This window comes from Xenopus laevis, chromosome 8S, assembly GCF_017654675.1.
Source record: "Xenopus laevis strain J_2021 chromosome 8S, Xenopus_laevis_v10.1, whole genome shotgun sequence".
NCBI lineage: Eukaryota > Metazoa > Chordata > Amphibia > Anura > Pipidae > Xenopus > Xenopus laevis.
Genome location: NC_054386.1, coordinates 72,642,004 through 72,786,182, shown reverse-complemented (window position 1 = coordinate 72,786,182; position 144,179 = coordinate 72,642,004). Strand labels below are relative to the sequence as shown.

At 39.3% G+C, this 144,179-nt stretch overlaps 1 protein-coding gene and 1 long non-coding RNA gene across 3 annotated transcripts; one reads left to right on the top strand and one right to left on the bottom strand.

Moving 5' to 3' along the window:
* Positions 1-74,487: 74,487 nt before the first annotated feature.
* Positions 74,488-125,196, bottom strand: LOC108700150 (ribosomal protein S6 kinase alpha-6). 2 transcript variants are annotated; one of them, XM_018233062.2, is made up of 22 exons: positions 124,978-125,196; positions 115,603-115,674; positions 114,923-115,039; positions 114,486-114,567; positions 113,611-113,691; positions 109,679-109,758; positions 107,600-107,706; positions 107,320-107,357; positions 106,235-106,377; positions 105,740-105,810; positions 104,753-104,841; positions 102,062-102,126; positions 101,776-101,878; positions 100,341-100,465; positions 98,592-98,717; positions 94,375-94,464; positions 94,085-94,246; positions 92,326-92,487; positions 88,840-88,916; positions 85,912-86,029; positions 83,479-83,619; positions 74,488-80,156 (listed from the first exon to the last, which is right to left on the bottom strand). In XM_018233062.2, the coding sequence occupies exons 1-22, from the start codon at positions 125,083-125,085 to the stop codon at positions 80,031-80,033; spliced, it is 2,283 nt and encodes a 760-aa protein (XP_018088551.1). In that variant the 5' UTR covers positions 125,086-125,196; the 3' UTR covers positions 74,488-80,030. The 2 variants fall into 2 exon arrangements, with proteins under 2 accessions (XP_018088551.1, XP_018088552.1); XM_018233063.2 differs by lacking the exon at positions 124,978-125,196 and adding an exon at positions 124,698-124,975.
* LOC121397719 lies at positions 124,893-126,459 on the top strand. The gene is made up of 2 exons (XR_005963859.1): positions 124,893-125,028; positions 126,085-126,459. It is a non-coding gene; the product is annotated as an uncharacterized LOC121397719 (long non-coding RNA).
* Positions 126,460-144,179: the final 17,720 nt, after the last annotated feature.

Below are 144,179 nucleotides of genomic sequence, written 5' to 3'. Positions count from 1 at the left end.
ACAGAATTCAACAGAAGACGCTTGCAATTATGTTCGTAAATGTCCCCGTTGTGTCAGTTTATCCCATATACAGTACATCAATGTTGGTTTATCCCATATACATAAGTTGTCTTCATTTGGATTCTGAAAATCTTCAAATTCTGCAAGGTAACATTTATAATGAAAAAAAAACTTCTAAGCCACTATTCAATGTACACTAATATACATTAATTCAAAATTAATTAAAACATTTCATTGGGCTAGAGTCCCTGGCACCAGTGCAAGCAAATTCTAACCCTACAGTGTACAATGACATTGTTGATAATTCTGTGCTTCTGACATTGAGGCAACAGTTTAGAAAGACCCTTTCCTGTTGCAGGAAGGCCTTACCCTTAAAAACAGCATCCAACCTCATTAATACTGATGTGGCTGAACTGAAGCAAATCCCACCAACAATATTGTAATATCTAGTGCAGTGATCCCCAACCAGTAGCTCGTGAGCAACATGTTGCTCTCCAACCCTTTGTTTGTTGCTCTCAGGGTCCACAAATAAGGGGCTTATTTTTGAATTCCAAGCTTAAATTGTATAAAAACTAATTATAGTCCCAAGTAGAGCCTCTTGTAGACTGCCAGTCCACATAAGGGCTACCAAATAACCAATCATAGCCCTTATTTGGCACCCCAAGGGACTTTTTCATGCTTGTGTTGCTCACCATCTCTTTTTACATTTGAATGTGGCTCATGAGTTAAAAAGGTTGGGGACCCCTGATCTAGTGGTCAGCCTTCCAAAAAGAGTGGAGGGTGTTATAGCTGCAAAGGGAAAACCAACTTTATAGACTTGATTTTAGAGTAAGATGTTGGGCAAACAGGTACTTTTGGCCAGGTTTTTGGGGTATGGTGTCAGACTCACCAGTATAATCCAGTCGTAGAAGGAGCTGGAGCAGTAGATAGTGAACCCACAAGCGCCTCACACAACCGCTACCCACCTGGAGTGGAACAGGGAGCAGGGTTGTGGAGAGTAGCCAATGAGACGATAGCGAGGTACAAGGGATTAGGCAGAGTCGTAGTCAGGAGGTCCGAGGTCAGAAGGCAGGCAACGAGATTCAGAAACGATGAGACAGGCAGATAAGTCGAGACAGGCAGCAGTAATCAAGTCCGGGTACAGGCAAGGGTCGGTAATCAGGAATTCCAGAAGTTCAAAGACGCTAGGGTTTCAGTTCAAACAACCTAATAACCAGGCAATGCATCTCAGTCAGAACCAGGTGTAAATATTGTTACTTTGGCGCCAAACTGGCGTCTTTGTGCTGACGTCGCAGAACTGACGCCAGCACGTCCGTCATAGACGTTTTCGCCCGCGTCCTTGCGCCAGCGACCGCCGCCTTCGCGCTCACGCCCGCCGCCGGCGTCCCGCGTCACGCGCCGGCACGCATTAGTGCACCCGCGCCTGCGCCGGACAGGACGCAGGCACAATCTCTCACAGTATGGGATGAAATTAGGGCATCCCAGGGAAACCCAAGGAAGCATGGTGGGGCCTTTAAATTACTTACAAATAGTATGTAGGCTGGAATTGAACCTAGGCTCTTTGAGCTACAAGGCTATCATGCTGACTGATGTGCTCCATATAGTAGATCACCTGTTATTTCTTTTTAAAACATGAATACCATCCTCCGTCCTATTTCCATCACCATGGCAGAGAATTTCCTATCAGGTGTGAAAAATGGATGCAATTGAAATCACATCATAAGGATAGGTAGTGATGGGTGAATTTGGGGCATTTCGCTTCGCCGGCGTCTCATTTTTGACGTTGGCGCCAGTTTTTTACACCGGGGGCCATTTTTTTGGCGAAACACCGGCATCCATTTTTTTTGACGTCAGCAAATTTTTGCGGCAGTTTTGCAAATGTATTCACCGGCGGCGAATCGAGGGAATTTGCTGAGAATTAGCGCCTGCCTAATAAATTTGATCATCACTAATGATAGGGACAATATGATTGTTATTAGTAAAAAGGGCAATACATATCTTAAATCTGACTAAGATATTTATTAATTTCAAATTGTATTTAGAGGGGAAAAAAGATGTACCGTATGTGCATCTCTTGTGAAACACATTAGCTATGTTTTAGTTTTCTACAACAAATACAGTATTTGTAACCTTTTACTTGATTAATATGTGAGGCTGCTGTGCATTTTCTTGCTCTGGAATATTGAATAGCCATGTATCTAATACCATCTCTCTGTTCTGGATATGAGAAAGGTGCTGGGTTTTCTTGTTTTGATTGAGAAAAAACTATTTTATTCTATTAAGTCATTATGGACCACTTATCACTGGGCATGTCACAAATCATTTCATAGCTTCTTATAAGGTTATTATATTATTATTCCATTAGATCAGATATGTGAAACTGATTTTATTGGGGGGCTGCATTTGGAACATCTCTCTCCTACTCTATATTCAAATATATCTATCAGACTTTTTTTTCCAGTTTTAGGTTTAAAACACAGCAAATGGTAATAATTAACATTTAAAATGCCGTATATAAACACAAATTTAATCTATTATAAACTAAAGTCAAGGATTAAATGCGTTTGTAATTTTTTAAATGATAAAACGTATTTAACGATAACAACAGTAAGTCCCTGTTTTTAATGAATGTGGCTCTTGCTTTGTTCTACTTAATTGATTCCTCCCTAAATATTATTCTTAAACTATTATTAAACAGTCTCACAAAATTGGCATATACACATCAGTACATATTGCCCTAATACAATTTTTCCCTTGACCCCCATTTTGTAATGGTCTGTGTTAGGGATGCCCTGAACCCAGAATTCGGTTCGGGATTTGGCCAGGAATCGGCCTTTTTCAGCAGGATTCGGATTCTGCCAAGCCGAATCCGAATCTTAATTTGCATATTAGTGGTGGGAAGGGAAACAAGGAAGTAAAAAATGTTTTCCCCTACCACCCCTAATTTGCATATGCAAATTAGGATTCAGATTTGGTTCAGTATTCGGCTGGATCTCTCGTGAAGGATTCGGGGGTTCGGCCGAATCCAAAATTGTGGATTCGGTGCATACCTAGTTTGTGTGCTCTCTCAGAGATCACCTCTAAATGCTCTAAATGTAACAGAAAGAAGTGTGGGAGTGAAAGACAGAGCTCTCTGTTCATTCATTGGCTGATGTAAACTAGCAAGTATGTATGCTCTTGGTTTGTTTGTGTGCTCAGTGAATAATACGAAGCCCTTAGTACTTAAAATAGCAATTTTAAAGCAACTGAATTTGACTCTGAATTTGAATCTTCTTTGTTGTTGGACTTCACAGCATAAAAACGTTAACTTCAATGGCTTGGAGAATTGCATTTCAAAAAACTAGGGCCACAAAGGAAGTTCTGACACCAACTTTTAAACCCATCATCACAGAGGGCAGTTTGCCACATTTTGAGTCACTTTTCTCAATGATTTAATCATTGCAGAAAACTCACTCATTTGAATCGGGTCTTAGAGTGCTTTTGATGACATTTGAACTCAACACTCCTTTGCGGAACCTTTACCCTTTATTGTTGTTTCAGACGGGCTGGCTCTCGCTGCTTTGGCTTGCTGCAGCAAAAACTGAAACCCACACATTCTGACTGTAGCTTTGAGAAAATATACATTATGTTCGGCTTCCTTTCATCAGCGACAACTATCTTATTGATAGATTTAAACAGAATTACATAAGGCAAAGCCACGGTAAGAGTAAGTAATGGTGTCGGAGAAATTGTTATAAACTTTTAAAAGTGTTGCTGACATTGCCACAAAAGAGCTTTATTTGGGATTTCATTAGAAATGCAAACTTTTTTCTAGTTTTTATTTATTTTCCTGGTTTTCTATTTTGTGAGTTTGTCTTCCAACTTTCACACTGTAGGGTTTCATCACATATATTTGTGCTCCGCGTTACAATGTTGTCACATGATGTCATCTTCTCATTGGATTGTATGCAGCTGGTCTGTGCACACTTGTGTGGTGTTTATACAGATGGCCTGTAGATGTCACTGTGCTCAAGACTTATACTGTGCATACTTCATACAGCTTAAAAGTGAAAGTTACTGTTGTGTAATGGCTGTATGAATCTGCTAATAAAGCACTGTTATACTCTACTCATCCACCGCTATCCAAAACATAACAACTTGTAGTACCCCTGAAAAGCAAAACTTGTGCTCCTGCACCAATGATCCCTGGACAGTAAAGAAAATGGTGACATGCTGCTCACTAGAATACTACTCTAGGTGGGCACCTTTTTTCACTGAAGAGGACCACAGGTTCAATGTCTCAGGTAAGTCTGGGTTAAATGATTATAATCACTGGGAGTTGTCTAACAAAGTATTCCCCTCAGTTCCTTCTACTTTATTACTTTTTTTGTCAACACTACTTGTCTACTTATGAATAGTAACTAGAGAATGCTCAAAAAATTGTTGTCCCAACTACTCAATTTTTCATCCTAGGGACTTGAGGGACACCACCCAGACCCCATTCGGTAATGTCAGAGACAACTGCTATGCAACACTCAAGCTGCATTGCCTCAAGCTGCATTGCCTCTGCTCTATGACACATGCGCAGTGAAGAGGCTCAGGTCAGGGTCAGCAACAACCAGTCTTGGGCTTCCAGGACGAGGTCCATTGGGATCTTCCGTAGCACCCCAGTGGGACAGTCCAATCCTGACTCTGGATCCTGGCCCATGATCTACTCCCTGAGTGGCGTGTAGGATTATCCAGACCTCAGCATCAACATGCATAACTTTTATGTGCAAGTTACTTAAAGAAATCATGCCGTAAGTACATCTGGAGGACAAAGTTATAAACAAGGAGAATACTGTAGTACCACAAATGGTATGTTCTTGGGCCCTTGGAGAGGATCTGAATCCAGTGACAACATTTAGGAACATGTAGAGCTTATACATATCGCTTTATGCAACTTGAAAGTTAAATTAAAATAAACACGTCTTTAACTTTTTTAAAGCCGAATTGTATTCTGTTTAAAATAGCAGCACAGGATAAAGCAACAATTTCTAGTGAGTTTATATTCTTTCAACTCCTAAACACTGTTGCATTGCCAGCAAAGCATAACACTGTTCCAGCATGTAAGCATTTACCAGAGTGGAATATAACTGACAGGTGCTGGAAGCTTCCCAAAAACATGCAAGCTGCTGTGTAGTGATTTGAACCAAACCCAGCTGAGAAGCAGTGTCCTGAGAAATAATAAAAAAAATAATATGGATTTGAAACATTCAGTTATACACAGAAAGGCCTTAATCAGTCAGACCCCCACACACCTCCATCCTAGGACATTACTTTCTACTGCTTTTTATATTGAGTAACTTCAGACAGGGAATGTTCCCCATGAATTTAGAAATCTAGTCTATTCCATTTATTTGGTGAGGCTGAAACATTTTAATTGCTTGGAAAGTCAAAAATACATAGAAAAGCTAAGTTATTAGTTTCAGTATTGCTTCATGTTGTAAAGGGGAAGCTCATGGTAACTAGGAAGGCAACAACTAACCTGAGTGGGCTTTAGTTCCCTACGGGAAACAGAGTAATAAGATATTCACCGACATATTAAACATTTAGAAGTTTAAGTATTGAATATAACTCCCTTTGCTTTATGCAAATAAAAAGCCCTGAGGTTAGCCAAATAGTGGAAGATATGATACTTGTGGAATTTGTGAATTGTTGTTCAGTAGATTTTGTTTTATATTTCTGGGATGAAGCATTGTATTGTTCTGCTTACATAGTTTAGATTTTGGTACTGATGTTTAAATGGGCCAGGCATTGGTGCTTATTGGAGTAATGCAGACAATGATAAGAATGCAAAGCCTGGGTGAGAAATGGTTGATAACCAATAAATAGGGGCTCATTTATAAATACTGGACAAATTTGCACCTGAGCAGTAACACATGGCAACCAATTAAAGTTTTTTTGTTATTGTTCAACCTGCAAGTGGCTGAAGGTCAGTCACTGATTGGTTGCTATGGGTTACTTACTGCCCAGCTGCAAATTTGCCCCTTGTTTATAAATGATTATATTTCATGGACAAATTAGATTCGGGACAATATAATTGAAAGCTGATTCAATTTTGATGCAGCAGCACCTTTGCAAGAGAAACACCAAACATGTCCATCTTTAATGAGATGCCTACGTTACTCACAGATGCCATATGACTATTTTATGTTTCCAAAATTCCAATGTTGAGTTATGGTGCTATTGTGTTTTCATTTGCACTGTGCTCTTGTAATGCAATGCTATTTGGTACCGATCGTTTGCATATAGCTGGCTACTACAGACAAGCGTTTGAAGCTGCGCTCCCCTGTGTTCCATTTTTATGCGTTCAGCCGCAGGGGAGCGCAGGAGTAGATGCATTCAGTTTTTTTCAATTTAGCTGTACTGACACAGGCGCATGTAGGTGCCGAACTCAGGAAAAATGCAGCATGTTGCGTCTCAACCTGCGTTCGGTGCCAACATGCGCCTGTGTGAGTACAGCCCCATTGAAAAAAACTCAATGCGTCTACTCCTGCGCTCCCCTTCGGCTCAACACATAAAAACGGAACGCAGGGGAGCGCAGCTTCAAATGCTCATCTGTAAGAGCCCTAAAGGTTGCTCAACAGTAAGCACTAAAGACAGTCACTTGATGCACTTGAATAATGAACACACAAGTAGTGCACTGAGTAATACCATTTGGCACCATCATTTGAATCATCAGATGCCGAAAATGGGACATACACATACATATGCATCAATTTCAGCACAGGTTGCCTTAAACACAGTCAACAAATCATTATTAACCTAAAACACATTATTTCTCGTTAAGGTTAGCCATGCATAAGAATTCATGGAAGGGAACTTTGTAAAACCAGCCCCCCACTACAGACCACTATTTACTGTTCTAAACTGAAAACTCTGGAAAATCACAGATCTCTTATGTTGTTTGCATGCATTTTTAATACATCACTGCATAACCTTTTTTTCAATAATAAATCTCTTGCGTAGTTTAGTATGCTAACACTTTTGTTGCTAGCACGCTGTTTTTCCAAACTGAGGATTGTTTAAGATCAGCTAAGGTGTGACAGCCATCATTTGGATACATACTTCCATTTTTTCTCTCCTTATTAAGATAAATTAAATGACAGTCAGGTAGCTACAGAACACGAAACTTGCTACAGCAGTTGTCAGGCTGAGGGATCACTTTTCCTGTTGTGAACATATTTATATCCTTATGCCGTTTATAAAAATGCAGTTATCCCATTTTAGCTACTCTGAATTATGCACTTCAAATCATAGTTTGATATTGCTCCTGGTCAGCTCATAATACCTTATCAGATAAATGACATTGTGAGATATTTATCACACTACAGCTGAATCCTATCAGAACACAGAAATCTCCAAAATATTTGAAGCTGCAGCTGGCCACTGCTGGATGTTTTGGCCACCTTTACACTTCTTTTTTGCCGAGACGGATCTCGGCATTATCTGCCTTTTAGTATTGTAAAGACACAATATTCTGTTGAGCAGGTGCCTAAATTAAAATGAAAAGTTGGGTCCTTAATCATGTGGCTATTTAATAAAACAGCATCATAACTCGGAACCTCTTCTGCAGTCTGTATCAACATTGGGTAAAAGAGTTTTAAAAAAGGAAAGCCCTGGGAATGCTCCATTACATTTTCATTAGGTGAATGGTGCGGCACACAATCATCCTACATGCTGAAAAAGCACACAACAGCACAGGGAAGGTGATATAAAGCAGAGCCAACAGAGGAAGACTAGATATCATTGGTCACCAAGCAAAATATGCAGCATTTGTGTGACTGTTTAGCTGTTGCCTTTTTGAGGAAGAGAAAAACTGCTGTTGCATTAGAACTATGCCACACGAATGACAAACAGAAGCAAACACAGCCTTTCACCTTCAGGTCAAGAGATCAGATGGAGGCGCAATCAAGAGAAATTGAAAGCTTCTGTCATCTTCTAAATTCAATTCACATAAACAGCAGAGTGACAGGTTCCCAGCAATAAGTACATATACTGCCCACAAATAATTTGATACTACATCTCCCTAGTGAAATTTGTTTTTTTTAAAAAATATTAGGTCAATGTGTTCCCATATTTTGTTCAGACCATATATAATAATATGCAATGAAGTACAGTACTTATTATAAATAGCATTCTTCCATTTTGAAATGGTTATACTCTGATATTCAGTTACCGGAACAGAAAATATTTAATTGGAAGACATTTAAATTGTAAATGATTTATTAGTTACACTGAAGATTTGAAGATTCTAACAAAATGCCAAAAATGCATTTATTGATCTCCACAGTATGGTACGTTTTCAGTAAATCCATCATTTTAGCATCAAAAGGGTAGATGATTAAAACAAAGTAAAAGTATAATCAGTTTTAGATCAATGAGCCTACAAACGAGTAATTCACAGAAGAGAAAAAAAGGTAGTAAAGCATATTAGAATGAATTTACATTAATATTCCTTGGTGGAGATAAAGCTAGTACAGTTGGCCAAGCTTTGTTGACATCTCTGGAGGATTAGTAACATTAAATATCTGAGACAAATAAGTAGATGGGTTAGAGGGTCCTAAGAAGACACTTCTGCTTTCCTTCTCAGCACCTTTTATCACGAAAATAAATAAATATTGAAACCATTGAAATAATGGTTGAAGAGGAACTTTAAAATAAGACCGCATGTTAAATATTTTCTGATTTATTATTTTACAGTGATGGTGATGAAGTGTATTTAAGCAATCCCTGCAAAATTCAAGAGACACAGCATGAGAGTTCTGATGCATGACATTTTCATTTGCAGAAAGGAGCATGAACTCCATTTTTCTAGTTAATGTTTTACTTGCCTTGCAGAACCAGCCTAACTATGTAATGGAGCAGAAGACAGTACATTTAGAGGAGAAAAGTGCAGAAGGCTGAGAAAAAAAGGATTGGGTGAAGGGAGAAGGAGAGAGAAAGAGGAAGAGAAGGCTAAAGTGGAAGGCAAGAGAAGAACTGGAATCAGAAATGAAGGGTATGTGGGAAGAATGGTAGTGCATCAGGTTAAGTGCAGTAAAGAGTGAAGCAGAAGGGAAAAAGAAAGGGAGGAAGATAATAAAGTTAAGTGCGAAGGAGGGATAAAGGGAAAGAGGCCAGCAAGGGGAAGATAAAGAGATAAGAAGCTGAGACTGGAATGGAAGAGCAGAAGGGATAGCTGAAATAAGCACGTAAGATAACAACAAAACAGAAATGGAGAGAAAAAGGAAAAAGCCGAAGAGGAGGTGAAGAGAAGATGAGAGAAAGTGCAGAGGTGGTAATGGGACATGTGAGAGTTTAAAGGGCATGTAAAGTCTAAAATAGAATAAGGCTAGAAATGCTGTATTTTGTATACTAAACATAAACATGAACTTACTGAACCACAAGCCTATTCAATCAAATAATTTATGCTTTCAAAGTTGGCTTCAGGGGGTCACCATCTTGTAACTTTGTTAAACATCTTTGCAAGATTAAGACTGTGCACATGCTCAGTGTGGTCTGGACTGCTTAGGGATCATCATAAACAAAGCTGCTTGAGTTCTGCATAGCTGGGAATTAAGGCGGGGGCTCCCCCTGCTGTTCATAAGTATGATTGTTTCCCTGCTCAGCAGTTAGGGACCATCTGACAATTCCTAAAATCGTAGTAGACAGCACCAGTCTTGGAAATTGTTTAAAAAAGCCTTTATTGTTACTTCATGGCTTTATCATCTGAACAATTGCAATGACGTTTCAAGCCACATGGCCCTTTATCAAGTTAAAGGGGGATACTGAAGCTGGTGGAAGTGGACACCATTTGAAGTGCACCTGGTCGCTACATATATGAATTTAAGTGGTGAGTGTTGGCTGACTATTTGTATATGAACCATCTGACAATTCCTATCTACAGCAGTAAATGAAGGGAGAATTTCACTGCATACAGTCAGGTTTCTTATAAAAACGGTACACATTTTTTAATTAAAGTATTTTAGAGATAGGTTTCTTTTTCATTAAAGAGGGATTTTATTTTTTTGCCTTTACATGCCCTTTAATGACAGGAGAAGATGATAAGAGCAGCAAGGTGGAATGAAAGGGAGAACAGAAGAGACTGATAGTACAGTATCTGCGGGAAGATGAATGGAAAAGAATAAAGAAAGGAAAAACAAAGAAAAACAAATACAGAAAAGAGGAGAACATTATTCAAAGAAGAATAAATGCAAAGAAAACCATTCACAGGATATAAGAATAAATCAGAAATACGTCACAATGGGAGAACAGAAATAAGAGAAGAGAACACAGATTAGCAGAGAACAAAAAATAACAGGAAAGAAAGGAGAAAAAGTTAGGTGCGATGCAAATTATTTTCCTCTATTGTGTATATACTTGTGGGCCTATAACACAGTCAAATTCAAATTGAATCCTCATTGAGGAGCAAGTGCTGCTGTTTTATAGATTTCTATGCACTACAAATCAAAGGTACGCTGTAGGGTGGTCACTTGCAAAATACATAAATCATATCTTCTGATTATATAATATAAAATGGAAATACATAAAGGGAACTCAAAAATGACTCACGTTCTAAATCCAAAAGCACCTCAAACTGGAGCCTTGAGGCCTCATTTATAATCAGCGCAGCTGGATGCAAAGTCCAAAATCAAGCTCAAGTAGGTCTTTCCACTCCAGCCAGAGCAGAGTTAGACAGTGTTGTATTTATGTGGGAGGGCTAAAGAGGCACATAGACATCCCCATGCCATTCACACTGAATGATACACAAGTTAGTGTAGGGACCTATAGGATCTATTAGGCTCCTATAGAGTTAATCCCCTACCTTTGCTTAAGTTCTCTTTTCCCTTGTTATTGGGCCTAGCCCTTCTAACTGGTAAAGTGTAACAACCACACCTATTGGACAAAGAGTGTAATGACACTCCCCTGCCACACTGCTATATAGTGTTGTGTAGGGAGTGGCCTCTTCCTCTTTGGCTCCTGGTGTCTGTGCTGCTAGGTGTTTCCCATTGAGCCTGGGATCACCAAGGCCCCAGTAAGCCATTTACCCCAAAGGGACCTGTACCTTTGGTGCTGAAGTCGGGAACCAGGCAATCCCGTGAATGAGGATTAGCTATCATTAGGACAGATCTGTAATAGTCTCTCTAGGAGAGAGAGATAGCCAGATTAAGGTAGTATGAGCAGTTCTGTGCTCCAACAAGGAGAATAGCAGGGAGTAGCCTCCCAAAGGCTTTTAAGGTGCCTTTAGTGTAGGGAACTCAGTGATAGGGAATTCAGTTTAGCAGAGCACTGCCTGACCCCTACTTGATCGATCCTGTTTCACTTTGGTCGCTGGTCTTTGGGAGTGAGATATTCTTCCTACTGTTTGACTTGAGGAGTGACATCTGTACATGCTGCATCATCATCAATGCTATCCTTTCTCCTCTGTGATATGCTAACTCCTACTACAGCTCCTGCGTGAGTAAACCTGTGGTCAATTGCCTTTGCATATTGTTGTGCTAATAAACCATCTCACTTGGTTTCACTAAAGAAACTCCTGGCGTCCATTATTCTATCCTTCACACTAATTAGCCTGTGGGTTGTAGTTTTACACCATCTTAAAGGGGAAGCTTCCATTTAGCGAAGGCTCCGCCCTGAGTGTAGTTTCACAGTGTAACCCATGCTCATACACTAGCTGGACATCCTTAACCCCTAATTGGCAGGATAGGCCAAGAAAGCGTTACATTTTGGCGCCCAACGTGGGGCCCCGCCCCCAATCCAGGCTATATTTGTGTTTTTGCAATTTTTGTAAAAATTGTGTACTGTATCTTTAAATTTTGCTGACAGGCTGCCGGACCCGTTAGGCAAAGGGCAGTCCTGCACGCACTTGCTATTTTTGGTGTGCGCATAGAAAGGCCGTGGGTTCGGGCTTGGTGGTTCTTCCTGTTCCCTTTATTTGCCTGCGCCACTAAAGTCCCACCAGGCGCATATTCGCTGGCGTTTTTGTTTTGTGCACTGTGAGTCTTCGCTGGTGCCCTTTTAGCCATCGCGAGATTTCGCAGGCACCATCTTGTCCCGCGCAGTCACTGTTTGGCGCGCTTGAGAAAGGAGGCGGTCTATGACAATACGTCACCGCCGCCATTTTGTAGAGTGTTTTCACAAGGAAGGACATGTCCTAGCACAGCTCCTGCCTTGGCCTGCTCTACAACCCTAGCGACTGCTACGGAGAGTATTATAAGGTACTTATACTCTACTTTATTAGCGATATTAGCTAAAAACATATCGCTCTTCACTGCGGATACCCCGACGGTTATATCAACTTTGTCAAGGTCCCCAGTGCCGCACCTCTACCGGTCCACGGCTGTGGCCGGATCCTGTGCGGAAGTTACCAGCTTTGTCCAATACCCTGCAGCTGCGGGTAAACCATTTGCCGACCATCTTTAGCCACGTGGCAAGCGGCTGATTTGAAGATGGAGGATCACGGATGGGATGGCTGGCCTGATCCGGAAGCCGGTTCTGCTTCCAACAACTTCACCCTGAAAGACCCACTACCTGAAACAAGCAATAAGAGGTATGTGTGGAACGGCACTTTTGGGGAAAAATACATAACTGCCGAATGTAAGGTGATTGTGGCGTATTGTGGGTGCTGCGGCGCTGAAGGGGATAGAGCTTTCCGAAGAATTAGCTCTTCGTGCCATGTGTGTGGGTTTGGTTGCTGGATGGGGCCCCTAGCTGTTGTAGAGGAGTCCCCAGGGCCAATGATTATGTCCCCAGCACCTCCCGCACCAGAAAAGATTGTCCCCAGGGTGCCTGATGTCGCAGCTGTGACTGGCAATGAGCCTGCACCACCTGCCTGTCCATCACCAATGCCACGCTGTTCTAGCCCTACAGCTGTGGGTGAAGAACAAGCCTCTGTTGCTATGGGGGGCATTTCCTTAGATCCTCCCGCTAAAGATGCAACACCTGCCACACGTGGTAGGGGCCGCGGTCGCGCTCCCTCCACGCTTCCAAGGAGCACAGCTTCCACTAAGAGAAATGCTAATGTCTCCCAACCCAGTTCCTCTGCGGAGAGCAGTTTTCTTTCTATAGCATCTCCAGAGCCAGACTGGGCCGAAATGGATTTTGGACCTCTGCCAACTCCATCTTCATCGTCTGATACAAAGTTTTTCTGTTATGAGCCACTGCCTCCTAAGAGCCCTGAAGTCGACAATTCCTTTTGGGTCTCCCCTGGGCGTGCTGACCCTAAGAAGCAGCGCACCGTCTCAAGGATCCAGAGGATCATAAATATCAAGGTGTATGACCAGTGGGGCTATTACATGCCGTATGCCCCCGAATGGGTGTATGATGAGATGGAGAAGCACCTTGATGAATGGATCTACGGGGAGCTCCTCAGGAAGGAGGGTATTGGTTCTGGAGGCCTCTTCCACAGCGACGCTACCAAGAGGGAGCGTGACCTGAATTTCCTCAGCAACGTGGTTCATGAGTGGTGGTACGGCCGTACTATCCTGAAGCACTATGTCAAAAGCTGCTGAAAGTTCCAGGAAGAGAAGCATTTTGGGCTTAGTGAGCTTATTTCCAATGGGGGCCGCGTTGACAAGCCGCACCCCAACTACTACCTTTCATATGAGGACACACGGGCCAGATCATGCCTTGGGAGAGGGATCGACAAGCCTTCCTTAGAGGAGGTGTGACTGTAATTCCTCCGGGTGTATGACCCCCTCTATGTTTGCACAGCTCTCTCTGGACTCCTGTTTGTTGAGATTTCCTTGAGGGTTGTCTTTGTCTTCATTCTTCTGGATTGATGCCCCTTTATTTGGGCCTTCTTCAAACTGACAAGTCGTCCAGTTTGATGCCCACAGTTTGGGCCTTCTTCAATTTGTTTTGTTCACCATTTTCCAGTTGCTGGACTTATGGACATTGTCCAGGACCTTATATATATGTTGGGTTCATGAGAAAGGACTGCTGAGCCCCCACCACAACTCTTCTACCTCTAACTACTCGATAGAGTAGCACCTTTATTCTTTGCCTTACTACTCCCCAAGTGGCTCTCAGTGACTTTGTACACTTGGGTAGGGGGGGTGTGATATGGAATAAAGCTTTTGGTTATGGTGGGGTCATGTAACTCAACTGCAATGAAAATGAGTGTTCATGTGTGAAAAGAAATCTATGCTAATTTTTCTTTTCAGCCAAGCCTGTGCCTGGACCTCCTGATACACTATGGATGGTTCAAGTATCGTAAGTTAAGTGCCTGAGTGTTCCTTTAAGGACCTCATGAATGTAATATAGTTATGTAACTGATGTTATTTGCACTAAAACTTACCCAATACAGTATTGCACTTTTGCTCTTTACTGTTCTTTTCTCCACAGTACCATTGTTACCAGGTATTCCTCAGGAGAGGATACCAGAAGAGTGATGTTCAATGGTATTGTTGGTTTGCACTTATATATTCACTTTGTTACTATTGTGTCTATATCATTTCACCATTGTCGGGACGAAATCGATTTTTCCCCCGGGTGTATGTAGGGACCTATAGGATCTATTAGGCTCCTATAGAGTTAATCCCCTACCTTTGCTTAAATTCTCTTTTCCCTTGTTATTGGGCCTAGCCCTTCTAACTGGTAAAGTGTAACAACCACACCTTTTGGACAAAGAGTGTAATGACACTCCCCTGCCACACTGCTATATAGTGTTGTGTAGGGAGTGGCCTCTTCCTCTTTGGCTCCTGGTGTCTGTGCTGCTAGGTGTTTCCCATTGAGCCTGGGATCACCAAGGCCCCAGTAAGCCATTTACCCCAAAGGGACCTGTACCTTTGGTGCTGAAGTCGGGAACCAGGCAATCCCGTGAATGAGGATTAGCTATCATTAGGGCAGATCTGTAATAGTCTCTCTAGGAGAGAGAGATAGCCAGATTAAGGTAGTATGAGCAGTTCTGTGCTCCAACAAGGAGAATAGCAGGGAGTAGCCTCCCAAAGGCTTTTAAGGTGCCTTTAGTGTAGGGAACTCAGTGATAGGGAATTCAGTTTAGCAGAGCACTGCCTGACCCCTACTTGATCGATCCTGTTTCACTTTGGTCGCTGGTCTTTGGGAGTGAGATATTCTTCCTACTGTTTGACTTGAGGAGTGACATCTGTACATGCTGCATCATCATCAATGCTATCCTTTCTCCTCTGTGATATGCTAACTCCTACTACAACTCCTGCGTGAGTAAACCTGTGGTCAATTGCCTTTGCATATTGTTGTGCTAATAAACCATCTCACTTGGTTTCACTATCTAAAGAACCTCCTGGCGTCCATTATTCTATCCTTCACACTAATTAGCCTGTGGGTTATAGTTTTACACATCTTAAAGGGGAAGCTTCCATTTAGCGAAGGCTCCGCCCTGAATGTAGTTTCACAGTGTAACCCATGCTCATACACTAGCTGGACATCCTTAACCCCTAATTGGCGGGATAGGCCAAGAAAGCGTTACATTAGACAGCACCCAAAAGCTCAGAGTGCAAAGGCCCAACATCAATCAATGCCAGGATTTTCACCTTGCCCCAGACAAAATTGCTGAGTGAGTGCCCCTTTGAACTTGTGTGTGGAGCATCCCTAAATGTCCTGTCTGGTTTCAGGTAGGATATTCTGTGCAATACATACCCTGGAAAATACCATGTCTGGAATCATCCAATCAGAGCAGGTGTAATCTATCATGTAAAACAAAAACAGTACAACTACAGTTCCTGGGGTTCCCCTTTGGTTCCGACTCGGTTTCCCGTTTCTCCTCGGGCGGCAAACAAAATAGCGCTGACTGTATGAGTCAGCGCTAAAAGCTAGGAGGAAAAAAAGATTGCAGCATAAAGAGAATCTATCTTGTAGTAGGTTGTTTTGTAGTTGTAGTTCCACATTGCCCCAAACGGCCACTATACTGTGTTAAATTACTTTTTACATCCACCACGTGTCTGTGTTTATAAGTTGGGTAGTTACAAACGTTTATAGACTTTACAGCTTTCAGATATATCCAGACTTGAGCGTTCTATGATTTTTCCATGCTGTCAGAGGAAATATCTTATGCGGAGAAGATAGTGTAAAACCCTTTTATTGTGTGTAAAAAAAAGAACAAATATTCCACTCACATTTGTGAAATTATTACAGGGCACATCGACTCTCCATTTAGGGTTTGTAATTATGTGTGTTGGTTCCTGGTTCCAGCTACGGCCCGCGTTGCTTTTACCCACTGTAAATCTATCATGTGTTGGTCACAATATAATAAAATATTAAATGTATACAACAGTAAGAAAGAAATATTAGACTGTCTATATCTATCTATTTCTATCACTTTCTATATGTCTGTCTATTAATGTGTTCCATTTCTCTCTCTCTATTCTATATATTATCTATTATAATGATGATAACTCATTCTATTGTATTTATTTCATATGTCATCTCTCTATCTATTTATCATCTGTCTATCAGTCTATATATATCATCAATCTGTCTATCTTTAGTAGAACCCCTCCCAACTATCTATCAACTATCTATCTATCAGTCTATATATCATCAACCTGTCTATCTATCTTTAGTAGAACCCCTCCCAACTATCTATCTATCTGTCTATCTATCTATCTATCTATCTATCTATCTATCTATCTATCTATCTATCTATTTCTGTATTAGTAGTAGTATTAGCAATACTATCTCTCAATTTATAACTCTATTGTTTCTCATATGTGATGTCTATCTATCTATCTATCTATCTATCTATCTATCTATCTATCTATCTATCTATCTTCTATCTATCTATCTATCTATCTATCTATCTATCCATATATCATCTATATATCTATCTGTCTATCTATCATCCATCTATCTATCTATCTATCTATCTATCATTGTCATCTATTTGTGATCTGCCTGGCCATCTATAAACCTTATTAGTAGTCCCCCAACTGTAAAATGCTATTGCACTGATATTTTATGCCATTATTTGTCAAACCCAAATGGCTATAGATCTGACCAATGTTATGAATAAGGGAATGCAGGCATGACAGCCGCTACAGTATATCAGGAGTGAAAGTCTAAGTACTTAGCATATGCGCAAATTAAGCTCTAATTCATTTTGTGAGCTCTGCTTTTATTTTAAGCCAATTCTAAAGAAACCATGTTTTTTAAAATAAAAAAAAAATACATCTTGTATCTTTGGTAATCAAAGCTAAAAATTAGTTATTCTGTTTTGTAAGGCTAACAAAAAAATGGAAAGGAAAAACACAAAATTGGAGCTCCCCCTACTGGCCAAAGGAGAGAATTCCATGAATGAGAATCGGTGGCTGGCATCCAAAAGTCACAAGAAGGTCATGACAAGACAGTTAATCATTTACAATCCTGAGGAAAATAGGAATATGTTTTCATATTTAGTAACATATGTAAATGCAAAGTTAATTCTTAAAAATGATCATGATTTTTATAAACATAATAATATATTTTCCAGCCTGGGGATAGGCATTTGTGAGATAGCTCTGGCTGTACTAAAATGTCTAGCTTCCTCTAACAGCCTACTGGCAGAAAATAGACAGTAAATGCCAGACAGAGGAGCTAATGCTCCTGTCAACAGAAATAAGTGTTAAGCTCTATCCTCCTTAACTTTGTTGAGTACAATTTGATTTCTGGCATGCTAATTGGAAAGTAACCCTTAGCAATTGAGTATGAGTACATGCTATGCATAGGCGGCTGGGGGGGCACATAGTTTACATAAGGCTTTGTCCTTGCTTTAGGCCAGTGAAGTGCCACCTTTTACATGTGCAAGGCTGATAATTTGATTGAGGGCCAGACTCTATTAATACGATGAAGCTTTACATAGTTTTATGTGGGAGTCTTTAAAAGCCTAGGGGCCATAAAACTCATTGGAGAGACAAATCTCATCCAAGGAACTCCAGTTGGACAAAGGTGCAAAAAGGAAATATTATGGTGGCGCCAAATGGGGATATTAAAGGAAAACTATACCCCTCAAACAATGTAGGAAATTATATTGCATAAACAGCTCATATGTAAAACTCTGCTTCATGTAAATAAACCATTTTCATAATTATATACATTTTTATTAGTATGTGCCATTGGGTAATCCTTAAATAGAAAACTGGCATTTAAAAAATAAGGGCAGCCCCCTGGGATCATATGATTCACAGTGCACACAAACATACCAAACAAACTATACATGTTAGGTCACATGAGCCAATTAACATACAGAGTTCTGTCTTATGCTTCCACACTAGTGATGTGCGGGTCGAGAATTTCTAGACCCGCACCTAACTGTCAGTTGATCCAGAGGAAGGCAAAAAAAAACCATCTGAATCCTCTCCAATTTGCCTCAGAGGGGGAAAAATATCCTTCCTGACTCCAAAATGGCAATCGGACCAGTCCCTGGATCAACTTGTACTATGAGCTATCTCCCATAACTCTGTAATCACTCAATTGCTAAAAAGCAATCCAAAGCCTTCTTAAAGCTATCTAATGTATCAGCCTGTACAACTGATTCAGGGAGAGAATTCCACATCTTCACAGCTCTCACTGTAAAAAAAACCCTTACGAATATTTAGGCAGAACCTCTTTTCTTCTAATTGGAATGGGTGACCTTGTGTCAGCTGGAAAGACCTACTGGTAAATAAAGCATTAGAGAGACTATTATATGATCCCTTTATTTATTTATACATAGTTATCATATCATCCCTTAAGCGCCTCTTCTCCAGCGTGAACATCCCCAATTTGGCCAGTCTTTCCTCGTAGCTAAGATTTTCCATACCTTTCACCAGCTTAGTTACCCTTTTTTGTACCCTCTCTAATACAATAATGTCCTGTTTGAGTGATGGAGACCAAAACTGTACGGCATATTCTAGATGGGGCCTTACCAGTGCTCTGTACAGTGGAAGAATGACCCCCTCCTCCCTTGACTCTATGCCCCTTTTAATACAGCTCAATACCTAATTTGCCCTTGATGCTGCTGACTAGCATTGCTTGCTACAGCCAAGTTTATCATCTACACAGACTCCAATGTCCTTTTCCATAATGGATTTGCCTAGTGCAGTCCCATTAAGGGTATAAGTGGCTTGGATATTTTTACATCCCAGGTGCATGACTTTACATTTATCAACATTGAATCTCATTTGCCACTTAGCTGCCCAGATTGCCAGTTTGTCAAGATCATGTTGCAAGGATGCCACATCCAGGATGGAATTAATTGGGCTGGATAATTTTGTGTCATCTGCAAACACTGATCCATTACTTACAATACCCTCCCCTAAGTCATTAATGAACAAGTTCAATAAAAGTGGACCCAATACTGAGCCCTGAGGGACCCCACTAAGAACCTTACTCCAAGTAGACAATGTCCCATTAACAACCACCCTCTGTACCCGATCCTGTAGCCAGTTTCCTATTCATGTGCAAACAACTTCATTAAGCCCACAGACCTTAGTTTAGAAAGCAGTCGTTTGTGGGGCACAGTAATAAAACGCTTTGGCAAAATCCAAATAGATCACATCTACTGCCCCCCCACTGTCCAGCATCTTACTTACCTCATCATAAAAATCAATCAGATTTGTCTGACATGACCTATCCTTCATAAAACCATGCTGATTGCTGCTCATAATGCCATTCACTAGGACAAAATTTTGAATGTGATCCCTTAACAAACCTTCAAATAATTTGCCCACCACAGGATGTCACACTTACTGGCCTATAATTGCCAGGCTGAGATAATAATCCCTTTTTAAATATTGGAATAACATCAGATTTTCTACAATCCATAGACACCATACCAGATGAAAGTGAATCTGAGAAAATCAGAAATAAGGGGCTGATCTAAAACTGATCTTAGCTCTCTTAGAACCCAGGGGTGTATGCCATCAGGCCCTGGAGCCTTGTTTACATTAATTTTTATTAAAGCTTTATGAATCATATCCTGCACCAAAAGATCAAGCACTTCTTAAAAGTGGGCAAGGAACAATTAAAATTTGCAATGAGCAATTAAATTTGCAATGTAGTAATTGTTTAAGGAAGAGTTTAAGTAAGAAATTAGACTTTTATTCTTATTTGTGCAAATTGTTTTGCTTTTTGAGACTTTTATTACATTCCCCCTTTTCACTTTAAATTTCAGTTTATATTTCAGTTTATATTAGGCAGTGAAGATAGGCTTTGTAATGCACTGTTTTATAAAGTCTTATCTACCTCCATGATATCTTTCTTGTATTTAAACAGCTGATCAGATTCTATCCTATATGCTCCCCATTAACTCATTATCTATGCTGTTCACTCCATTAATTCTGCTGGTTTTATTAGCACATTCCTAGTGTTTGGTCCTGTAGCAATGACAAGCGTTTCGAAAAGCTAATCTGACGGCTAATGACTCCATTAAGTGTGGAATACTAATTGGCTTACATCAGGGGACCAAAATTAATTGATGTAAATAAATGAGCACCTGAGCATGCATTATTGTAGTTATGGATTTTTATAAATATTGGTGGTATTTTAAATCTATCATTTCAGGAACGCATGATGGACAGTATGCATGCCTAATTGGAGTGGAACTAGAATTAGCACATATAAGGTTATCCTTAACCAAACTTTTCATCATTCAGTGGAAATAATAATCGGGGCCTTGTAAAAAAAAAAAGAAAAAAAATGTTGCAGCAACTACAGTAATACAAGGAGATAGCTGCAAAGCAGTAAAGCAGTAATTAATAGATTCCATATGGAGTTATTGATATGATTGTAGATGGTGATTCATTTAAAGGGGCATTATCTATGACTGTTTATGGATGTACAAAACAATATAAACTTAGTATTTTTTGCTGGGTAATACAGTAATATTACACATTCTAATTTAGTTCAGGAACATTTGGCTAGTAGGGGATGGGTTTCTTCATAATAAAATTTTGGTATGTATTTGTACAGGTAGCACAATGTCAGTAGGTATTATAGGAAAAACAAACCCTTTTAGCCATGTAACAGTGGTTTAATACAGTTCTGTGCAATTTATATGGTACAGAGGGCCAGAATTTTTCTAATCTACATGGTGGAGGGCCGATAATGGAAGCCAGTATAAACCACTCCCTGTTTTTAGACCACATCCAATTTAAACCACGCCCATGTTACCGCAAGACCGTGCCCACATTGATAGCACACCAAAAACCAGATGGTTGGTGCACACTGCAGGGATCAGGGCCAGAACTAGGGGTAGGCAGAGTAGGCTGTCTAGGATGCCATCATTGAGGGGCGCACTTTTAATGGGGTTTTTTTTCTTTCATTTTTTTCAATCGTTTATTTAATAATTTGTTTCAGTAATCATGGTCACTCAGTCGGGTGGAATCCCCCTCCTGCACCTTCTCCCACTTGCCAGCAAGTAATGGCTCCTTCTGTGCGGCACGGCAGTGCGACATGCATCTACCGTCAATGATGTCACTGATTCGGTTGGGTGACAGAGAGAGGCAGAGAACTGGCGGCCTGCTTGGTGTGGCTCTCTCTCGCTGCTCTCAGCCTTGCACAGTTGCACTGAACTGAAGACATTCTTTCTATTACAGTGAAAGTGTGAAGCTTCCTGCTGGCACAGCCAGGTACAGATTTGGGCTGGGGGCCATATGTTTGCTGTTGCTGCTGGGCTGGGTGCTGGCACAGATACATAAATACTTGGGGGCAATATGATGTGATCAGATTTATTTTTGGCTGCTGCTGGCACAGGTAAAGATTGGGGGCAATATCAGGGCCGGACTGGGATTAAAAAGCAGCCCTGGCAAAAAAAATCAAAGCAGCCCACTTCAGGTATGGGGGTTATCCGGAAACCCATTTTCCAGAAAGCTCCAAATTACAGAAAGGCCATCTTCCGTAGACTCCATTATATTCAAACAATCCAAATGTTTAAAATTGATTTCATTTTCTCTGTAATAATAAAACAGTAGCTTGTACTTGAGCCAAACTAAGATATAATTAGTCTTTATTGGGAGCAAAATTATATAATTGGGATTATTTAATGTTTATATGATTTTCTAGTAGACTTAAAGTATGAAGATCAACATTTTGGAAAGATCCATTATCCTGAAAACCCCAGGTCTGGAGCATTCTGGATAACAGGTCCCATACCTGTATATATGTGTGACATTGGCAACCAAGCTCCCCCACCCACACAAGCTATAAATAAAACATTGGTGGTCAGGGCCCCCAATAAAATTAGGAAAAAAAGGTGGTCCAGGCCTCCGATAAGTAAAAAAAATATTGGGACAGCAGACTGTGCAGAGAGGCCCATGTGGAGGGCTGGTTTTACCAACTGTGGGGCCCAATTGGAACCATTTTGGCAGGGCCCCCTAAATGGAGTTTTTCCTTAGGCACAGGGTTCCAAGGCTGGGTGACGAAAAGTGACTACCTTTCCTTTTGTCCCATGATAATTACTCATTTCACTTATTTATTTCTATAGAGTTCAACTGCAAACATAACACAGGAATTCATTTTCACAGTATTTTTGTATTTTTAAAGAACTACTCTCAAACCTTCCTGTTATATGGTAAATATATATACCTATGCTGCCATCGTTTTAATGGGATCTCTCTGTACAGACTATGAGCAAACTTAGGGACTGTTCCTGCTGAATTGTGCTTAGTACAGGGAATACCTATGTGCCATAGTTTTATGGGATCTCTCTGTACAGACTATGAGCAAACTAAGGGACTATTCCTGCTGAATTGTTCTGTGACCATGCCAACTATGGGAGGAATATTGAATATAGATAGCTAAACATTTATTTTTAAAAAAAAGACACTGATGCAATTTAATTTATAAAACCCAAAAGACACAGTTGCAATTCCATGTATACTACCCCAGAGGAGAGTAAAAGCAGGATGAACACAGTGAGAATTCCATGAATAAATACCCCCAGAAATGGCACAAATGCAATTTTTGCTAACAAGGAAAGGGTTAAAAAAAAATCCCGAGGCAGTGTAATAAAAATGATTTGTATCTTTTTTACTTGCCCAGCATTCTTTCTGAACTGATAGTCTGGGGTGGGGGGAGAGGATGAATCTGCAGCACCAGCGTCTGCAATCCATCCTGTCAGCTGAATACTGGACAACACAGACATACACTGGCACCTTTTTCCCTACCTGCAACAGATATCTGTCCCATAGCTGAGAGCACACAGGTGACGTATAGAAGGCTTCTTCTTTCAGTCCCACCTCTCCTCCGCATACTTGCTTAAACCCCCACCCCCCTCAGCAGTCCAGACACGGAAAAAAAAACCAGAAAAGAAAACATACGCGGCCCTTGGGGTGAGCTCTTCAGACAGAAAATGATCTGTTTGGCGTCTGCTACTGTGCGCACAGAGGATCTTGCGGGAGGAAGTAAGCTCCTTAATTTTGTTATGGTGCGGTGCGCACTGCCCCGCGGCCCATTTACACTGCAAAGGCAGCGGCCCAACGGGCATTTGCCCGTATTCACAAACGGCCAGTCCGGGCCTGGGCAATATGATGGCTGCTGGGGGCTGTATGATGGATGGCTGCTGAGCTTGCTGGTACAGGTACAGGGGGCAGTATAATGGATGGCTACTGGCACTGGTATGGGGGGGCAGTATGATGGATGGCTGCTGGCACAGGTACAGGGGGGCTGTATTATGAATGGCTGCTAGGCTTGCTGGTACAGGTATGGAGGGCAGTAATATAAATGAAAAAGTGTTGTACATTTTCTTGCTTTCTTTATATAAAAACCATCATGGTAAGGAGGGAAATGGTAATGCAGGACAGGGGGGCACTGAGTGAAGCTCTTGCCTAGGGTGCCAAACTACCTTGGCCCGGCACCAGCAGGGATGTCACTCATATGTGAAAAAAGTTAAGTCATATTAAGACATACCCTTAAATCCATATGCCTCCTCCTCCCCTGTGTATAATACAGTAGCCCAGCATATGATTAAACACCTTAGGGTCCCCTAACAATAATTTTCAAATGCTAACAAACCCCCAGAAGAAATACCAGGCTTATGTTCCATTGGGATCATAGGTCAGGCAGAGTATGACAAACACAGGGTGCAAAGAGCAGGCAAAGTATGACACACACAGGGAGGGAAAACAGAACAGAGCAAGAGACCGGGAAATCAGGACCAGTCTAATATGTACTACATATAGTGACACAGTGCTGGTGCCCCATTAGCATTTTGTATAAGGTGTGAACAATGCAGGGGGATCACAGGTGTGAACAATACTGGGGATTACAGTGTGAATTTGAGGTTTAAAATATTCAGGGGCCACTTAATCTCTGTAGTGATACCTTTTAAAGATAACATATGGTAAACAGACACAGCAGGTAAACTTTGATGTGGAGGGCCACATAATGGGGGGTTGCCAGTTGGACAGCCCTGGTTTAATACATTAAAGAAAAGGTATTGAACCTTTTGCCTTAACCCCGCCCCTTTATGATGCACTTCCTGTTTGTAAAATGCTGGTTCCCCTCCAAACTCTCACTATAAAAGAAACTCAGGCGTCCTCCGCCGTCACAGAGGCGCTAAGTGTGTATACTACTGCTAGATGGTGAGTCTTGTTATTTATTACCACACACCACTCTATGCCTTATTCAGTGTCGGACTGGTCCGACCATTGTGGGCCCCCGCCGGGCCAGAACCCTTCTCCCGATATTTCCAATCGCTAATTTTTTGTTGCGCATGCGCGCCGAACAGCGCTATTGCGCATGCGCGCCGAACGGCTGGGCCGACAGGTTTTAGTAGGGGGGCGGGGGCCGGCGGGGGGCCCCTGGACAGCAGTCCTGGTGGGCCCCGGGCCTCCCAGTCTGACCCTGGCCTTATTTGTTTTGTTAGTTATGACTTTATATTAACTTTGTAGCATCACTGCACTTCCTTCTTACCCTATTTACTGCACTTCACCTGTATAATTGTTGTATCCTCTAATACCTATCAACCTTTACGTTGGTATATCCCAAAACCCCCCCATTTTTATTAATAGCTAACCAGTCCCTGCACCATACCTTTATCCCAGAATAATGACCACCATACATATTTTGTAATACTAAAAAAGCTTTTGTTTTGACGAATAAGCATACAGCATACTATTTGTCACTTTGGTCTCTGAAATTCACAGCTGTAACTCCTATGTTTATTGCCTGAAGAAGCAGGTCTGAGCATGTGAAACGCGTTGTACTGATTGGAGTTCGTTAATAAATTTTGACTGCTTAATTACAGTCATTTTGTGTCTGCTTGGAGGAGGTAAGTCCACTACTGCCTCCTCTGATTACCAAGTTTTGGTTTTTAAACTCGTTTATATCCTTTTATTCTTTTGGCGCCTCTGTTCTTTTTATACAATACCAAGTCCACCCTGAGTGGAGGGTTGATACCCTTTTTCTATCTACAGAGAGCGACTTCTTAATCCTGAGTGGGGTCAGGACAATCTCCCCACCTGCCTTTACAGTGGTTGCCTATTGGTAACCCTGGTTTATCTACTCTTATTTCATTATCCCTTACCAATACATATTACACTATAGGGGCTCTTGGTGTTCCTTTTGTTTATTTTTGTGTACAGAAACAAGGCAAACTCAGAAATACATTGCAAAGACCAAAGACATAAAAATATTAAAGATAGATGCACTGCTGAATAATATGCTAGGAATATAAAATAATAAATTGGATAGACCCTGACACACATAAGTTTTTATGCTCAGACTTCCCTCGTATTCCCATTATATATACGCTCCCAAAAATATACAAATCCCAGTCTGCACCCCCCGGACAGCCCATCATCTCGGCTAAGGGCTCCCTGTTCCAACCTGTGGCAGAATTTATTGACTATTTCTTACAACCACTTGTCACTGAAATGCCATCTTATACCCGTGACGCGACACACGTAATCAGAACCCTTAAAGCACTGGGGGAATTACCAGATAACTACTTACTAGCGACAATGGACGTAAAAAGTTTATACACAGTTATACCCCGTGACCTAGGCATTCATGCCTGCAGGATAGCACTTGAGACACGCACAGACAAAACTGTACCGACAGAATTCCTGTTACAGTTGTTAGAATTAACACTAACTAGGAACTACTTTAGATTCGAAAATACCTTTTATTTACAGGTATCTGGGACAGCAATGGGAAGTACCCTAGCTCCTTCCTACGCTAATTTATTTATGTTACAATATGAACAAGAAAACATTGCCACATGGACTGGGGACAATATCATTTTATACTTACGCTAGATTGACGATTTGCTGTTTATTTGGAAGGGCGACTCTGTGTCCTTGCTAAACTTTGTGGCCTCTATTATGTAGGCAAAGCCACTACACCACTGAAGGATAGGATCGCAAACCACAGGTCAGCTATAAGTAAAGCCCTAAAAGAAAAAACCTCTAAACAACCTGTGGCAAGACATTTTCTACAAATGGGCCACACCCTACCCACTTTCCGTTGTATGGCAATCGATCACCAACCCCCTCTGGCGAGAGGGGGCAGCAGAGATTTGGCCCTCCTTAGACGGGAGTCGAGATGGATATATCGCCTAGACACAGTAGCTCCCCGTGGATTGAACGAAACCCTCCCCCGTGGCTGCCTTATATGAATTCTTGGATTGAACTTCTATATGGGGATAGCTTATATCACTAAGTACATAAGTCTGGACAATGGCGATATTGATATATTAATAAGACTTTCTCTGACAAGCTTACTAGCTACATTTGTAGATATCTTTATCTGCTTCAGCATTATGATATCTATCGCAACATTTCTTTGTGCTTCCTCCATCCCTTAACCCCCATCTTTCCTATTGTTCATGTGCTGTCCTGTTATTTGTGTTTTTAACCCTACGCAGTACTGGGGCACAGGACCGATCAGTAGCCACTAGACTCCTATGTGTTCCCATACGTGACTGGTCCTAGCAATACAGTAGCATGTGGGTTGTGGTCAAAGTACTCTGTGTACCTGATAGCCGCCCACTCCTTGCCGGAGTGGTGCAGCGCCGGGCATACCATCCCCCACCGCAAGTGGGAGTACTGATGTATACCAACAGTAATCCTTTGCCCCCGATGACAGGCCTGGAGTCTATTTACCCTCTAGTTCTTTAAACTTTTGTGCAGCGACACTGAGAACCGCTTTGACAGCGATCGTGTCCTGAATGCCACACACTCCATGGCTGGGCAAGTGACACGCAGAACCGATTGGACAGCGGTCGTGTCTTAATTACTGTACGCTCACTGATAATGCAGAAGTACAGAGACCCGGTAGAAGCCCAGTATACACCCACCGCTGCTCAGTGATAGGTCGCCAGGCCCGCCTTTGACACGCACTGACAGTAAGAGCAGGAGTTGGGGGAGTGGCCTTCATACTGACACTGTGCACTCATAGTACTGCGCTCTTGTTTTCTTTTTGTTTTCTTTTTCTCTTAATCTTTTTGGTGCGTTTCACGCTGCTGTTATACCTTTCCCTATGTGCCTTTTAGATTATATCACTGGCTAATAGATTTGAGCACTTTCACTGACACCTGTATGGTTGCCTAGCAACAGATTTTGGCGCCATTTCAAGGCTTTATTACCTCTGGGGGGTTGTGGGATGTTTGTTTGTTTTTGCTCCTGACGAAGATCCCTGTGGGAGATCGAAACGTTGAGGCTTAATAATAAAACATTTTTTTGTTTTTTCACTAAAACCCTGTGAGTGCCGCAATCCTTTTTCACTGCTTATTTCCCATGCTGGCACCCAGGTATTAATTTTGTCTACGGAGTGCACCATTCCTTTGGTTATATATATATATATATATATATATATATATATATATATATATATATATATATATATATATATATATATATATATATATATACACAGTAATATTGAAAAGTGCCCAAGAAAATAACACCAAAGCTACCACCACCTCAACAGATTAACATTTTAATCAGCCCCTTCAATAGCACAATCTGCATCCCTCCCTCCACCCACACACATCCATAATTCCACTCACACACAGTGTTTTGTTAGTGTTAAATGCCATATATGATTTATAAATAGGAAAACATCTATGCACCCCAATGGCCCGGTGTTTTCCTTTTTGTACACCTACCCCAAAAATGGGGGTTTTTTTTGGTTTTTTTAAACACCATAAGACCCCTTTTATTGCTGTCTGTTTATGAGAATATAAATGGTATATCGATACTACTTATAAATAGATTTTATTTTCCCTGGGAGAAGGGTTAAGAAATCCACTGCACAGATGGATCTTTTTGAATAAATGATACAAGCATGGAAATAGCATAAGGACATGAAAATGAGTGATATGGGGAACAGGGAAATTACATCCTAATAAATCAACATACTGTAAATCCATTTTTAAACTCATTAGAAAAACATTAGTTCATATACAGCAATATCAAAATATCATAATATATTACACGTTTTTTTAATCTGTTTGCATAACAAAAATGGTATAATGGTTATAGTGGAATAATCTCCATTATATAATGGAAATGTTAAATAAATCATTAAACTGCTAAAAAGCAGCAATCAAGGTAAAACAAATAAAACTTTTTTTTACATACACACATACAGTATGTAGATATTTATATGTATATATTCTGTATAGATATATATTTCCCATAGGCAGCTGCCACTTGGTCAACTGTTCCTTATATATACTAATAAAATATAGAAAGGCCCATGACAATGATCTTGTTTATATTTTTTGCGATGTACTCAATGTATACACAGTGTATAGTGCACAAAAGGGTCGGTACTACAACTCAAACACTTTAATAATCTGTTGTTTTAGTATAGCCAGTAGTAATATATGAAGTTACTCCTATTATTCATTTACATGCAGAACATTTCTTACACTCAGATCCAAGCCAAGTGCTTAAAAATGCCTTCAAAAGAAAAATACTTGCAATTAATTATCCCTGATTCCCCAAAGACAATCACCGGATTAGAGGTATTTACAGAAAAATGTAACCTAAAATGACCTGCCGCTGTATATTTGCACAACAGAAACAAAAACCCAAATTTGTTAAGTTGTAAATAACAACTGTCACAAAGAGGATAGTGTGTAGGAGCTGGCATGGGATGGGCAGCACTTAGCCACAGTTCATAAAATTTGAATGGCCCACAGGACGGATAGCAAGTTGTCTATTTATGTTTTACCCTTGCCAAGAATTTGAAGGCTCCCCTTGCATGCTCATCTTCTTTTGTAAAATATCCTTTGATTTTGTCCAAATAGAAGATCAGATATCCCGCAAGGCAAGCCATTAGTTGGACATCTTCCCAGAAAAGAGATTGTTGACAGGGCAATTGTTAAACCTGTAATGTATCCACCTCTTTATTGAAGGGATTGGATGATCTGTAACCAGTTATAACATTGCTCACAGCAGCCATTCACATTGGCATCTCTAACCTTCCTTCAGCACCACGATTGGCCGTCTGTGTGGTGTGTCATCATTTACCATTTACTTAGCACTCATTTGTAAACCTGGAGCTGTAGCATTACTGCAAGATTAGATCATGGGGATTTGTTAAAGATTTCTGCACTATAGTTTAGCTAAATGAAAAAATGCAAATTTATTTAAAAGAATATGAAAGTGAAAGACAGATAGTAAAGAGATAAATGCTAAGAGAGTTGGGGAGACAGATAGATAAATTGAAACAAAGACATAAATAAATAACTGGGAATACTCTAAAAACAAAAAAGGTTTAAGTATAATTTTGCACCATGTATACAAACATTAGAACTGGAAATGTGCTTTTCATTTTATGATTCTAAACATTTCTGGTATATAGAGAAGGTATTCTTGTTTCATAAAGTGTGATAGAAGTGGAGCTGGTAGCCAACCCCCTTCCATGTAGTTTACCTGAAAGGGGATTGTGAATTAGTCTCATGTGATTGGCAATAAATATTCTGATCTGCAGCTGATTCCAAATACGTAGTCTGCTGTGCTTGGCATAGTAGGCCTCATTACTGGGTTTTAGTTGGCCAATAACTAAATGAAAATTCCAAAGATATGCACATAATTGTATTAGATGCTACATAGAGAAACCCAGGGCCGCCATCAGAAATCACAGGGCCCATACAACAACATTTTCTGGGCCCCCTGGGGTGCACCCACCCAACAGCAAGCCCCACTCACAGGTCCACCCCCACCCCACAGTAAAAAACAAAACACAAAATCATTGGTGGCTAGGGTCCCCCACATGTTAATAAAAAATGTAAAAAAAAAAAACATTTGTTGTCAGGGCCCCCCATTCAAAATATTGGTGGCTAGGACCCCACACGGTAAAAAAAAAATTGGTGGCCAAAGCTGCATGGCGATTGATGGACCTGGAGGGGAAGTTCAAACCTCAGATATCCAATCCCTGAGCAGTTCAACTGGGACTTAAACTTCTGTGACCAATAAGGGAAGGGAATGAACAGATGATGCCTCCACCTGTGATCCCGCCCTCCCTTTCCGAAGTTGGCAGCTCTCTGAAAACAGGGGCCCAGCTAATCAAGTAAGTGCAGCATGACCGGGCCCCTCTTAACCTCTGGACCCAGTACAACACTATCCCCTGTCCCCCCCCCCCATGATGGCGGCCCTGGAGAAACCTATTGTGTCACCCACCCCCCACAAACAATGAATCACAGTGATTGACCAAGCTGATCTGATTGCTGCAAGTCAAATTAAAGCACAGACAATTAGGGGGTTATTTATTAGAGTCCAATTTTCTGGTCAAGGGGGTTATGTAATAAAAGGCACTAAGTTTTCCCAGGAGCAGTAACCTATAGCAACCAATCAGCAGGCAGCATTTACTGGTCACCTGTTTAAAAGCAAACATCTTTTGGTTGCTATGGGTTACTGCACCTGGACAAACTTAGTGCCTTTTATTAGTATGTTGGCAACACTTCTAAAGGGAAAAACACAATTTTTTCAGGGGAAAAAAACAACATTTTGTCGTGATTTATTACACCCCGATGGTGTTAAAAGTCTGAATAAAAAAGTACTACAACTCTTGACTTGTGGTTAGTTTGCAGCGGGTGGTGGGCCCCAGCTATCCTAGTCTGAAACTGCATGGACACTAAAGATGATCCCTGAAACATTTTGTTGCATTAAGTGCAAAGAAAAAAAAACAAAAAACATGGGGACAAATTTCAAACCCTATTTATAAGATTTTAAAGTAAATCAGAGAAGGAAGTTTTTATGGGAGACCAGAAACTCGGGGAGACTGTTGTGGGAAGCTGCGAAGGGCACATTTACATGACAGTATGGATTATTTTACTCAAATGAGAATTCACAAGTTCTTTTTTTTTGTGTTCTATTAAACATTATTCTACTGAACCAAGGCAGGAATAATTGCTGGGAAACACTCACTATGTGTAAATATAACAGTTGTATAGCTGAACTCTAATTATTTTACATTATAAACCACTTTACGTGATGGAAATTTGTCACCCCTTTTTTTAAATCAACAAATCTGTCTGCAGTGTCTACTATTATCCCTTTCTGCATTTCCAGTAAGTCATTTCTATAAAGCTGTACACAATGTCTTTGCCTTCCTATCAATGCTGTATAGTAGGCTGACATATGCACTGACAACCTGGCATTTCACTTCCCTGCAAACATATACAATTACAAATTAACCAATGACAAGCTGGGTTCATCTTAGTCTCCCACTTGCAGGAAAGTAAAAACCACAATTCTATAAATGGAGGGATAGTATACCCCCTGCAGTGAATGCATGGTTTAGTTTGAGGCAAAAGGCACAGAAAAGGAGAAAAAGGTATGGGATCTGTTATCCGAAACCCGTTATCCAGAAAGCTCTGAATTACGGAAAGGCCATCTCCCATAGACTCCATTTTATCCAAATTATCCAAATATTTAAAAATTATTTCATTTTTCTCTTTCATAATAAAACAGTACCTTGTACTTGATCCCAACTAAGATATAATTAATCCTTAGGGCAGAGACACACTGCAATTCGGGGAGATTTGTTGCCCAGCGACAAATCTCTTCTTCGGGGCTACTAATCTCCCTGAACTGCCTCCCCTGCCTTCCTGCCGGCTAGAATGAAAATCGACTGGCAGGATGGCACTCGGAGCGCTTCGTTTTCCGAAGTCGCCCAAAGCCGAAGCGATCCGAGTGCTATCCCACAGGTGATTTACATTCTAACCAGCGGCAAGGCATTTAGGGGAGATTAGTCGCCCGAAGAAGAGGTGATTTGTCGCCAGGCGTCTAATCTCCCTAAATTGCAGCGTGTGTCTCTGCCCTTATTGGAAGCAAAAACCAGCCTATTGGATTTATTTAATGTTTAAATGATCTTCTAGTAGATTTAAGGCATGAAGAGCCAAATTAATGAAAGATTCGTTATTTGGAAAGCACTAGGTCCCGAGCATTCTGGATAACAGGTGCCATACCTGTAATAGGTCATCCATTTGCCATCTTTGATAAAAAAAATAAGGGTCCTTTAAACCTTCACTTCTCTTCCAATCAGTATTTAGAACTGAACTAGTGTAGTTGGAATAAATATAGAATGAATCTCATTAGTTGGGCGTACACGTGTCAATGACGTCACTGATGTGTTGGGTGACAGAGAGAGGCAGAGAGCTGGCGGCCTGCTTGGTGTGGCTCTCGCTGCTCTCAGCCTTGCACAGTTGCACTGAACTGAAGACATTCTTTCTATTACTGTAAAGTGTGAAGCTTCCTGCTGGCACAGCCAGGTACAGATTTGGCGCCCATATGTTTGCTGTTGCTGCTGGGCGCTGGCACAGGTACATAAATACTTGGGAGCAATATGATGTGATCAGATTTATTTTTGGCTGCTGCGGCACAGGTAAAGATTGGGGGCAATATGATGGCTGCAGGAGGGCTGTATGATGTATGGCTGCTGAGCTTGCTTGCACAGGTACAGGCGGGGTGTATTATGGATGGCTGCTGAGCTTGCTGGTACAGGTACAGGGGGCAGTAATATAAATGAAAAAATGTTGTACACTTTCTTGCTCTCTTTATTTAAAACCATCATGGTAAGGAGGGAAATGGTAATGCAGGACAGGGGGAACTGAGTGAAGCTCTTGCCTAGGGTGCCAAACTACCTTGTGCCTGCCCTGGCAAGGATGTCACTCATATGTGAAAAAAGCTAAGTCATATTAAGACATACCCATAAATCCATATGCCTCCTCCTCCCCTGTGTATAACACAGTACCCCAGCATATGATTTAACAACTTAGGGGCCACTAACAATAATTTTCAATTGCTAACAGACCCCCAGAACAAATACCAAAGTATGACACACACACAGGGAGCATAGGGAAGACAGAACAGGGCAGGAGACAGGAATCAGGACCAGTCTAATATGTACTACATACAGTGAAACAGTGCTGGTGCCCCATTAGCATTTTGAATAAAGTGTGAACAGGAGAACAATGTGGGCTTTAGGGGAGTGAACAATAGAGGTGTCACAAGTGTGAACAATACAGGGCGATCACAGGTGTGAACAATGCAGGGGATTACAGTGTGAATTTGAGGTTTAAACAATGCAGGGGCCAGTCAATCTCTGTAGTGATACCTTTTAAAGATTACATATGGTAAACAGACACAGCAGGCAGACTTTGATGTGGAGGGCCATATAAGGGGGGGTCGCGGGCCGCCAGTTGGACAGCCCTGACCTACAAAATTCATGGTGCACACCACAACTTGTTGTATGCGCTGGCCTCAAAATAAGTGTGCGTGCGCATGAGTGCATATCTTAAACTCAGTGATCCCCAACCAGTAGCTCATGAGCAACATGTTGCTCTCCAACCCCTTGGATGATGCTCTCAGTGGCCTCAAAGCAGGGGCTTATTTTTGAATACCAGGCTTGGAAGCACATTTTAGTTGCATAAAAACTAAATATAGTGCCAAGCAGAGCCTCTTGTAAGATGCTTGTCCACATAAGGGCGACCAAATAACCAATTACAGTCCTTATTTGGCACCCAAGGGACTTTTTCATGCTTGTCTTGTTCCCCAACTCTTTATACATTTAAATGTGGCTCACGGGTAAAAAAGGTTGGGGGCCCCTGGCTTAGAGGGAGCATTGCTGTAATGCTAACACTACTATTAAGTTCAGAAACTGCAGTAAATGAAAAGGAAATAAATCCCCAAACACTGTGGCTTATAACCAACGTACTAGTTTACTAAACAAAATGACTACTGAGAATCCTATAAACAATACACAATGCTAAGGGGCAAATTCATCAAGGGTCGAATATTGGGAGTTAATTAACCCTCGATATTCGACTGGGAATGAAAATCCTTCGACTTCGAATATCGAAGTCGAAGGATTTTGCGCAAATACTTCGATCGAAGGAATAATCGTTCGATCGAAGTTTAAATCCTTTGAATTGAACGATTCGAAGGATTTAAATCTAACAATCGAAGGATTATCCTTCGACCAAAAAAACCTTCCCCATAGGCTAACATTGGGTTCAGTAGCTTTTAGGTGGCGAACTAGGGGGTCGAAGTTTTTTCTTAAAGAGACAGTACTTCGACTATCGAATGGTCGAATAGTCAAATAGTCGAACGATTTTAAGTTCGAATCCTTCGATTCTAAGTCGTAGTTGAAGGTTGAAGTAGCCCATTCGATGGTCGAAGTAGCCAAAAAAAACACTTCGAAATTCGAAGTATTTTTTCTTCTATTCCTTCACTCGAAGTTAATGAATTGGCCTCTAAGTCTTCTATAGTAACTACAACAGTTAAACAGAAGTTCTTAAAGAGATGTAGTCTTTGCAAGAATGTAGTATCTCTGGGCCCCTGGATACTCTTGGCCACCTTCCATGCATAATTACTTGTTCAGGCACTTTCGAAGACTTTAGTGAGATTCTGCTGAGCAATTCTGAAAAAGAAAAATAATTTCTTGGATATCCTGAACAAATCAAACTTAACAATCTAAGCAAGCTAACTCCACCTGTATGTAGAGACATCTGTACGATCCGAGTGCAAACTCTCTTACTCAGATAATTTTGGGGGGGGGGAGTTCCTAAAAGAGGTTTGGGTGGGGAATAGTGGCTCATGTGTATTAAATGCTGCTATACTGGGTGTAATGATGGCCATGGTTTTGTGTTTTGTAAATAGCCATGGAGCCAAGAGCTGTTGTTCACTGTTTACTGTAGCACAAACAACCTACCTTCTGTTGATTTGTAAATTAATCCCTGTATGCTACAGTTTGACTGGTTCTAAAGTGTACATGTTTTAAAGCCTCTATTTGCAGTATTCATTTCATTCCAGAAAATAATATTTTCATTGCACTACAATAACTGACTTTGACACAAATCCTGCTTGTAGAGATACAGGATTTCTGGTGATTTTAAAAGAGTGAGCTCTAATACTGTACATCTTCTAGACAAAAGTAGCCCCCAAAAGGTTGTATTAGACCTATTATTAAAAATCTGACTCCTGCAGGAAGAGAAAATGAAATAATGAAGAGAAACTTGGTTGAAACAATACAGCATTTTTAATTGATTATATTTTAAAAATATGGGGGCCTCTAACCCTTGTTTATCAGGATTCTCTTGAACTTATTTGGTTGTCATTGGGGATGGTGGTTCTTTTAGCTCAACACAGTACCACCTGAATGTCAGAAGGAGAAAAACCTCTCTTCAGCTTCTCCAAATTGCTCTCAAGAGGGCAATTGAACCTTTTCCTGGTTCAATTAGGTATAAGAGTTGATTACAGTAGCTTGGTTATTTCTCACTATTGAAAAAGCCATCTTATTTATCTGCCAATGCAAACTCACTCTTCTCAGGTAGAGAGTTACACAACTTCACAGTCCTAACTATAAAAAAAAACTTTTTCACATCATTAAATCAAACCTCCTTTCTGCTAATCTAAATGGATGACTTTGTGTTCACTGAAAGAACCTACCGGTGAATAAAGCATCCAATAATTTATTGTATATTGTATATTTATTGTATATTCCCCTTGTGTAGTTATACAAATAATCATAGACACACACCCCCACATGGTTTTATAGAGAGTAAACAATCCCAATTTGCACACCTTTCCTCATAACCATTCCCTTTATCAGCCTGGTAGCTCTTCTGTGGACTTTATCTATGCTTTTTAAGGATAGGAGACCACAAGTGCATTGCAGATGCTAAATTGGGCTTCACCAGGGCTTTGTAAGGAGGAAGCATGACCCTCTCCTCCCTCTGATCTATGACCCTTTTAATACAGCAGAAATCTTGCTGTCTCTTCCTGCTGGTGACCGACATTGCTTTCTACAGAAAAGTTTATTAGAAATTATTATTAAGTACCTTCAGGCCCTTCTACATCAAGGATTTGCCTAACTTTATCCAATTTAAAGCGATACTGTCATCAGAAAAAAAGTTTTTTTTTAAATGCATCAGTTAATGGTGCTACTCCAGCAGAATTCTGCACTGAAATCCATTTCTCAAAAGAGCAAACAGATTTTTTTATATTCAATTTTGAAATCTGACATGGGGCTAGACATTTTTTTCAATTTCCCAGCTGCCCCTGGTCATGTGACTTGTGCCTGCACTTTAGGAGAGAAATGCTTTCTGGCAGGCTGCTGTTTTTCCTTCTCAATGTAACTGAAGGAGTCTCGGTGGGACATGGGTTTTTACTCTTGAGTGTTGTTCTTAGATCTACCAAGCAGCTGTTATCTTGTGTTAAGGTGCTGTTATATGGTTAACTTCCCATTGTTCTTTTGTTTGGCTGCTGGGGGGAGGGGAAGGGAGGGGTGATATCACTCCAACTTGCAGTACAGCAGTAAAGAGTGATTTAAGTTTATCAGAGCACAAGTCACATGACTTGGGGCAGCTGGGAAATTGACAATATGTCTAGCCCCATGTCAGATTTCAAAATTGAATATCAAAAAATCTGTTTGCTCTTTTGAGAAATGGATTTCAGTGATTAATTCTGCTGGAGCAGCACTATTAACTGATTCATTCTGAAATTTTTTTTTTTTCCCATGACAGTATCCCTTTAAGGTATAAGTGGCTCGCATATATCCTTTTATAATATAATATAAAAGAAGGGCTCTGTTACATAGTATGTGGGTCCAAATATATTTAATATCAGTTTACTCACTATAGAAAATAAAATTGTATTTTTCTGGTTCTGGATATCAGATCACATACCTGCATTCTATTCCTCCTTCTGTCTTCAAGAGTTCTACATCATTTTATTTCTCTTCTGTTGTTGAAATAGTTCCTTCTCCCATTTACTTTACTTACCACCTAAATCCCAGTCTTTCTATAAAGCTTGTTTGACTTATTTAATACACGTTTTCATATATTTACAGTTTGAATATCAAAGACTTTTTCATATTTTGTTTGAATATAATGAATATTTCCAAGATGACCTAGCAATGTACATTTCTTACGCTGATTATTTTGTGTCTGTCTTTCAAAGTATTTTCTTTGATTTTCATTATAAAGTTTGACAATCCACTGTACATTATAACAAGACATGATTAATGTAACTTGACACAAACTATCAACAGGATGCATCATTTCATCAAAAGAGCTTTTCAGTCTTTCATACATGTGCTTATCTATGCAAATAATGTGTTTTTTATGAATGTCAAACAGAATAATCTTTTACATCAGACAGCCTTGACTTCATTTGGTGAATTAAATGCAAATAGCATTCTCATACCAACAAGAACAATAAAAGGATGCCATTCCTCTTGAATTTATGGCCATTTTCCCTTTGAATGTCAAGTGCACTTGCATTTGTACAAGTTTTGCAGTCATAAAATCCCATTCATTAAAAGTACTTTCATCAATATGTGCTCCATATAGTTGCTGGTGCCTCTCATTCTGAATCAATCACATTTGCACCTATTGACGCAAAAGGAACCCTGGAGCTACCACCAGCTCTGGACCAGGCAATAGTTCCAGTGTTTCCTCAGTACCCTATGTCAATAGACGCAGTGCACTTGTGTCAAAAGGATCGGACATCAACACTGGGCCTTAACACTGAAAATTATGCTAACCGGACTTGGCACTTTCAGTTCACTTTGCATCCAGTTTACGGCAAAGTGCTACTGTTATTGCATTAATTTTATTGTATCTGCTGATATTACAGCAGGCACAATTTACGACAAAGTGCGGGTGCAATTGCATTCATTTTATTGTATCTGCTGCTATTCATTCAGGCACAATGCCTGCAACAACACTGTAATTCTGGGAAAACATGGCAATTGCAACCAAAGTTTGCATACTGCACCACACTTGCAGACATAAATGGACATAAACGAGCAAATTTGTGCAGCAACTTGAGAAATTCACTTAAAGGAAAACTATACCCCCCAAACAATGTAGGTCTCTATTAAAAGATACTGAGTAAAACAGCTCATGTGTAAAACCCTGCTTCATGTAAATGAACCATTATCATAATAATATACTTTTTTAGTAGTATGTGCCATTGGGTAATCATAAATAGAAAATTGCCATTTTAAAAAATAAGGGCTGCCCCCTGAGATCCTACGATTCACTGTGCACACATACAAACCACATGTAAGGTCACATGAGCCAATTAACAGACAGAGTTCTGCCTTTTGCTTCCTCACTTCTTCCTGTTACAGTTAGTGTTGTAGTGTTTCTGGTCAGGTGATCTCTGGGGCAGCACAGATAGAGTCACGAAATGGTGGTTCAAGGCAAGAGATGTAAAAGGACAATATTTATGTAAATATATATTCCAGTTTGGTAAGATTCTTTAATATGTCATTCAATTTGATATAAACTATCTGTTGCTTAAGTATTAATTTTGGGGGTATAGTTTTCCTTTAAATGCACACAAACTACAATTTCCACATGCCCCTAAGTCTTGGATGAAGCTGTAGTTTGGCTGAAAGTTACCCAGCCTTACTATAAGGACACAATGGTATATTATTAAGGGTACACAGCTTTGTTGCACCCAGTGTCGGACTGGGACAATAGGGGCCCACCCAAAAACCTTAGACCAGGGGCCCACCAAAGAACCATAGACCAGGGGCCCACTCTCAGTACTATTATTCTTCTTCTACTCTCTCAACCTCTATCCTCCTAGTCTCTATTCTTTACATACTATAATCTATTATTCTATTTAGCCACTTTGTTCTCAAAGAAATAGGGAATGGCCATGAAATAGGCTAAATGTTTAGCAGCACAAGGGCCCACTGACACCTTGCCCAACCGGGAGTTTTCCTGGTATCCCGGTGGGCCAGTCCGACACTGGTTGTACCTTTTAGTTTAGTCATCAGATTTAAGTGCCGGCACCAATACAGAGTGTTCTACTGTAGTGAGCCTTGTAACAATCCCCTGCTCTAGGAGAATGCCAGTCTCTGTGCTTTGAACTAAACACAACCACCATCATTTCTACATCTCTACATAATCTCTGTGGCGTGTTGCAACATATGCCATTAATGAAAATGCTTGTTCCAAGTGGCTTTGATACCCTGGGGGCCAGTACCAGGTCTAGTAAAATCTAAAATAGAAAATGATTGTCCCAGCAATGAAGTCAGAATCATTATTCTGCCGTGAAATTATTGATATGGGTAACCTTGAGAAGACATGCACAACACAGATATGTCTAATAAATTACAGTCATACATTTTCCTCTTGCTATATAAGCAAATGTTCCTATCATGTCCACAGAGAAATAATAATAAAAATGTGTTTATAAAAAAAAACAAAGTTAATCGTTGGAAGGAAAGCTAAAATCAGCTGTGAAGCCTCAAAAATCATCCACTTAGATCTCAGTTTGCACTTTAGATTAAAATGTAACATTACATAAATTATATTTCTTCTGTTTGCAGATTCCAATTTGCTTCCATCCTCACTTCTCAAACCCTAGCTGGATGTGAACTATTTCCCTTCAGCTATTTGCCTTTAAGGGGACCCGTCACACAAAAAAATTATTTAAAATCCTATTTTATCACATTAGTCAAGCAAAATGATCATTAATTAAACTATATAAATTATTTGAATCTAGTTTCCTTCAGTCTGGGAACTCAAGCAGGCAAGAGACATTTTGTGGACACTGTTATAAAGGCAAGTCTTGTATCATCTCAAAATCTTGTTTGTGCACCAGAATGGGGGACCTGATGTCCATCCCCATGCCCTGGCTACACAATTAAATGGTGAAGAGAACGGGGGAATATGTGGAGAGCAGTGACATCTAGGAAGTGCTGAATGGAAAGTGAAAGTATTTGTCTGCCCCGCCTCTATGTCTAAGACATAGAGGAGGGTCAGACAATATTTGATTGACAGCTGAGATTTTTAAATGAACTTACAACAGCTATGAATGCTTTAATAGAAAATAGAATTTGGATCTAATGTTGCATTTAAAAAGGTCTTTTATTATAAAGATTTTTGTGTCTGGGTGACAGGTCCACTTTAAGAGCGAGGCAAGCTCTTATTCCACTGGCTGCTTAGTTTAGCAAAAGGTGGTCAAAATACACAATATATGATAATATTCCAAGAATGAATCACAAGCTTCTTTTTTATCTTAGCTTGAGACTTGCAGCCGCAGGGCTTCTCATAAGGAGAAAGAGGTTTGCTTTCAATATACATGACTGCATTGCAGTTGGCTCCATTTCTTGTATACATACAGTAGTATTCAGTAGCACTGTAAGTGAATCTAAAAGCAGCTTGCCCAGGACCTATAGGAACTCTACAGTGGACAAGTTCAGAGCACTAGAAGGCCTGGGGTAAGATACTATTAACATATCAATTCCCATGCTAGGGGTTGTAGCTGCACTTGATCTTAACTGCAAGTTGAATGGTATGGTTAGCAGTTTGACTAATTGTTATACTGTTTATACTTTTTTTTACTTTATTTTATTTTACTTTTTTTTCAAGGACATAAAATGTAACCATGACATTTAGTGCAAATGGAATAACTGTAATCCGCAGTCTTATTGTATAGTTAGAGGTACATTTATCAAGAGTCGAATTTTGAGTTCATGTGAGTTTTTTTTAACTCGCATGAATTCGATTTTACTCTAAATTCGATTGGGGGTAACTTATTAAAAAAATCGAATATGTCAAACTCATACAAATTTAAGCGACCCTGAAAAATCTAATCCAGTTTGATTTGAATTTGATCAAACTTGATTCAAGTTTTTTTCTCCGCGTGTCAGTAAGGCTACAAACATCTCCAAATTGGTCACTGGACATTTCCCATTGACTTATGCAGGAATTTGGCAGGTTTTAGGTGGCAAATAGTCGATTTTGAATTCTTAAAGGGCCAGAGTATGATAAATCTAGAAAATCGAATTCGATTTTTTTAAAAAAAAAAAACTCGAATCAAGTTTAAATAATTCCCTAGTCGAATTTGACAGTTTTGACCATAAAAATTCTACCCTTAATAAATCTGCCCCTTAATATATCATTGCACTTTGATTGTCCATAGGTTGATGATAGGTCATAACAGCAAAACAAAATATCTAGAACATAAAGGAAAAAAAACATAAAAAAAGCATGAAAAAAAAGAAAGAAAAAGAAAGAAACTGAAGTACATGCTAATAAATGTACTAAGATAAGGTTAAGCAATGTATGATGCTCCAATACAATTTATGATCCATTGGAAAAGCAGTAAACACATATCTTGTTATATTTAAGTATTGTTCCATTTTCAAGGCTGAAAGGTATTCCATATACTGTATATACTTTTACCGAATGCATTGTTTGATGCTCCTTGTGTAATCCTTGGGGACCAGGGCAAATGCTCCAACTGCCCTATCATAAAGGCACATGAATATGATTATATTATACCCAATATATTTTTTGTTTGCCTGGAGGTAAAATAGTTCCATTAGGAAATCTGAAAGCTCTAAAAGGAGAAGATGCAGTGTTGGGTAAGAGCAAGTTCTGGTAGTCTGTATGCTCTGTTAGAATGTATATAAAAGGGAAGTGCTCAGAGACATTCTAGCAACAGCTTGACTATAATAAGTTGTACAGTGACATACTACAGCATTTAGAGATAAAAGGTTGTCCCACAGTCATGTTTTATTGGACACGAGTTATAGCAGCAGGTGCCTCCTGGCCATTTTCACTTTTCATTTCCAGATCATTATTTGTGATTTTATACTAGCAAGAGTGGTGTAATCCTGCTGCTATATGAGGATTTCACTCAAGATATTATGAAGGAGACATGTGAACAGACAGATGAAGGGATCCCAGTTAATGCAGAGCCAGGAAGACAGGGAATCACTTGAAGGGAATGGGCAGCATGCTGAGCATACCACTACTAGCTCACTAACAGTTTTCCACTCCTGGGGCTGGAGACTAAATAAATCACAGGAGGCAGAAAGAATCAAGGAAAAGCTTCTTGTCTGGTTGGAGCCTACATTAGATGCCTGCATGCAGCACAATAAACAAGCATTAAAGGGCTCAATTCAACTTTGTTTTCTCCTTTTGGGGATATCATCCAATTTATAAAACACAGTTTTTGAAAAGAAGAAGCAACAATTGAGAAAAAAAAACTATATTTATATATATATATATATATATATATATATATATATATATATATATATATATATATAGACAAATACAAGAGGTCCTCTGCACTCAGCCCATTATCAATATATTTAAGACAGAGACATTTTGTGCATACTGCTACTAAAAAATGCCTTACCCTTTAAACAAAACAGGGATTGTTTGTCCATATATTGCAATATATTTAAGCTGGCCAACTACGTCAAAGTCATCCCATATCTGGCCAGTCCTATGCTCAATGTTCATCTGATTCATTAAGAATTCTATTGCTTCATTATACATTTTACACATGGTCTCGGCTTTACCTGCAACTTACCAGCTGCTTTCAAAGTAAAACTCCCAGACTTGGCTGCCCTTTTATTAGACACCAGTGGGATCACCTGACTATAGCTGGGAAGGGTGGGAGCTACAACATGGAGCTGGTCACTGCTCCTGTATAACTATAACAAACAAGGGAAAGTTGTGCTCACCACTATTTTTTAAAACCATTAGGCGGGGGTGCAATGAGGCTGTGACCACAAAATACATATAGTCAACTACAAGAGGTCCTCTGCACTCAACCCATTATCAATATATTTAAGACAGAGACATTTTGTGCATATATTAAAATTGTAATTTTAATATTTTCTTTTTGCAGTCCACCTATTTATTATCCATAATTGTTTTTTATCCCCAATAGGACCTTGGGGATTGGAGGTGTGCAGTCTCTATCAATACCCTTCCCCCACCCGTCACAGGAATTTCTCTGTCTTATATGAAGTGAAACTTGCCAGGAGGTACCTGCTGCTTTAAGTTCTGAGCAATAAAATCTGAAGGTGGGACACCCCTATCTAAGTTACATAGTTAAATTGGGTTGAAAAAAGACAAAGTTCATCAAGTTCAACCCCTCCTAATGAAAACCCAGCATCCATACACACACCCCTCCCTACTCTTGAGTAATGACATACAAAGCAGCACTTATCTTCCTAGGGACAATGGCAATGCACTAAGCTATAGATAAATGTTCAATTAGGGTTCACATTAGATAATTGCAACAGTCACTGTGCAGATCCTGCTCTCCCAAAAGAAATATATATACAGGTATGGGACCTGTTATTGAGAATGCTCGGGGCTTTCCAGATAAGGGATACACGTATTTCCATAATTTGGAATGGAGTCTATGGGACAAAGCCTTCTCTCAATTCAGAGCTTTCTGGATAACGGATTTCCGGATAACAGATCCCATACCCCTATTCTGTATTTATTTCGATCACATAGCATCCCTTCTGTGAATTGTCACTGTGCTGGCAATTGAAAACTTGGCCTCTATCCATCACTGGATTGAATATTTACCCTTAACTAGCGTAACAGTTTATTTTTGCAGTCTCCAGCTCATTTGGGCTGCCTCACTGTTTCAACATGGAGGAAGGTGCCTGAAGTTGTTCCTGGCTGTAGAGACATCTGTAGGCTTAATACTTCAGCTAGAAAGAGAAAATATGCCAGGGCACGGTTTGCCTTTAAAAATAATTATTACAAAAAATGAGGTGTTAATACTTCAACCATGAATCTTATGTACAGTGTCTCAGGTCTGATTAAACAGCTAAAACAGAAAGTTTTATTTTTTGAGGTTTCCCAGGTGTGACCATTTTTCTAACACATTCCCTGTCAATGTGCTGAGAGCAGTGATTTTCTTAGATAAAATATTTTATAATAGGTCCACTTAAACACCTAGGGGGTTATTTATCAAAGTCTGAATTTATCTCATTATTTCCTGAAAAACAATCCAACCAAATCCGCATGGGTTTTTTCGGCTTATTTGTTAATACATTTTCCCAAAAATGTTGTTTGCGGGAAAAAATCTGAAAAAAACTTGAAAAATACAAATCTTGTGAATTTTTTGGAATTTCCACGCCAAAAAATCTTTGGGACTTCTCCCATTGACTTATATGCAACCTCGGCAGGGCTGAGATTCAGACTTTTTCCATCCTCGGGGTATCATAAATTCCAAAAAATTTGTGTTTTTTTTTTTTCCACAAAAAGATTTGAATTTTATACAAAAAAAAACAAGAATTTTGGCATTCAGAGTTTAGTAAATAACCCTCCTAGGGTCTGATTGTGATCTTGCGCACATAGCAACACCCCTGCCTAGTTCCCCAGTCCCTCACATATTGATTTCAGTATTTAAAATACCTTCAAATGTACGTTTGAATGATTTCTTCTTTTTCCTGAAGGCATTTGCAAAACTCACAAGAAAGCAAAGAAAATAATGTGAAAAATAATTGAACAGCCGATATACATTGCATACAAGTTACCAGTTTTGTGTTGCATACTAGGGGAAAATGTACCAAGTTAAAATTTCCAGCAAACAAATGCTCTACTTCATTTCAAAATCAGTACAGAGACATTTTTACCTTGCTGTGTGTTATGGGTGGGACCACAGTTTGGTTTGCACATTAATAGCCAAGCAAAGAACATGGGCAATATGTGCAGAGATATCAAGAGTCTACCATATTGTAAGTTAAATATGTTCACTGTGAAGATGTTCAGAATCAGCTTAGATAGTATAGGATATTTTGAAGCAAATAAATTCACCTACTCTGCTTTGCCCGTGCATTCGATTAAGACTTCTACGCATTCTTTCTAATAGAATCAAACCGATTAACTATTCCATTTTTCACCCTTTCAAAAGTATCTTTTCAAAAGAAAAGTTTACCGTGATAAGAATTGTTGCCTGCTCGCAGATCCTGCTACAAAGGGAAGCACCTGAGGCATTGTGTCATTTAAATTAAATTGTGAAATGTCTGCAGCATTCACAGTATATTGAGCTGAAAAATTGTACTGAATATAGCTGGCTGAATGTGACTGGCATCTGAACAAAGGATCCAGATTCTTGACCCTTGAACACTCCATTAAAATGGGTTTGTTCTCACTTTCGGCATTGTGTATGTTCATCCAGCTTCTATCTATGGTTGTCCCCAGCACAATGCTCCTCACTTGTGTGTTTGCCGCCCGGCATACAAATCACACTGTGCACTGCCTAGAATACCAACTTGTACAGCTGGTAAAAGTGGCTTATTGAAATAGTTCCCCACAAATATATATATTTATACAGTATCCGCACTCCAATCAAGCAATCTCAGGGATGCACGGCCAATTTTCAATCATATAATCAGAGTTTGGAATAAAGCATTCCTGGGCCAGCACTTCCCTTAGTGAAACAAGTGTCTTTTTATTTTACACATATCACAGTGCTCCTGTGATGTGTGTAAAATAAAAAGACACTTGTTTCACTAAGGGAAGTGCTGGCCCAGGAATGCTTTATTTATACTTTGATATATTCTAAAACTTTTATATTTTTATATATATATATATATATATATATATATATATATATATATATATATATATATATATATATATATAATGACCCTTTGTTGTGTGCAAATCACATTGGAGCAGAAAGTATTTAATAACACTTTGACCATTAGGGCTCTTACTGACGAGCATTTTTACCTGCGTTCCGTTTTTCTGCGTTCAGCCACAGGGGAGCGCAGGAATAGACACATTACATTTTTTCCAATGGGGCTGTACTCACACAGGCGCGTGTAGGCGCCGAACGCAGGTTGAGACTCAACATGCTGCATTTTTCCTGCGTTCGGCGCCTACACGCGCCTGTGTGAGTACAGCCCCATTGAAAAAAATTTAAAAATTTTGTTCCCCTTCCCACCCCTAATTTGCATATGCAAGGGTTCGGATTTGGTTCAATATTCAGCAGAATCCAAAATAGTGGATTCGGTACATCCCTATTTTTTTTGCGCTTATTTATTATTACATTTTCCAGAAAATTTGCGGGGAAAGAATCCAATTTTCACGATTTTTTCATCCAATTTTCACGAATTTCAAGATTTTTTCGGAATTTTCAACCAAAAACCCAGTGCACATCAATCATTTCTCCCATTGACTTATATGCAACCTCAACAGGTCTGAGATGCCAGATTTTCAGATTCTGACTTTTCCAGCCGCAAGGTTTATTAAATTCAGAAAAATTCGTGATTTTTTAAAAGTCTGATGTTATAAAAAAACCACAAATTTTTCGTGATTTTTGCATTCGGATTTTAGTAAATAACCCCTACGTAAACCAAATAGGAGTGTTTTTTTCTGCAACAAAGATTGTTATTATATCTTAGTTGGGATCAAGTACAAGGCATGGTTTTATTATTACAGAGAAAAAGGAAATGTGCTTTTAAATTTTGACTTATTTAATTAAAATGGAGTCTTTGAGAGATGGCTGGAATCTGGAGCTTTCTGGATAACAGGTTTCCAGATCCCATCCCTATACTTCTAATTGATTTCCTAAATACACTTAAAAAAATCTATTAATAAGTACATTTTTGCAATAGGACCCCCAATATTCCACATTTAACAACTAATTGTTGACAACATCTTCAAAGCTCAACAAAAGTCCCTTTGCTATGTCCCCTTTTTTGTAAGACCAGTTCTCAGTCTTATACACAGGACGTCCCCTACATTACCTCTGCTTGACCTATTCATATTATATAACTAATAATGAAAGATGTCAACAGTGACCTGACTCATACTCCTGGTTAGAGTTTAAACAAGCAAGAAGAAAGGCTGCTTTAGCCATGTGGTCCAGGAGAAGGAAAGGCTAAAACTAAGTAAGCCTTATCAGAAAGGTCCATCTAAATATACCAGTAAACCCCCAAAGTAGTGCTGCTCTGAGTCCTCTGTCAAAAGAAATACAGCATTTCTTTCCTTCTATTGTGTACACATGGGCTTCTGTATCAGACTTCCTGCCTTCAGCTCAAACCTCATTGCCCTGGGCAAGAGCATGCTCAGTTTGCTCCTCTTCCCCCGCCCTCCCTTCTCTGCTGTAATCTGAGCCCAGGGCAGGGAGAGTCTCAGGCAGGAAGTGATGTCACACCATGTTAATACTGCAGCTCCTATCCTAAACAAACAGAGAGTTTTTAGAGCTTTTTACTCAGGTATGGTAAAACATTCTACAGAATAAATATAGCATTCTAGCTTGCACTATTGCAGCTAATCTATTGGCAATAAAATGCCTCCGTAGCTTTCCTTCTCTTTTAAACAAGCAAGAAGAAAGGCTGCTTTAGCCATGTGGTCCATATCGATGATTTTTTGTTTTAAATAGCTTATTCTGAAAAAATTCATTACTATATTTTAAACTAAAACTCCACCTGACTGATAGTCCTGGGTAACTAACTTATGCCATTTTGCATTTGTCAGCAGATTATGTCAAGGTAACCACATCTATGATGAATTTACTTACTACAATTCAAAATCCCTGCATTCTACACTAGATTTATTACATATCTAGTAATTCAGAACCATTATAGATGTTGCTAAGCAACATGTTGGTGACAGTGGCTGCAAGGACCAGAGAGCCTCTTACTGTCTGCTCAACCACTTTAAAGGGATTCTATCATGAGAAAATATGTTTGTTTGTTTTTTAAACACAACAGTGCTATGTCAGCATAATTCTGCACTGAAATCCATTTTTCAACAGAGGAAACACATTTTTTTATATTTAATTTTGTAATCTGGCATGGGGCTAGACCTGTTAGTTTCCCAGGTGCCCTCAGTCATGTGACTTGTGCTCTGATAAACTTCATTCACTCTTTTCTGCTGCACTGCAAGTTGGAGTGAAATCACTCACCACATTTTCCCTCCCTAGGAACAACAGAACAATGGGAAGATAACAGGATTGCATCTTGCTGACACAAGATAACAGCTCCCTGGTAGGCTTCTCCCGATCAATATAATATGACCAAAAATTAGCCAGTATCGATCGGGCAGGTTTAAAACTCCTGTTGCATTGAGGACCGCATTGGATTGTTGATGTGCCCTCGATCCAACCATCGTATCAGCAAGATATCGCTCATCTCAAGGTGGGCTTGTTTGGGGACCTCCCAAAACAAATGAATCTCTGCATGTATGGCCTGTTTAAATCCTGGAAAAATGGGTGCCCCAGATACATAGAAATTGGGATTGTGCAAATTGTGTACTGGTTTTGAGCTACTCTTCCATTTAATCTGCAAAATATAATTCATATTCTTATTAATAATAAAATATTATAGCATGAGATAGCTCTAGCATATGCCCTTTTATAAATAACACTCCTGGAGCATTTATATATGAAACCAAAACCAATAGGGAAGTTTACTGGTGCAAAATTAAATACAGTTTTTATCAATTTGCTCTCATTAACTTTACAGTACTAGATTAATAAAAGCAAATTGCTGTTTGGTTGCTATGGGTAATTGCACCTTTACACCGTTGTTTTAGCCATCACATGGTCAGAGGGATCTTTCAATTCTTTGCATTTTTCTTCTCAGTCTATTTGCTAGAAGTGTTTAACATTCATGGCAGGCCAATCAGGTATTATGTCTATATTATATGACTGGATGTAAGCGGACAAGGAGGTGTGAGTAATTAGGCATTTCCATCTGTGCTGTTTTCTTGTTGAGACACAACACACTATAAATGATTGTTAGGGCAGTCACTTTGCAGCAGTAAAGATAAAACAAAACATCAAATTTGCTACCCATTTTTCTGCATTTTAATTGCATGCCATATTTCATCCTTTTATGGAGGTTTAATGTCTATTTACGTAGCCTGATTCCTTTGTGCGGATGGAGCAACTGCAGATCAGGATCAGAAGGCTGAAACATTCTCATTTTTTTAAAGATCATGGAACAGAAATTATTAAACAGAACCCTCGGTAGACTCTTTTATGAATGGTTTTTACTATTGACAATATTCGGAGTAACAAAACTTTACAGCATGAAACAGGATGGATCTTGCCTGACATCAGATGCACACAATTGTACCTGCTCTCCTTGGCAGGTGTGGGAAGAATAAACCAATGTTTACTTGACACATTATGAATGATTTCCATAGCAGCAGTGGCCACAAGAGGTTCCTTCATAAGTTCAACAAAACTACACTTGATCAATATGCATAAGTGGATAATATACTGTACAAGCAGATACAACCCCGCACTAATCCTTAATGATGCTAGAATTGTTGTATAAAGCACTGCATTGTGGGTAAAAACCAAGGTGATTTGTGTCTGAAATTGCACAATGCACTTGTGGTCATAAATACACCCTACTCTCCAGCCCTATGCATTGTGAACAAACCTTTTCTGGTTCAATTCCCGGGTTACTCCCAATGACTGGATTAATAAATATAAGGTATACTGACCCATGTTCTAATCTATTGCCTCAAATCCAAAGGTAAAGCAGAAGTTGAAAGACTGGATGACATGAAGACCCTGGCTAATAATTTAAGTGGAGATCTCAAATTCATTCATTCACTGTATGGAGTAGTGATGGGTGAATAAATTCAACAGGCGCGAAACTGTGGAGAAAATTAGAAAAATTTGCCGCATCAAAAAAAATTTGGGTGCGCGTCCAAATAGCCTCGCGCATAAAAATTGTCGCACATCAAAATTATTCGGACACCCATTGACTTTAATACATTTGGACAAAATAGGCGTGCGTATAAAAATTGTCACGAGCGTCGAAATTGACACGCGTCAAAATAATTTTGACGCCCAATGACTTCAATACATTTCGCCCATCACTAGTATGGAGCAATTTTTTTTCCCTCTCCAGAAATGCAGTTGTATGCTCTGTTCCCTCTAAGCTGTGTGCAAATTTTGAGTCCAGTGCAGTCAAAATTTTTTGGTTTTTTTTGTGTAAAAACAAATCATTTTGATGTGCGTATGTACATCAATGTGAACATGATTCTAAAAAGTACACACAAAAGTGTAAAAGAAGAAATTAGAAGGAACGTTGGTGGTGTTATGCAATTTTGGGAATAAATCCCTGCATCAAATGAAATCAACATCACTTAAACAATAAAATGAATTGATCAGTATAAACATAGGAACAAATTATTATGTAACCTGGGTAGCCGTTTTTTTTAAGGGCTAACCTTAACCACGGATATATAGAACATCACATTAAATGATGAAAGGTATTGGGCTTCATGGATATGCCTTTGATGAGCACATGATCACTGCAACTTTGTGCATTTTTATTTTAATAAAGTAATTTCTTCAAAAAGGATTAAACTAGGGGAGCGTGCCCTTATTTGAATTTGTTTTGTAGACACTCTTTGGTGGCAGCGCCTCTAAGGCTGATTGTGCTGGGATCTTTACTGGGGAATCCAGGGGTATTTATTTGTCATACTGGTTGAAGATGTTCTGCTTACTATTCTAACGGCACCTTCTTTATATGAACTCCTATTATTCTCTTCCTAACCCTCCAGCAGACACTTTGTGAGTCCTACGTATTGAAACCTGGACCTGACCCAGAGCCGCAACCCGTGACCTGGACCAGCAACACGCATTTTTTATCCACTTGGACCCACTACCTGACCCTCCCCACAATTACCTTATCTGCAACCTGCTGTCCACCATTAAACAGGAAATGCTGTTGCAGCAAACTGGAAGTGGGTGGGGGCAGAAAATACATTTAAAATGTTTAAAGGTATAAAATATAGATAATATAAGAAGACCTGCATCCTGACCAGTGACCCACATCCATACCTGCATCAGAATATCCTACCTGCAACTAGGGTTGCCACCTGGCCGGTATTTTACCAGCCTGGCCAGTAAAATTATGCTTGGTGCCATTGTTATTAATAAGAAAAAACTGCAAGAATATAGGAAGGCCGGTATTTTTTTCAAGAAACGGTGGCAACCCTACCTGCAACCCACATGGTACCCATTTTATTTTGCTCCCTGCACCAAAGTTGTCTTTATTGCAGAAAATCTGACTTCTTTAGCTTTCAGCCCCTTCATAATTTCTGGTTCCGGTGACAGTAGTATGAGAACTGGATCTCAATGGGTAGGCTTATAACAGAAGAAAGTTTACACTCTCCCGCTGTAACAATATCCACTGTAGAACTGCAGACTAACCCAGAAGGAACCACTGGATCATTGAGAAGGTAATAGGCCATTCCCAATGCCTTACTTGTATCATTGCCTACAGATGCATCACAGAATGCCCTTGAAATATTCTAGGAATGTTCAAACATCAATTTGTTGCAATTGCAGGTCCCATAGCCTTTTAAACATCAACTCTACAAGCACAGAAAGCAACAGATGTACCCACTGAAACCAGAAGGGCATTGCAATATTCTACAATGTTAACTTAAAATTAATTTCATATGCTTCAAAAGAACACATTTGGAATACATTACTGTATCTGTATGCTTAGATTAAAAAAAGCACAATATAAATGTCATATACATATACATACATATATAAATAGACATACATGCGGTTGAGAAATACATTTTGCAACTGCTGAACAACTTCAAGGGCAAGTGGCCTATTTTTTCATAATATTAATGTTCAGGCCATCATTAAGAAAATTATATTGGACGCTGGCTTCAAACATAAAGTTTAATATTAAAAACATTTCATCAGAATCTCCTTTACACTGGCTCAGGGCAACACTGAGGTTATTCATACTTGTGTAGGCTCGGCGTATCCATCAGTCACCTGGGAGTTTCTTTAGAATTAATGCCAAATACAAAATATTTTCTATTGCTTATCATGGCTACATCCCCAGAATAGGAACAAAAGGACCATCTGTTATACCAATATCACCCACAGCCACAGGGGTTGACAAAGTTTAAGCTATGATGCATCAGCTAATGACATGCCTTTTGAGAATTTCCTGCCACAATTTTGTCTGGACAGAAAGAGAAGAAAAAAAAATCACTGCTTCTACACATTTTTAACAGCTTCATTTTGTGTGTGGGTCTGCTGTGCTCATAATAGAACAAGACCCCTATTAACATTGAAGTGACATTATCATTTTGGCAAAACACCGCTGTTCTCACTTCTCTAATTGTCCTGCGTCTGCACTGATGTAGCATCCTTGCACTCTGTAATTTGGAGCAAGAAAGTGGATTGAATGGGCTGTTATTTGTCTGACGTGAAAGTGGGGGGGAGGTGGGAAATGAACATACAAAAAGATTTTTTTTAAAAAATAGTGAGTAGAGACTGTGAATTATACTTTACATTGGCCTAATAAATGGGTGTTCGTCAATTGAACAAATAATATAGATCTGTAACACGACACAGAAATGATAATGTAAAACAAAAATCCCAGGGTAAAATTAGAGTATTCAACGAGCCATTGGCTGTATTCTTGCAGTTCATTTTGCAGAATCCTCATTTATTACAGGCGATATAAGAAACACCTGATCTGCTTCAATTCAATCCAAAGTTGTTCTACTCTTTATTTTTTAAGTTCAATTCACAGTAGATTTGCATTGATTCACAACTCAGTTTGGAGCGGATTTAATCAGAATGACTTAAATGGGATCAATGCGAAGCTTGAATTGCTGCCAGGAATTATTTCTTTATAATGGAATCTATTGGAGGCGCCCATTCCATAATTCGGAGCTTTCTGGATAATGGGTTTCCGGATAATGGATCCCATACCTGTACCAAATGTACAGTGGCATGGGTAAAATAGCTTTGATGGCTTTCTAGAATATTAAGATATGGATTATTTTTCAAGCAGAAATGTGAAGCCGTTGTAATTCATGTAATCAAAATCAAAAGCTTTACTTAAAATGGCGTTTTTGCAAATGTTTAGCGCTGTTCGCGCTAAAAAAACATTCGCTGGTCAATATTAGCGCTAAGCAAAATTAGCATCAACACCTGCTCCGGAGTTTTGTAAATTTCTTTGACGCCAAAAACCCTTTGCAATTGCGAAATTTTATTACATACACTGCAAATGTTTGCAACAGGCATTTGGCCACAAACTTTGGGAGGAAGTTGTTGAGGTCTGTAATCAGTCAAAAAGGATGCGAACATGGTTGCTAACGTTCTCAAAGATGTCTTTGAACGTGTTTTGCTCTAACGACACATGTCTTGCTAAGGATACCATTACTAAAGGTTATGCAGCTATATCATCTCACAAATCAATTGGTCAGGTATTTCCAGAAAGGGAAACAAAATCAGAAATCCAACAATGTAGGTGCATACATCGATGGCCGCTGACACTCCCTGGTTAGTAGATGCCTCTTAAAGGAAAACTATACTCCCAAAATAAACACTTCAGCAACAGATAGTTCATATCTTACTAAGTGGCATATTAAAGAATCTTAGCAAACTGGAATGTATAATTAAGTAAATATTGTCCTTTTACATTTCTTGCCTTGAGCCACCATTTCGTGATGGTCTGTGTGCTGCCTCAGAGATCACCTGACCAGAAATACTTCAACTCTAACTGTAACAGGAAGAAGTGTGGAAGCAAAAGACACAACTCTGTCTGTTAATTGGCTCATGTGACCTAACATGTATGGTTTGTTGGTATGTTTCTGAGTACAGTGAATCCTACGATCCCAGGGGGCGGCCCTTATTTTTTAAAATGGCAATTTTCTATTTATGATTACCCAATGGCCCATACTACTAGAAAAGTATATTATTATGAAAATGGTTTATTTACATGAAGCAGGAATTTACATATGAGCTGTTTTATGCAATATCTTTTTATAGAGACCTACATTGTTTGGGGGGTATAGTTTTCCTTTAAGCTGAACATGCACTGATGGAAAGCCAGATTCTGTGTATGGAGACTCATAATTTCTAATACTTTCTAATGCTATCATCAAATAGGGTGAGCTCCATCATACCTGACTTATTCCCTAGATATCAGAACAGTTGGGTCCCACATGTAAAATGACCATCACACAATTTTAAAAGTGCTAGGAGGAAAATCTTCAATTGTAGACAGAGAGGTAATTGGTAAAAGAGAGCCAGCGTGGTAGTAGAAACAAGCTACTAGCTCTCGACAACTCATAACAGTAGACCGTGGGAGGTCAGACAGGATGAGGGTCAGGGCTGGCAGCAGGAAGCATGGTCAAAGAACAAACAGAGATCAAAGCAAAGGTACAAAAGTACCAAAGAGAAAAGTCCAGAGACAAGGTCAAGAAAGTGATCCAAGGACAGCAAATCAAAAAGCAAGAACTTGCCAAAATTGGAAAGCATAGGAACAAAGCAAAAATGATATCTGAGCATTTGTCTGCAGAATGGGTTTAAGTAGTGTTCCTGTGTGATTCCAGCATCATAACAAACTATCCATGGGAAAGGGGCCCTGACAACAGTATTCAAATATATGAGACAAGTACTGTATAGTAGTAGTAATGTGTGGTCAGGGCAGTTTTGGGTTGAAATTTGGGTTAGGGTTGGGCGCGAGTCTTGACTAGGGAAGTACATTCCTCCACTGATCCTGAAGATTCCTTGTTTTGGGACCAGAGTTGTGCTCAGATGTAGCGTGCAGCACAAGATAATGCGGGTAAAGGTTGGATGTAGGTCCTACAATGGCAACATTTTGCAGCTTGTAGTCTGGTGTGGGTTAAGGTTGCATTGCTAGGGTGCGGGTTCAGTTTTTCTTGACCCACACATCACTACTGTACAGGTAAGAGCTAGCAGGCACCTCCGTATTGTGTCTGTCTTAAGCAGCCATTTCTGCATATAGAAGAATCAATTCTCTACATTCCCTGCAGTATATATGTATATTGCCAAGGTGACTGTTTATTTCGACCCAAGACTCATATGCATGTATTGCCACAAATTATGGAATCTTTGTGATGGTCCTTGCTTATATCGACCCCATGTTATGAATTTTTAATGGCACATCTTTTTAGCAACTTATTCTTTATGTGTATGGACTGTATTTTGATTGATGTTATAAAGGATATGTTGAATTTATAATTATACATTTGAACATTTATTCAAATTTATAATTATAACTTAAACAGATCCTTAATAACATCAATCAACACAGGTATAAGTAGTAGGCTGAGCAGCCACTTTTTTAATTTGGTGTAATAAATGTGTTTTTGTTTATAAAGTAAATTAAATTAACTCAATACATATCCACTGCATAATATTAAAGCTTGGATCCTGACCTAGTGAATGTGTTCTATTGGAGTCCTACAGTGCTTTAAGACTTAATTGTATTGTTTGGGGGGTGTTGTTGGTTTAATCCTCTCATTATTGAAGGATCACTATTCAGGACTGGTTTTAGGGTGGACTAAAAGGGGAATTCACCTTATACCCGAAAGGCCCTTTTGGGGAGAAAATATACATACATTTTTCATATTTTTAGTATCTACATCAGGGATATCCAAGCTCCTGTTAAATGACAGCTCTCAACCTTTGCCTGTAGGGTGAACACATGAAGCTATGGTTCAAAACATGCTGATGGGTTGCAGTTTGGACATCGCATAATAAACGAGTTTCCCCCATAAGTTGGAACACCTCATGCCAAGCTCCACAGACGTATCAAGATACAAATTCAAGTAGCATTTCATCATCACTGTACATGTTCATGACACCCACAGTCATTAGGAATAAGTTGTTGCGCTCCATTTGTGCAAATCCACTCATTAGCAAAGTATCAAATGTGTCGTGCTGTGTAAAAGAAAATATACATCTCCCTGCTAGAGTATTGAAAGTATTGGATTTCCCTTGGCACTGGGTGTTAGCTGCTTAACTCGATTTTCCAAATTTCCAAACCACTCGGGACAGATTATTTGTGGAACCTTAATTGCTCTTTTTCATTACAAGGACACAATTCTTCTCCTTCCCAGCATCACGGTTGAGAGTGCCAGGGAGCCCTGGGCCACCAAGAAGACTATTCTTTCTTTTCCTAAACTGCTTAACTTGTCTTCACCTTTTCTTAGGTAAAACTGAAACTCATAGAAAAATGTTTTGGTTGCACTTAAAGGAGAACAAACTCCCAAACTAATGAAAACCCCTACCCTCCATAGCCCCCCTCCATGTCCCCCCCCACACACAAGGGGTTAATACCTGTAAATGCCCCTAAATCTTTAATTACCCCTAGATGCAGAGTCAGTGCAGTGGAGCGAATGGGCGCCATCTTCACCGCTCGGGAATTTTCAGGCAATTTCCGTGGCTGTCAGGCATGTGCAGTTGTTAGGGACTGGAAACTAGACTATGAAGAGTAGGGGTTTTCATTAGTTTAGGGGTATAGCTCTCCTTTAAGAAAGACCAATTAAGCACAAGCTATGAGATACTTTTGAAGGTGAGAAATGACTCCAATTATCATATTGGTCTGAACATGTATCATATGAAACACGTTGATACGAGTGTTAAAGATGGATCTGTTCATTAGAGGAAAAATTGTTATAAAACATAAAAACTTTTTTTCATTGAATACATAATGGGCAGATATATCAAGGGTCGAAGTGAAAATTTGAATTTTGAGCTATTTTTAGTGTACCTTCGAATAATTCAAAATTCAATTTGAAAAAAATTAGACTATTCAAATATCAAAATTTATCACGTACTGTCTCTTTAAAACTCCGACTTTGAGCCTGTCAGCCACATTTATTATGGGCTAGTAACATAATGTGGGTTAGACCAAGCGCTGGCAATTTCTTTCTGTGTAGGCATTATTTGCTACAATTTGTGTAGGCAATATTTTGCTATAGGCAATATTTCATATAGCTGTTATTAGCCTTTAAAACAGGGAATGATTTACAGGTGTATGTTAAGCCTGCGTTTTTGTGCAGCGCGTTGGATTGGATCGCGCCGCAATAGTCCATGGAGTCCTGCCCTTAAAGCTCCAAGCTTCTCACCAGAGCTCCTGAGTTAAGGGTAAGCGCACAATGGTCTTATTACTCAGTTACACTGTTTGCTGGGGGACTTGATTTAAATGCACTACAAACTTATAATGCTCACAGATAGTGTAGGACTCACGTACGATGAGGGGCCTTAACATGGCACATGAGCTTAAATATTTTGGCCAAAGTCTGGTACTAACACCTCATTTTTTAAAATAATTATTTTTATAAGCAAACCATGCACACTGGCAATTCAATGATGGGGTTATCTAATTAATAATGGGGTTATTAAGATCTGCAATTATTAAAACCTGCCCTAATCTTGAAGATTTTTCTATTTGCAACAGAAACTTCACCTGGAACTGTGACATACTCCTACAATTACATTTCAACAATGCCAATGACATCATATTTCTTAAGCCATATATGTATTTGGCTAGTGGGAGGAAATGCTGTATCTGGAGGAAATCCCATGCAAATAAGGGAAGAACATACAAACTCCTTGGAAACACCAAACTCTTCTCCATCTTCTCCAACTATACAGCTGCTGCATCATCATCAAGGAGGTGCAGGCCATCCCCGGCAAAGATTTATAGCTGATGGGAAAATCATCCCAGCACTCTAAAAACTCAAAAGCCCTTACATCAGAGGATGGATTTGTCTCATAACATTTCATTTAGAGAACTCCTTGCCTTCAACTTATTCTTTAATTTTCTAAAAACATTAAAAGATTTCCCTATCCTCTACATTTGCCATTGGTAGCAATGTGTAACATGACCACTGATTCTTCCCCAGCCCCTCCCAATATTCTGTCCACCCCATGCCAAACTCTAGCACCAGGCAAACAGTAGACAGTACACCATGTAGAGTCCTTACAACATGTTACATTATCTACCTTTCTAATAACTGCATCCGGCTTTTTACCCCCCGTAATAAAATGGCTACCCCACTCAGAGTACTCAGAGTAGATTGCTATAGGAAAGCTTGAGTTAAAGGAGATCTCCATCTAAAAACATTTTTTTAGCAAAATGAAGGAAAATGTAATTCCAAGCAACTTTCTAATACACATTCACAACACTTTTGATGGTTTTAAAGCTATTAGAAAATGTAATTTCAGTTGAAAACAGTATTTGTTTCTACAGTAGCAGTATCTGTGTTCTGGTTCTGACTCGATATAACAACGTAGAAGGAACTCTTGGTGTTTTGGTCCGACCTACCAATTTTATTTTATTTTATTTTATTTAAGTTTTTGATGTCAAAATGCTTAAAATCTCTTCACGTGTCACAAAAGTGGAAGCTTGTTTTATTTTTTTGAGGATAGGGGTTAATTTTGCGATGCAGTATTGGAGGCAGGGTAAATTCTTGTAGGCATTTTATTTCTGGGACAATTTACAATATATGTAGGACAGAGTATCATTTAATTGCCATTTAATAAAGTGCATTTAGGTCAAAACTGAAATTTAAAATGAAGCTTTGCACTAACAGTAAAAATAATTGCTGGAGGATATTTTCTGCTGTTTCTTAAAAAAGGATTAGAAATATGTCAGATGTTCCAGCTGATGTTCTGCAAGAAGAATGTCACGCATGGCGCCAAGCTGAATCTAGGTACGGTCTTTATAGACAGATGATTGTGCATTACACTGTCCAGTTCTATGAAATAGCAAAGAATACAGGAAAGAAATGTCAGGTCTACATAGTTTATTTAGCTGGGCTAATGATGTGTTATACCTGGGCCAGCATTACAATACTTGCCTTACGTTGAGCTGCCCCCCTTGCTAATTCCCCTGCTTACAATCTAATCAGGGGTGTAGGGAACACCCATATGAAAAATCACTACAGAAATCACCATTGGAACTACATAGTTACAAGAATGCCAATGCTTTAACCGATTAATGCAATCTATTTTAGAATGCAAAAAGAAAATCACACAGCAGTGCCATATAGATATAAAATCTTGGGGCTCCATCTCACAACAGAGATGGAGCCACAAGATTGTTTTGTCTATTGCAAAAATTTAGTAATTAAGATATTACATATTTGAGTTTCGTTCATGAAATATGCTGTGATGCTCACTAGACTAGTACCATGGGCTGGCACTTAGCAAAGGGACAGCCTGAGGTCCCTCAGGGATGCCTATAAAAAAAAGTTATGCGTTATAAAAAATTGCCACCCCAACATTAATTCTTTCCTTTTCCTTTAAGAACAGTCAAAACAGAGGAGTGTGGAAACTAAGCCCTGTGTCTAAGGTTTCCTAGTGGGTCATAGTCACCCTAGTCCAACACTTCACTGCTACCAAAACAAAGGAAATGAAAGTACCAGTAGGAACTTGTTAGCAAACCTAATATCCTAATCCCTTTTAGGATTCCTGCATATCTACACAGCTTTCTGTCTGGTTTAACCCTTTCACTGCCAGCTTGTTTTGATCCGTTTTTGAACATTTTGCGGACTTTCCTGGGGGGACTTTCTGTTTACCCAGGTAAACAATGTATTGTTTTTTTTCAGGACAACTTCTGCTTTCAAAATATGTTTTTATGTAATTTTACTTCTTCTACTTTATAGGCTTATAAATGTCAATTTTTTTTAAAAAAAAAAATACATACCAAATGAAGTAAATTTGTCTTTCTACCCAGTTAAAACGCTTTCCTAAAGTTATCGGTTGTTTCTGACTTTTTTTAAAAAAAACAAAATTTTCACTTTGCAGCATCATATCTCTCACATATTGTTAGGTACTCCGATAAATCACACCTAATATGAAGGCCAGGGGTCTACTGAACAGTAGGTTTACCTCAGTTTGTGACCTCTGGGGCCCCCAAAATGAAGACCAATATGATATACTGTTTATTTTCTGTCATTACAGCTACTGCAAAATCAGCACATTTACTGAATTATGTGTGCGGTAAAGCTACAAAAAGTAGCTAACCTCAGAAAAGCCATATATTTTTGGAAAGTACACGATCCCTCGAATTCAAAATCGGTAAACATGTCTTTCTATTCCAAAGTACCGAGCTGCAAAGCTTTCCTAAAATTGTCAGGTTTGATGAGAATTGATTTCTGAAAATCCCCTGAAAGCTTTCATATTGAAGCACCTTTGTCGCTCACATATCATTAGGTAACAAGATAAATCATCCAGGGGTCCACTGAATAGTTGATGCCCAACGTGTATAAGTTTACCTAAGTATGTGGTATATAGAGACCTTGTGCATACTAATTTGATGGCTTATACAGTATCTACACTAATTCATAAACATACCTCCAGATTTACAGAATGTGTGGAAAAAGCTCCAAAAAAGTATGGCGACCCCTGAAAAACATATATTTTTGGGAACCGCACATTCTGAAGAATCCAAATGGTTAAATATGACTTTCTACTCCAAAGTACTAAATTGCTAAATTTTCATAAAGTTGTTATGAAATGTCAAAAAATCTCAAAAGTTGCAATTTGCCACATATATTTCACCCTAAATCAGACAAATCACCCTAAATATGAATGTCAGAGGTCTGCTGAACAGTATGATAAACAATATGCATAGATATTCCCAAAATATGTATTTATGTACGGACCCCAACTGAAAAAAAACTGCATATAAATTTTCTCACCTGTCAACTCAGCTTTTGCAAACAGAGTCTACTGACTGCATATTATGTGTACAAATAAAACCATATATGTTTGGAAAGTACACATTCAGGCAAATCCAACATGTGTAAATAAGTCTTTTTACACCAAATTACCAATCTGCAAAACTTTCCTTCGCTCAGTGTTTATGAAATTTTTTGAAAATTGCCTAAAAAATTTCCTGCATTTATCTCACACTGGGGTCATTTATAAAATTTGTACTGTGCATATTTTTCGCAAACGGTTGTATTGCTCATGTTTTTTCCTGAACGCTAAAATGTTGCACTGCTGTGCCTGTCTCTGTTTTTTTACAAATTCGCATTGCGAAAAAATATTCGCAAATAAGATGGGAGTTTGCATGAGTGCAGGCACTGTGTGAGGTCATTGTGCATGACAATAGCATTCACAGTAATTAAATTCGCAACTTGCAAAAAATGCAATTTGCTGCATTTATCTCACTCAATAAAATCAGCCTAAATATGAACACGTTAATTCCCAATACACAGACATGTTAAAGTATGGGGTTATGTACGATATGAATTTTCACACCTGCCAACTTGCTGCTGCAAATAGAGCCATCTGACTGCATATTATCTGTTGTAAGACCCCCCCCCAATGTACAAAGATTCCCAGAAAACCATATATTTTTTCGAAAGTACACATTCTAACTAAACCAACAAAGCACCAAACTGCAAAGCTATACTAAAAACACATAAGGAACAATAATGCAGGGTTAAAATTGCAACAAAACCACAAACATTATGCCGAACAACAAAATAATTGTAATTAGTGGCCAAAATAGATGATTCAATAGTCACGCTGCCAAAATAAACAGTGTTTAGGGGAAAAACAAAACACAAAATGGTAAAATGGATAAGTAAAAACAACTCTTTGTGAGTTTTTGTGTATACATGTGTGTACACTTCTAAATATTGTGTGGCAGTGCGTAAATGTACATGTGTATATAAGCGTGCAAAAGTATCCAAAATGTAAAAAGCCAAATAAAAAATGAATCTTTACTAAAATGTGCATGTGTGTGTGCAGAAAGGGGTAAAATAAAATAATTTCTTTTATGATGTACCGTATATACTCGAGTATAAGCCGACCCGAGTATAAGCCGAGGTACCTAATTTTACCTACGAAAACTGGGAAAACGTATTGACTCGAGTATAAGCCTAGACACAACTACAGCCCTGTCTCCCAGCAGCACACGTTCCGCCAAATCGACCCCCCAGTGATCAACCGGACTTCTTTGCAAAGTTGATTGTGACAGAGAATTGCCAAACGGATTACTGTGTGCATTGTCCCACTGTCCCACTACCATGTGCAGAGGGTGCTGTGTGATATTGCCATCACTGTTAATCTTTCGTATAACCAACAGAGGGCGCTGTGTGATATTGCCATCACTGTTAATCCTTCATATAACCAACAGAGGGTGCTGCGTGATATTGCAGTAACTGTTATTCTTTCCTATAACCAACAGAGGATGCTGTGTGATATTGCAGTCACTGTTAATCTTTCATATAACCAACAGAGGGCACACTGTTATTCTTTCATATAACCAACAGATGAAGCTGTGTGATATTGCAGTCACTGTTATTCTTTCATATAACCGACAGAGGGCGCACTTTTATTCTTTCATATAACCAACAGAGGGTGCTGTGTGATATTGCAGTCATTGTTATTCTTTCATATAACCAACAGATGGCGCTGTGTGATATTGCAGTCACTGTTTATCTTTCATATAACCAACAGAGGGCACACTGTTATTCTTTCATATAACCAACAGAGGGCGCTGTGTGATATTGCAGTCTCTCCCCAAGCGAACTGTTGGTATAGGAATGATTAAAAGTGGCTGCAATCTCAGCTACTGCCCACTGACTCGAGTATAAGCCGAGGTAGACTTTTTCAGCAAATTTTGGATGCTGAAAAACTCGGCTTATAAGGTAATAGTTAAAGGGCATGTAAAGGCAAAAAAAATAAAATCCCATTTTTACTTTCTTTAATGAAAAATAAATCTATCTTGAATATATTTTAATTAAAAAATGTATACCGACTGCATACAGAGAAATTCTCCCTTCATTTACTGCTGCGGATAGGTATTGTCAGATGGTCCCTAACTGCTGAGCAGGGAAACAATCATACTTATGAACAGCAGGGGGAACCCCCGCCTTACTTCCCAGCCATGCAGAACTCAAGCAGCTTTGTTTATGACAATCCCTTAGCAGCCCAGACCACACTGAGCATGTGCACTTAATCTTAATCTTGCATAGATGTTTAACAAAGTTACAAGATGGTGACCCCCTGAAGCCAACTTTGAAAGCATAAATTATTTGTTTGATTAGGCTTGTGGTGCAGTAAGTTCATGCTTTTATTTAGTATACAAAATACAGCATTTCTAGCCTTATTCTATTTTAGACTTTACATGCCCTTTAAGCTATGCTGTAGTGCAGTCAGAAGGTGGCGCAGAGTTCACCAGAGAGCCTCTATAAGACTGTGCCTTTCTTGGACATGTCCTCTTTTGGCCTGGAAAATCTAGCAGCACCTGCAGACTGAAGTGGCCAGACCCTTCGAAAGGATGGTACCATTAGGGCTAGCTAGTGGATAGTGGCGGCAAGTAAGTTCACTCCATGAAAGTTAGAAAGGGCTAGTGAGCAACAGCCTGTTGTGCCCACTAAGAGTAATAGTTTGGACTAGAGCCCTGAATTGAATTAGGGAATTGAGTGTTCAGGTGTAGGTTAGTGGAGAGCCTACGGGAGAAGCTTGGGCATTACATGTGAGGTTGTGGCAGAGAATCAGGGGTAAGAGTTCCTTAGCAAAAGGAGGCCCTCCCCTGTACAGCTAATGACACTCTTGCCAATGTGTCTTATATAACAATATTTTAGGAAATATTCTAATATACTATTTGTGTGCACACCTAAAGGCTTCAGAAGGAAGAACGCTGTGTATGTGTGTGAGTAACTACTTGTAAGCTGTTCCCCAGTCATTTATTGCAATGGGGCAACCCGGCCAACAAGCCCTGCGCTCAGCCGGCAAGCCCCGCCCATGGCATGCGCGAACGTTGGAGAGTGAAGAGATGGACGGGGAGGGAGGGGTGTGACTGAGGGAGGGGACAGCGACGGAGGGGGAGAGCTATAAGAGGGGAGGGTGTCAAGATGGAAACAGTAAGACAAGGACTAGGTTTAGGCAGAAGACTGTTTTAGAAGTAGCTGACTATCTAGTGACAGGTGTGCACTAGCCACGACTGCCCATGTTACATGTGTTTGAACGTATGTGTGTGTGTAAATAAAGACCAGTTATCATTCTGGATCAGGAGGGACGATTGCATCGCTAGAGGGGTCCTGGAGGCCTGTGCATGGGTGGCGTTGGAGGGATGATAAAGTCGGGCAGGGAAGCAGACCCGATTTAATAGCAGCTGCTGCTTGGAGTAAGCCCTGCACCTATTGTGCTGCAGGACCGACATAACAGCCCCCCAGCCTCGTTGCTTGGGGATGTCACTGCTGAAGCCGCTTAATCATACAGAAATGTTCATCTGCATAAGAACTTACTTTGTACATTCTTGGCAGATAAAGCTCCTTCCTGCCAGCACATGTAACATACATGTTTGTCAGGCAAAGGGTTAATGGCCATAAAGCAAAAAGCTCATTAATTAGGAGGCTGGTGCATCAATCCCAAATTTCCTAAACAGATACACACCTGCAAGACAATTTCACATCGCATTAGGAAATAAGCATTTTAATTCTGTTGCAAAAATTAATTAAAACTAAACTGACTTATTTGGTTGTTTGAAATGTACGTTATAGATAATTAAAGTATGTCGAAAATTCAATTTCTCTTTTCCTTTAGGCTCACAAATTGTGTTTGCAAAGTCAAACAACACAGCATCGAATATAGAGGAACTCTAAAATATTCATTTTCCAGAGGCATGTGAATGTTTTGTCTTAAATGAATTCCGCCTTTGTCAATAATTTGCAAAGAACTTTTTGATTACTTTTATTATGCAAAAAATGATTTATCTGAATATAATAATAACTGTAATTTATTTGAAAGGGGCAAAGAAAATGAAATCATTTAGTGTATTTACTTATTATTCCAAATATCTGTTTATGAAGGAGACGTTGTCAATCCTTAAATAATGATGGGTAAATCTGTCCCATTTTACTATTGTACAGTGTCGGACTGGGCCGGCGGGACACCGGGAAAAAACCCGGTGGGCCCCGCCGGCCCAGATCCTCCAGATCTTCTTAATGGCGCGACCCCCTTTGTCGGGGGCCGTGGAAAAATTTGACGACGCTTGCCTGCGCACAAAGCCGTACGTGCGCACGAAGCCGGCACCACACGCATACATACAATTGCAATGTGGCGCACAGAAGCGGCAGGGGGGGCAGTGGGGGGCCCTGGGGCAGTGGCCCCAGGGGGCCTCCAGTCCAACTATTGTACTTTTGTATTTGCTGAAAAATTTTTACTTGACATTAATGTTGCCCTATTAAGTACAGGTATGGGATCCCTTATCCGGAAACCCGATATCCAGAAAGCTCCGAATTACGGAATGGCTGTCTCCCATAGACTCCATTTTATACAAACAATCCAAATTTCAAAATATGATTTCCTTTTTCTCTGTAATAATAAACTAGTACCTTGTACTTGATCCCAACTAAGATATAATTAATCCTTATTGGAAGCAAAACCAGCCTATTGGGTTTATTTAATGTTTAAATGAATTTCTAGTAGACTTAGGGCATGAAGACCCAAATTACAGAAAGATCCGTTATCCGGAAAACCCCAGGTCCCATACCTGTACAAGAAATCACAAAAAACGGATATTTCCTCATTAAAAGAATACACAAAAAGTAGGTTCAGTCCTATTTATTCCACCAATGTTGAAAACAGAGTTTTACTGTCCCTTTAAACATGCAAGACTGCCCAAGAAGATCTTGATCATTCTGCCACGACAAATGGGCAAAAATCTCTACAGCAAAAATTGAAAGACTCTTCACTTGATACAAAAGAGTTTTACAAGCTGGGATCTGTGCCAATGGGGTGTTATTAACGGCTGACTTACTAGGGTGTCCAAACCTTTGCCTTGCCATATTCACCATTTTCTTTTTTCCTGTGTTTTGTGAAATAATTTGTAACTGTACAATAATACTGTGTTTTAACACACTGAGGCTTATTTATACACATCAGGCGATTTGCACATGGGCAGTAACCAATAGCAACCAGTGAGTGACTGCCTTTTTTTCTCCCAAGTTAAACTATGAAAGCAAACATGACACCAGTTTCTCAAGCCAGCAATTTAAGGTTATAAGTAATAATTCCATAGTGTATAGAAACAAAAAAATACATTTTCCTCAGTAAAATAGTATTTACTCCATCATATAGCAAATACAAACAAACAACACACAAAACTAATTATATTTTCTATTCAATCCCTGTTGTATATTCTGAGATAAAGAATTGTGTTGCCCCCAGAGGGAAGCAATAGCATGTTTCAATTTAATTTAGTCCATATTCCCAGTGTTTGTACTGGTAGTTGGTTTGTACTGACTGATTCTATGGGCTGAGTGGTTTCACCCACACAAAGCAAGGTACACGGACATTTAATAAGACAAACAACAAAGTGAGTATTCCATGTAAAATGCCCCTGTATAAAACAATTCTGTACATAGATTTTTACCTGCAAGATTTAATTGTTATGATTAGGATGTTGCATAAACACCTATAAGGTAACATCCTTGAGGAAGGATCAGGATGCCCCAATACATTACGAGTTTTTGTAAGTTTTGTAAAGACGTTTAGCATATATTTACCAAGCGCAGTGGCATTTGGTACATACATGTAAAAAGCAAAGACGATTTAACATATGAGCTTTCAGGGTTGTAAAAGGTGAAGCTGTTACACAATCTAAGCAAGTTATCAGTCAAGAATAGTGATGGGAGAATAAATTCGGCAGACACAAATTTGCGGCGAACTTCCATGTTTCGCTGCAAGTGAATTAATTCGCGAAACGGCAGCGACAATTTGCCTGCATCCAAAAAAAATTGTCGCATGCATAAAAATTGACACGCATCAAAAATTATTTGGACGCCATAGACTTTAATGCATTTGGACCAGTTGCGCGTAAAAAAAATTGTTAATTGCGCAAAAATTGGTGCGAGTCAAAATTATTTTGACGCCCATGGACTTCAACGCGTTTAGCAAATTTTTCGTTGTTTCACGGCACAGATTCACCCTCACTAGTCAGGAACACTATATCATGGGCCGGTAACTATTAAACTGCTTACATTACTAATATATAAAAGCCTGTTTCGGAGAATTCAAGATTTTTTCTCATCATTCTCACATTCCAGTATGAATCCTTTTGCCTGCAACTTCACATTTAAAGCATCTATAGTTAAGTCTACAGCGCCCTCCAATGGAATAAAAGTTGAATGCATGGCCAGTGCCACAGTCCTGCAGGTTAGATTTATATTCTAGAGAGATTTTCTTTTAAGAGATTAAGTAACCTGCAAAGCACATACCTGTCATGAGTCTGGAAATAGTGTAAAGTTCAAAAGGAGCAACTGCAAGTGGCTTAACACTAAGGGCAGAAACTGTGCACTGAATCAATTGCTGTAGCATAACCCTGCACCAGAGGGTGGGAAATGACCCTTATAAATAGCATAAGACTGCAGTTTGAATTAAATATGATCAGAATTGGGAGTAATAGTAAGGCTTTGGAGGAAGCTTGAACTCTTCTAAAAGAACAGAGTTACAGCTTATGCGAACATAGAAACATAAAAGAGAATATATCAATATTTTTTTCAGAAAAGGTGGCACCCCCTACTTGATGTGCTATATATATTCCGGAACACTATTAAGTGAAATCCAGGGGCCCAAAAATTTAAATAATACAAAATGTTTTTATTTTACATTTTGTTTAAAGTCATCCAAAAAACACTTAATCATAGGCTTTCCACTGTAGTCAGAATGTGAAATGTACTTGATAAGCAAAATGACAACTGGATAAAACAGACATATGTGGCATCTCCTACATTAGAGTCCTTTTAAGTAAACAATTCAAATTTTTTAAACATTATGTGTTCTTTCCCTGTACATGTGCTCTTGTACTTGATTCTAAATAAGATTTAATTAATGAATACTGGCGGCAAAACAATCCTATTGGGTTTATTTAATTTTAAGTGTTTTTTTTAGTAAATGTTTAGTGATCCAAATTATGGAAATAACCTAAGGTGTTAAACATTCTGTATAGCTGTAGAAATATTTTACAAAATGGATTACATTACAAGTCCCAAAAAAGGGTATTAACTGGCCACCTACCATAACAAAAACAACCCAGTATTCTGCTCATGGAGGAAAGATCACAGAGTGACCTTCTGGGACGCGTTTTCCTTCCAGGTGGAATTTTCAACAAACATATGTTTTTCTTCTGCTATCCATGATCATGAAGACTATCAAAAAAAATCCAAGAGGACAAAGCTCAAGTGGTCCTAATAGTACCCTGGTGGCCAAGGAGGCCATGGTTTCCTCTGCTGATTCAGATGGCGCTGTAAGAACCTGACAGACTTCCAGCAGTAGTAGACTTGTTAAGCCAGGGATCCCTTCTGCATCCAAATCCAGAGAGTTGGCCCCTAACTGCATGGAAATTGAGAGGCTAAAGCTGAAAAAGAAAGGCCTATCAGATGGGGCAGTCAAAAATCTAAGTATATTAAGAAAAGTATGGAGCCACAATCTCGGACATGGAAATCGTAGAATTCCTTCAATCTGGATTGGAGGCGAATCTTCCACAATTCAGCTCACATAGGAAAACATTGGGCTTCGTATGCTTTAGTCAGAAGATTGTTCCAGGCACTCAACAGGATCCAACCTAAAGTCAAGATAGCAGTTCCCTCTTGGGATCTTTCTCTAGTCCTAAATGCCTTAGCGGAAGCTCCTTTTGAACTTTCTTAAAGAAGTTTTGTTAAAAATCCTCACACTTAAAACAGTTTTTTTGCCATTGCCAAAAGAGATAGGGAGCCTCATGTCATCTCTCCCAAGAAATCTAAGATTTATTTTTTTCACGACTAAGTGATTCTAAGCACTCAAGATCATTTCTTTACTAAGGGATCAGCAAATTTCACCTTTCACGCAATATCATTCTACCTAAATTTTTCAATGAATCAACTGGACTTTTCAGATTCAGAATTGAGAAAGCCAGTTGGATGACTGGTGAAACGTCTTCAAGGAAAAAAAAAACACAGCAAGTCCAGTTGATTTGACTTATTTCTACAGATATACTGGTCAGCTATGGTGTGTATGGCAGGGCAGCAAAGAGAAAGCCAATGCTCTCCACCAAAAATATTTCTGACTGTCTGCAATTTGCTAAAGATCATGTAAATGCCCATATCTTCTAGGCTAATTTACATCTGTTTCCTATGATTTGCTGATAAGCATTGATGGAAAGAGCACCGAGACATCATGTGTACCATGTGATCGGCACTGGCAATGCAATAAATGCTCCTCCTGGCTCTTTGTCTTCTAGTGATTCATGCCTATGAATGGACTAGTAGCAGGTAGGCAATTTTTCTTGTTTAGACGTCGTGTTGACCAAGACCTTATCTATTGTTGTTGGGTGAACGACCCGTTTAAGTTTTGGCATGAAGCAAGTTGACTTAAATGATCCAGAAAAGTATTTATTATGTCTGGATGAATGCAATGTGAAGGAGGGTTATAGTATATTAAAGTGATACTGACACTAAAAAATGTATTTTCAAAATATTAATCTACATTAAAAGTTACCTTAAGGTCATGTTGATCATTTTTCACTGATAGTTCTCCTTTTGTAAGTAATTGTTACGTGAAGTTCATAAATCTGACTGTTTTGCCAACCTGACTGTCCCTTCTTAACCTGTCAGTTAGAGTTTCTAATGCTAACGGTCCACTGCTGCACAAATATGGCAGCCCTCACCTAGAGGAACAATGGAGATCAGATAGATAATGTAAAAGCATCAGGCAAACACTTCTGTGGCAAAATTATAAATCGCAACCAAAGGCAATGTTATTATAGATATAAAAAACGATTATTTTTTGGTGTCAGTATCTCTTTAAGGGAATTATCCTTGCTCTTCACATCGCTCATCTAAGAAAGGATGGTAGGAGATTATGCAACAATTTTTGTTCAATATAGCAGTAGGCAGGCCATAAAGCATCCTTTTTTTTTTTTTAGATAACATTGATGTGGATTTAGACTGCTATTCTTATCCTGTGCACCTACTTATACTTTGGATTTCTGACATGTGGGCAACATTATTATGCAAGGGGTGCTTGAATATCATAGTAACATAATTGCTGATGTTTATCAATGTCTACCCTTTAGCTATGACAACCCTATCTAGCTTGTTGATCCAGAGGAAATATATATATATATAAATATATATATTTCCTTTAGAAAAAGCCAAAAACGTTAGAGATCACTAGAGTGAGATTCTGCCACTGTCCATTCATTTATACGGGATTTTTTAAAAGAGTATTTATAAATTGGTGAAAGTGAAAATTCACCCGTTGATAAATATGCCTTTCAAAATGCCATATGAATGGAGATTGTCGGAATTCACTCTAGTGAACTGTGGCGATCTCAAGCTTCACTCTTTGATAAATATACCCTTTTTCTCCAATCAGACCAGTCCCATGGTCAACAATGAACAAAGTGTATGTCATTTTTTTAAATAAAATATATAACTCACTTTACAGTATAAGTTCAAACCACATATAGATTAGCAAGGATGCCGTTTTGCCTTTAAAGGGGGGGGGGCAAATTTACATTTTACCGGATTTGTAATAGTGTATGTTTTAGTTTTTTGTTTTAGTTTTTTGTTTTGTTTTTTGATTAGCAGGATATGCCATTAATTGGAAACGTGGAGGATGATCCTTAAAGTTATACTAACATTAACATCACTACTTGCCAAAACATTAATGTACATTAAAAATCATCTATAGGTCACAGGTAAAAATAATTCTATGACAGATGCAAAAACAAGTTTAATTTCTGATGTCAGTATTACAAGAATTAATGGTTAAATTAATGTTTTTTCTGTAAATTTTCCTCTCTAAATTTTATAAGCCACCATCATTCATTCTAAATATTTCTTTTCTAGAGGATTCTGACTTGACCAATGTCAGTTGAGGATGAAGAACAATGATGTATTGAAACTGATCCATGGAATGCAATAAATGGTCCCAACACCATAGTATGAGAAACATCTCCATATCATGATGCATGTGCCACTATGCATAATTGTCTTCACAGTGTTCTGTGGCTTGAATTCAGTGTTTGGGGGTCATCTGACATACTGTCTGCAGCCCCTAGACCCAAAATGAACAATTTAGCTTTCATCAGTCCACAAAATGTTTGCCATTTCTCTTTAGGCCCGTCAATGGGGCAAATTCACTAAAGCGCGAAGTGGCTAACGCTAGCGCAAATTTGCCAGCATGACGTCATTTTGTTACTTCGCCGATTTACTAACGGGCGCTGGCGTAGGCGAAGTTGCGCTATGGCGAAGGGACGTAACTACGCTAATTCACTAACTTGCGGATTTTCATGAACGTTAACTCTTGCGCTAGACTTGCCTTCGCCAACTGAGACCAGGCGAAGTGCAATAGAGTAGATAGGGCTTGCTTCAAATAAAGTTAACATTTTTTGTAAGTCCCAAATAATGCTGGCGTCTTTTCCTTTTTTAAGGGTAATAGGCATTTTTTTGGGGGTACCCTCCTTCCCCCCCTACATTTCCTAACATATGGCACCTAAACTATATAGTGGGCACATGTATAGGGCAAAATAACAACTCTTAATTTTATGAAGCTTTCCCAGGCTTGTGTAGTGTAATGTATTGGGTTCTACACATACGTCCAATGTACATTAACTTGGCGCCATATGCAAATCAGGCATCGCTAGCGTAACTTCGCTTTCCTTGATGAATTAACACTAGCGCAACTTCGCTACCGTTCGCCTCCCTGAGCGCAACTTCAGATTTTAGTGAATTAGCGGCGCCCTGACGAAATTTCGCCTGGCTAAGTGCGGCGAAGCCTGCGCTAGCGCAACTCTGCAGGTTAGTGAATTTGCCCCAATGTGTTCTTTGGCAAACTGGAACATATTCAACACACGTATTTTTTTCAATGGGAGTTTTCAGGGGCTTCTTGCAGATAGCTTTGCTTCACATAGAGGTTTTCTAATTGTAACAGTACTCACATGTAACGTTACACTTTCTTTGATCTTCCTGGAGCTGATTATTGGCTGCTGAGACTTTTTTGGCTATTTTTCTATCAATTTGAATGGCAGTTTTCGGTTTTCCTCCACCTTTCAGGTTTTGGTTGCCATTTTAAAGCATTTGAGGTAATTTTAGCTGATCAGCCTATAATTTTCTGCACTTCTTTATAGGTTTGCCGCTTTCCAACCAAAGTATGCTGTTCTGAACAATGCCCGGAATGACCCATTTTACTCAAGATATTCAGAGAAATGCACTATAACCAGCATGCACAACATTTGCTGCCTTCCTTCCTTCCTTAAATAAGGGACGTAATTGACACCTGTTTAGTCACCGAATTAATGACCTCACTAACTGAACACCAAACTATTATTTGGAACAAGCCTCAATTAATGATTCAATTAGACAGAATCAGCAGCATGCATATCATGACTGTTGGTTTTTTATTACTCTACTACAACTACTAGTAAATTATTTGGCATATAGAAATATAAATTCTACCCAAAACAGTGATTGATCTGGTTAGTGATGTCGGACTGCTATTATTCTGAACACAACTGTGTCTGTGTGTGGCAAAAGTAAGGGAATCGTGCTTTCAGTTTGGTGCGACCCCTTGTGCAAAAATAACTGCAACTAAACATTTTCATCAACTGTGATAAGTCTTGCACATTGACTCTCATGAATTTTACCCCATTCCCCCATACAGAACAGTTTCAGCTCTTTGATATTGGAGGGTTTCCTCACATAAACCGCTCGCTTTAAGTCCACAACATTTCAATTGGATTAAGGTCAGGACTTTGATCATTCTAGAACATGCACTTTATTCTTCTTTAACCATTCTTTGGTGTGTGTTTAGGACCTTTGTCTTGCTGCATGACCCACTGTCTCTTGAGATTCAGTTCACAAACATTTTCCTTTAGAATTCTCTGGTATAGAACTCATTGTTCCATCTATAAGGGCAAGCCATCAAGGCTGTCACCACTATGTTTCACAAATGGGATAAGGTTCTTATACTGGAATGCAGTGTTTTTTTCTCCAATTGTATAGCTCATTTAAGCCAAAAAGTTCTATTTTGGCTTAATCGGTGCACAAAACATTCTTTCAGTATCTTTCTGGTTTGTCCACATGATCCTAGCAAACTGTACACTGTCAGCAATATTTTTGGGAGTGAGCAGTGGCTTTCTCCTTGCTACCCTGCCATAAACGCCATTGCTATTTAACTGTTCTCCAGATGGTGGACTCATGAATGTCAACATTTGCCAATGTAAGACAGGCCTTCGGTTGCTTAGAATTACCCTGGGTTCCTTTGTAACCTCTCTTAACCACCTTGCAATTGGGGTTCTCTTTGATGGTCAACCACTGCAGGGTTTGGTAACAACACAAAAAAAAATTATATCATTCATATATTATTTATTCCAAAATTGAAGAACCATGGAAGGTGGTAAACTAGAAAAGATTCAATTGTTCAGTAGAAGAAAAAAATGTTAAAAATAAAAAGACCAACACATACATGCCCTATTAATTGAACCCATGCTAAACACAGTTGTATATTGACCTTTTCAGATGTGGTTTTTGTCTAGTATTGTTATACATGCCTATTGAATGAAGGGTAACTGTTCAATGTAAATTGAGTAATGAGGTATTGTGAATAACAGGCATAATTTACTCTTTTTCAGGGGGTGGTCTGTAAAGTTCACCAAATCATTTGCTTCTTATTGCCCACATTTCCTTGTTTTAGACATTAGCAAAAGAAAAGGTGACATTAAAATAAAACTTTCGGGGATTCCAAGTGAATTCCCCGTTATTAGCAAAAACAATGGCTATAGACTAATGGGAATGCAGTGGTCAGGATTGCTCCATCTCTCAATATAAATTTTGTTGCATTTATCTGTCACTGACAGTGTCATGGACTCCATTTTCAGGTATTCATTTCACTACTTTCATTAACAATCAAGGAAATAACAGAAACCCAGTCTTGCTTTCTGGCAGATATTGCAAATGTACTCCTCATATCACAGTTTGCGCGCCCCAGGACAAAGCAGAAATAATCACAATTTCCCTGGATGGCTACACTGCTGATTCGCATGCATATCTATCTTCATCTACTACTTTATTGGTAGTTAAAATGTTAAATAAGCCATTAGGTGAACTTTTGGTCATCACTTTTTTAACAAGTGTCCATGCAAGTGCGATACAAGGTTTTTAACTGGAGGATTGTTTATGACAACATCTTGAGCAAACAAATATTTCCATTTTGCGCTTTCTTTTAGGATTTAAGTATATATTTTTTAAGATAAGTCAAGCTGGCTCCGTAGACTTTGTTGTATGATCCAACTGATTAACCACCTTGCGGTTTGATAGAAGATCAGCACATGAAATTAAAAAAGGGTGGTTGACTTTTGCCCTTGAGCAGCAATTCCAATAGTGTTGAACATGGACTGCCCAAAACTGTGTGTTGTTGCATGAGAGTTGGTTAGAAAGAATAAAAGAACTGATTTTCATGCGACAATCTTAAGACAAAAAGTGACAACAGTAAGTCAGAAGAAAACGTAACCAGCAAAATATGTAGTATAATGTGAAATTTTATGGCAATATATACATAGCTAAAAGAAAAAACATCTTAAACATTCTAAAAAATAAACAAAAAAACAGAATAAATACATTATGATACAAATTCACAATATGCTTATAGAAGGAGCCGGTGATAATTACAGAACATCAGTTGAAGTACCCAAGACAACACGTAACTGCTTTGCACTTTATCTTTACATAATGCCCTTTCATGGCTTGATGGCCAGCACCATGCTAAAACCACAATCCATACATCAGTGCAAGAATGTAAAAGTGCAAACAGACTAAAACATCTCAGTCAGAAGTCAGGAGTGTCCATCATATCTTTATCTAAACAGACAATACAGAACAGGTTTCGAATTTGTACATGTCTTCAAAATTACGTTACAGTGGTAGAGTGGTTTCAATGTGACCAACATGAAATTCGTTTTGAGATGATCTACTCTATGAATTCCATAACCAACATATTGCAGTGCCAAGCTGAATGATGCTTGAATGTCCTTTGCTATTACATACAGTTAACCAGACTGCTCTTTATATTGGTTTGAAGCAGCCCTGAACCCTATTTTAACACTAAGGGGCAGATTTATCAAGGTTCAAATTGTAAATTCTAATTTTAATTTTCAAGTTGGATTTTTGGTCAAAACGCACAAATTTGAGTTGGGAATAATCCAAACCTGAATTTGAGATTTATCATACCTGGACCCTGGAAACAAATCGAAATTTGATGATTTGCCACTTAAAACCTGCTGAAAAGAGCTCCAGTGACCCATTTGAAGATGTTAATAACCTTCCTGATATTCAAATTTTTTTTCAGAGAAAAACTAGATTCTATTCGAATATCGAAGTCATTCGAGGTAAAAAAAAACCTAACATTCGACCTTTGATAAATCAGCCCCTTTACTAAATCAAAGTGAGGGGAAACAAAATTCTCTACAAAAACGACCACGTCTGTAATCTGAGTTTGGGAGAATTTTGTGAAGAACTGATTTTCACAGGTTAATCAATATGCCGCTTACGGAGTTAAAATAGGGGAACACTATGCATATACATAGCATGCAAACGAGCATGCAGTAGAAGTATAAATTGGATTTAAAAATAAAAGCAGATGGGTACATTCATATGCAAACCAAATGCAATTGCTTAAAAAGAGGAGTTGCCAAACAGTTATGCCATTGAATGTCACCATGCAGAACCAAAGCTTCAATTCAGGCATGACAATTTAGAGTGGCTAATTTACAAGATTACACTGAGACTGGCTCTGAGAAACCTTTGGGCTACGAGAGTTGAACATGGTAGTCTCACTTCAAGGTAACTTTCATAATAAAGTCAGATTTGCTTTAAACACTACAAGAGCAATTCAGCCAACATCTCAGACTGTGCAAACCCCAAAATTGAATGAACCACATTATAATGCTAAAGCTATTCATATATATTGCTTAGTCGGACTGGGTTCAAATAAGCCTAATTATCCGTAAAAAGAAGAAAAGTAACCTAGAGCTCACACGCACAGTTACACACACCCTACACACAATTATACATACAATATATAATTATTTGGTGGAGAAAGGAGACACATTTTAATAAAGCTAAGTTGTGGGGTTCATCACAGGTAATAGAGACATATTCATGATCACATTACTAAACCAGAAAAGCTCAGCCCCAAAAACAAATACTCCAAATGAATGTTAAAAAAAATGAATATCCATCATTTTATGTCTTGTGGTGGGGAAAACGAGGTTGATCAAGTAAAGAAATTCATAGGCTGCTTCATCTAAAAGGCATAAAAGAACTAGGAATTTAGAAGGTGAATACAATACATTATGATCTCTGCATAGAGTTACAATTCTGTTATTTTATCATTTACATTAGTAATTAGTAAAACGGCTATTGATTAAAATCTAGGCCTTTGTTCAGCCTACATAAATGTCTCAGCTGCATAAAAGGGTTACAGGATGAAACTGCTTCACAGTTCAGAAAGTCAGAATGAAGGCAAGAATTGTGATTAAAAATGATCAAGTGTTTTCGATTGCAGGGGCCCTTGCACAGACTTTGTGGTCCTCTTTCAAATCCAGTTAAAAGGTTTCTCTTACCGGTTGTAAACAAAAACAACTCTGGTTCTGATCGGTTCTGGATTACTGATCCCAACGGTAAAATCTGTCCCATCGAGGAAAGGTTAAAAGGCACCAAGCATGACTTGCTGTTAAGCAAGGACAAAATAAAGCACGATGGCAACAGTTAAACTAACAGAGATTTCAGCATTTAGCATAGTTCCATGCAGCTGGAAGCTAATGGGTCAGATGTGCCCACGGCTCAATTGACTTCTTTGTAGAAGATCATTTTCATAGAATTCACCCCATAAATATTTGCCTATCATGAGTAAAATATTGGATAGCACTGACTAAGTCCAAAGCTCGCTCTACTTACCTTGGTAATTAGGTGAGCTCTAATAAGTCAGAATCTAAGGGTTTAAAACTAGCGAGCTATATCAAACTGAACTCTAGTGCCACTTTGTATATCAATCCATGCTGTTCATTGCAAGAGGGACTTTTTTAACCAATGTTTCCAAATTGTTAAATATGAAATGCTTGATAGTTTTTTTTATTCATTGGCTACCATTGTCAACACTTGGTTAGAAAAATTAGTATTGGAGATTGGCCGCTTAATTTATATTTTCTACCTTCCCTCACTATAAAAAGTCCGCCTATTGATAATTTCTTTAGTAGACAGTCAATGTAAGGACACTTACTACATTAGCTCCTTTCAGTGCTGCTCTTCCATATATGTGTACATTATATATAAACAGAGACCACACCTAACATCTTATCTTCAGTGCATTCATTATATCATTTAAGGGTCTCAGAGACCCAAACCAACACGCTAACAACTATATTAAAAATAAACGCTGAAAATAAGCCATTGGGTTGGGTTTTAGGTTTGAATAGAACACCATTAGTTAGCCATTTCATTTCTAGCAGGTTCTGAAGATAACAGCTAGAATTTAAAGGCATAACCAAAGCAAGTCAACTAGTTCACTTTCCTGTAAACATTCTTTAGCCCATCTGTCTTGGCAGGTCTGAGTAAAAACAGCCGATATCTGGGTAATGAAGCAGATCATTTATACATTGATTAAAAACAGAGTTCTGGACAATGCCCCTTACAAGGATTCGTTCAGTGTCCCAGTGCCTTGTAAGGCACCACCAAGTGAATATCCGATCCCGGTGTATTTGAGCAATGATTTGCCTCTTTTTTTTGTTTAAAAATAAACACTAGTTTCAGCAAGCAGATTTAATAAGGGGAAGGTGTCTAAAGCATTTGTAACCTGATGAACAATTCTACTTCTCTGAAATCTCCAATATAACTGGTCATTAAAATATAACCAAAAACACAGTATTCAGGTATACATCATTTTAAAGATGACTTGTGGGGTCTTGCTCTACAGACAGATCAATACAGACGTAATCAATAAAACACTTTCTCACAGTTTTCAAAGGTGCACAGATCAGATCTTGCATTTCCAAACAATAAAAGCCCTTGATATCTTTCAAGTATTTTAAATAACGCAAACACATAAAACATACATTTGGCCCCTAAACATTCAAAACAAATGGCACGAGGAACAATATATAGAGTACAACACGCATTATGGTATTCTTGCAGGCAGTAACATTCAAGCAAAACATCAGAAAACAGATACATTCTATACAATTTAAAACTTTATGTTTTTTTCCAAACAACTCTGGACACCATCTGAATTAGGAGTGGCTCTCTGCAAACTAAATTTCTAAGGCTTATGTTGCACAGCGGTTTTGCAGGGAACCTACTATACCCTGTATGTCTCCAGTAATAAGAATGCAATCCCCTTGTCACTGTGCATATGGGACGGATTTCTGCTGGAAAATGTGCATCCACCCCATGAAGGCAGTCGCCAGCAGAGAAACCGTTTAGCTATAGAGGCCCTTGCATAGACTTCCCTTACATATTTTGAGGTTAATCAGGGATATGCAGAAAGTATTAATCACTTAAGTGTTTAGGTTAATACTTACATATTTTAAGATGGGGGCACATCACAAAAGTAAAAACATGCAGTTGAAAATAATCAGCTAGAAGAGTTAAAGCCTGAAGTTTTAGGCAGCAGAGACATCTCTTTTGATGTAAAAGACAATGCTAGGTGACCCTCTGAAACAACTCAAAAACACCATTATGATAGACCAACACGGCTACTTACAGAGACAGAATGACTATATATATATATATATATATATATATATATATATATATATATATATATATATATATATATATATATATATATATATATATGCACACACACAAATGTTCATTAACTAGTGGGGAGAGACTGCGTCTGTGTTATAACTTGGTCAGCCTCTGTCCAGTGTAAGGGTAGGACTACACATACGTTTTCCGTGCAAACCGACGCAATGTGACAAATCGCATGCGACAGAAATAAGGCAAGAGAGAAATGTTGAATGATGTTGTAGCGTTGATCTGACGAGACACGACTGTCGGACGCAGAGTCTTCATCTGACAGTCGTGTCGCGTTGGATCAACGCTGCAACTTCATTGGACAATGCATTCGCTTACCTTATTTCAGTCGCATGCGATTTGTCGCAGCGCGTTGGATCGCGCCGAAAAAAACTCTGTATTCCTACCCTTATTGTTTCAAAACTCCCGTCGCTATCCTGACTTTTTTCTTTATGTAACAGACAGCTATAACTAGCTAACATTTTACATTTTCAAGCCAGGTTCTTGATTTTTATTTTGGTTTTTAATAATATTCAGTTCTACAAAAATATAATTTAACCTACTTGGTAAAAAAAAGCAATGAATGGTACCTTCAACATAACAAAAACAAATATTGAGCCATTAGTACAACAGGTACAAACATAATACAACATATTTATGTACAGTTTAACCCATGGACAATTTAAACTACTGCAACTCCACAGCAAAGTCTTGTGCAGAAAAACTCTTTGAATCTTAGGGGAAAGGAGCAAGCGCTAGGTAGCAGATTTCACGTATGGCAGCCTGCTAAGAAGCAAAGGTTTCCATAAAGCAGAGATATAATAACCAGGCTTTTACAGCACCCACTATTTCAGGAAAAAATCAATATGTGGGATTAAGCCCCCAGTATCCATTAGATGTACAAATTAGGGCACAGATCTGCTCCACCAATCACATTTTTAACGGTATGAGACCAGGTATTTGTGCAGAGAAGGAAGAATTAAAACCAGCTTCTTGTTTAACCTCTGTCAAAAAAAAGTCAGAAAAGCAACATCTCTCTCTAGTTTAATTGGGTTCAGAAAAATGTTGCCGTTCTGCCGTATGTACCCTGATATATTTAAATAAAAATCACTAGCTTTACAAAAAGCACAGAATGAATCAAAACAAAAATGTGTCTTCCATAAGAGACATATACATAATATTCAAGTAATACAGATTTTAACTGCCTTTCAACCACAGGCTGGGAATACATCTCCCAAGCTTCAATTTGGCAACGAAGCTTGAAAATGAGCTACAAGTCTGTTGAAGTTCTCTTTTTCATACTGCGACGCTGTGCTAAGTTGGAGGCTGCAACAGGTTCAAGAATGGGTTGAAACGTCTTTTGATTCAGAGCAGAATATGTTGCAGCCATTGCTCCCTGAAGAAAAGGTAAAATAAATTACTTCACAAAATATAGTGGGGCTCATTTATCAACACTGGGAAAATTTGCCCATGGGCAGTTACCTATAGCAACCAATCAGTGATTAGCTTTTAAAAGCCAGCTGCAAGTAGAACAATGAATTCAGCAATCTGATTTGTTGCCATGGGTTACTGCCGTGTACGTCAGTTGTGGTATTAAAAGATGAAATTGTAATTTTATTTTAAGGTTCCACAAGTAGAAGTGATTAAACAATTGCAACTTTAGTAAAGTTTGCCATTGCTATAGGATCTACGTGGTTCCCTCCTATGATAGTTGATTTGTGCACTCTTTTGACCAAGAACACTCCTGCATTATTTCTCTAAGCATTTTAAAGAAACAGTTTAGTGTAAAAATAAAAACTGGATAAATAGACTGTGCAAAATAAAAAAAAATTATCCGATATAGCTAGTTAGCCAAAAATGTAATCTATAAAGGCTGGAGTGACTGGATGTGTAACATAATAGCCAGAATCCAATTTCCTGCTTTTCAGTTCTCTAACTCTGAGTCAGTCAGTCACTTGAAGGGGGGTCACATGGGACATAACTGTGAATTTGTAATTGATCCTCAGCATTCAGCTCATATTCAAAAGCAACAGTTATGACCCATATGACCGCCCTCTCAAGTCACTGAAACCAGTAGAAACCAAGAGAGCTGAAAAGCAGGAAGTAGTGTTCTGTTCTGTTAGACATCCAGTCACTCCAGCCTTTATACATTACATTTTTAACTAACTAACTAAATTAGAAACATTTTCTATTTTGCACAGGCTATTTACCCAATTTTTATTTTTGCAATTCCTTTAAAGATATGTATGTGAAGATTTTAATTCATCCAGGTCATGATATACAGTAAATAGTAGAGTTAAAGGAGAACTATAGCTTACCAAAAGAAGTAGGCTAGAAATGCTGCACATAATTTAAGCAATTCTGTACCAGCCCAAGACAACCACAGCCCTTTAGAAGTGACGATCTGTGCCTCTAAAGATGCTCCAGTAGCTCCCCATCTTATTTTCCTCTGATTCACTGCACATGCTTTGTGCCATCAGTTACTGAGTTTAGGGTCAACGTACAATATACAAATATATATAACATAAATGTCACAATTTAAGTTGGAATCGTAAATAATAGATTATTAGTAGATGCCAGCTCAGAAACCAGCACAATTTGCATCAGAATTTAATAATCAGCTCTGTAGGATAAGCTTATAAAGACAGGCAAACATTTTCTGCTTGATGAATTGCGACAACCTCTAAGCTTAGCTTCTCAACACTGAGCATGTGCAGACAATGCTAGCAGAATTCAATATGAAAAACTCCTGTGACAACTTTGAAGCCCTGGATCATTACTACTATAGAGATGTTGTACCTTTAGGCTTGGTCAATAAATTCAGTCACAGTATAGTATTTCTAGCTACAGTGGTGTGAAAAACTATTTGCCCCCTTCCTGATTTCTTATTCTTTTTGCATGTTTGTCACACAAAATGTTTCTGATCATCAAACACATTTAACTATTAATCAAAGATAACACAAGTAAACACAAAATGCAGTTTTTATTATTTAGGGAGAAAAGAAATCCAAACCTGTGTGAAAAAGTAATTGCCCCTGAACCTAATAACTGGTTGGGCCACCCTTAGCAGCAATAACTGCAATCAAGCGTTTGAGATAACTTGCAACGAGTCTTTTACAGCGCTCTGGAGGAATTTTGGCCCACTCATCTTTGCAGAATTGTTGTAATTCAGCTTTATTTGAGGGTTTTCTAGCATGAACCACCTTTTTAAGGTCATGCCACAACATCTCAATAGGATTCAGGTCAGGACTTTGACTAGGCCACTCCAAAGTCTTCATTTTGTTTTTCTTCAGCCATTCAGAGGTGGATTTGCTGGTCTGTTTTGGGTCATTGTCCTGCTGCAGCACCCAAGATTGCTTCAGCTTGAGTTGACGAACAGATGGCCGGACATTCTCCTTCAGGATTTTTTGGTAGACAGTAGAATTCATGGTTCCATCTATCACAGCAAGTCTTCCAGGTCCTGAAGCAGCAAAACAACCCAGACCATCACACTACCACCACCATATTTTACTGTTGGTATGATGTTCTTTTTCTGAAATGCTGTGTTACTTTTACGCCAGATGTAACGGGACGCGCACCTTCCAAAAAGTTCAACTTTTGTCTCGTCGGTCCACAAGGTATTTTCCCAAAAGTCTTGGCAATCATTGAGATGTTTTTTAGCAAAATTGAGACGAGCCTTAATGTTCTTTTTGCTTAAAAGTGGTTTGCGCCTTGGAAATCTGCCATGCAGGCCGTTTTTGCCCAGTCTCTTTCTTATGGTGGAGTCGTGAACACTGACCTTAATTGAGGCAAGTGAGGCCTGCAGTTCTTTAGATGTTGTCCTGGGGTCTTTTGTGGCCTCTCAGATGAGTTTTCTCTGCGCTCTTGGGGTAATTTTGGTCGCCGGCCACTCCTGGGAAGGTTCACCACTGTTCCATGTTTTTGCCATTTGTGGATAATGGCTCTCACTGTGGTTCACTGGAGTCCCAAAGCTTTAGAAATGGCTTTATAACCTTTGAAATTGAACTTAGGTGTGATAAACCACAGTTAAGTTATTTTTTAACAAGGAGGGCAATCACTTTTTCACACAGGCCCATGTAGATTTGGAGTTTTTTTTCTCCCTTAATAACGTAAACCTTCATTTAAAAACTGCATTTTGTGTTCAATTATGTTATCTTTGACTAATAGTTAACGGTTTTTGATGAGCAGAAACATTTAAGTGTGACAAACATGCAAAAGAATAAGAAATCAGGAAGGGGGCAAATAGTTTTTCACACCACTGTATATTCTTTTGCAGGGGTTAGTTCTCCTTTAAGTCTACAGCAACCAGACATTCTGCATTTTCTTGAAAACACTTTAGCAATTATCAGAGTGACTTCTTCAGTTCATCGGAGTGGTAGGAAATCCCCCGACATTTAAACCCTTAAGGGAAGTAGGGTAGAAAAGTCATAGACATGCAGTCACAAGGTTTCCTGTTTAAACTCTGTATATACAGTATTTGAAATAGGGGTGTGCTTTTGCCTATTATATATTCTCCAAGAACACATGACCCCCTGTTCCCATCCCCCTATTAATAATAAGTGTGGGTCCCTAAATGGAAACAAATATCTAGAACCAGACAGGAGAACAAACTTTTTTATATGCATAAAATTAACATACAAATAATACTGCGATTTTGTCCTGATGAAATTAGATCTTAAAGAAAACATGCTTTACGATTCTCAGGCTGGAGGCTTTACCTTTACAAGATGAGGTGCATCGTGTCTGTTAAGTTGGTAATGTGGAAGCTGATCTCTACATGCAATCCAGGAATGTTTTAAAACTTTCTTAGCTGTATATCGCTGATGAGGATCGACATGAAGCATATGGGATAATAAGTCCTGCAAATGATAACATTGAAGAGGTAAATAGTTTGCTTTATAACAGAGGGTGGTTTCCCATGTTAAAAAGATAGTGCTTATGAATTTATTTGTGGTAGTAAATTGTGGCAGTAACAGCCATGTATCACACAGGAGGCTGAAATTGCAAAACTATAAGGTAAACAAAAAATTGAGATAAAACTTGCTAGTATTTTAATTTTTTTCTAAACGCTGCTAAGATCCTGGAGGACCACCTGCTTTAACCTTCAGTTTATCTCTCACATTTTGTCACTAACTGGGTTACTTATGAAAGATAAAGTAAAATTAAAATGTAATGTAGTGTTGTGCTTTGCTGGTAAAACTGGTGTTTTTGCTTCAGAAAGACTATTGTAGTTTATATAAACAAGCTGCTGTGTAACCATGGGGGCAGCCATACAAAGTAAAAAAGGCACAGGATACTCAGCAGATAACAGATAAGCTCTGTAGTAGATTCTTCACAACTTATTTGTTATCTGCCGTGTCTCCTGTGTGTGAATGGCTGCCCCCATGGCTACACAACAACTTGATTATATAAACTATAGTTGTGTTTCTAAAGCAAGCATATCAGTTTTACCAGAGCAGGGCAACAGCACATTATATGGCCATTCATTTAAAACACTTTCATTAATTTGGTGTTAAGGTTCCTTTAAATAGACAATGTTGATGATATGCTACAAAACAGAGTGAAAACCTCACATTTTATTATCTAATGTATTAGCCAATAAAAGGTGTGTAAAAAGAGATGCGCTGCACAAAATAACGTATATTTTTGCCAAAACTAACCTGGTAAAAGGTTAACTTCAGGGAGAATGTCTGTTGTTGCAGCAAGTAAGCTGTGTTAAAGGAAAACTATACCCCCAAAATGAACACTTAAGCAACAGATAGTTCATATCATATTAAGTGGTATATTAAAGAATCTCACCAAACTGGAATATTTATTTAAGTAAATATTGCCCTTTTACAACTTTTCCCTTGAACCACCATTTTGTGATGGTCTGTGTGCTGCCTCAGAGATCACCTGACCAGAAATACTACAACTCTAACTGTAACAGGAAGAAGTGTGGAAGCAAAAGACACAACTGTCTGTTAATTGGCTCATGTGACCTAACATGTATGGTTTGTTTGTGAGTACAGTTAATCCTACGATCCCAGGGGGCGGCCCTTATTTTTTAAAATGGCAATTTTATATTTATGATTACCCAATGGCACATACTACTAGAAAAGAGTATTATTATGAAAATGGTTTATTTACATGAAGCAGGGTTTTACATATGAGCTGTTTTATGCAATATCTTTTTAGAGAGACCTACATTGTTTGCGGGGTATAGTTTTCCTTTAATTTCCTTGCTTAAGGAAACCAGATAAATGGGTCCCTGGAGTGAATGGAGGAGAGCAGGGTGTTTGCAGTTGCCCAGCTGTAGGTAGCTGCTTGATTAGGCTGCAGTTGAGCAGCAAAAAAAAAAACTGTGGTATTATACCTCAGTGTTTCTGAGTTTTCTAATTTGTGATTATATTGCTGCCAGAAGGTGAACCTGGCCAGAAGCTGGTGAGCTGGTATCACTGGAGAGGAGGCTCAACAGGGCTTAGCGAGAAGCCCAGAATATTCCAGAACATAGAAGCCATACTGTATGATGAGAACCCCAGAGTGGGGGAAAAGTCTGGAATGTGTACTGTTTGAAACACTGTAGAAAGGAGTTCCTATACCATTTATGTTGGGAAGAGTTTATCCGAAATAAATCAGTGTTCTGCCTGAAGACGTGGTGTCCCTGTTTTTATGCTCCTGATACTACACTAACCTACCCATGATATCGAATTCCCTCAAAAACTGTGTGGACAAGCAGTAAAGCTTGACACAAAGCTTATTACTTACTCTATATTTTCTTGTTTTGATTTATGGCTAACACGGTTCAACACTCTACTTGTGTAGTAGCAGATATCTTCTCAGCTAACAAGTACTGTGTAAACAAGCAACAAGAAAACCCAGGCCTTGAGTATAATTTTGTAATATCAATTAAGCAAGGAAAGAGAAAACATTCAACCTAACAATTTCATTTAAACTCCACAGAGAACAGTGGATACATGTAATAACGGAGAATATCCTTCCACAAAGGGTGTGTCTGCAAACTAGGACTGCATCTATGACAGCCCAAATAGGGAAATTGTACTGGGGCAACAATTATTTGTGGGGTGCTATATGACGCTTATGTGAAACCCCTTTTATCTAACAATATTAAATACTAGGATTCTTAACACACAGGTACTTTAATATGATACCTTTGCAGGCTCTGAAACAGTGTCCCAGTTCCCTCCACTAAGTGAGAAGTTTCCGCTGCCTATCCGCAATAAGATTTCCTCAGGGGTATCATTGGGTCCGTTGGCAAAAGGAGTATAGCTGAAAAAGACAGGGTAACTGAATGTTAAAGGGATACTGTCATGGGAAATTATTTTTTTTTCAAAACACATCAGTTTTCCAGCAGAATTTGGCATGGCAATCCATTTCTCAAAAGAGCAAAAAGATTTATTTTTTACATTTTATTTTGAAATCTGACATGGGGCTAGATATAGTGTCAGTTTCCCAGCTGCTCAAAGTCATGTGACTTGTCTTTACTGCAAATTGGGATGATAGCACCCCCTCCCTCCCCAGTAGCCTAACAAAAGAACAATGGGAAGGTAACCAGATAACAGCTCCCTAACACAAGATAACAGCTGCCTGATAGATCTAAGAACAGCACTCATTAGTAAAATCCAGGTCTCACTGAAACACATTCAGTTACACTGAGTAAGAGAAGCAACAGCCTGCCAGAATGCGGTTCCATCCTAAAGTGCTGGCTCTTTCTGAAAACATATGACCAGGCAAAATGACCTGAGATGGCTGCCTACACACCGATATTACAACTAAAAAAAATACACTTGCTGGTACAGGAATGACATTTTTTATTGTAGAGTTATTTGCAGTGTAAACAGTGTAATTTAGAAATAAAAAATACAGCATAATAATCATGACAGAATTCCCTTTAAAAAAAGTACTCACTTTATGCGTGAATTGATAATTCAAGTTTTACTTTGACAAAAAAATATTAAAACATTGTGAAGAACCACAAGTGCATATTCTGTATAAATCATCACCTCTAAAAAACACATGGATAAAACAAAAACAAAATTACTGAAAATGTAACGCTGTTCTTCTGTCTACCTTGACATGCAGGGTCAACAGAAAGTAGTATTTCTGGACAGCTTGTGACATTAAAGTAACTTTTACAATTAGAATTATTGTGTGCAATATCTGAAATGTTGCCAATGTCAAACGAAACCATGCAGCACAAAAGAAAACAAAATTGTGCAAATTTTGTCTTAATGGGACAGAATATGACATTAACAACATTGTGGTTTATCTATATTTTCAGACTTATAAATAAACATATAAACACATATATATAGTTCTTTTGTCCTCTCCACTTACAAATTGCTCACATTATGCTTTGCCCTCACCATTACTAAAACACTGAACATCTGCCCTTACTTCAGCTTACATATTTTTTGAATTTCTCTCTTTTTGAATAAAGCAGGGGAACTACCACAAACTAAAGAGACATGCGTCAAGTTCATTCTTAAAAAGGCTACACTGGACCATCCTCTCTACCTCTCTAAATTAATGGAATGCCTGGTCTTTTCTGGTATTACTGACTTTCTGGGCACCCATAATCTGCTGGGCACCTATACAATCTGATATTCGACCCACCTTATGTAAAGTTGCAAATGATCACCAGACTGCCACATCTAAAGGACACTACTATATTCTCTGTAATCAATTTGCATCCTGGTTCTCTTCCTAGCTTTGCAACTGCTCCTCTTTCCCGGTTCAGCTTAGAGTAGGAATGCCCAAGGACTCTGTTATACCCTATTCTCTTTGTACACTCTCTCTTTAGGAGACATTATGTCTTCATTTGTGGTAGATGACCTTTAAGGTATCGTTTAGTATGTTATATAATGTTCAATTCCTAGAAACTTTGCATTTGGTCTTCATTCTGTATTTCTTAAAGTTTTCAGGTATTTGCTATCCTCTTCTGACTCTTTCTGCCTAACATTGACCCAAGCTAACAAAAAAATATTGCTCGGAGATGCTCCATTTTTATGTTTACCGATAACTGATCCTGCTAATCTATTCAAGTCATCTCCTACTAATATTCCAGTCTCTCATTGAAACCATTGCCTGGCTGCTATGGGAAAAAAGACCATAGCAACCAGCTGCTGAAATACCAGAATTGCAAGCAGCTAAGCAAAACTGAACTGAAAGAAAGAAAGAAAAAAAAAGACCAAATGCAAACTGTCTCAGACTTATACTGTCCATATCATACTAAAGTTAACTGGTCTTCATTATTTATTTCTTAAAGTTTTCAGTTATTTGCAATCCTTTTCTGCCTCTTTCAGCCTTTGAAATGGGGGTCATTGATCCCATCTACCATCTCGGTGATGCTCCACTTTTTTTGTTACTGTTAACTGCCCTTGCTTATCTATTAAAGACTTTTTCTATTAATATTCCAGTGTCTCATTCAAACCAGTGCCTTTGAGGTTTTCTCCAGCAACCATCTGCTGAAATTCCAAAATTGAAAGCAGCTAAGTAAAATCGAGCCGCAAAACAATAAGAGGGAAAAAAAAGAAGACCAAATGCAAACTGTCTCAGAATACCACTGTCTACATCAGGGGTGCCCAAAAGGTAGATCTACCAACTGGTGATAGAACTGCCCACAAACAGATTGTCTAAATCACCCTCCTGTTTCATGCTTTTCATTCACATAATTATGTTAAGGTCACATAAAAAAAAGAATTGTTTGTTAAATATAGCAATATACGTTTTCCCATTAATCAGTATTTAAGTAATATAAGGATATAATGCCAACAATAATGGGACAACATCACTAAAAGTAGACCTCACATTTGTGAAGTATGTGCACTCCTGGTCTGCATCATTTCACAATGAATTACCCCATTAAATACCACCTACATGCAGAGGATATCCTAATAAACCCAGATCTTTACCTGCCTCCTAGTTGTCTCCTCCTAGATGAACCAAAGTTACCTTAAACTCAACCTGGCTAAAACAGAGGTCATTGTCTTTCCACCAAACCTGGCTTGCTGCTGTGAATCCTAGTAGAACTTTATAAATACAGTCATGCATACATATTGCTAGATTTATTTGCTCACCCTGCTAACATTGTATACAGCAGGACACCTAGGCTCCAGATATCACATGCAGCATCATATCCTTGCCTCATTAGAACCTGAAAACCAAGGGAAGAAAAAAAAAAGACAGCATACAGTAAAATAAACATTATTATATATTTATGTTTCTTTGTTTTGCCCTGTGATTCCCATTAAACTTATAAAAAGGGGTGTTCAGTGTCGAGTGCAGTTGTGGTTAACTTACCCAGAAAAAAGGGGGGTCCAGGTGTTCAAGCAATTTGTTTGCAAATAGATAATCGTAAAGGGCTGCCACATACCAGACCACACTCCGTAAATTGATGTAGTAAAAAAAGTTTTATTGTAGCAAAAAACATCACAACAAAGCCTTATGCGTTTAGTGCCTTAGACGCACTTAGTCATAGGCTAAATTCCCATGTTGCTGAACTTGTTGCCAATTATGTTAAATGTGGGAAAATAGGGAAAAATTCTTAACAAAATGTTTTAATTTTTCTAAATAAATGCCACTGAAGTAAATGCAGTTACCATATGTACAGTTGTGTTCAGAATAATAGCAGTGTGTTTAGAAAAGTGAATAAAGCTCAAAATCTTTATAATAGCTTTTATTTCCATACACACAAATGCATTGGGAACACTGCAGAATTTCAAATCAAAACACGAAGAAAAATGTATCAGATTTGTGTTATTTCTTTACAGAAAGTGAAGGAAAGAGAATATTAGGCTGATAAAAAAATCTTCTTTACAAACTCAAACATTCACTGTATAAACGGATTTTGCTTTCCTTTGAATCACTAAACTAATATTTAAACGTTTAAAGGGCAACTAAAGTCTAAAATAGAATAATGTTAGAAATGCTGTATTTTGTATACTAAATAGAAACATGAACTTACTGCACCAGAAGCCCAATTAAATACATGATTTATGCTTTTAAAGTTGGCACAGGGGGCTGTCATCTTGTAACTTTGTTAAAAATCTTTGCAATACCAAGACTACGCACATGCTCATTGTGGTCTGGGCTTCAGTTGGGATGTTAAGCTTAGGGATCATCATAAATGATCAAAACAGCACAAGTCAAATAATTTCTGGCAGAAGCCGATACAGCAAGACTGATTAATAATCAAAATATACAGACTGCACTGGGTCTGTGGATACAAATCTACACAGTTGTTACAGGGAAACAAACAAAGCTGCTCGAGTTCTGGCAAGTAAGGTGGGGGGGGCTCCCCCCAGTCGTTTGAAAGTATGATTGTTTCCCTGCACAGCAGTTAGGGACCGTCTGAAGTTTCCTAACTGCAGCTGTCAGAGCAAGTAAAACGAAGGGCGAATTTCACTGCATACAGGTTTCTAATAAAAATGGTACACATTTTTTTAATTAAAGTATATTGGAGATAGGTTTCTTTTAAAGAAAGTAAAAATGGGATTTTATGTTTTTGCATTTACATCCCCTTTAACAACTTTCTGAGAACTGCTGCACATCTGTGTTGCATGGAGTCAACCAACTTCTGGCACTTGCTACATTCCAAAATCCTTCTACATTTCTTTCCTCAGAAACAGCAATTTCAATGTCACCCCACAAGTTTTCTATTGGATTAAGGTCCGGGGATTGGCCTGGCCACTCTAACGTTAATCTTAAGGGTCTTGAACCAAGATGTTGCGCGCTTACTGGTCTGTTTGGGTTGCTGTCTTGTTGAACCATGCATTTCAAGGGCATTTCCTCTTCCGCATAAAGCAACATGACCACTTGAAGAATTTTGATGTATTGAAACTGATCCGTGATCCCCTGTAGGCGATAAACTGGGCCAACACCAAAGTATGAGAAACATCCCCATATCATGATGTTTGTGCCACAATACATCACGGTCTTCACAGTGTACTGTGGCTTGAATTCAGTGTTTGGGGGACGTCAGCCAAACTGTCTGCAGCCCGCAGACCCAAAAAGAACAATCTAGCTTTCATCAGTCTACAAAATGTTTCCACCATTTCTCTTTATGCCAGTCAATGCGACTTTGTGGGGCTTCTTGTCGATAGCTTTGCTTCACATAGGCGTCTTCTAATTGTAACAGAAATCACAGATAAGGTTAGACCTTCTTTGATCTTCCTGGAGTTGATCTTTGGCTGATTCTTTGCCATTTTGGCTATTCATCTATCCATTTGAATGGTAGTTTTCCGTTTTTTGCCACGTCTTTCAGGTCTGGGTTGCCATTTAAAAACATTTTAGATCATTTAGCTAAGCAGCCTATAATTTTCTGCACTTCTTTATATGTTTTCCCCTTTCCAGTCAAAGTATGATGTTCTGAACAATGTCTGGAACGACTAATTTTACTTTTTCAGAGAAAATGCACTATAACCAGCATGAACAACATTTGCTGCCTTCCTTCCTTAAAGGAGAATTCAATCTGTTCTGAAAAAAAACCCGTACCCCCCCACCCCAGGTAGAACCCCCTCCCTCCTCCCCCAGGCTAACTACACCCCCCCCCCGGGGAGATGCCCCATACTTACCCCTCGCCGCAGATTCTTCCAGCAAAGTTCCACGCGTCCATCTTCTGTGTCTTCTGTAAGCTGACTGCGAGAGTATGGGGCATCTCCCTGGGGGGGGGGGTGAAATTAGACTGGGGGGAGGGAGGTCTACCTGGGGTGGGGGGTAGGGATTTCTCCTTTAAATAAGAATAAATGACCTCACTAACTGAACTCCACACTGCTATTATTTTGAACAAGCCTCAATGAATGATTCAATTATACAGAATCAGCAGCATGCATGTCATGACTGTTGGATCTGTTGTTGTCCTATTACTCTACTATACACCTACTACTAAGTTATTTTCCATGTAGAAATATAACTTCTACCAAAAACAGTGACTTAGGTTAGTGATTTCGGACTGCTATTATTCTGAACACAATTGTGTGTTGAAGTGCTTACTCTTTCTGAAAGCACGTGGCCAGGCAATTTGACCTGAGATGGTTGCCTACATACCAATATTACAACTAAAAACATATATTTATTGGTTCAACAATAACATTTTAAATGGTAGAATGAATTACTTTCAATGTAGACCATGTGATATAAACTATCCCATAACATTTACAACAGAATCCCTTTATATGTTGCAAATAAAAAACGTTAAAAGTAAAGTAGAAATAAACGGTTGCAAATGTTAGCATTGCAGTTGGCGTCAAACCCTCATTCTATTCAGAAATCACTCCTGTCGCACTGTGTAATAGAATTGAGCAGGGAAGTTCAGAAGATGCTTCCAGTTTCAGTTTATTAAACGTTTGCCCTTCAGTTCATGGCAAGTCTCCAGTTAAAAATCCATGATAGCAGAAGTGCAATTTTGCAAATTTAAATACACCAACGTCCAGAGCCATATTGTAAAATGTAAATTACCAAAAAAAGAACTCTGAGCAACTGGAATGTTGTACAGCTTGGTATAAGCATCAAGCATAATTATTTCCAAGACAGGCATTTTTAAAAAACAAATGATTGTAACATACCTCAGGTGCCACAAAATTGGCAGTGTAACACGGCGTCAAAAGCAGACCATTGTCTCCCCGCAGTTGCTTGGCAAACCCAAAATCACATATTCTTATAGAGTCTGCGTTGCTAGAGTCATCCATGTAGAGAATGTTGCTGGGTTTAAGGTCACGGTGAACAACCTGACATATAATCATGCATAAAGAAAAAAAGCTACAATTAATAAATTAAGAAAACCCCTTTGTACTTTCTGAAGTATTTAAGTGCTCTTTAATGCTTATAATTAAAAAACAAAAAAAAAAATTTCCTTTTTTAATACCCTTTCCTTAAGTAATACATAATATCCTTAAGCTCTTTGCCTAAACATGAAAAGTAAGATTTTTAATAAAATATGTAATCAAGGAGGGGTGTTGACAAACTGCAGATTCTGCACAGATATATTATTTTAGATTGCTTGAACCCTTGTGGATTAAGGCCCTGTCACTCTGTATATTGCTGAAATAATCAGCAATAAAAAGCAACTCCAAGTTACCTTGGTAAAGCTTGGTTTCACTTCCACGATACTATAAATTTCAGTTTGGCTTAGCCATTTAAAGGAACAGTAACACCAAATAATGAGTGTTTTAAAGTAAATCTAAATATTATGAATATAAATTACGGTTGCCCTGCACTGGTACAACTGGTGTGTTTGCTTCTGAAACTCTACTAAAGTTTATATAAACAAGCTGCTGTGTAGCCATGGGGGTAGCCATTCAAAGCTGAAAAATGATAAAAGGCACAGGATATACAGCAGATAATAGATACGATCTATAGCATACAACAGGATTCTTCAGAGCATTTCTGTTATCTACCGTGTATCCTGTGCTTGAATGGCTGCCCCCATGGCTACACTGCAGCTTGTTTATATAAACTATAGTTGTGTTTCTGTAGAAGACACCAGTTTTAGCAGTGCAGGGCAACAGTACATTATATTTACATTACTTAAAACACTTATTTTTTGGTGTTACTGTTTCTTTAACTGGGCACGTTGCAATGTATATAGGTCTCCCGTTATATAACGGTTGATCATTTGACTTTCTGGTATCATATTCTCTATTTGGAATTACTACTGCTAAAAACTGTGGGAAAGAGCAAAGGCACACTCTGATAATCTTTTGTAGAAGTGATATATACTGGCTTCGGAAGTGTATTATTGCTTGTTTAACTTTAGTTAAGTGGTTGCTGTGGATGCAAGTAACCATCAATGTGCAATAAAAGTAAAAGTATATATATATATAATTTGAAATGGTAGTTTCTCAAAGTACCATTACACACAACAAATGGGCCCAATATACACATAATGGTGGGAAAAAGGGGAAGGGATGACATCCATCACCACAACATCATTCAACAGTGACTATAATGGTACTTTGAAAAAGGCTAGATTGCTGGCCGTGCCCAGTAATAATATAAATATAAATATATATATATATACACACACATATATTTTAAATATATACACACATATATTTTAAATATATATATACACACACACAGTTATGTTTGCACTTTAATTCGGTCTTATATTGATGAGGGTGCTGGGTTCAAAAGGACCCGCACTCCAAAGTCAACGAACCATCATTTCTTTGGATGGAGTGCAGGTCCTTTATATATATATATTTATATATTTTTAATAATGCATATCCCTCATAGTGCAGGACAAAAGACACTTTCAGAAAAAAGTGATCAGCACCACCTGGCAAAATAAAAGTATAATTACACATGACGTTCACCACCTACTCCTTGACAGTGTAAGTAGTCTACAGTTTTGGTGATGGTGTACAGCACAGCACTGGCTTCACGTTCTGAAAAATATTTCTGCCTAAGTATCCGATCAAGCAATTCTCCTCCTTTCATCAGCTCCGTAACGAGATAAACATATCTGCCATTGTCGTCGTACACCTGGGAATGAAAAAAGGTCAAATATAAAAAATACCACCATTAGTCTGTGTATTTAATTAATTGGAAAGATCAGAGAAGTTCACAGCCTTTCAAATCAATACACTTACAACATTTTTGTAGGTACTTACATCTTTTAATGTTATAATATTTGGATGCTGTCCATAACGCATTAGAATTTCAATCTCTTCTGACGGATCTCTCTTACTTTTATCTATGATCTACAATGAATAATTACAGTATATTATAAAATATACAGAAACTCAGTTTAAAAAGAAAATTTAAAAAAAAAATGCTTCTTTTTTTAGGCTGCTGGGGGGAAAGGGAGGTGGTAATATCACTCCGGCTTGCAGCGCAGCAGTAAAGAGTGACTGAAGTTTATCAGAGCACAAGTCACATGATTGGGGGCAGCTGGGAAACTGACAATATGTCTAGCACCATGACAAATTTCAAAATGAAATATAAAAAAAATCTGTTTCCTCTTTTGAGAAATGGATTTCAGTGCAAAATTCTGCTGGAGCCGCACTATTAACTGATGCGTTTTGAAAAAAACATGTTTCCCCATGAGGCAGAAAGATGAGACACCAAAGAACACCAAAGACACGTGGGTTAGGAACCTATCAGATAGGGTACTAACTCAGCTGGAAAAGGACGTGCTAGCCAAGGGGTTAAACTATGCAGTGACACCACAACACATCCCAGTAGTTGAACTCATCACAGCCACAGAATCTGCTATCAAAAATAATCACTTGAACAAGGAAGAAGCAGAACAACTCCGGCTAGAAGTGTCAGCTGCTTTGGCAAGTGCCAGAACACCTCACTCTAACCTTAGTACACAAGAGAGGAGAGCGCTCAGTTCTCTGATTAGGGACCCGAACATCACTATCCTGCCAGCAGATAAAGGGAGATGCACAGTTGTGCTCAACACAACTGACTACAACTGCAAGATAACCACTCTACTCAGTGATAGCAATACATATGAGAAAGACCCAACCAGCGGTTACAAGAAAAAGGTAATAGGTTGCCTACAACAACTTGAAAAGGAGAAAGCCATTGATCGAGTTTTATACCACCGCCTGTACCCCAGAGAAGCCACACCATGTTTATACAGACTCCCCAAGATACACAAAGAAGGAGCCCCACTAAGAACCATTGTAAGCAGCATAAATTCAGTGACATACAACATTGCAAAATTCTTGGCTAACATATTAGCCCCGTTGGTAGGCAATACAGTGCATCATATCCAGAATGCCAAGGAGTTTGTAACCAAGATTCACGGCGGTACACTAGAGGCAGAAGAAACAATGGTGTCATATGATGTCACTTCTTTGTTCACATGTATACCTACTACAGAGGCAACTGAGACTGTAAGAAATCGACTGCAACAAGATAACACCCTCAGCAGCAGTCCCAACCAAGTATGTTTGTTGCTAGATTTGTGTTTTAACACCACATACTTCATGTACAAGAGCCTTTTTTATAGACAGAAACATGGCTGTGCAATGGGTTCTCCAGGTCTCTCCTACTGTAGCAAACCTGTACATGGAGGAAGTGGAAAGGAGGGCCTTACTTACTTTCCAGGGAACTACACCAAGTCACTGGTTCAGGTATGTGGATGACACTTGGGTTAAAATCAGATCCAATGAAGTGGCGGCCTTTAAAGAACACATTAACTCAGTGGACAATAACATCAAGTTCACAAGGGAAGATGTCCACGAGAACAAACTTGCCTTTTTGGACTGTTTGATATGCATCCAAGAGGGGGGTAACTTGAAGACGGAAGTATACAGGAAACCCACTCATACGGATCAATATCTGTTGTTTGATTCCCACCATCCGCTGGAACACAAACTGGGTGTCATTAGAACTCTGCACCACAGGGCAGAAGTTGTGGCAACTGATACAGAGTCCACAGACAAAGAGCAAAAACATCTTAGAGGAGCTTTGAAAGCGTGTGGCTACCCAGACTGGGCCTTTGTCAAAACAGCAGCAACCAAGCCCAACAGGAACACCAATAGAAATAACCGCCCGGAGAGATAGTGGGCAAAACATAGTCATCCCATATGTAGCTGGAGTGTCTGAGAAACTCAGGAGGATTTTTAACAAACACCACGTCCCTGTGTTTTTCAAACCTAGCAATACACAGACAAAAACTGGTACACCCAAAGGATCCAACCCCTAAAGAAAAACAAAGCAATGTGGTATACGGAGTAGAGTGTAGCGAGGAGTGCACAGATCTATACATTGGGGAGACAAAACAACTGCTCACCAAGCGAATGGCTCATCATAGGAGGGCAAACTCTACAGGGCAAAACTCAGCTGTCTTTCTACACTTAAAAGACAAGGGACACACCTTTGAAGATAGCAAGGTCCAAATATTGGATAAAGAAGACCGCTGGTTTGAACGAGGCGATTCATGTCAAGGTGGAGAAACCATCCCTAAACAGAGGCGGGGGCCTTCAACACCACCTGTCTGCTACATACAATGCTGTTCTAACATCTGTACCCCGGCGGTTTCAGAACACTTCACATGTCCATTCATGCAACTCTCACAAGTAACACCTCTTTCTAGGAGTTGCATGACACATTGGATAATCCTATCACAGGAACTACACAGAATCTACACCTCTGTGAATTTCTTCAGATGTCGCCTCTTTGAAGAGTTACAATGTGCCATTGTGATTGGATTAGTGGAAGAGTTTATATGCCGAGAACTTCCCACACCAGTCAGTTGAACTGAAGAAGCTGCTCGGATGAGTAGTGAAACGTCTTCATTGATTACTCAGCAAGTCCAGTTGTTTTTAGATTTACCTATACTAGATATACCATGACCTGGATGAATGAAAATATTCATAGTCGTAGTTTTCCCATGACAGTATCCCTTTAATAACTACCTTAACATTTTAGCTATGCTGGAGATCATCCCTGGCACTGTTGAACATTGAGTGAGGACAACACACTGAGGAATTTTTAGATAATACAAATTTGATATAAATTAACACCATGGCATATATGCTGGTGACAAAACAGGTTTACTTAAGAACACCTTCTACAGTTTTTCACTTGGCTTTTGGAAAAGCTTTCTTTTTTGTTTTTAAGCAATAACATGAAAGTTTAAATAGGATTAGCAATGGTCACATAACACTTTCAAACCTGTGATGTATCACTTGTCTTTTTACAGGTACTGTATTTCTCACACACAAGGATGAAGTAATATTCACACACTGCATCAAGCTGTTTTCCAATGTGGGAATAACAGTGCAGAAATGTCTCCTATTTCACTAAAGAAGCTTACCTTAAAGGAAATGTCAAGCCGTTTTTGACTTTTACCATGCCTGTGTAGCCTACCTTAGCCCCAATCGAACCGCATTATTTTCACTTGGAAAAACGCTCTACCTTCCCTGCACTGAAGCATTGTTTGCCTCCCTGCGCCTTCATTAACCAGCGGCCATTTTTTCATGCTTGCGCTCTTCCTATTAGCAATGTGCATGCGCCAATACTCCCATCCGTCGACTTGCTAACTTGTTAATAACTTACATACAGTAGTTATCCTGGTTGGCAGTGTAATAGTTAATGTCTCTGCGCTCTCTCGCTCTGCTCCCTGCAGTCAGCACGAAGAAATATGTGCTAGAAGGGTGGGGGGAGCAGAGAGCCAAAGCTTGGCAGAATACAGTCACTATAGCAACCGCCAATGCTATTTTTTGATTGGCGGAATGAAGACACAGAGGTCACTCATGATGCGGCTGGATGGCTTTGCCGAGGTCGATTCAACTAAAATGCGCATGTGCTAGATTAGTTTAGACAAGTGCGCATATGCGTCTCGCCAAACTACAGCTCGCATTCCGAAGGGAGGGGGGAGAGAGGCAGATAGTGCAGGACAGCGGCAGGCAGCCAAAATCAACAGAGCTGCTTAACGGATCACTTTTCAAGGGCTGCAATACTAGGTATGTAAGACATGTAACGAGGCATATCGCTTATAAAATTTTTGTTGTAGGAGTTGACATGTCCTTTAAGCTCACTAGCTATTCTTGAACAACATCTCCCATCATCCCTCAAAAGTCAAATATAGTGGGAACTGTACAATAAATATGGAGGTGCAGTCACATGCTGATCTGTTTATGTACAGCTCTGGCCTTAGGTTGGTAAAGGTTTGGGATCTATTATCTGGAATACATAGGACAATATACTGTACACATCAGTATAAGCATGTCCTGAGACAGCCCAGTAAGGTTAGGCCTGGAATGTGCTAGTTTCTAGTACATGAAATCTTGAAATATTAATTACAATAGAAAAATATTTTGGCAATGATTGCAAATAACGAGAGTCTTTGCATTATGAAAGGTCTTACCTTAACAGCAAACTCCATATTTGTTGCTATGTGGACACAGCGTTTGCATACAGAATAGGAACCAACGCCAATATCTTCTTTGAGATCATAAACATCTGTAAATTGAGCTCTGCTTCCATGAAATTGCTGTAATCAAGTAAGTGTTTGACACAAATTATTCCAGACACATTTTATATATATATATATATATATATATATATATATATATATATATATCTTCCCACAGTACCAGCACTCCAGACGAAGGTAATTCCAGTGGTGCAAGATCAATTGAAGTATGTATGTTGTAGAAAGGATCAGCTGACATACAGTGTGTGCTGATCCTTTCTACAACATATATATATATATATATATATATATATATATATATATATATATATATATATATATATATATATATATATATATATATATATATATATATATATATATATATATATATATATATATATATATATATATATATATATATAGATATAGATAGTAAACTGTGAAGGAGTCGGCACTCGCGTCACTAAGTACCGAAATGCCTGGGTGCATATTTCTTTTTTAAGACCTAAGATTGCGAACCTTTTCTATATATATATATATATATATATATATATATTTACATATTTACATATTTACATATTTACATATAATTTAGTGGAGTGCGGGTCTTTGAATAATTGTATATATACTACTTTTGACCCTGCACCCAAATGTATTTTTTATATAAATTTTTTTTTTTTTTTTTAAATCTGGACAGAGTTAATTTTTTTGGATACACCAAGCGGAGTTGGGCTGGGGCAGGGCTGTGTGTGGAGTCGGTACATAAATCATTCAACTCCAAGTTTTCCTGTCCAGTTTATGGTACCTCCAACTCTGTTTTTCAAAACAACAGTAACACCAAAAACTGAAAGAGTACCAAAATAATTAATTAGAATATAAAGTACTGCTGTCCTCCACTGGTAAAAATGGTTTGTTTGCTTCAGAAAGACTACTATAGTTTATATAAACAAACTGTTGCGTAGCCATGGGGGCAGCCATTGACAGCTGGAAATAAGGAGAAAAGTCACAAGTTATATAGGAGATAACATCATTGTGTTGGACATGGTTGATCTGTTATGTGCTATACAACCTGCGCCTTTTCTGCTTTTTTTGTTAATTACACTATGCTTTGTTTTGGTGTTACTGTTCCTGTAATATACTATGTCTTTTCCATGTTGATTGAAAGTACACAACATTTAAGGAAATTTATCACTGCCAAAGCTCAAAAATATAAACCACATTCCTTTATAATTCCAAACCAAAATCAAATGAAATTACATAAACCAAAAACAATTGGATAACCGAATAATTAAAGTATTGTTCTTAGAAACATAATTGCTACTGCCGTAGCGTCTTTCATAGCAGCTCTTAAATCTGTGATTATTTTCAGTGCTTGTATTTACATTTATAAGGAGCTGGAGTCAGTACATTTTAGGCAACTCCAACTCTAGATACCCAGAAATGCTTCCAACTGCAACGTCACAACTCAGATTCTGAAGCTCTGTACTGTGGTGTCCAGGGCCCCTGTTGGTCAAGAGGGGGCATGCCCAAAATACCACAGAAAATCAGGCCTGGGTTGGACTCCTCCATGAAGGCTGGGGCCTACCCAGGTGTCCCATAGGCCCTGCCCGACGGACACAAATTTTCCTTGGGCTCTGTACATTCAAGCTCAGCTTAAAAAAATTAAGTTATTTTTTTAAGTCATATTTGACAGTTTACCTGTACAATTGGCAAGACATTTGCAATAGAAGAGATCTTATGTTCTTCAACAGCAGACGTAGCAACAAAGCTAAAGCCTTTAAAAAGCTGATGGGCATTAGCACTGGGTGGGACTCCTGGAGAATCTAGAGAAGAAAAAAGTTGTATATGTTTCAGATCAACCAGGGAATTATTACTCAAATTTAGTTGTCTGTGCAATATAGTTACAGTAGGGAGAAAAGTTGAGCTTTATTTTACTGTTTAAATCATTTATTTCTTTTAGACAAGTTGAACATTCTTTCTGTAAGAATTAAAGGTATACAAACGCTATACTAGCTTTATATAATTTTTGCCAACTGATGTGTCTTATTGCATGAACGTGAATAGACTAGAAAGTTATAAACCGGGGTAACAATAACATGCTGCCCTTGTAATTTGAATTTAAACACCCAACAACAAACAGGCAGTAGGAATTACACATTAAGGATATTATGGAAAAAGTAACACTTATAGGTATAATTTACACTTTAATTACAGCATGAATGGTGGAAGACAGTGCAGTTGCTTACCTATATACCATGAATAAGGGTATAATAATATAAGTATGGTTTCAACTAACACAAATGCATATAAAAAGGCATTTAACCAAAAAACCTGGAGCACATTGCCTCCTAATGGACAAATATGAATACTACATGAAACTAAATATAAATCTAATGTTTCGGGGTGGGTAATAAAGGTGATCAAAATGCTTTTTTTAGAATGGGCCATTGTACCTATATATTCTTAACTAACTGCAGTGTAATATTGGGCTTGTGTTTTGGCTTAAAATAGTGCATTTCAAATTTCTCAAAATTTCTGCATAATTATTTAAAACATTTGCAAAAATTCTTGCAGATTTCAACAATATGTAAATTCAGTTTTCCTTTACAGTTAGTGAGAAGTGAATAAAACTTTGATATGAAGGCAGCTCGGCACAAAATATTGCTTCTAACACTAAAACACATATAAAATAATTTAACATGTTTTAGTGGAATTGATGCTATCCTGATTGTGCTACTTTTTAAAATCAATTAACAAAGAGCTGAGAGAAAAGCAAACAAAGAGGCAGAACTTGCTGCTAGGTGCTCTTTATTGCACACAACATGTAGAGCCCACAACATGAAAAGAGCCCTTTCCTACTACTTTTTAGCAAGCTGGCTATGTCATATAATAGTGCAAGTAAGAGCTACCATTTTCAGTTTGTGGCCAGTTTATGGAATATAAGCCATGCTCACAGACCAGAAAAACTTAAAATGCTAGCAATGTTATAAAGCCTGTGGTGGGTTTTAAGCAATAAAAATATACCTAGGGTTTCAATTTGGCTCAAAGTCCCCTAGCTGGTCATTTTAACGAAAGATGGCAATTATCTTTCATATTTCTCACACGTTATCAAAGTCTTGGAAATGTGTGTTACCTTTAGGTGTTTTTGCTGTAAACTCTGGATCAAAACAAAAGGTGTCCTCTGGCTTTCCGGATGCGGGTTTAAATGGAGGTTGTATTTCCAGTCTATACAATTTCTAAAAGACAGAAGAAGGATTTTTAGAAATGCATATATCAAATGGTGAACTTTCACCCACTGATAAATATTCTTCTAAAAAATCCCATAGGAATGAATAGTAATTGGGTGAATTTTTTTGTTGTGAGTTCTAATGTCACATTTTACAGAAATTGGCAGAAGCAGTGAATTTGACCGAACTCACATTCCAATCAATAGTTGCAAAAAATGGATGTCGCTTGATTTCTTCGACACCATCCAAGCCAGCACCTAAAAATATAATGTTCATATGCATCAGTAGCTCTTCCAACTAATCCGTATCCACATATAACTACAGATACACTCATATCTTCTGGTGAAAAACTACAGATATAATTATTTTAAATATGCACCAAAAGCACCTCCATAGGTAACAGAAGTGCTGGGGTTCGTGAAATTTAGAATAAAAAGAACAGAGTTAAATGACTGGCAGATATGAGCAGTAGAAAATCTTTTAATTTAAAATGTATAACTACAAGGTGTTTTCAACCAAAGGCAGTCTAAATCAACACAAAAGAACTAGGAAAGTTTTACAGTTTTTGTACAGCCGTGGATAAAATTAGCTTTTTAATATAGCGATTACAGCGAAATTGTAAGAGTTTAAAAATGGTCTTTAGTTTTATTTTTTTACATGGTTTTTATGAATTGTTTTAAATAACCTACCAGGAAGGAGTCCTGAGGAAAAAAAAAACAATTAAACCAATAAAATTTAAACCTCATGGTCATTTACTTGACAGGGCTAGAAAACCAGATTAAAAAAAATCAGATGCAGGCTGGAAAAGATAGAAAAGGAAAGCAAAAATTCTAAAATTATACAAAATAAATAATGAAGACCATTTGAAAATTTGCTAAGACTCATCTACATCATAATAAAAGTGAGGATAATGCTTAACTTCCCATTAATTAACATTTCAGTCAGTACTCAAAAAGGTTATCAAGATAAGTCAGTTTAACCATGTCTTTCCCATGAAATAATCTAGACTAAATCTAGTATTTTCACATCAGGTAGAAATTGAGAAATAAGAAACAGAAATCAAAGTTAAATCTGCAGCGAATTATCATTTTGTTGTCTCGTATAGCTTTAGGTTTTGGTTACACACAGTAAGGGTGGGACTACACGGACGTTTTCGGCGCGATCAGACGTGCTGCGACAAAATGTTGGAGTCAAATCGAATGCGACGGAAATAAGGTAAGAGCTAGAAATGTTGGATGAAGTCGCATAGTTGATCCGACGCGACTGTCGGACTACGTGCAGCGCCTGCATCCGACAGTCGTGTTGCGTCGGATCAACGCTGCGACTTCATCTGACAATGCATTCACTTACCTTATTTCCGTCGCGTTTTGTACCAGCAAGTCGGATCGTGTCAAAAACATCAGTGTAGTCCTACCCTTATGGGCAGATTTATCATGGGTCGAAGTGAAAAATCTAATTTAAAAATTAGATTTTCAAGCTATTTTTAGTGTACTTCGGCTATCGAATCGTCCAAAATTAATCAAATTAAATTTAAAAATTCTACTATTCGCATACAGAAATTTATCATGTAATGTCTCTTTTAAACTTCGACAATTCACCATCTAAAACCTGTCAAATTGCTGTTTAGCCTATGGGGGACCTCCTAGAACCTATCTGGAGTCATTTGGTAGACTTTTTAAATTGCTTTCTTTCTACTTGCTATTTCCATTTACTTTTTACAAAATGTAAGCTTAAATTTTAATGTTCCTATCTCTGGGATTTCAGTCTTGCAGCTCAGTAATCTAGGTGCAGATTCTGAACTGTTACAATTTGCTACATTGGTTGAAACATTTCTCAGTAGTATCTTTGGAATATAAGCAACTATTTTATTCTAACAGCCGTCTTTAATGAAACTCCAGTGAATCTGCTAAATTGGGCCAAAGTAAGAAATCTATCAATTAAATGTATAGATTTAAAACAGTTAGAGCGATACCCCTCATAGAGCTGTTTAAAAAAAAAGATGGTGAAAAATTAACTTTACACTTCAATATTAGAAAATAGCAGTATGTTGAAGGAATATTTATTTCTGATGAACTATCTGAAACAAATGTTTTGAACTGGTATATATATTTAAGTAAATATTGCCCTTTTACATCTCTTGCCTTGAACCACCATTTTGTGATGGTCTGTGTACTGCCTCAGAGATCACCTGACCAGAAATACTGCAGCTCTTACTGTAACAGGAAGAAGTGTGGAAGCAAAACACAGAACTCGGTCTGTTAATTGGCTCATGTGACCTAACATGTATGGTTTGTGTGCACCGTGAATCTTACAATCCCAGGGGGCGGCCCTTATTTTTTGAATACCAATTTTCTATTTATAATTATACAATGGCACATACTACTAAACAAGTATATTATTATGAAAATGGTTTATTTACATGAAGCAGTGTTTTACATATGAGCTGTTTTATTCAATATATTTTTAGAGACCTACATTGTGCGAGGGGTATAGTTATCCTTTAAAGTCAGTAGGGGCCAATTAATTAACGCTTTGGTGTGTTTGCTCATCTAGGAAGCATTTGTGCTCATGTCTACTGCTCTCTGCTGGGAGAGCCGGATCAAAAATTACTACTGTTCCCTAACTTGCACGTCCAAATGAGGGGGTGGGTAGGGGCACATACAGCACTTGATTTAATGGGCATACTGTATCACAGGACTCTGCACTTTAAAAAGAAGTGCAGAGGTCTGCAAGTTAGCTTAACAATGCATGGTGCAAAGGGAAACAGTGTCCAGTGCACACCGTGTCCTGCAATGTAAATGACACTTAGTGAGTTATTTTATATATCTTTTTTTTTTTTAAACTTATATTTAAATGATATGTTATTTAATACTTGATACTCACCTAATCTATTTGAAGGATTTCTTTTAAACAACATCCTTAATAGGCTTTGGGCTTCAGTGCTTAAAAATTGTGGCATTCCAAGCTTGGATCTAGAGATATATAGCGATGAGATTTATAAATATAAAATATGAGATTATACACATACATTGTCAAATAACAGACTTGCGTATCAAAGCATTGTTTCTTCACAGAGCATATCCTTGCCAGTGGCTCTCCCTTTTAAAGGACCAGTAATTAAAACCAAAATAAACAAAAAATAAAATACAACTTATATAAATAATAGCCATGAAACAGCCATTCAAGTTAAATATGGTAGAAAGGACAAGTTTACACTGTAGATACGATGTGTAGAATACAATGGCTTGTTATTGATGAAAGGATGCAAACTTAAAGGGGGTTATTTACTAAACTCCATTTTTTTGTGGTTCGAGTTTTAAAGGGGGGAAAAAAACATCTTTTCAGAGGGAAAAAAATGAATTTTTTTCATGATTTATTAAACCCTGATGCTGTTAAAAGTTTGAATAAAAAAAATTCTCCATCTCAAACCTGTAGAGGTCATGTAAAAGTCAATGGCAGATGTTCTGTTTACAATTAAAAGATATTATGATCTGCGCTGGGTTTTCTACAATAATCTGATTCATTTGTGGCTTTTGGGCATCAAATCCGAAAAAATTGTATGATTCGGATTTTCCCGCACCAAATTCTTTAGAGTAAATTTATTAATAAATATGGTAAAAATTTGCACTGCCATTTGGTCGAAGTGGTTTTATGAAAAAAGAGAGATTTTCAGATTTTTTTAAATAACCACCAAAATGTACAATATTTTATTTTTGTGTTATCGCAGCAGTAACATTTCCTGTAATAGACAACTGAGGCTACAATAAAGAGAATAAATAGGTTACAATAAAGCAGTATTCAACACAAGTGCTCCACAAGGCCACATGATCTACCATTACGTATTCAGAATTGCAATTGCCATGCACTTACTTCAGGATCATATTCATAGTTTCATTCCGATCCTTGCCTTGGAAAGGCAATGTACCAGTGAGCATCTCAAACTAAAAAAAAAAAAGTAGTTTAACGTTTTGCTTTAATTTATTCTTACAAAGCACTGAATATCATTTAAAATAAACAAATATAATATAATAAAACAAAGTTATCTCTCTCTATCTCTCTATACAAAAACACTGAGGGGGAAGGACCATTAAAGTACTGCATTTGTGTGTTAAGCAGCTAACAAGAAAACCAAAGTTATGGTTATAGTACACAGGATTCACACCAAGTATTATAGATGTAACAATTCCTGACATTAAGGGGCAAATGTATCAAGGGTGGAATTGGAATTTCGAATTTTTGAATTTATGGTCAAAACTGTCAAATTCTACTAGTGAGTTATTCAAATTAGATTTGAGGTTTTTTTTTTTAAAAAAATTTAAATTGATTGAGACTTTAAAATGGGACATTTAAGTTATTTAAACATACCATTAGAACACCAAATGACCACCAGTCAGCACTTTGTGTGTGACCTCGCCGGTTAACAACTTCTGGTGCCATATACTCTACTGTACCACAGAATGAATAGGCTTTTTTTTCATGATCCACAGATTCTTTACTGAGGCCGAAGTCTGGAAAATACAAGCATTGCAAAAAGTGCACCCTAAACTTTTAAACATTTATGCACCAACTTTCTAGATTCCAAATTTTCTAGATTCTGGTCTTTTGGATGCATTATTACAAAAGCCTGTGATGACTTTGTGAACATCAAAATTCGGTGAACATCAAAATTTTGTGAACATCAAAGAGTGGGCTATTCAAGAAAGTTTAGCTGTAAGTCACTAATATTCAGTTATGCCACTGGGTATAGCTTGCTTTATAATTTTACATTTTAGAAAACATAAATGGATAGAACACTTGCAAACAGAATGTATACCTTATTTAAATAATGCAGTTTTATACGATGGCAGTGTTTGCAGCGTTAGCAAGGAAAGTGTATGCATTTTTTTTTGCTTTATTCCCTCTGGCAATTATATCTTGATCTTGCCTGCATTAAAAATATTATAAGCATGACGTGCAAAAGTGATCATTTTACTGAAGGGTGAGGGTAATTAAATATGGGCAGTAGTAATGGCCGTGTTAGCTTACATTTACCTTCCAGCTCTGGTTTTTCTGCCAGCTTCCAGAATAAGTGTAAGCTCATAGTTGAACTGGCATGTCATGTGCAAATGAATGTTGTTGCTGATATTTAAGTCACATTGCTCAAACTACAGCAATACAAAAGTCAAGGGAAAAAAGCCTGGATGGATCAGGTATGTCCAGGTTTCAGGATATGATTTATACATATAGAGAAATATGGAAAGAATAAAGCATCTATGTGCCTTTAGTTTTGCAGAAAAAGCAATTCATGAAAAAATGCTATGGCCTGGGAGTACTGGAAGAAAAGGCAATATAAAATAAAAATACAGATTCTAGGAATATCGTTATGGAGTTTGAAAATGGATTATGCTACAGTTTAATGAAAAATCATGTAAACGTTGATGAATATATACTACAGCATGGAAAGAACCTACCTGTTAACTTGATATGTCCTGCTTCATCAAGCAAAATGCTGAAAATTAAAATTCACATTCACCAATACACATAACAAAATGTTGGTAGCATTGATCAAAAGTCTGAACAGTGACAGTGGAAATGGAGTATATTTATACATCTGCAAGGGGCTATATAGAGAATATAGTCAAGCAGCTATTTTCTGCAAATTCATTTTAATCAAAAAAACCCCCAGGACACGTTATCTGGTAGAAAGTCATAATGCAGATAAAGTGGAAATACTAATGAGTTTTACTTTACTTTTCTGGTTTCAGATCTCTGTACACGATTCCCAAGCTGTGAAGATGGTCCAAAGCAAGAGCCAGTTCTGCCAGGTAAAACTTCACATCTTCCTCTGTAAACATAACCTAATAAGAACTGTATAGATTTAACTTCTGAGATATTACATCATGTTCTAAAAATACATTCACATTGCAAAAAAACAGCATGCAATAGACGTACATTAGAACAGCCTTTGCACAAAAAGCAATAAGTAACTATGCAAAGTTATCTATGCGGAGATCACCATTTAGTGCTACCAAGTGCTAATACAGCAGTATTCCATAAATATTCTAATTGTTCTAAGAACAACCTTCACAAAGAAAAACAAAACTTATAAATATTTAAATGTAAGCAAATGGATGTAAATAAGGAAGAGTTAGGGGCATCTGGCAAACTACGGTAACAGATAAATATATTGTAGTCTGGTTTACCCTATAAAGCAATGTTATAGTGAGGGAAAATATCAGAAAAGTGCTCATAATTCCACCAGAGATTACTTTATAGTCTAATCATAGAACAAAAACATGAGTCACAATTTAGCAACACAGTAATTAGCATTTTCAAATGATCTGAACCTGCTGCTGATTACGTAAGCTGCCATTTTTGCAAAGTTTCTTAACCCATTTCTGCCTACCACAGATTTCATTAAAAGCAACTAAGTATTATCAAAATTGCTGGTTGAGCTTGTACAATTGCAAATAAAACAGACAAGGTACTTAAATCAAATGTTATTGTATATTAATAAAGGAGAAAATAGGATTTTTTTCTATAAATTGCTGCGTGATATGTGAAATGCAATAACCTGAAATAAGACTCTCCCAGGACCAACAGACCCCTTTAATCAGCTAGCTGCACTAAAACTGGACGACCTATTCCAAGTTAGGAAATGATCCAAATAACTTTTAATCAGTTTAAACTTTTAATGCCTCTGCAGCAGAATAACCACATAATTGAAAGGGACAGAACCTTCCACTTTTCTTAGTACCAATATTTTATATATTACACCAGAAATTATGACTTTTTTCATTTTTTTTTTTTTTAATATTTAATTTTCTTGTGTTTTCCTGAAGCAGGTGAACAAGTGGGAAGTGGGGGGTCACTTACTCTTTAAAGGGGACCGGTCACTAAGAAATTATTAAAAGCAGAGATTTTTTTTTCTTTTTTATAACTGTTATGGATGTGTTAACAAAAGATAGAATTTGGGTTTCATGTTTAGTTTGTAATTGACTTTTAGGGGCACATTTACCTAGGGTTGAATATCCAGGGTTAATTAACCCTCGATATTCGACCGTCAAAGTAAAATCCTTCAAAAGATAAATATAGGGACTGCACAAAAGGCAAAAGTTTATTACATTTACAAAAATTACACTCACATATTCAGCTATGGCCCAGTATTGAGCCATAGCTGAATATGTGAGTGTAATTTTTTATCTTTTGTTTGATTATTTTTGGAGACTCTATATGGGCGGTCTTCATGGGACAAGCACCTCAATATTAAATTGAAATTGGGTGTGCGCCTTCTAAAAATCTAATTTGTTATGAAGAAAAATCCTTCGACTTCGAATATCAAAGTCGAAGTATTTACCGATATATATTTACCGATATTCCTACGATCGAACGTCCGATCGAAGATTAAATCCTTTGAATCGAACGATTTTAATCCATCGATCGAAGGTTACGGGAGTTCAAGGATTTATGTATCGACTCCCCGATGTTTCTAGGAAAAGCCTTTATCAAGGAGAATTCCCCTTGATAAAGGCTTTTCGCCGACATCGGGGTGATTCTCATTTCTGGCAAAGGTGTCTGCTCCCTTGTTTGACTTGGTATACGCATTGCAAATTGGTGGTATTTTCTTTAATATGTGAATACTCTTGATTCAAATTGATTGTAAGAAGTACGTTTGCGGATGCATTTATATTACATAAAGAACGCTTTTTTATGAATACCACTGTGTGAATATGGTAATGATTACTTTGTGTGCACACCCTACATATCTACACTGGAGAACAGTATAGTCAGAGATGCCCTAGATTAACTATTACTAAAGCATATAGTTACCTCTTTGGATAACCGTGTGAATACATCTCCTCCCCTGAGAAAATCCAGAATGAGATATAACTTCCCTTCAGTTTGAAAGGCTGGTTTAAACATAGAAAGAGAAAAAAGTTAATCCAATGTTTTTAAATAGTGTCATGAAGATTTATTTTTAATATATTTACTAAAGCTAGCACATTATTCCAGTTATTCTACATATATTAAGAGAAATTTACAATTATATTGTCATTAAAAGTATTTACTTTAATAAAGGCAAAATAAACAAATTCTTATGAAATATTTTTATATTCAGCTTCCAGAATTGTCAGAGGAAACTTTCTGATGCTGTATCTAGTTTGTCTCAAGGGAGAGGGGGTTCTTCCTGACCCCAGAACAGCATAGACGTAAAGGCTCCTTGTTTCTTTCCACTACTCATTGATATATCTGCCAGAAAAGAGGTTTCTGGGAAAGACATTTCACAGCCTCCTGGTTCTTGCTCTATAAAAACCCTTTTGACAACTAAAGATGAAACGTTCCTTGTTCTACTCTGAATGTAGAGTCCTGCATCAGGTCAGGTACATGTGGAATACCTGCAAAGAAGTCAGGTTTCAGACAGAAAGTAACAGATTCCCTGGCTAAAGTGTGGATGAGTCCCCTCCCACCAAAGACAATAATGCTAGTTTTTCCTGTTATGCCATAATGTCACTTCCAACTTCGTGGGTCTCTGGGTCTGAAGGTAGGACTCTATCTGAAGGCATGATCACATTCTCTTGATGGACCAGAGATACCATTAAATGGTCCCCTAATATATGTTTACATTGTGATAAGCACAAGGAATAACAACTTGGCCAGTCTGCATTCATAAGGGACATCCTGTATTTGCTTTATTCTGAAATAGAAACTAAGATCTCTGCTACATATTTTATATGGGTCTTTATTAATACCTTATTTACTATCAGAACTACAAATACCTCCAATGAATCTTTACCCCATTTCAATAGAGGAATATGTCCTGCTGGCATTGGCTGCTGCAGACTGGAATGTTTTAATGCAATTACTCCTTAGCCCTCTGTTTTATCAAGGATCCACCCAAAAAAAAGGGGTAGCTCACCTCTAATTTAACTTTTTAGTATGAAGTAGTCAAATATTTTGAAACAATCTGTAGCTGGACTGTTTTTTTCCTTTGTATCATTTAGCTTTTTGTAACAAAAAAAAGTTGTTCATGTTACCTTTTCCTCAACTTATAACATGGTAATTTGAAACATTGCTGTTATTTGCCACAGTACCAAAAATATTGTGTTCTGCAAAGCGGTCATCTATCCATGCAGAAATAGCATTGCCAGGAAATACTTCATTTAAGTTGCCCTAACCTAAAATAGTTGCCATTTAAAGTGATACTGGTCAAGCAAGCAGGATACACCTTGGTTTAGGCCTGTCCTGAACCAAAAGAACTAGATATTGCATGGAATAGGGCAAGACTGGGCAAAAGCTCTGTTTGGCATTATGTCTATATTGCATTGAACAAATATACAGAAAATAGCGTCTTTATCAGGGTGTACCAGCCTTGGTTTCCATGTACTTATATAGTAAGTAACAATGTTAACAGCTGAATCAATTTATTCAAATAAACAACTTAATATTTGGGATCTGTTATTGTATATTGCATATACATATTTAACACATACAGACACCTCTATTCAAAAAGCGAATGCTTCTCTCACAAAGATGCACAATATAATTAAAGGGATACGGTCATGGGAAAAAAAAATTTTTTCAAAATGAATCAGTTAATAGTGCTGCTCCAGCAGAATTCTGTGCTGAAATCCATTTCTCAAAAGAGCAAACAGATTTTTTTATATTCAATTTTAAAATCTGACATTGGGCTAGACATTTTGTCAATTTCCCAGCAGCCCCAGTCATGTGACTTGTGCCTGCACTTTAGGAGAGAAATGCTTTCTGGCAGGCTGCTGTTTTTCCTTCTCAATGTAACTGAATGTGTCTCAGTGGGACATGGGTTTTTACTATTGAGTGTTGTGCTTAGATCTACCAGGCAGCTGTTATCTTGTGTTAGGGAGCTGCTATCTGGTTACCTTCCCATTGTTCTTTTGTTTGGCTGCTGTGGGGAAAAAGGGAGGGGGTGATATCACTCCAACTTGCAGTACAGCAGTAAAGAGTGATTGAAGTTTATCAGAGCACAAGTCACATGACTTGGGGCAGCTGGTAAATTGACAAAATGTCTAGCCCCATGTCAGATTTCAAAATTGAATATAAAAAAATCTGTTTGCTCTTTTGAGAATTGGATTTCAGTGCAGAATTCTGCTGGAGCAGCACTATTAACTGATTCATTTTGAAAAAAAAAATTTTCCCATGACAGTATCCCTTTAAAGTTACTTGAGGCTCTTGAACAGTTCCAAAGCTAGGCTGGCTCTGTGAGTCAGATTCAACACATTAGAGCAGTGATCCCTAACCAGTAGCTCGTGGGCAACATGTTGCTCTCCAACACCTTGGATGTTGCTCCCAGTGACCTCAAAGCAAGTGCTTATTTTTGAATTTCTGGCTTGGAGGCAATTTTTGGTTGCATAAAAACCAGGTGCACTGCCAAATAGAACCTCAATGTAGGTTTACAACCCACATAGGGGCTACTAAATGGCCAATCACATCCCTTATTTGGCACCCCAGAAACATTTTTCATGCTAGTGTTGCTCCTCAACTCCTTTTACTTCCGAATGTTGCTCACGGGTTCTAAAGGTTGGGGATCCCTACATTAGGGTGCCTTCAATCCTTCAATAGAAAAATTCACTTAAATATGTATGTGTGGTGTCTTCTTTACTGAAAAAAGCACCTGACACTGCCTAAGACAGCAGCGCCACCATCTTCTGTGTCCTCTTCCAGTGCTACTTTGTGGCTTTATATATATATATATATATATATATATATATATATATATATATATATATATATATATATATATATATATATATATATATATATACACACACACACACACACACACACACACACACACACACACACACACACACACACACACATCTTCAGTGTGTTTTCAGTGAGGAGAAGCAACAGACTAGGGCCTAATGTGAGCTATTTATTTCACTGTGAATTACAGTTTCCTTGAACTTTAAATGAACGGTAAAATCAAAAAATCCAAGTATTTTAAAGTAATACAAATATGATGCAGTGTTGCCCTGCGCTGGTAAAGGCTGTTTGCTTGAGAAACACTACTTTTGTTTATATAAATAAGATGCTGTGTAGCAATGCAAAAGGAGAAAAGGCTCAGCAGATAGCAGATAAGCTCTGTAGGACATAATGGTGTTATCCGTTAACCATTATTTAACCTGTGCCATATAGCCTTTTTTCAATTTCTGCCATAGCTACACAAGCACCTTGTTTATATAAAGAATAGCAGTGTTTTACCAGTGCAGGGCAACAGTACATGATATTTTCATTATTTTTAAGCTCTTGTGAGCAGGGCCTTTTGTAACCTCTGTTTGTAATCACTGTAAAACTGCTGTTTGTTTTAAATAATTGAAAAGTGCTACTTAACCTGCAAGTGTTATATACATAAATAAGGGATTAATGGGTGATCAGTTACGGATACACTGAATCCACAATTTCATTTGGTATTTTGCAGGGGGTTTGGCTGAATCCTCAGGGCAAAATGTGAACCCATAAAGTCACGGCTCTTCTAAGCACTGGATGACTGAAAATAAAAATGATTTGGAAAATAGTTGCTTTGTTAAATTTTAAAATGCAAATTAGGGTTTGGCTATGGTTAGCTATTAAGCCTAATCTTTTGTAAAGGATTCGGTACGAAGGTCTAAATTAACATATTTCATGAGAAGACTTTTGTGGATACGTACTGTGGAAGGAAAAGTCTTGCAGGCCCACAGTACGAAATTACTTTTTGAAGATATGGGTCTAAGACAAGAACTTACCATAGTGCAACTTAACAATGAATGGATGGTTTACTTCCACAAGGATATCTCTTTCCATCTTTGTTCGTACTCTGTCTCTTACTGAAAAAAAAGGATGCCACCCAATAAAAAATTTAGCAAAAACAAAAAAAAAAAGCAAGCAGTTTATATGGAGCTCTTCTTAATAGAACAAACAAGACAATCAATTTTCTGAAATAATCAAGTTTATCCTCACTATTGCTCATTCAGCATCTGTTTCTCTTCATTCAAGAGTTGGGTGTCAGATGAATGACCAATATATCTTATAGGGGGACTCCTTTTGCCTAGAATATGTATTAGAGCTCACGCTATTCAAATCACCAGAAATTCTGTCTCTGTACATGCAGAATTTGTGAAAAAGGCAGTTATTTTGTTAGATTTTGTTTGTACTGGAAGCAGTTATTTGAGTGAGCTCTAATACATCTGCTACAAAAGGGAGCCCCCTATAAGATATATTGGATCATTCATCTGACACCCAACTGCTGCATGAAGACAGAATGAAGAGAAACAGATGCTGAAAAAAGGATTAGTGAAGATAAACTAGATTATTTAAGAAACTATGCAGAATTTTAATTGATTGTATTAAGAAAGTTTCTTATTTCAGTATGATGCAGCTTTTATTAAATTTTCATTTTCGCGATAGTTCCCCTTTAATAAAAATACTAAATACTAATAATGGAGGAGAAATGTTCACAGTATATATGTCGAACAATGACCACAATTAAGAGAGGCTCAGCTTTCTTTAGAGCATAATAGAATAAAGCCAATACTGAATGCACGTCACCCATACCCAAAGTCTCAAAGTATCAAATTACCTCTTACAATTTGTGTGTAAGATACTGGCTTTTTCACTTTACCTTTTAATGAGGCCTTTTTTAACACTTTCATTGCATAAAGTTGTTCAGCATCAGGTCCAATGATTTTTCTTACAAGGAAAACCTTAAATAACAAACCATATATCAAAGTACTTAATTCTGGTTCTTCTGAACATGAAAATAACAATGCAAATTAGGAAATAATATTGTTAAGTTTGATACATTTTTATTTTCTATCTTCTATTTATAGCTAGTTATTTGGGGCATTTGGGAAGTCAAAGCATTTTGTCATTTAAAATCCTCCCCCAACATTTTTTTAACATAGAGAAATACTGAGCATTATTACATCGACAATCCTCGGCCTATTTGGAAATAAGTAAAATATTCATAAAAAGCAATAAGAACAGCCAACAAACACGACAACAGATTGGACTGAGAGGAGTAAAAATGTGGGCATGCACAGAACAAAGGAAGCTTACTTTTCCAAAAGATCCCTGCCCAAGAACCTTGAGTAACTCAAACTGTGCTGGATCTGCTTTCTCGCATCCTTCCTTTACATGGTGAGTAATTTGAATTTCTTCTACATTTCCTTCATCCTGTTTAGAATGAAACATGCACACTTGTCAAATGAAGACAATACCACCACAGATAGACAAAAGATGATATGATAGAGAACACGTAAAGCAAATAAAATTCTTATTTCAGAGGCACCACAAGATAACTAGAAAATCTACATTTGCCACACATACATCAGTAATGCAATTGCAACACAGCATTAGAGCTTATGGATCAAGCCCTATAAAAAATAATAATTGCCTATACATTTGCATTAGGCTTGGCTCATAAAAGATTAGTCTCTGTGTCGCCAAGAAGCACCTAGAAATGTTTACCAATTAAGACCCATACCATCAGTATTGTGGAGGTTAATGGCAAATTCAGGTTTTAAAAAATTTGCAGTGATTCACCTGGTGATTTTTCACATTGATTTAACCCTGGAAACGGGTGGCAGCTGTGAACAATGGTACACAGATCATATTGATTAATATAAAGAGGGACACTCACTGATATCAATGGAAAGCGACGTGTAGCAGGCATTTGATCACTGTTACTTAGTGACATTGTGATCTGCCATAAGAACAAGTAGAACAAAATGACTTACGTAAGGTAATAAAGACTCTTCTTCATCCATTGGCTCATCCATCGGCTCATCCATAATCTTCATTCCATTTAACTATAAAAGCAATTGTTGATGGATCTTATTAAAAAAGTATTTACTGTATTTTCAGACCAATGTATACATTCCAGTGTTTATTTTATTAATAAATATTAGTATGTATGACAAAAGTAAAATATACTATATAATTAAGAAGGACTATTGACCTATAATACTAGGTTTTTCTTATGCAAACAAAACCAAAGCATATAAAAGGGTTGCGACTGGATGCTAGGGACACATCTATTCATAAAGTTGCAGAAAATGGTCCCTTAAAGGGGTTGTTCACCTTCAAACACCTAGCTGTTTTCAGATAGTTCACCAGAAATAACTGGATTTTTTCCAATTACTTTCCATTTTCTGTGTGACCGTTTTTCTAATATTGTAGTGTAAAGTGACATTTTTCACCTACTAAAGCAGCTCTGGGAAGGGGGGTCGTTGACCCTGTAAACTGTTCTAAATTGATACATTTAGTTGATACATTTCTTATCTTCAGCCCTGCTGAGCAGACCCACTGGGTTTCATTAAAGTGGACCTGTCACCTACACATAAAAAGCTGCATAATGAAAGTCCTTTGCAAATTAAACATGAATTTTTTTCATGAAAACATCCATACCTTTTATAAAGGTGTTTAAATATTTGAGCTGTCAATCAATTACCATCTGCCCCGCCTCTATGCCTGAGGGGCAGTCAATTACTTTCACTTTCCATTCTTCAATTCTTACATGTCACTGCCCTCCTCACATTTCCCTGTCCCCCCCCTCACGATCTATAATTGTGTAGGGCACTGCGCATGGGCATTAGGTCCCCCATTCTGGTGCATACACAAGATTTTGGGGTGATGCACAATTTGTCTTAATAATAGTGTCCACAAAATAGCTCCTGCCTGCTTGCTGTGATTGTGTAATTCCAAGACTGAAGGAAACAAAATTTAAATAATAAATGTAGTGTAAGTAAAGTTTATTTTGTTCAACTAACATGATAGAAAAGAATTTGTATTTGTTTCTTAGTGTGACCGGTCCCCTTTAAAGGCAGCTGTTAGAAATGATACAATAGTTGCTAATGCTCTAGAGCAGGGGTCTCCAACCTTTTTTTAGCCGTGAGCCGCATTCAAATGTAAAAAGAGTTGGGGAGCAACACAAGCATGAAAAAGTCCCTTTGGGTGCCAATTAAGGACTGTGATTGGCCATTTGGTAGCACCCTATGTGGGCTGGCAGCCCACAGACTCTACTTGGCAGTATACTTCGTTTTTATGCAATTAAAACTTTCTTCCAAGCCTGGAATTCAAAAATAAGCACCTGCTTGGAGGCCACTGAGAGCAACATCCAAGGGGTTGGTGGTTGCTCACGAGCTACTGGTTGGGGATCACTGCTCTAGAGAAACTCCTGAGAAATATATCAAGTAAATTATGCAAAATTGTAACAGTTTAGAGTGCGCCTGAATTACTGAGCTGCCAGATTGAAACACCAGAGACAGGAACATTAAACTTTAAACTTAGATTTTGAAACAACGGTAAAAAAGAAATAATAGAAAGTAGTTGAAAAAAGTCTTTATTTATGGTGAATAGTCTGAAAACAATTAAACTGAAAAAAGTGTTTGGAAGGCGAACAGCCCCTTTAATAATTACTTCTAGTATGCTGTAAAAACTAGAAGACACTGCAATTTTAACCAATATTGTCTTTAACCAATATTGTGTTATACAGGTTAAAATATTTTTTTCTTCTTTTGAGCCTTGGCCACAGTCACACAATTCATATCAAACGTCTCTCTCCTCCGGTGGTTTTAAAAAAGCTGACCCTTTAATGCAGAGAATTCCCACACAATCTTCAGTCGCTTCATTTGTCTTCTTCGCCGACATGAAGCCTGTCGGAGAATACTCAGTTGGGCCAAGTCAGGAATCAGCTTCCTGACTGCAAGTAGCGTGAGATATTTAAGGGTCAGATTTTTTTAAAGGTTTTTTTTTTTTTACTAATGAGGGAGGGAGAGGGGTAATGACAGGAAGTTTATGGGGGATTTTGGTACAGGGGGTTTAGTTTAGGAGAATTCAAACAAAGTTAAAAAAAACCCTACCCTACATAGACCCCCTCCCTCCTCCCCCCAGCCTAGCTGCAACCCCGGGCAAATGCCCCTAACTCTTTACTTACACCTCAGTTTAGATTCTGTCCAATGGAGTTCACGGCAGTCGTCTTCTTCTCTTCGGTAATCTGCGGGAAGTGCTGTATCGGCACATGCGCAGTTGGAGCAATTTTCTGTTTCGTGACAACTGCGCATGCGCCGAAAGTAACAGAAATTGCCGAAGCACCGCTCTCATTCCAAAGATGACCAAAGAGCCGGAAGAATGCGGCTGTGAACGCAGCTAGACAGAATCTGCAGCGAGGGGTAAGTAAAGTGTTAGGGACATTTGCCCGGGTAGCAGCTAGGCTGGGGAGGGAGTCTATGTAGGGTAGGGGGTAGTTTTTTTTTTGTTTTGTTTTTTTACTTTAGGGTTGATTTTTTCTTTAAAAGACCAACACAAATATAATGCTGCAAAAACACTTTGTGGATATGATCTTTATTTGCTGAGAATGCTACTAAGTTGCACAAATGTAGCCACAAGAAACAAAAGTACACAAATAAGATAAATAACATAAATAACACCTTTTCTCAGTGAAACAATACTCCCCAGGGGTTCTCAACATTACCATGTATAAATTAATTTGCTTTAACATTACATTAACACTGCCTACAGCATACTTTTTCAGATGGTATATGGTGCTACTGGAATGGACTCATCAATCCTAATGAATAGGAAGTGTCACAGATTATGTTTTTCATTCATAACCTGAATTTAAAGTCAGGGAATGTTCCCCCTTTTGAGGCAAACTGGAGATTGCTTAAGACAGGGTTACAGTCGATGGGCATAAATATAGAAGTGCTGTGTTACTACAGGTATGGGACCTGTTAACCAGAATGCATGGGACCTGGGGTTTTCCTGATAACGGATCTTTCTGTAATTTGGATCTTTATTACCTTAAGTCTACAAGAAAATCATATAAACATTAAATAAACCCAATAGGCTGATTTTGCTTCCAATAAGGATTAATTGTATCTTAGTTGGGATCAAGTACAAGCTACTGTTTTATTATTACAGAGAAAAAGGAAATCATATTTAAAAATGTTACGTATATACCCGAGTATAAGCCAAGGTACCTAATTTTACCTACGAAAACTCGGAAAACTTATTGACTCGAGTATAAGCCTAGACACAACTATAGCCGTCTCCCAGCAGCGCACATTCCGCCAAAGCGAACCCCACAGCGATCAACCGGACTTCTTTGCAAAGTTCATGGTGACAGAGAATTGCCAAACGGATTACTGTGTGCATTGTCCCACTGTCCCACTACCATGTGCAGAGGGTGCTGTGTGATGTTGCCATCACTGTTAATCTTTCGTATAACCAACAGAGGGCGCTGTGTGATATTGCAATCACTGTTATTCTTTCATATAACCAAGAGAGGACGCACTGTTATTCTTTCATATAACCAACAGAGGGTGCTGTGTGATATTGCAGTCAGTTTTTCTTTCATATAACCAACAGAGGGCACTGTGTGATATTGCAGTCACTGTTATTCTTCCATATAACCAACAGATGGCGCTGTGTGATATTGCAGTCACTGTTATTCTTTCATATAACCAACAGATGGCGCTGTGTGATATTGCAGTCACTGTTATTCTTTCATATAACCAACAGAGGGCGCACTATTATTCTTTCATATAACCAACAGAGGGCGCTGTGTGATATTGCAGTCTCTCCCCAAGCGAACTGTTGGTATAGGAATGATTAAAAGTGACTGCAATCTCAGCTACTGCCCACTGACCCGAGTATAAGCCGAGGTAGACTTTTTCAGCACATTTTGGATGCTGAAAAACTCGGCTTATACTCGAGTATATACGGTAAATATTTGGATAAAATGTAGTCCATGGGAGACTGGCTTTCCACAATTCTGGGCTTTCTGGATAACAGATCCATTACCTGTGTAATGGTATGTACAACTACAAAAGCAGCTAAACCCAACTCAAAAGACAAATCTTCCAGCTAGGTTAATATTTAACTTTGAATGGCAAGAAACATAAAATAAGTATTACATTTGCATTCATTTAAAGTGTAAATATAAACTGGGAATATTGGTGCTTTTTATTATTTGTAGCTAGGTTATAAATTAAGTACTTTTACATGGTTAATCCTGTTTACACTCCTCCATATAAATACTAATTAAAGTGTTAAAGTAGAAAGGGTGAGGCCAATACAGCACTTGGGATCGTGTTATGGGGATCACCCGATTAATAAAAAGGTAGTAATTACCCAGTCAACTCCACCCAACAACACAGGAATGAGACTATACAAAGCATTAGCACTGAACTTACATGAATGCTGTGCATCTACTTTGGATTTCGATTTCCCATATTGGAATTAACACTGCATTTACTCCTAAAAATAACTACATAAATATCAGCACTACTGGGCTAACCATTTTGTTTTCACAGATCACACATTATTGACCAAGATTTTCTTTATTCTAAATCAGTTCAGGTATTCTGCACATTTTCACAACATGAAGTTACTCTCTACATGTAATCTATTATCAAGAAACCTTAGTACTACAAGACAAAAAAAACTCATTCAAAAACTGATTTAGGGGAAAAATGTTATTGCTTTTTTGCTTAAACTGGCAATCCCAGTGTTTTATGCTTTCCTTTTCCATTAGAGAGGTTGTTCACCTTTGTGTTAACTTTTAATATGATGTAGAAAGTGATATTCAGAAACAATTTGCAATTGGTTTTCTTCTTTTTATTGTTTATGGTATTTCAGTTATTTAGCAGCTCTCCAGTTTGCAGTTCCAGTGACCTGATTGGTAGGGTCCAAATAACCCTAGCAACCATGCATTGATTTGAATAAGAGACTGGAATATGAACAGAAGAGGACCTGAATATAAAGATCAGTAATAAAAAGTGGCAATAACATAGCCTTACAGAGCATTTACTAAAACTATAAAAAATAAATAATGAAGACCAACTAAAATGTTGCTTAGAATTGGTCATTCCATTACACTCTAAAATTAACTTAAAGGTGAACCACCCCATTAAGCTGCATCCATCGTGCATTGAAACAGTAACAGTATGCACTGAAAAACCTTTCAATCAGCTCTATACACTTCTTATCACTCTACCTGATGTGAAACATCTCTATGAAGAACAGTTGCTACTTGCTAAAGTTAGCATTAGAAATATTTGCACCAATTACTAGTTAAATTATTTCATAGTATAACTGCAAAATACACATTTTTATTTTGTCTCTATACAAATATTACAATGTGTTGAACCATAAACAGAAGAATAAACATCATAATTTGTTCTAGGTATGTCAGCGCAAAATATTTTTTAGAAGACCAAACTGAAACATACAATTTATAAATAAATAACTAAATAAAAGAAGTTAGTGGCACCTTTATAATTTATATTTGATAATCTATAATCTATGGATTTCTGAAAGGGTACAGGTATGTTTTTGCCTATTTGTCTTTAAACTGTGCCACAAAATATAAAGCAGTTGGCTGATCTGTAGGAAAGCCTGATGGAGAAAATCTAGTGGTAATACAGGTATATATTTATAAGACACGTGAACATGGTCAAAATAGAATTCAGGTACAGAACAGGCTGGGACTACTCCTAGATACAGCTAAACAATTTATTTGTCTACACACACACCCAGTATTTAATGTACTTTTCCAAAGTTTGATGACTAAGCCAGAAAATGAATTAGACCTGGACACGTTCAAATAAACTTAGTTAAAATTATATGTAACTTGAATCATACAACTGTACATGATAAGGGGTCTTTCTCTGTTATTTAAAGCACCACTAAAGTGGTGCTAAAAGCATTAACAAAAACAAAAAGCAATAGGATAATTGGACCATCAACATGGTAGTCTAGCTATGCCTTGGTGCAAGGATTTGAAAATTAAAAGCATAGTATGGGAAAATGACTTTTCCCATTTGTAGCTTTCCAGATTTCTGATTTATGGATAATGTTACCCACACCTGTTCTAGAAATAAGTAAAACTTTTACAATACTAAATTATGAATCCATAATTATCCATCAATCACGTACTTGCATCAAATTGATGTTGTCAGTATTGCTTCATAATGCTCCTGACATTAATCCGGCATGTTAAAACATCACTTAGATTCCCTCAAGCACTTCTGTTACTTACTCGTGTCTTGCTCCGATAACTCATGAGCTATGTCTAATGGAACAGTGGCATTGGGCATGGGGCAGGGCACTGTTTACATGTACCTGCCCAATCTAATTCAGCAACATAAGCACAGCCCTATTATTCAATTGGCTACTTAATTAAGAATTTACACAAAAACCCTAGCAACCAAACACTTTTAAAAAAAAAAAGTTAGTGCCTAAACTCCTCCAGTAATACTGGCAGATTCCTATGGATTGTATAACAAGGTTTATGACTTGCTTTAAGAGAAATTGTAACCAAACGTTAAAGGGATTCTATCATGGGAAAACATGTTTTTTTCAAAATGCATCAGTTAATAGTGCTGCACTGAAATCTATTTCTCGAAGAGCAAACAGATTATTTTTATATTTAATTTTGAAATCTGTCATGGGGCTAGACATTTTGTCTATTTCCCAGCTGCCCCCTGCCTGATAAACTTCAGTCACTCTTTACTGCTGAACTGCAAGTTGGAGTGATAACAACCACTCCCTTTCCCACCCAGCAGCCTAACAACAGAACAATGGGAAGGTAACCAGATAGCAGCCCCTAACACAAGATAACAGCTGCCTGGTAGATATAAGAACAGTGCACAACAGTAAAATCCAGGTCCCACTGCGGCACATTCAGTTACATTGAGTTGGAGAAACAACAACATGCCAGAAAGCAATTCCATCTTAAAAGTGCTGGCTCTTTCTGAAAGCACATGACTAGGCAAAATGACCAAAGATGGCTGCCTACACACCAATATTACAACTTGAAAAAATACACTTGCTGGTTCAGGAATTAAATTTTATATTCTAGAGTGACTTATTTGCAGTGTAAACTGTGTAATTTAGAAATATCATAAAAATAATGACAGAATCCCATTAAATTAAAAAATCATGCAATGAATCTTTGTCTATAGCCAACTCTCTTCACTACTCCAGCCATTCATGCAATGGTTATTATGACACTTAAAAAGGATACAAGTAAATGTACAACAAATATTTTGCAAATGGTGGTTGTTAGGCGCAGAGATTTCTCTAACTCGACCAACCTACTACCTAAGATCTGGTTTCAACAGTGCCTTGATTGTAACATAACTGCTACCTATCTCTCATATCCAAGTTATATCAGGCTAAGAAAAAGTGATGTGCTTACTAAACAATTTACATTTTTGAGAGCAGCATAAATGATTGTGTGTGTCTGAGAATGTATGCTTGAATATGCAGATTATAGGTTGCTGCTTTTGATTTAGAATCTGTCAACTATAAAAGCATAATATCACAAAAGAAAAATTAAAAGGAAACTATGCAAACACGAGAACAACGAATGTATGCCACATACTGGTACATAAAATAAACAAAAGTAGAGATGAAATATTAACAGTGCCATACAAAGATTAGCATTGGTGCATTGCATGTTCTCAGACGCTTAGCTATGCACACGCAATCCCACACTCTGAAGTGAACGTGACACACCCACACATATATGGATGCTTGGCAGCATGGTGTCAAATCCCCACACCGGGGGAGCAAGTGCAGCATGACACTGACAGGAGGGAGCAAATTAGTCCAAATTTGGCACACTGGTCCAGCAAATATCATATAAGCATTGGTGAAGTGGAGCATTGCATAGATACACTAACAATGGGGTGCTCCTCAATACCAGCCATCTTATTTAGGACTGGGCACCTCAAACGAATAAAATAATTCACCTAAAGATGAAAATGCATTTTCTTGCACACAACAACCGCTCAGTAGTCATTTTCAACATTTAGTGCACAAGATCAGACGTGTCTGTTTACATTTGACTTAAGGATGAAATCCTGACATGACCCCACACACTGTGCTAAGTCATAACACTCAGAAAGACATTGCATGGCACGCATATCAGAGAGGGAATATCTCACCTAAAGCATTTATAACACATAATATAGTGCATTTGAGCAGGTTATGGCATATACCTTGTATTCTAGTCATAATGAGTGACAATCTGTCACAACAAACCAAGTATTCAGAGCACCACTAAATGCATAAGGCAAGGGATGCCAAGCAATGAGCGTTCAGCTGTTCAACTACAACTGTCCACATGCAACTACAGCAGCTTTTGGCTGGTCAGAGTTGTAGTTTAGCATCGCCGTCAAGGTTTTCCCAACTGTGCCTTTAAACGTGGACGCCGGTTAAATCCCCATAACTTAATATTTCATTGGTTGCATAGAAACGTCCGCATTCTGCAGCTTGCAACCAACCAGTACACTGCCAGGCAACATAAAAATAAACCAGGTAATATGATAAATAACCCTTTGATAATTGTCCAACATTAAAGGCCACTGGAAGGAAAGCGGTCACATAGGAATGGGTAACAAAGACGTAAATGAGTGGCAGCATATGGTTGTATCTAGAGACAACATGTACCAAGGAGAACATCAGTCCAGTATACAGCAAGGCAGGCACAAATACACAAGTACAAACAGCATGACAACATGGGGGGACCTAAAGGTAAACACAACTGAGATTCAGCAGCAGTTGGGTTTTGCTAAACTATAGCTCTCAATGTGCTAGGACTTGCAGTAAGCCTGCTAGAAACTGAACACAGGGATACAAAGGAATCAGAGACGCACTGACAGACAGGCATAATAAAGCGAAGGTGGCTGAGCAGCTACAGAACTACAAGTCCCAGAGTGCCCCCAAGCAGCTCCTGTGGAAAGCGCCTGCTGGGAGCTGTAGTTGTGAAAGAGCAGAAAGCTTCCCTATCTGCAGATCACTCAGCGGCAACAGTGGGACACACCTCGCTGCTACTGCTGCTGCTGGTCACATACATCTCCATTTTCTGCCACGGATTCTCCAGCTGCCTGAGCCGCTGCGGCATCCCCACAACACCCCTTCTTTCACGGGTGGTTTGGTTCAGCCATGACCCGCCTGCTCCTCGCAGGACAGAAAAAAGGCACCCAGAAGGGGGTGGATGAGTATGGAAGCTACGAATCCCAATTCCCCCACACCCCCCCTTTCCGGAACCGCGGCTTGTCCGCGCAGCCACAGGGCTCCGCCAATATGGCGGCCGCCGTCACCTGTGCAGCATGGAAACCAAAGGGGAGCCGCGTCAGAATGATATCATCTAGGTAGGAGATCCCCAATTCTTCCGTCCTCGCGCTGCGCAGTTCTGAAATCTCGCGCATGCGCCTCGGCTGGAAAGGGTTGTTTCAGGAAGAAAGCTACAGAGAACACTAAAATGGATTTTAACGCATTTTGGGACTGTAGCGGCTAGTTCCTATCCTAGGAAAGAACCTGACGTCACGGTCATGTGATCCTACCATGTGACCGCTCCACTGCGGCTTTACCTATTCTGAGGGGCAAATTCAAACACGGGAAAGTGTTAAATGGGTTCTAGTGGCGGGCTGTGGACTCTTGGCAGGACCTGCAACTAAATTCCCAGGGTTGTCAACTTGCATACCTCCCAACATTTTGGAAGTAAAAAGAGGGACAAAAAATTTTTTCCCGCATGTAGCGCAGCAATTTTTTGACCACACCCTTTCTGTGGCCACACCCCCTAATTACCATATTTGTTTTACAAAATTTGGCAGGTTATGAAAGTTTGAAAATATTTCTCCTTATCTAAACGGTGTTTTTGTGTCTCAAAAATGTTACAAAGTATCTTATTTGCACCTGTTAGCTATTCTGGGCTCTCTGCTAAAAGCCAATTAAGTGAGAAACTTTGTTTATTTTTCTGGCTGTTCAGTGCAGAGAAAAGAGGGACAAATCCAGTACAAATGAGGGACTGAGGGTTGAGTTGTCAAAAGAGGGACTGTCTCTCCGAAAAAGGGACAGTTGGGAGGTATGAACTTGTATTGTAGGTTTAGTACAGGTTGTAACCTCTACCTCAGGTTTTGGGGCAGTTCATTGTGTCGCTGGATGTTTGTAGGGATCACTGAATTTCTGTGGGGTGAGGGGGGATCAAAGTGAATTAATGTCAGGTAGACTGTATTCAATATTTACACACCCAAATGCAGCTACAATGTTGTTGGAACTTGTTTTTTTTTTTTACCATTACTCTCACACAATTACGGTGCAACAATGGCAAGATAAAAATGAAAGGCAAGACATAACTGACACAGCTATAATAATATTATATTCATTAACCATAAACATCTTTGCTTTTCTGCCAGGCACTCTGCCAGGCACTGAAAGTCTCCCTTAATGGACAATAATGTAATGGACAACTTGGGACCAATAAATTGTAGAGAAACTGTTGCCTTGGTGTTTCATGAGCTGACGGGAAAACGTGGAGCGCCCAGTCAAGTAATAGAACATGGGATAACGGTCATGAGAGGGACTTCTATTTAAGGAGAGGATCATCGCCCCTAAACCTTTTTAAAGGACCAGTAACACCAAGTTAGCTTAACACTTAATTCCCCCAAAACTTCTCTATAAGTCAGGCTTAGTCTCCCCTTTGGTTTTCTTTTTAAATCTTGAGTTTCAATCTGACTTCCAATGTGAAAAGGTGACGGCCGCTTGAATTCCTCTGTCTGCTGAACCAGAAGTCAGCTTCACATGGATGACCCTAAAGCACCTAAGCTTTTTTTTTTTTTTTTTGTTAAGCATCTGCAGTTGAAATGTTTATTTTCCTTCAGACAGCTTTGGGGGTAATATTGTGAGCATATATATTAAAGAAACAGTTCAGTGTAAAATTAAAACACTGGGTAAATAGATAGACTGTGCAAAATAAAAAAATGTTTTCAATATAGTTAGCCAAAAATGTGATGTATAAAGGCTGGAGTGATTGGATGTTGAATAGAATAGAACAGAACCCAATTTACCGCTTTTCAGCTCTCCAACTCTGAGTTAAGGTGGCCAAACACGGCCAGATTAAAGCTGCTGATATGGGTCCTTTAGACCTATTGGGCATTTTATCTGCCCGTGTGTGGGGACTCCCAACGGGTCCCCCCAATCGATATCAGGCCAAAAATCGGCAGATATAGATCGAGCAAGTTTGATTTTTTTCATTGATCCAGGAACACATCGGCTAGTTGATGCGATCCTGTGACCCGTCGGAGCCCATTCACAGAATTTTAATCTGATCGTTCGGGCCCCAGGGCCGAATGTTCGGATTAACCTGATATCGCCCAGCCGTTAGTGGGCATATCGGATTAAGATTTGCTCGTTTGGCGACCTCTAATAGTGTATGGCCACCTTTAGTCAGGGACTCTCTCTGGACATGAGTAACTAAGTGCTTCAGTGAGTGCTTCAGAACAGACCCCTGCAGCTTTCACTGTGAGCAGAAAAACCTCTGTACCTATGTGTCTCTCAAAAGCTCACTGACAGCTGCTAACACTGGGGGGGTAGAGCAGGGCCCTGAGACAGTAATCCCGGTGGGTCCGGACCCCCAGCCCGACCCTGACAACATATGTAAGGGTACAGCCTGCCGCTAGACATGTAAAGTCAAATGTGGTAATAACTAAGATGGTATGCAAGAATATGATAGAAAAATTTTTATTTCATATACTGGAGCATACAACTACCAGCATCCTCCCTGCTAGTGCAGGAATATATGGAAGTGCCACAACAGGATCAAACTTTTTGTTTTATATGTGACATTTGGTACTAAAGTTACACTTCCTATGCTAAATTCAGAACCCCCTGTACCCCCTCAGTGGGGGCTCCCGTTACTGCCTCAGAGATCTCTGTATGTCTCTAGCCATTGCTAAACTGCCCAACTGTCCCCGTAATACACGTAACTAGTAGCTGAGCTGTAGTTCAGTTACAGACAGAGATCTAAGCAGGGCCATCATTAAATGGGGACGGGGGGGTCCAGTCAGGGGTCCTAGGCGATCTGATGGGGGCCCTGGTTCTAAAGCTGCTTATGTTTATAGTTTATTAGTGTTGTTTCAGAATGTGCAAGTTTGATATGTATGCGATTGGCTGTCAGTTACTGAGATATCATGCCTTATCTCGGTGACATCACTCCCAGCTCAGCTCTGATTGGCTGAAAGCTGCAAGGAAGGTGATTTAACCAGGGCCGGACTGGGGGTAAAAAAGCAGCCCGGGCAAAAAAATCAAAGCAGCCCACATGTCAACACGCAATGTTCTTGTACTCATCCACTCATATATTGGGGTAAAACTGCAAACAATTATGTGCATAAAGAGTAACAAATGAAAAAACAAACAAATACAATAAGGGGCAGATTCACTAAGCTCGAGTGAAGGATTCGAATGAAAAATACTTCGAATTTCGAAGTATTTTTTGGGTACTTCGACCATCGAATTGGTTAAATTCGTTCGAATTCGATCAAAATCGAACGAAATCGAACGATTCGAAGTACAAATCGTTCGACTATTCAACCATTCGATAGTCGAAGTACTTGCCCTTTAAAAAAAACTTCGACCCCCTACTTCGGCAGCTAAAAGCTACCGAAGTCAATGTTAGCCTATGGGGAAGGTCCCCATAGGCTTGCTAACCTTTTTTTGATCGAAGGATTTTCGTTCGATCGTTGGATTAAAATCCTTCGAATCGTTCGATTCGAAGGATTTAATCGTTCGATCGAACGAAAAATCCTTCGATCGTTCGATCGCAGGATTAGCGCTAAATCCTTCGACTTCGATATTCGAAGTCGAAGGATTTCAATTCGAGGGTCGAATTTCGAAGTATTTTTTACTTCGAAATTCGACCCTTAGTGAATCTGCCCCTAAGTATTGTAGAAGTGATATCTATATTGGCTAACAATAAAAATACATTGCAAGCTTTCGGAGCACCAGCAACAAGGCCCTTTCGTCAGGCAAAATACCTGACAAAGGGGCCTTGGTGCTCTGAAAGCTTGCAATGTATTTTTATTGTTAGCCAATATAGGTATAATTTCTACAATACTTATTGTATTTGTTTGTTTTTTTATTTGTTATTTCTGCTACTGCCTAGGCGGGGGGGGGTCTATGTAGGGTACGGGATTTTAATAAAAAGGAGTTGGTTCTCCTTTAAAGAATGAGTAAAAAAATGAGTAACAAGTTTAAAGGACCAGTAACGCAAAAAAAATTATGTAAAAAATCTTCCTACCCACCTCCAATAACACATCTAACCTTGACAGGGTTAACTATCTTTAATTTTTTCCACCTAAATAATGACCCGAAATCCCTCTTTTGGTTGTTCTGCTGAAGTTAGTTTCTCTGGATTCACGGAGCCTGCACTGTTCTCCTTCTTTGCATTCCTGCCGGTTTGGGTTTGAAGAGTGTGTCGGTAGTTATACTTGCTCAGCCATGATTTATATGCAACAGTACAGGCTCAGAGAAGCTAGAGAAACTAACTTCAGCAGTAAGGGCGGCAGCCAGGCCAGCCATAAATCTTCCAAGGACTGCAGAAAGCCCCGAACAAAGTCAGCGCGAATGTACTCACTCCCTTACTGCTCGCAGAGACAGAGTATTAGATACAGCAGCCTGTGCAGGAAGAAAAGAAGCCAGTAGGTCTCCTACACGGTGTGCGCGTCTTTTACAGTGTCTGTGCGCTCCCAGGGAGAGAATGAATCCTCGCGCCTGCTTCCTCCTACACATCGTGACGTAGCTGTGATCTACGATGAGGCAACACTGGGTTAAGGTGATTAAGCCGTTGCGGCCGTGCTCGTTCGCGTGTTTACAGGATCACTCACTGGCAAGTGCAGAGCAGTTTCCAATTAGGATTATCGTTCAGGAGTGGCCCAATTGAATAAAGTAAAGAGTGGCCCCTCGGGCAAATGCCCGACCAGACAGATTGCCAGTCCGGGCCTGGATTTAACGGCTCAGGTACAGATGACCGTTATTTCATTTCTGGATTCAGAGGTAAGTGCAGCAGATCCATACACGGGGAACAGGGGGGCGTATTTAGATGATACAAAGGGCAGTTTCGGGTGTTTTGTCACCCATCATTTATAGTAGCTTGGGTAGTGGGGCCATCACTCCCAAAATTGCCCCACTGCCTACCAATCTAATTGCTTGGGGAGCTTGTTGTCATGAAACTGTTCCAAATGGCATCTGTGTGACAAGCAGGAATGGGAGGGGGTTATTTAAGGCAACTTGGCATTACATTCCTGCAATAAAGACACTATGATTGTATAAGATACATTGTGCTCTCTGGGTATTCCTTTCTAAACGTGAAATTTCTGCAATTGTACACGGGAACTGCAGCCGGTTGAGAGGCACTGAACATATATTCAAATAAACTCAGTATTAATTGGATACAGATACCTAGATATTACACTTATACAGGGTATCACCTGAAAATGGGTTTCTGATGGCAGCCCTGACCCCCAATCAACTAACACATGTGGGTGTCAAAGTGCCTAAAATCTCCCCATATGCCATCTCTAATGGGAGTGACACCATAAAAACTTGTAGTTCTAAGGCAATGGGTGTTTGGTGTACTTGTTGTTGCATTTGAAGTGTAGGGATGTAAAAATCTTAGACACCCTTACATCTTACGGACAGGCACATCCCTAGTAATAGGGACACCTCAGTGGGTCCTTATGGGGACCTTGTGCTTATGTAACCCCTGTAGTTCACACAGTGTACACCAGATGGCACTGTGCCAGAGTATAAAAGGTTTAGGAACCATGTGCTCTGGGTCCATTGCTTTAGCTCAATCAAGCAGGCTGGAAGGGAATGGGTAATTCTGACCCTAGGCGCCTTGGCCCTAGTAATTAGACAGCTATACTTGTTTATAGATCGCTCTAGGAGTGATAGAGAGGTTATTTAGTTTAGCAACTCAAGGCTCCGCCGAGGAGATTAGAGGGATTAAGATCCCAGGGTATTACTGACCCAGAGTAAGGAACCAAGTGTTGAGATAGGGATGTCAGGAGTTCCCCTAGTCTGCTACTGGAAGATATCCTGAAAACTGGGCAATACCCATCACATGCTGTCAACTTACTCTCTGCTGTATATTCCCTAGCCTGTGGGGATTCAGCCTATACGTGCTGTGAGAATATATGCTTCCTTTATGCTGCTGTGTATGTTCTATACTCCATTGTGGATCAATGTGCTAAATGATCTATGTGCTATTGTTCAATAAACACAGTTCTTTGTTCAACCGTTAAAGAACTACTGGCGCCCATCATTGTGCTATCGCACCAGGTTACAGTTACATTACACTCTGCCTCCACCGTGTTGCGAGGGCTTACCCCTGAGAAAGAGAGCTCATCTGTGGTCTCAGCCCGCAAAGGAAAGTAGCTAAAACTGCCCTGGCACAAGTCAGTTTACTATAGCGCTACAGAAGCATTAGACAATTTTTTCTGCCTCTGCTGTAAATGCCAACAGTCATTTGCCAACTGTCATTTTCCAACGGTTGCACTCATCCTAGCAACAGTCAGTGGCCTCAGCACTAGAGTGGGAAAGACAAGTAGCACAAATCAGAAGAATAAATGTCTGCCATTAGGATTCCTGGCATTATGGGTGCAGGGGCACTTATCAGATTGCAGCTGGTTATGGGAAGCAGGCACACTAGGTACATGCAGGGGGAAAGGGAAACCAATAGGAATATGGAGATGACTCCTGTATTAATATAACAAGGATTCATAGAGCATGATGGGATCTGTAGTGCTGTTATAAGCCCACCCTGATCATGACATTATAAGCAATACAAATGCTACCTACCTCTTATGGTCAACCCTTATAGTGCATCATGGGAGACGATGAAGGCCCTTTCCACATGCCAGTGATAAAAGCCTACATCCTGATTGCCCAACATTTGTGTTAGCTAAATAGCATACGCAACAGCAGTCAGGCTCCCTCACTTCCAATTACAGCCTTATAGTGAGTGCATTATGGGATCTGTAGTTTATGCATTGGCATACTATTTTTAATCACAGTGTAGAAGGATAAAGAGCTGTCTGCCATTTAGGGCATCTGGGGCTCTAGAAGTGTCAGGGTCCACGGCCCCGTTATGCTCCTGCTCACAATCTCTTATTATTTCTCCCCAAAAAGTGAAATATTCCGAGCGATTTGCGAGAGGCTGATTTGAGAGAGAAAGCGATTATAAGAGAGACCGCAAAAGAAGAAGAGAGAGAAGCAAAGAGAAGAGAGAAGACAAAGAAGACCTTGAGTGACCCCCTGCCAGAGATTAATAACATCTTCTCATTTGGGATCATCTGGACAAAGGTACTGGTCCTGTAGTTGCTCCTCTATAATATGCGCTTGCAACAGTAAGGTTAGCTTATCCCTTCGCTGTAGGAGTTGCCATGCTGCTCATTATAGATGTAGCTGTAGCTGTTCTTCTTTAGTCTCACCTTTGTGAGTTGGGGGATTTATCTTTACTCTGTCCCTACAGTCCACCTTGGTTGGTCCCAACCCACTATTGTCCCTGAAATTCAATGTACAGTCCCCACCCCAGCAATGTACTTTATCCCACTAGTATAAACTGGACTGTATGCTTTTCTATTCCAGGGCAACCCTAACATGGGACTCCCTTGGAAAATGTCCAGGGTGGGGCAAATTATGTAATTTAAGGCAGGTGGGCAGCCAATCGGAACATTTGAATAGTTCCAGTTCAACAGGTTCCGTAGAAGCACAAAAAAAGGGCATAATATCATACAGCTCTCTAATACAATGTCAGGGAACCGGGAGTTCCCTCTGGGGAGTAGTCCGGATTTAGGAGGAAGCCCCTCAGGAGGGATCAGGATCGTGGTATCCAGGGATTTAGCAGAAGGGGTAATAGAGTTCAGGCAACAGTTCAAAAGGCAGGCAGAATATAAGCAGAGTCCAAAGTCCAGGCAGGGGGTCAACAACAAGAGATCAATCAAGAATATACTCAGGGATAACAGGAACAGCAACAGGGAACCCAGGAATCTATTCAGGAACAAGATCCTATTTTCGGGCGCCATCTTGGCGCCTCAGGCGTCCTTTTAAAGGGGATTTTTGGCGCCCTTGCGTCGGCGTCAGCACGTCTGCGACCGACGCGCTGCGCCTGCGTCCGTCGCGTCGTTGTGACGTCTTCGCGCCTGCGCACTTGCGCGCAGGCGTCTCTGCGCCGGCGCCGCTACCCACGTGGCGGCCATGGGCGCCGCCATTTTGGGAGCGGCGTCGGAAGTGATAGCTGCGCCGCCCGGAGCTCCTGGTCCTGCTCCGGGCGGCGATCGTGACAGTACCCCCCCCTCACGGGGGGCCTCAGGACCACCGGGACAAGGTTTCTGGGGAAACTTGGCGTGAAAATCCCTCACCAGACGGGGAGCGTGAACATCACGGTGTCCTTCCCAGGAGCATTCTTCAGGACCAAAGCCCCTCCACTGAATGAGGTACTGAAGGGACCCTCTGGAGATCCTGGAGTCTAGGATTTTCTCCACCTCGTACTCGAGTTGACCCTCCACAGAGATGGCAGGAGGAGGAGATTGACCACCAGAAAACCGGTTGGTGATGGCGGGTTTCACCAGAGACACGTGGAACACGTTGGGGATTCTCATCTCTGGTGGAAGCTGAAGTCTGACAGCCACAGGGTTGATTATCTCCAAGATGGGAAATGGACCCACGAATTTTGGACCCAACTTGGGAGATGGTATCTTCAACCGGATATTCCTGGAAGAGAGCCAGACATTATCACCCACCTTGTAGGGAGGAGAAGATCTTCGACGACGATCCGCGAAAGTCTTATGAACCAAAGCGCTCTTCTCTAGGTTCAACTTGGTAGCAGCCCAAATAGCAGACATATGGGCTGCGGAATCGTCAGCAGCCGGGACGTCAGAAAGTACAAAGTCTTGGGGAAAAGCTTGAGGATGCTGCCCATACACCGACATGAACGGAGACCTTCCTGTAGAGGAATGACAAGCATTATTATGAGCGAATTCCGCCCATGGGAGGAGATCAGACCAGTCATCCTGGCAGAGGGATACGTGGTTCCTCAGGAACTGTTCCAGGGCTTGGTTGACACGTTCAGCTGCCCCATTCGTCTGTGGATGGTATGCAGAAGAAAACTGAAGAACAATTCCCAGGTTTTTGCATAGGGAACGCCAGAATTTAGCAGTAAACTGGGTGCCTCTATCAGAGACGATCTCCACCGGGAAACCATGCAGGCGGAAGATGTACTGGATAAATAGCTGGGACAGCTCCACCGCAGAGGGCAACTTCTTCAAAGGGATGAAATGGGCCATTTTGGAGAATCGATCAATGACAACCCAGATCACAGTGTTCCCACAAGAGGGAGGAAGTTCGACAATGAAGTCCATGGACAGGTGGGTCCAGGGACGGGAAGGAACCGGCAAAGGCTGTAGTAACCCACTGGGGCGGGAATGGCTTGACTTAGATGTGGCACAAACATTACAGGCAGCAACAAAGTCCTTCACATCTTTGCGGATATCAGGCCACCAGACCAGGCGTCGTAAGAGTTCAAGAGTCTTAGCTGGACCAGGGTGTCCGGCTTGCCGGGAGCAATGGGTCTGTTGCAGAATAGGCAGACGCAGCTCAGGAGGAACAAATGCCATTCCAATGGGAGTATCTGAAGGAGCAGAAGATTGACCAGCCAGGATTTGATCAGCAAACTGTGGATACAGGGAGGCAATAATCTTGACTGGAGGGATGATTGGCTCTTGTCTCTCAGGAGAGCGGTCCACCGGAGTGAAGCTACGAGACAAGGCGTCGGCCTTCTGATTCTTGGAACCTGGGCGAAAAGTCAAGATAAAATTAAACCGAGAGAAGAAGAGAGCCCACCTTGCTTGCCTGGGGTTTAGCCTCTTGAGGGACTGGATGAACTCGAGATTCTTATGATCGGTGTAAATCTGAACAGGAATCAGAGAACCCTCCAGGAGGTGACGCCACTCTTCAAGAGCAAGTTTAACAGCCAAGAGTTCTCGGTTCCCGACATCGTAGTTCTGCTCTGCGGACGAGAACTTCTTGGAGAAATAAGCACAGGGATGCAACTTCCCATCAGCGGGGTGTCTCTGAGACAGGATGGCTCCGGCTCCGACTTCAGAAGCATCTACTTCGATGCAAAAGGGTAGTTCAGGATTGGGGTGTCGGAGAACAGAAGCGGACATGAAGGCCTCTTTCAAAGACTGAAAAGCTTCAATGGCAGATGGGGGCCACAAGCTGGGTTTACCCCCTTTCCGGATGAGAGCCAGGATAGGTGCAATGCGGGAAGAGAACCCCCGGATGAACTGCCGATAGTAGTTAGCAAATCCGATAAATCTCTGGATTGCCTTGGTACTCAGCGGAATAGGCCACTCCTGGATGGCAGACACTTTCACGGGATCCATCTCAAATCCCTCAGGGGAGATAATGTATCCTAGGAAGGGGATCTTGGACACCTCGAAGACGCACTTCTCCAACTTGGCGAAGAGAGAGTTCTTCCTCAAACGAGAGAGTACCTCCTTCACCTGGGAGCGATGGCTTTCTAGGTCTTTAGAAAAGATCAGGATGTCGTCCAGGTATACGACTACGAACCTTCCTAGGAGATCCCGGAACACATCGTTAACAAACTCCTGGAAGACGGCAGGGGCATTGCAAAGGCCGAAGGGCATAACGAGATATTCATAGTGCCCATCACGAGTGTTGAAAGCCGTCTTCCATTCATCACCCTCACGGATGCGAATGAGATTGTACGCCCCTCGGAGATCCAACTTAGAGAATATCTTCGCCCCCTTCAGCTGGTCGAAGAGCTCTACGATCAAGGGCAGAGGGTACCTGTTTTTTACAGTGATTTTATTCAGGCCCCGGTAGTCTATGCATGGCCGAAGGCCTCCGTCCTTCTTCTCCACGAAGAAGAAGCCAGCCCCTGCAGGAGAGGTAGAAGGGCGGATAAACCCCCGCTGGAGATTTTCTTGGATGTATTCCTTCATTGCAGTAGTCTCAGCAGGAGAGAGAGGGTAAGTGCGGCCTCTGGGGGGCATGGCTCCAGGCAGGAGTTCGACAGGACAGTCATAAGAGCGATGTGGAGGAAGGAATTCCGCAGACTTCTTACAGAACACATCGGAGAATTCCTTATAACAGGAGGGAAGAGACTTTAACTCGGTTGAGGAAATAGTTACCTTCTTGAGGGGTTTAGCAGGAAGGCAATGCTGTAGGCAGAATGGGCTCCAACGAGAGACCTGCCCTGTGGACCAGTCTATGGTGGGATTGTGCAGGCGCAGCCAGGGGAGACCCAAAACAACAGGAACATCGGGACAAGAGATGATAAGAAACGAAAGTCTCTCTTTATGCAGGGTCCCAACCTGCACAAATAGTTCACCAGTGGTCATCGTGAGTACAGACTCCAGGGGTTTATCATCTATGGCGACAATCCTCATGGGAGAAGGCAAAGGAAATAGGGGGATTCCCATGTTCTTAGCAAAGAGAGCGTCCATGAAGTTACCCCCGGCTCCGGAATCAAGGAAAGCATTCCCGAAGATGGTCTTATCGGTCAGACGAATCTGGAAGGGAAGGAGAAACCTGTGTGAGTTTTCTTGAGTCTTCCCCAGAGACCTATCTCGAGACTTTTGAGTAGTGCCCCCTACATGAGTTACCATAGACATACCTCGGGGTACAAAACTCTTAGCCTTTGCAGGACAGGCATTAGCGAAGTGGGAATGTCCGCCACAATACAGACACAGGCCTGACATCCGTCTGCGGAGTCTTTCTTGTTCAGTGAGGCGGGTTCTTCCCACTTGCATGGGTTCTTCCTGAAGAGAAATGGATGCTTGGGCAGGAGAGGTGACAGAAGCCTGCAGGAGAGGCCTCTCGAAGCGAGGTGCCAACATGAGTTGAAATTTCCTGACACGAACTCTCAGGGTTTGATGCTCTCTCAGAAGAGTGTCCACCTTGACAGCCAAGGCGATGAGGTCTTCAACTTGCGTGGGTAATTCACGAGAGACCAGGTCATCTTTGATGCGAAGGGAGAGACCATTATAAAATGCAGTATGGTATGCGTCGTTGTTCCAACGAGTCTCAGCAGCAAGTGTACGGAATTCAATAGCATACTCCGCTACACTGCGACTCCCTTGGCGGATTTGGAACAGACGGGACGCAGCGGAAGTCACCCGGCCGGGAGCATCGAAGACGATCTTAAATTCTTTGAGAAATGCTTCTGCGTCATCCATCAGTGGGGACTGCTTCTCCCAGTGTGGAGATGCCCACTCGAGAGCTTTCCCTGCCAGACGAGTAATCACGAACCCCACCTTAGCACGTTCAGAGTCAAATTCAGTGGGGTGTAGGGCAAATCGAATCTGGCACTGATTCACGAATCCTCGACAGGCTTGAGGATCGCCATCGTAGAGAGGCGGAGCAGGAATATGAGGACCAGAAGTGGAGGGCTGGGTAGCCATGGCAGCAGCCGCTTGCGGAGGAGGTGCCGCCCGGGGGGTCGCTGGTGTCAACAAGGAGAGCTTTTCCAAGATCGCCTCCAGCGTGAGTCCCACGTAATTCTGCCGGGCTTCATACGCCTCCATGCGGGAATGCAGGCCCCGAAAGGCCCTGCCGAAATCTGGCTGAGCTTCTGGCTGAGCTTCCTCAGTGGAATCCATGGCCCGAAAATAATGTCAGGGAACCGGGAGTTCCCTCTGGGGAGTAGTCCGGATTTAGGAGGAAGCCCCTCAGGAGGGATCAGGATCGTGGTATCCAGGGATTTAGCAGAAGGGGTAATAGAGTTCAGGCAACAGTTCAAAAGGCAGGCAGAATATAAGCAGAGTCCAAAGTCCAGGCAGGGGGTCAACAACAAGAGATCAATCAAGAATATACTCAGGGATAACAGGAACAGCAACAGGGAACCCAGGAATCTATTCAGGAACAAGATCCTATTTTCGGGCGCCATCTTGGCGCCTCAGGCGTCCTTTTAAAGGGGATTTTTGGCGCCCTTGCGTCGGCGTCAGCACGTCTGCGACCGACGCGCTGCGCCTGCGTCCGTCGCGTCGTTGTGACGTCTTCGCGCCTGCGCACTTGCGCGCAGGCGTCTCTGCGCCGGCGCCGCTACCCACGTGGCGGCCATGGGCGCCGCCATTTTGGGAGCGGCGTCGGAAGTGATAGCTGCGCCGCCCGGAGCTCCTGGTCCTGCTCCGGGCGGCGATCGTGACATACAGCTCTCTAAGTACCCTGGGATGAATGCCATCTGGGCCCGTACCTTTGTTAATCTTAACATGTTCTAGTCTCTTTTGAATTTCCTCATGTGTGAACCATGCATCATTAGTTGTATTACTAAAATTGGAACTACTAAGAAGGAACCCTTCATTAACTGGCTCCTCATTTGTGTAGACAGACGAAAAATATGAGTTCAGAATCTGTGCATTTATTTTGTTTTCATCAACAAACTGACCACCCTCTGATACTAAAGGTCCCACCCCTTCCTGCTTCATTTTTTTACTATTAACATATTTAAAAAATAATTTTGGATTATTTTAAAAAAATATCCTTTTCCATATCAATTTTAGCTTGCCGTATAGCTTCTTTGCATGATTTATTGGCCTCCTTGTACCTTATAAATGATTCGACTGTCCCAGCTAACTTGAAAGCCTTAAAAGCATGTCTTCTTACCCACCTCAACACCAACACTTCTATTGAACCAAAAAGCTTATGCTTTGCAACGACGATCAATGTAACAGCTCCCCTAGTGGTAATAAATACATATTGTTTTGCTTATTGTTCCTATGGGAAGAAATTGTCTCTTTTATTATTACTGGGGATTAAACACAAACTGCTGGAAACCTTAATGTCTTCTTGTTTCTTACATTTCTCTAGGGCTCACAGTGGATCTACAGGAAGGAGGAGAGGATCTGTAAAATCACTGATCTGGAGAGCATGAGGAAGGACATCATTGGCGAAATAAAATGGACAAGCTATGATTATTGTTTAGCTAGAGACAGCCTGGAATTAACGAGGTGGTGGAAAATCAGATTTATGAATGCGGTCCAGCAGGACAAGATGAAGGCCAAAGCCCAACTGAAATCCCTCTACAAACAACTAGAGGAGATAAACTGGGCAATTTTCAGGAAGTACATGGAAACATATCCAGGTACAGTATCTAATGAATATATTTGTTCAATTATTACTATTTTGTAATATGGCTGATGTATTGAAACAGCAAACAAGAAACGGATCCGCACACACGCTATGATCAGCAGTTGGGGGGACACCCCTCTTTATTATATCACCTCGTGATCAACGTTTCGGGGGGATAAACCTCCCTTCATCAGTTGATGTATTGAAAGCCATTGCAATGCTGTGATTTTGTGAAAAACAACCACAAAAAAATCATATGAATCCTGCGCAGCTGAAACCTATTGAGATGCCATAGAAACTAATAGGAAGTGTATCTTCATCATTTTGGCAAGGAATTGGGATTGGGATCAAATGGCTTGAAAATGCAGAGAAACCTGCGATTTGCAACTTGTCCCATAATAACAGAGGGAAAAGGTATATTCGCATTTAGTAATGTTAATTTACATAACTGGCTTATTTCTGATTAAAATCCCCCAAAATTTTATAGAATTTCTACAGAGATATCACTTGCTAAGGTAAAACCCTTGGGTACAAGTTTAACGTTATTTTGTTTGGTTTTGCAGAGAGCCCACCAGCCCCGTCGCAGTTTACATGGTACCACGTATCGATGCACCTCTGTGTAGGTGATCTTCATGATCTTCCACTCCAATACACCATGATTCCACCAGTTGTGCTCCCCCCTTACACCTAAAATATGGTTCCATAGACAGGAGCACCCTTAGGCCACTTGGTAGACCCTGCATTCCTTTTCAATCCATCCCTCAAACTGCATAAGCCGGGTCTGCATGCTGCCTGGGGTCCAATGGAATGACGAGGAATGCAGGGTTCACTTTGTAGCTTAATGGTGCTCATGTATATGCAGCCATATTGCCTTCTATTTTAGTTCCCTCTACCGCAATTCCAACCACAGTGTCCCTTATTTCCCCAATTATTTCTACCGTAATTCCACCAGTGGTGCCACACTTACACCTAAAATATGGTTCCATAGACAGGAGCACCCTCAAGCCACTCGGTAGACCTTTTCACTCCATCGCTCAGACTGCAGAAGCCGGGTCTGCAGGCTGCCTGGGTTCCAATGGAATGGAGAGGAATGCAGTGTTCACCTTGTAGCTTAAAGGTGCTCGCATGTATATGTAGCCATATTCCCCTCTGTTTCAATTCCCTCCACCGTAATTTCAACAGCGCTGCCCCCCTTACACCTAAAATATGGTTTCATAGACAAGAGCACCCTTAAGCCACTCAGTAGACCCTGCATTCCTTTCCATTCCATCCCTCAAGACTGCTAAAGCTGGGTTCTGCAGGCTTCCTGGGGTCCAATGGAATGGAGAGGAATGCAGTGTTCACCTTGTAGCTTAAAGGTGCTCGTATGTATGCTGACATATTACCTTCTATTTCCATTCCCCCCATCTCAATTTCAACCACAGTGCCCCTTCTTTCCCCCTAAATATGGTTACATAGACAGGAGCACCTTTAAGCCACTCGGTAGACCCTGCATTCCTGTCCACTCTATCCCTCAGACTGCAGAAGCCGGGTCTATAGGCTGCTTGGGGTCCAATAGAATGGAATGTAGTGTTCACCTTGTAGCTAAAAGGTGCTCATGTGTATGCTGCCATATTCCCTTCTGTTTCCTTCACCCTGCTTGCCTTGATTTAATTTGGTGCATTGAACCTGGGAGCAAATCCGATCGCCGTTAAAGGGTCAGGAAGGAATTTTCCCCTCTAGTAAGCAGCTTGCCAGAGGTTTTTTGCCTTCCTCTGGATCAAATAGCGCAGTTTATCTAATTATTATCAATAGATAGGGGTGGGTGGGGTCAGAATGGAACAAATAACAAACTAAAAAGTTAAAGAAGAATGAAAGTGAAATCTACTCATGTTCTTGTTTTATAAGAAACCCAATCAGTGGAAACCAAGCAGGAAGTAGTTTTCTGTTCTGTTAAACATGCAATCACTCCAGTCTTTATACATTACATTTTTGGCTTACTAACCATATTAGACAAATGTTTTTTTTGCACAGCCTATCTATTTACCCAGTTTTTATTTTTATACTGAACAATTCCTTTAAGCTCAGCATAGCAGAGGAATTCAAGCTGCCGTCACCCTTTCTGCTATGGAGCACGTTGGAAGTCAATCTCAAGATTTAAAAAAAAAAAAAAAAATTAGAGTAAACCTGACCTAGTACTATAGCTATTTGAGGATGAATTAAGTGTTAAAAAATGTTAGTGTTACTGTTCCTTTAAAGATAAGTTCTGTCATCCCAGTGTCAAGTACTATAGAGACTTGACAGGGCTGGTAAACACTTATAGGCTGCAGCTACATTTATATTCAAAATGTATTTCAATAAGTGGGGAGAAGTTATTGTAGAAAGGGTTACTACACAGGACAGGATATGATTAAAACTTAGCTGCACAAGGGAGATGAAGGCAAATTATAGACTAAGAAAACTGAAGGGAAAGGATAAAGTGAATGTATGTGTGCACTTTTTGGAAAACATGAGATAACATGATATATTTTCCCTCCTATAAGTGTAATGGAACACCAAAGGTTTTGTTGAGCAAAATGTTTGTCAATTCATTCTTATGGGAACAGCTTGCAAGTACTAGCTAATGCAATAATGTATTTACAGGCACAAGCAATTTCTACAGAAATGAATTGGGTGGGGGTGGCAATTTGGAGTGGTTTGGTGTATGTTCATAGCATTGAAAACATTCAAGTGGCAAAATGCTGGGTCCATAAAGAGTCAATGACTGTTCCATAAAAAGAGGCTAGTAAGTGTATAGGATACTGTATATTTCATTCTTTAGGCTAATCAAAAGGCTGAAGAATTTGTTGCAATTTCCCATTGACTTAAATTGGAACCTTGTGGTCTAGGGCACTACCAGACATGTTCTTCACACTGCTGCTACTTCATCTACTTACCTAAGAGAGCTGCAAAAATTGGAAAGTGGCTCATCTTTTAGGCCGAACTGCTTGACAACTTCCTGCGTTAGAAACTGATTGGTGGTCAAATTCTTCCCATTCCAACTGAGTTTGAGGGCATGGGAGCCGTAGTATGAAGGGATGTTACAGAGGGTTTACTCAGAGTCACGAGCAATTAGTCCATGAAAACTATTCTCATGAAAGAAGGATACTACCTCCAGGTGATGGTCCTCCAAGCTCTGAAATACCTGGAACGCAGAAACGGAATTTCAGTAAACATATTCAATACATGTTATTACATTTTAAGACTAGAAGTAGTCTCTGACCCTCTCCCCACTCATGCAATTAGTCCATAAAAACTATTCTCATGAAAGAAGGATACTACCTCCAGGTGATGGTCCTCCAAACTCTGAAATACCTGGAATGCAGAAACGGAATTTCAGTAAACATATTCAATACATGTTATTACATTTTAAGACTAGAAAGTAGTCTCTGACCCTCTCCCCACTCAATACATAAGCCTTCATGCACATTATTGACATGTTTCCCAGAAAGCACCAGCGGCCCTGTACAAGTGGAGAATGTGGAGCTCGGGTGGCACCAAGGAAAAGGCTGGTCAAGATAAGACATATGGAGCTTCACAAGGAAACATGGGCCTACTGCATTAGGGCTGCTGTGTATCTGAACTGGTAACATCACCCCTAGCACGAAAAACATTATTTCTATTCCAACACTTTTTTTATCCATAATACATCATTTAAAACCTGCTTACCAGGTGCAAGCTTTAAAATGTATCAGTACTGAAATTAACTAGCCACTGCACAGATTACACTTCAAATTCAGATTGTAAAATCCTGCATAATTCACACCTCTATTCCCCCCTGCACTGTTCACATCAATAACCCCTCTATTGTTCACACCCCTAAAGCCCTTTACTGTTCACATCTCAGACTGAAAGTGCCTACACTGTTCACACCTAATGCAAACTGCTGGAGGGGCACCAGCATTGTGTCACTGTATACAGCACAATATGAACTGCCAGGGCTGGATTTATAATGCAGGTGCCCCATGGCCTACTGCCACTCATCACCCCCATCCCCTCCCTTCCTTTGTGTACATGCGGAAATTTTCAGCATCGGATCTGGAGTACTGGTGATTGGTGTACATGGCATTTTAAAAACTATTGTTTCTCCTGCAAATTCCCAGTGCTTCCGAACCAATGCGGGCGTGGTTGGGCAGCATGCCGCCCCTCTTAAATTCTGCCTCCCTAGGCCCAGGACTTTCTGGCCTTTCCACAAATCCGGGCCTGTGAACTGCTCATATTAGAGTCGTCCTGATACGTTTCCCTGTCTCCAGCTGTAGTCTGCCTTCCCTATGCTCCCTGTATGTGCCATACTCTGCCTCCCCTATGCTCCTTTTGTGTGCCATACTCTGACTTCCGTATGCTCCCTGTGTGTGTCACACTCTGCCTGCTCTATGCCTCCTGTGTGTGCCATACTCTGCCTGCCCTATGCGTCGGAGATGTGTGTCATACTCTTCTTGTAATGTTCCCACCATAAAACCCAACTGCCACAGATATGGAAAAATATCTTGAAAGTCTAGTGATTGTGAATCCTACTTGGGATTGTTTGCCTTAAAGGGGTTATTCACCTTTAAGTTAACTTTTAGTATATTATAGAATGGCTTATTCTATGCAACTTTTCAATTGGCCTTTATTTTTTATAAATTTTAAATTATTTGCCTTCTTCTTCTAAACCTTTACAGCTTTCAAATTTGGTCACTGACCCCACGTAAAAACGAATGCTCTGCAAGACTACACATTTATAGTTATTGCCACTTTTTATTACTCATCTTTCTATTCAGGTCTCTCCTATGCATATTCCAGTCTCTTCTCTCTGGAACCTAGGGTTTTCCTGATAATTGATCTTTCCGTAATTTGGATCTTCATACCTTAAGTCTACTAGAAAATAGGGATGCACCAAATCCACTATTTTAGATTCGGCCGAACCCCCAAATCCTTTGAGAAAGATTTGGCTGAATACCGTACCGAATCTGAATCCTAATTTGCATATGCAAATTAGGGGTGGGAAGGGGAAACCATTTTTTACTTCCTTGTTTTGTGACAAAAAGTCAAGTGATTTCCCTCCCCACCCTAATTTGCATATGCAAATTCGGTTCGGCCAGGCACAAGGATTCGGCCGAATCGGAATCCAGCTGAAAAAGACCGAATCCCGAACCGAATCCTGGATTCGGTGCATCCCTACTGGAAAATCATGTAAACATTGAATAAACCCAATAGGCTGGTTTTGCTTCAAATAAGGATTCATAATATCTTTGGATCAAGTACAAGGTACTTTTTATTATTACAGAGAAAAATGAAATTATATTTAAAAATGTGGATTATTTGGATAAAATGGAGCCTATGGGAGAAAGTCATTTCGAAATTTGGAACTTTC

Excerpts from the sequence above, each read along its gene's own strand:
- LOC108700150 (XM_018233062.2), bottom strand. The coding sequence starts at position 125,085 with ATGCGCGAGATTTCAGAACTGCGCAGCGCGAGGACGGAAGAATTGGGG. Across the intron at positions 107,358-107,599 it reads AGAGATCTGAAACCAGAAAA|CATTTTGCTTGATGAAGCAG; the intron begins GTAAAGTAAAAC and ends TTTAATTTTCAG. Across the intron at positions 100,466-101,775 it reads TACAGCAAAAACACCTAAAG|ATTCTCCAGGAGTCCCACCC; the intron begins GTAACACACATT and ends TTTCTTCTCTAG.